A 120,380-nucleotide genomic window follows, 5' to 3' on the forward strand; every position below is an offset into this window, starting at 1 on the left:
CAAAGCAACAGTAGAAGGAATTTTCCTTTCTCGTTCACTCATACAGTTTGTGTCGCGCCCACGGTCTGTCACTCACAGAACGAGCATCAGCAGCTACCCGCATGGATTCCACCCAACCTCTTGCACAGGGTGTGGAGACCAGCCAACACTGATACACTGCAGTTAGGTGCACCCGCTACTTGCACTAGAATAGCGCTGAATGTAGACTTGGAGCATGAAATTATTTCCAGCCACCCTAGGTACAGTATTGGAGCATGCAATCGCCTGGCAAATCATTTCCAGCCACCCTGGGTACGGTATTGATTTCTACGGCACCAAAAACTCTTTTTTTCTGACGCCTGCTTTCCTAGTCCGTCTAAACTACAAACCACTGTGTCTGGAACATTCCTGTCTCTCTGACAATGGCACTACTGAGCTGAGCACCAATTGTCTCAAGGCAAGAATCATCCGACACTCGCATTTTGCTATACCCTCCAACTCGACAAAACAACCCACATTGCCAGACTGACCTTTAGCGAGTCGGGATTAGATTCTGCCAATAAAATTCTGTCACATAAACCTCCAGGTACTCCAACCATTAAAGTTAGTAGACAAAGCAAATACTCACGTGAGCTACCTAATTCTTTTTTTTTTTTTCAAGTACTGCACTATCTGGTCCTCTTCTTCATTTTCTCATCCCTTAATTGGAACCTCTGGTACTAATCCTAGGGGAGACAGGACTGGACACAGCAGAGGTAAGCTCACGCTAGTGGGGCCGGACATGGGTCTGCGTGAGAAGGTCCCCCACGGTCCCCCATGGTCCCCCATACTTGCCACGGCGTTGACTGCATTCAAAGTACCCTTAAAGAACTGTCTTTGGCAAGGTTAAATGTCAGCCGACATGACCGAACCACACCACTCCTGGCAACCTACCAAGCAGGTGACTGAGTGGCGGACAAAGGCGTTCGTCTTCTGCTTCCTGTAGGAGACCTGAGGGAGTTTCTTGAACCACTTCATTTCGAAAGCTTGGATCCATTGCTCCGACAAGATCCACTTCTCGCATCCATACAGCAGGATTGGCACAACGAGAAACTTTTAAAACCTACATTTGATGCAGAAGCTGGCACTTTTGCTGTCCCAGACCTTGATGACCCTGGCCATCACCGCTCCTGTTGCCGTGATCCCGAGACGGACGTCCTTAGAAATGGTCGCGCTCAGGTACCTAAAAGACTACACCTCCTTCAATTGTACCCTGTTCACCCGAGTCTCTTTGCCTAGCCCTGAATTTGACCCATCCATCGTTCTAATCCTGAACAGCACACTCTATAAAAAGCCTGGGGAACGAGACGCTATCCCTAACTACCTCTAAACGATAGGCTGTGACACACATTACCCTCGGTAATGTTTCTAACACCAGCTTACTACCTGCCAGGTCACGGTCGTGATTGTGTTCTAGGATTGTGATACCTGGTGTGTCCCTGCTTTAGTAATCCCCTCACAGCCCCACTGCCTCACACCGACTGCCTTATCGTATTGCCGATCACCTTATCTCTATCTGGGTGACATGCTGAAGATGTCTCGGCTTGAGTAGTCGTAGTCACGTAATCCGTGTGACATGAGGTTTTCTCTTGCCCAGTCTCTGTCATCACACTGACTCCATCGGTCGAGGGGCGTTGGGGGAGTTGTTCTGCTTGAAATGCTGCTGCCAACTGACTAGCGCTTGACAAAATGTGATTTGTCAAGCGACTTTTGTGATTACCTATAGGCTCTTATTTGAATGTCTGATTACTGTGGCTATCAGTATTGTGTCTAATGGCGTCTCTCTATCTCTCTCTCACACACACGCGCACACGCACACTCCTCTCTCTGCATCACATTCATTTTGCTAACCTTTCATAAACTGAGTACCTATTCGTGTGCTGGACAGTCTTATTAATGTTTCAAAATTTCGTGATCTCTGGGCGCATGCCTGGGTTAGGAACAACAAATCACTAAGGCATGTCCATGTCTTTCTGTGTTCAGTGTTCATTATAATATATCTGTGCAGACCCTTGTTTACGTCGTCGCAAAAAAAGAAAAATCGTTTTTGTATTTATTTCTCGCGCTCTTGTGGCCGCATGATGTGAGTTATGAAAGACGATGTATCCAACTCCCATGTCCTGGTGTATAGCAATGAGGATTCTTCCCAGAGATCGATGGAATATCCATCAATCGCCACCCGATGTGCTGGGTCCTCGTCTAATGTGAAGGTTGGCTCCTTCTGTATTTATGGCTGCTGGTCAGTTAACCGGCGCTAAAGTTATCTGGCGTTTGTCGGGAACTGTTGAATGCTAACCAACGGTTAAGCTATCGGCGGATTTGTGTCCAAGAAACTATGTTGGGCTACTAAACTGACGATTATTTATTTATTTTAGAATCCCTTTCTGTGGCATTGAGTCCATACTAACGCTGCAGAAAAGTGGATGAGGATATCACAGGTTTCACACAATCACACAGGATATCACACAATTTCACAGGTCATGCGAACATGTGAAAGTAGCGACGGCTAATGAAGTAATAAAAAGAGAGAAGGGTGCGCGGAAATTAATTTTCCAACGTAGTCAGGTGATCATATTTCTTGAGTGTATTGTCCAAAATTAAAAAGAAATACAATGCGAAGCATTTGATAGTACTACTAAGCCCTTTGATGGCGGCATGAATTTCATGAGCAGGCTTAATTGTGTCACAGCGCTGATAGTCATTGACTGTCTGCTGGTTCACACTAAGTAGTTCAGCATCTTGAAAACTGCGCGTGGCACACACCCTCAATGAGAAGAGCACGTGTAGCGTTTGGGGTAGGGTGTACCACGCGGTTAGAATTAATAATTTGACCTGGAATATAGTATCTGTGAGGCTGAGGGTGTACGTGGTGTCTGGATTAATCCAAATTTGTAGAACGGTTCAACGTGTATAATTTTTCAAAAAAGATTAATCCAATCGTGAAAAGATTTTTTTTTTCTCTGTCTATTAATTCGCATTAGTCTTGTTCTAAGCAAAATAAGCGCCGCCACCTTATAAATATAACCGTAGGTTTGGGTACTTAACGGAAGCGGACACCACCCTAGTGACGGTTATGCCGTCGGTTGGCGCTAATCTGAGCTCATACATGGACCTATGAATACCCTGTCTTCCCCAACAAACCGACTTTTATTGCACGTAAGTGCATGGTTCACCGACTTCATGCCAAGCATACTGCATCTTCTCCCTGACCTTCACTTGACATCATTTTTGCTGTGGCCCTGAAGCACACCCAAGCAGTTGACTGTACGTGTACCACACCTGTCACGTGATCCCAGTTTTTGTAGTGACGGTGAGCCCCCCACCATGTATACCCCACTAGGCACGGCACCGAGTAGTAGTCAAATCGATGGGCAGACTGTTTGTCATGGCGGTATGAGATGGGGTGTAGGGAGGGACGGCTTTCGGGTGGGGGGCTTCGCTGGGTACGGGTGTACTTTATCAGGTTGAATGGATCGACAGAATGCGAACAGTACAAGAACGCGGACCCGGGTGTAGCCTCCCTTTCTGTGTCGGGTGGCGACAAAAACTCTGGTCTGGTCAAAAGCCAAGTGATTGCTTGGTATGTGGTATGTAGGTTTAGCAGACATGTCGAGAAAGATATGTGATTTGCGGGTGTAATGATGGAGTGGTGAACATTCGCTGTTGTTAATACCCCCACATACATGTCATTTCTTGTCTTCAGCCTTCCTTCATACCTCCAACAAACTAAATCCAATCTATATCAGTTTAAAGCAGGACTTCTAAAACACATATTTCAAAACCTTTGCTTGCAGAGACCCTCCATTACTATCAGCGAAAAATGTACATGAACCATGCTACTTATTCATTAGACAAAAATTCCTATTAAATTAGACAACCCAGATCTTCATACATATTCTCATTTTCCCTCTTTAATTCATGTTTTAGAGTTCAACAGTGTTTCAATTTCCTTTCCTTAGCTCGAGAGCTAAATGTAAAGCAAAAAGCATAACTTTGCTTATTCTGTTACCCTCGTAAATAAAGATTTGTCATCAATGGAAATCACACACATGAATAGCTGTAGAGTATATGTGGCAAGTTTCTCAATATTCCACGGCTGTACCGCAGCCAAAGATGAAAGTCTACAACCAGGATGATTGATCACCTGAGAGATGACCGTTACACCACACTCACAAACTTAAACAAAAAAACCCAAAAAAAAAAAAAGCGGCAAAGTGATAGCATGGAAATCAGACTGCATATGACAGCTTTATTTCCATGTGCTTTCTAGTGCACATCAACAAAATCCTGTCCACTCCCTTATTTATTTATTTCGAGCCCCTTTCTGTGTGATTACTAACGCTGCAGTGGAATACATTTTTACTTTATCACAAAAGCACATTTACAACATCCCATGCCAAGAGGTCGATGATGATCGGGCATATCAAGATAAGGTGATGACATCCTCATTGGCAGGACCAAGGATGGACACTTACCCAAGCCACAGCATCTTCTGGCTGTCTCGAACCCTCGCAACTTTTCAACGCGCCCTTGCGGCCTGCTCAAGGCGCGATAGCAGTCAACAAGATGCTGAGACGATGAAGCCAGTTTTATTTCTGGATGCAACTTTTTTTTTTTTTTTTTAGCAAGACAAGATGCAGAAGCAGGAACATGTGGGCCATAGGTTAGTTGCACATGTCTCTAAAACTTCAAACTGTTCTAAAGAAGCAAATTTAGAAACGCTTTTCAAACACAGCTTTTCTGCCATAAATGCATCTCACAAACGCAAATTTGTGCTGACTGGAACGAAAGTCTGGCTTTAACGGTTTTATACCTTATTTAAAAACAATTTTAGTTTTAAATAGTGTGTTGTGCACTGTGTTTCTTTACAACTGCATGATAACCTAAATAGATTTAAGGCATGAAAGTGTTTAAAATTAGAAATGTGTTCACTGCTCGGTTTCAGAATGTAATTACTTTCAGAGCTGATATATACTTAAAATCTCAATGTGCCTAGCGCACTAAAAGATTTTTTGAGAATGAAAAGATAATAATCACCATTATTTTCATTTTAAAGACCAACCTGAATGGTATGCGGGTTGTTTTGTTTTTTTTCTCCCAGACATCGGTAGAAGTAACCGATATAAAACTAACCTGTAAATTTCAGTCTCCAAAACCCATCCGTTAATTAATTATCCGCTACGATTTGCACCTGCAATCAATGAGCGCCGGTAACAGTGTAATGTCTCGTTAGTGCACCATTCACAAGGTTGCCAGTGGTTCTGAAAAACTGTTACTTTAGCATGAGAACTGCAGACTTTAACCGTCCGAATAGTCGAAACGGAAATTTACAGGTTACGTTTATATTTCCTATATCTACAGCTATCTGAAAAAAAAAACCCAAACCATTCAGGTTAGTCTTTAACAAACGTACAGTGAGAGTACGTATTTTCGACCAATATGTTATGATGCTTTGCACGAGACTTGCACGAGAGAGTTCGCATGCACGCAACTTTGCGCATATTACGTCAATAGGCAACGTTTTCACTCAGAGCACGCGCCGCAAGACAGAAGCATCCTGGCAAAACCTTGCTTCCACTCAAGCACCCAAAGGTCAGGCAAAAAGTGGGGTGCATCTGAAGGTCAAAGATACGTTACATTCTATAAGCGCTTTATTGTGGTGAGGCTTTTCGCGGGTGGTGTGCTCGACTACCTTAATTGTCTACCTGGCTGTGACCACACTTATAGCCTGCAAGGATTAGTTCCATGGGCGTAATACTGATTGGCATTTGAATGCAGATAAGCATGTATAGGGCTTATATGTCCCATTGTGTTGTTTAGCTTTGTTTATGATCTGGCAATGGTTTAGCATCATTAAGTTTGATGAGTGTCAAGTTTTGGAGACTGTTGTCAGATCAGAGATACTGTTTAACATTTTGTAGATAATAGATGAAAAGAAGATATGAGCCCGGTTTCAGAATCTAATGATCTTCATTGTTAAGAGGTCTTAAGGGATGTCACCTCTTCACCAGAAGAGGGCAGGACATAGATATTTATTTTAATCAGGCTTTTCTGTCCCACATGAGAAACTGTTAGTAAATCATTGTATGTGTAGTTTGAGATGGTTGAATTTGTTGGATCAGAAGCGCTTTAATAGGACCTGTTAGAGTGGGATCTGCAAACTCAGGTAAAGCTTAGGTTTTGAGGAATTCCTCAGGTATTTTAGGTCCAATATTCACTGTTTATCAATGACCTACCAGATAACACTGTCTAGTACATATGCATGGTGTTTGCAAATGATGTAAGATATATATAGATAAATGATGTAAGATATAGCAATGATTCAAAGTGATATATGCATGATACAGGCATGGTGTGAAAAACTGAAACTATTTTTTAATATATCAAAGTGGTGTTATGCATGTGGGTAAAGATAATCCAATATGCAAGCATAAAAATAAGATTCGCACAATAAAGACCTATGATGAAAAGAAGGAAGCCACTTCTGTTTGCCAAATGTCATTTGATCCTCATAATCAACGAGTGATCAGTAAGGCAAGCCAATTGGCATTAGAAGAATTTTTGTAATTTGAATTTAAAATTGTATGGGGCACTTTGCATCAACATACAGTGACTCTCGTAAAGGAAGAAGGATCAGAAGTGACCTAATTATGATGTTCCAGATATTTCATGAATCTAATGATGTTGATGTGAATATATTTTTTTGCTTACTACAAACTATTACTGGAAATTTAGGAAAAGTTTCATCAAACAGTGTAATACCACTAAACACAAATTTTATTTTTCACAAAGAGTTGTTGCAAATCAGAACAAACTTCTGACTAAGATTAAATTTGAACCAAATTTGAATAGCTTCCAGAACTCTCTAGGTAACATTCCAAAATTTATAGATTTTTTATGACTTTGATAATGATTATACATGCATGGTGACTTCAGACACAGATTAAATTCTAACTACAGAAGGAACAGTGAATAGGCTGGAGGCCTTTGCAATGACTGTTAGCCTCTATACTACTTCTACTACATCATAAGATCACAACAGGGTCTCCAAGATTGCTGATAGTCCCAAAACTGGCCAATACTCAGTCTACCATATCTATTGTCTTCGGTATCTAGATGTCTAGATTATGGCAGAGTTCATTTTGATAGACACTTCTCTGGGTGATGCACTTTCATTTTTCCTTTGTAGAAACTGCTCTTACGCTGCCCTCCTAAAATGTTAACACTTTTCCAGACTTTCAAAACTGCATGAATGCTATGGTACATTGTTTCACTAAAGCCTATGCAAAAAAAGCAGGGAAACTGCCTACTGCTCAAACACACATCAATCATGTTTCACAAAACAACATAATACAATGTGATACAGAGTTGTGCATATATATATATGAAGCCAAGTTATGAACCTTGAAAGAAAATGAGCCAAATACCAAAGAGGACTGAGAAATAACACAGAAGTTTTATCTTTTACCAGTGCAATTAAGAAAAGACTGAAAATATCTGCTTCATGGATAAGATAACAACCCACCAAGTAATGCATCCTTCTTACGTACATTTTTTTCAATTTGCAAATTACTTTTTATAAGAGATGGACTCACTAAATCTGACGAACTCACAGTTTGCACAAATGGTTCATAACACATAGACCATACATTTCAAACACATGTATACACTTTACTAGGCAATATTGTAAACAGTCCATATAATACACACTTACTTTCAACAGTATTTTTTATAACTGGTAACAGTGAGTGTACTTGAGTGAGAGAAAGAATCTCTGAAAGACACTGTAGTGGCCCTTAAAGATTTTTTTTTTTTTGATTTAGCTTTTTTTTAAACATTCTTATATGTTGTTAGCACAAAACAGGTCATTGACAGCCATTCATGTTGGTTAATCAGGTAAGCAATAAAACTCAATGCACATCAAAGTATTTATAAAATCTATTACTAAATTATTTTTTAGTATTAAGAAGATTTACTAAACACTTCAAGTGGGGGTAGATCTGTCGTATGCATGCACAAGTTGATCCCATTTTATTAGGATTTTCCCATCAATAATTTATTCTAATAAAACACAAATATTTAGTACCTATAACCTACTGTCTTCTAAAAGAGGACAAAATTTGGAACTGACATAAGCATAAATTACATTTTTTATGGAATAAAATTGAATAATCTGTTAAAAGTGATATTGAAGTCAAACTTTAAAAGACCAACAAGGATAAAAATAAACTATTTAAAGTATTTGCCACCAAAAGTATATGTTAAACTACAAAAAATATCTCTCAATAACCCATTTTAACAAGTCCCCTTCCACCTCACAAGCCTGAAGCCCTAGCCCATATTTCATAGTCTAAATCATCAAAAGTGGCTTCTGCCTTATCTACTTTTTGAAATAGGTCAGAACTGCTTGCAAGCACAAAAGGGATGCATACACTGGGGTAGGGATTGGTGTTTTGTGCTAAACCGGCAACTAAGACTATATTATTATCAGCCTCATAAATAGATGCCACATGCAGAGAAAGAACATACATGCATGCACTGGAGGGTCGAAATTAGTTAAACACTGATATCCAGGGTGCTGGTTGATATCTAGATGATATGCTGATCAGTTACTCGTTTTGTAGTTTGTGAATTCGAAAGTTAAAAAGCATAGTCAGCAGTAAAAGAAAAGAGGGAAGAAACTCACTAAGTACCAGCAGAACATGACCCCCATCCTGATATGACCATCATTTCTGTCTCACTGTTAGTCATAAGATTTCATGCTTTTTCTAAATTTCAAACTACAAACACTTTCCTTCCTTGTTAAACATTGTATTTCTTATCATTAGCATAACCTTATCAACAGTATCAACTGTTTATTAATCTATTAACACTCATCCTACTTCTGGAGATACTATCCAAAGCTAATACCTTTCTCATCTTCTAGTGCTTTCACAAATCTAAACCGCAGCAACCAGCTTCAAAAAGCATGGTATTTGGTTCCAAAAATATAAACATTATGATGAAAAAGTAAACTCTCACTGCTGCTTCCTGGATTTTTACAGTTTAATACTGAAAACTAGTCTATTTCATCTATAGGCACTAAAAAAAAGTTAGGTTGACAATAAATGATTGAGTCAATGTCTTCATGAAAAGATACAAAATAAGTAAAGCTTGCAGCAACAGTGACACTGTATAGGTATTATAGGTATATGTGCATGTGAATGCACATGTGGATATAGATACTCCATTTTTTTTAAAAAAAAAAACCAAAGCAGCCAAGAAGTAAAAATGAAACACTCAAATAGTCAAACTGCAGGAGTGTTAGATGAAAAGTACAATACACCTGAACTATAAACAGTTTCCAACATGATTATCAAAGAGCACACAATAGTAGTCTATATAATATGTACTATTTAAAAAAAAAATGCCCCCACTGGGACTGTTCCCTGAAATTGGCCACCTTACGTTGTGATCTCACCGGTCTCATGCATCACCATAGCAGCCTTTTTAGGTCATCACACACTAAGAAGCTTAACAGACAACTTTTTAGCAAGCTTCAACCATACCAAGTATTATGCCAAGTGTAGAGATTATAATATGACAGAAGAAATACATTAAGTAATTTATATGCATGTTCACAGCTTTCAAAAGTGACAGCAATACTTTGTAATACATGTACACAAAGTAGGCTAAAGCACACCACTCAAAAGGTAACAGGTCAGTATACTTTGGGGCACCTTGATGCTACATTAAAGACTTTCCATCTTCCTCATTCTTTTCTGACAAAAGCCTGGATGTAAACAGAAGTCCAAGAAAATGATTCACAAAACAGAAGCTGTTCTGAACTCCACAGATACAGCACTAGTTTTCTAGGAGTGGGGTAAACAGACTAATAGCAAAGTTTTTTTGTAATTTTGTTATTGAAATACATGCAAAATCCACAATGTCTTTTTGTTTTCTCAGCAATATAGTAACTGAAGGGAATTCAAAGGACTAAACAGCAGACACTAGGAGTAAATTAAGCTGAAGTTCTCACACAGCAGGCAAAACAATTACACAGCTCTATTTTATAAAAGAAGACAAAACCAGACATTTGCCTGTCTTTAAACCTCTCTGTCTTACGTGAATCTCTCATCCTCTCTTCCACACTCTTGAAAAACAAGATGTCAAATTGCTTCCACTTTTTATACCATGGTGATGTGTTCTGGATAACTTATCACACTTTTTGTGCCAATTGAGACCACACATGATATGTCTATAAATAAATAGTGCTTTCAGGCCTAACCTGAGCCCTTCCAAAGTGTAAAGTTGAAAACCATATGAAAGCTGTGCCAATACATGATATGAGAAAATTTAGCACATTTCTATCACTTGGACTAAAACAACTTCCTGTTACTGACTTTCAGAGGTATTGGATGAGAAGCTGCCGGCTTAGTGGTGGTTCCTTTTTAAAACATACATGAAATGTTTCAGGATATTATTCATCTTTTTCATTGATAATCTAGCCCACCTCATTACTGACAGAAAAGAGTATTATTTTGGGGAAGGAGGGGAAAGGGGTTGGCCCTCCTTCATGGGTGACTCAAATCTTATAAGAATGATCAGACACTATTAATTTTTACTCCTTGAGGTGACAATGAATAACTCTAGTTGGTTGAACTTGCATTGCCAAAAACCACCTATAGTCAGTGGTTGAGCAAGAAACTTTAAAACTGTTAAGAACACTGTATATAATCATGTACTATTTTTTGTATTCAATGGCGATGTGAAAAATACCCAATTAAAAGTTTTCCACTGGTCAAGCTTTCATTTTTCTAGAAGACAGCATCTCAAAGTGGATTGAAGATGCTGCAAGAACAATTTACTTGACTTAAATCTATGTATAAGTACATTTTCATAAAGACATGATGTACATCATACCATTAATGCTTTTCAACAACTGATTATTCAAACGAAACGATGAAGCTTTCGTTTATAATATGATTTCTAGAGTTGGTTTCATTTATTTCTTCCTATGGCATTCATTGTTCAAAAAGAGATTGATATGTTTATCATGTTATTACTTTATCCTGTACAAGTTATTTACACTTATTTATGAGTTTTTAAAAAATCATGTTTATGACAAATTATATCCTTTAATACATGTTTGTATTGCTTTCCTTTTAATTCATTGTCTTAGACAGGATTTCCATTTTCTGAGGAGTTTACAGAGTTCTAGAATTTACAAAAATAAAAATTACTTTTACAAAAAATAAAACGGTGTGATCAAAGAGAAAGCATAATTTGAATATCAACATAGCATGTAGCAAAGCAATCTAATCACACTCTCTACAGGCAATATAATTTTTTTAACTCTTTTTTTTAACAAAGAGTTTTATTAAATATGTTAGGATTTCAACAGTTGGTTAACTCACGGCTCTAATGATAGTTTGAAAGCTATCTTTAGAACAGTAAGGGACAAACGCTGAGAAATGACAAAAATTACACTTTACGTATATTAAAAAAAAGAATCGGGCAAATAAAAGACCACAACCATGGGACAGCAAACAAGAAGGAAAAAAAAAATGTTAAAAGGCAACAATGCATATATATATATGCCAGTACAGTTCTACCTTCGCAGAGTTTTATACACCTTCTTAAGGTACAATGAAATGCACAAAGCTTCAAGTTATAGTATATGAGCTGTCTTTGGCCATTACACTATAGTAGTATTTAAGTATTATCATAAATGGGAAAAATCTAACTTAATTTCTGTTTTTTAACTCCCCCCTCCTTACAATTTTTATGACATATTTCTTAATTCCAGCAAACAAGTACAACAATTTTTCTGTAATAAAAACTACATAAAATAAAGAATTTAAATGTGTATACAATACATAAGCAGTACTTTTTGTCTGCAATACTAGATCAAAAAGTCTAACAAAATCAGTTCATTGTAAGCTATAAATTTTAATCAGAATTTTTACACCATTGATGTTTCCTATGAATTAACAGAATTGAAAGTAATTTAACACCAAAAAGTGCAATCCCGGCACCATATTTTATTCAAAGGTCTATGATTAGGATGCATCAAACATTTTTGACCACTTCTATCTTAAGGTCAAAATATTTTAATAGGAAGCTGATAAGCTAGATGTTTAGCAAATCAACACTAAACAAATGCAAAACATCAATGAATTTTCTCAGACAAAACATGATTAGAAGAAACTTCTCTTCGACAAAGAAAAATAGAAAACTGCAGAGTACCATGTAATTAAACTCTCTAGAAGTGGTGGTCTGGCATCAGTATGATACATTATTATAAAACTGTTGCAGCATTTCAAAAATAAGATAAAGACACTTAGAAGCTTATTTAGCTGTTGCTTCTAAACTACTAAAAAATGCTTCTGGCATAATCCCAAACAATATTTGTTCTCAGCACAACTAAATTGTCTATGCCAACAATCTCAGCAAAATCCAATCTTAAGCATTTTAATTACCAGTTACTGAAAACTACAATATGAGAGAAGTCCTTGAGAAAACACATCACACATTTTTATGATGCTTATCAACAAAATATGGGTAGTACGAAAGGCTTGGCTGCTCAATGGCAAGAATTTAACTTTGTGTCAAAGCTACAAAATGCACAATACTAATATTACTGATCAGAAAGAAATGTCTGCAACTTTTTGTGAGCCTAATAGTGTTAGCATGTACAAGTCTTACAAATAATTTATGTTGAGTGATAAATGGGTATGTGAACTATACTATATGAATAAAAAGTTTAACAATTATTTCTTGATTTACTGAACAGAATTCTTAATATTTCTACAACTCCATTAGTCTTGTTTCTTCCCCTCCCCTTTAGGCTTTTCTATTACATATGTAGTGTAAAAGAAATGAGCAAAGAGAATGAAATAAGAGAAGTACATGATTGACGAATACCGAAGATTGTCATAGCTCTGTTGGCAGAACTCCCCACGCCCCTTGATCTGATAAATCCAGATGTTGATAAGAACGCCAATGATCATCTGTGCCAGTTGTAAACTTGTAACCAAGATGTTGACAGCTTTGGGGATGTTAAACCGCATGGCTCGAAGAGCATAGTACGAATACATAATGGAATGGACAAGATAATTCATCACCATAAACCAACGGCCTGGAGCAGTATGATCAGGGTAGCTGTACCACACATAAAGCAGAACAGTCACATGGTGGTACCAGTGGAGAAAAATGAGAGGCTGTTTGCGGAGAATGATGAAGACGGTGTCGCCGAGCTCGTAGACCTTCGACACAGTGAACATGAAGGACCAAAAACCAGGCACACCTTGGAAGTATGTAGGGACGCAAACAGAATACTGGAGTCCATACTTGTTTATGGCAGTCAGAAGTTCTGGTACGGTGCGAATAGTGCCCATAATACTGAAGATACCTAGAACACCACTCCAGATTGCCAAAGCAGGTCTAAGATCATACCGCGGTCGTGTTCTCATGTACACCTGACCACCAAACACTATAACAACATAGATTGCAGCGTAGACGAAGCTGTCTGTCCATCGTTCTACCATGTACTTGTTAAACACCGATTCGTTCCAGTCTTTTTCAAACGGGAACATAAATGAATAGTTGTGAACGCTTTCACCCTTGGTAGCCATCTAGTTTTGTTTTACAAATGCTTATGCTTCAGCCTACCAGGCAGGAAGGAAAATGCTTCCTCTGGCGTTTGCCGGTTTGTCTCACCGCGTGTTTAGATATGTGCGGGCACTAGCAGGTCGGTATGGTGATGAAAGAGACTCAAGCTTCTCCGGATTGGCTGATTTCATGAACTGACGAATCTGGCCAATCACAAACGAATTTACATCCTGAGACAATTTTGCAAGGGATAGAGGTCGAGGGCGAGAAGAAACGCCACAGTGGCTTTAACCTATAGTCCGTGTTTCTATATTGCAGAAAAATCAGTCTTCACGCTGTTTGAATCTTTACGACTGCTTTGCTACAAAACGACATCAATACTACATTTCAGACAATGGAAAAACGACATAAAAATGTGAATTACGTCCCTTTTACAATATGGCTTGCCTCGGTGGTTAGAGAATGATGGGTCCTGTGGAATTAACTCTAGAAGAGCTGAGACAGAGCACATAAAAGTATGCATTCTGAAGATTTTTACCGAAAAAAAAACCTTTTAATGTGAAACTATTTAATATACAAAGTGTTTTAGAACGAATTCATATGAAACAGTAACCGTTTTTTTTAATGTTCTCGTTAAATTCGTAGCATATTTATTCATTAAAAATACACTTCGTTTTTGGCGTGTAGAAGAACAATTAGTAATCGTTCCCCACGTCTGGTTCAAGTCTTCGTTTCTATTGTTTGACAGAAGTTCCTTTTGCCATAGGCTTTGGATTTAATGTCGTTTGATCATTTGATCAGTTTTCAGCGTTGTTGGCCTTGGGTGTCCGAAAGAAAGGTCTTTCTGTACATAGGAATCATTTTCTTGTGAGTCCATCTATTCTCTCTCTCTACCCACCCCCAAATTATAGCAATTTCAAAGAGTCAATGTTGGCAGTATATAAAAAGATTTTGGAGATAGGTAGTTTGTGATTAGTTGATAGAGAAGCAATTGATGGAAGAAAAAGGATGACAATTATGCTGTTTTCTCCAGCATATTTTCCAGCACTACAATCCACATATAAGTATTTACAATGCACAACGCTAATATAACTATAGTTTTGGATGTATTTGTATACTGTTCTAAACATCTGTTTACAATGTACTGTGGAATACATTTCTTGTTTGGAATACATTATCTATTCTGTATATCCAGAAGATATACATCTGCTGCTTCTGACAGTACATTGCTTCATAGATAGCATAATATCGAATAATCCAGGTCTTCATCATTAAAGTTGAATCTAATACCTCCTGAGATTTTGCTGTTAGTTTGTCTCTTCAATCAACTATGATGATGTTAAAAGAGTATTGCAGACATCACAGGGTGCTAAACATTAAGATGAGTCTTTATTTCAAAATATGCACTACTCTACTTTTGCACGCAGCAGATATATTTGATGTTAAAAAAACCTTCTAATAATCTATGGTTTTATATTGATATATTTGCAAAATCTGAAAAAAACAAATAAACTCAAAGATTCTTGTCAATGTGATGATGATCTATAGCTATCAAGATGAACATTGTAATGTCTTGAATGAGTTAATAGTAATGAAGGATACCTGTACCATCTGCTAATACCAGAAGCTGATTACAGTTATTGATTTTAAAACTGCCTGATAATTGAAGTAAACTGAATCTTAAATACTAAGATACTGAGGGCTATAGATGTTGGACATCATCTGCTCACCATGTTTTATTACTTTTCAGAGAAAAATGAATCTGCTGTCACTGTGCCAGATTGTTCTGGCATTGTGCATTTGCAAAATGACTGACGCAAATCAAGATACTTTAAAGGTTGATTTACTAAGCACCATGCCAAAACAAAACCAAGATCAAAAACAAGTGGATAATGAGCAGAGTAGACATATTGATGAATGTGCTGATACTAGTTTTGGGGTATGAAAAATCCTTGATGTCAATATTACTTATGTTATATGTATTAAACTGTACAACTGTTACAATGGTAAAATATCACTAGCAGTTATTGACATCAGTTTATATTTAAATACATTAATATAAATATTTATGTAAATATGTTGAAATTTAAGTATGAACATCTTATAGTGATCATGAAGGATATAAAATGAACAACTTTGCTAGTAATTTTGCACATAATTATTTCAGTAGTTGTTACTTCTGATCAAAGTAGAAAAATGGTTTAGTATATATTTCTCAGTTCTTGTTACTTGGTGCCTCAGCATGTTTTTTTCTACTTCTATACCTCTATTTGTTGTCAGTACTGTTGTTCATTCTTCCATCCCTCATATGCTGTCCATGTTTCATTCCTGTTATAAGTACTAAGAGCATGCTTCGTAGGAATGTGAATATGCACAGTATAAATCTTCATTTATTGTTATTACTGTGTGCAAACTTCTTAAAGATATGACTCCTTCAGAGCACGTATTTAAATGTAGGTACTTCATAGTGTAATCACTGTTTCCTGGTGAACCATTTCGCTGACATTATTTTATTAAAACTTGTTTCACTTCCACAATGCATTGTGCTCTTTTTCTTGTGTGCAGGACAAGACATGTTCAAAATCAGAGTTAAAATTAGAAGACATAGTTGACAAAGAGCCTTTGTCACCTTCCGTCAGTGACAATGGTAATGATGCAGTGAATGAAAACCAAGAAGCGGTGGACAGGAAGCCTAGAGTAGTGATGCAAGCTATAGGTATTGCTGGTAGTGAGTATGAAGAAGAGACCAAAGCAAGTTTGCAGCAGCATATCAAAGAAAAGGAACATGAGGATAATTCCTGGACAGAAATGGCGCAGGAGACTGAAATAGGTACCGTGGAACACAAGCGTAGCAGCAACCAGCACTTTTTCTCCTTGATGAATCTGCTAAAATTTCTCTTAAATCCAGTGATAGAGGAGTTCCAAGTAGTAGAGAAAAGCCCAAATGGCAGCAAGGTCAGCACCAAGATAGCTCAAAATGCCAATACCTCAGGACTCTTGGATAAAGAACAAAATAAGAATGCTTCAGACTCAAGCAAGAAAACAAAGTTTCAGTGTCTTGGTCGAAATGTCACTGAAAATGTAACTGCTACTGTGCGTGTTGTGAACAGTACGGAACTGCTGGAAATGCTGAGTTTTGAACAGAACCATACTCATTCTGATTGTGTTCTAGTTATGTTTTTCGCACCTTGGTGCCATTTTTGTGCAGCAACAGCACCACACTACAATGCTTTGGGGCGAGCCTTTCTGCAGCTTGATGTCCTAGCTGTTGACACTGTTCACTTTAGCAAGTTAGTGGCAGCTTTTTGAAAAATTTCTTTAAACAACTTGTTTTCAATGCAGAAAAATGTGTGTTGGTAATGTCCTCCTCCTCACAAAAGAAAAAAAAGGTAATCTAACAAGGTGTCAGAAATTTTAGATCTTGGAACTAGATTTTGTTTTGTGACCCATGCTGGCTTGTCATACCCAATGTCTCAGTGATAAAGTATCCCTTCAATAGGTGGCTCAACTGGGTGATGTATTGTTGCACCACATATTAAAAAGCAAGTGTGTATGCATGTGTCTTATGTTTCGTCCTTCTTGGCTAGTGTTTCCCCATGATTTTCTAAAACATGGAATTGAGAATGTGTATTTAGAGATGTTCACTTCTGTAATCAGTAGTTCTGGTTTCTCTTTCTCTTACACAAACAAAAACATGCATTTATTAGAAAGTGGGACACAAGCATGCATGCAAACTGAGGACAATACCTTGGTTTCCCATGTCCCTGATTTTTGAAACTTGACATTTTTTTTTATATAAAAGTAACCCATGTTTCTTTGTATAAAAGAACACCAGGGCTCTGTCCCAGGTTTTTACATATCACTGCTTCAAATAAATATAAAATCACATCTTCAAATAAAACTGACTTGACCTCCATTTATCTTTTTGAATTTATGTTAAGTACATGAAAACATTGACATATTTGTGCATATTGAAAGTTTCATTTTTTAATAGATAAAATTCTGATGTGATCAGAAAGTTCTGAAATTATCATTTTTATATTTGTTATATTTGTTTCAGTCTAAATGCTCGTTTTGGTACTGTTGCTGTGCCAAATATTATGCTGTTCCATCAGTCAAGATCTGCCATTAGATTCAACCACACAGAGCGTAACTTTGAAAATCTGGTCCAGTTCATACAAAATACCACAGGTACTGTCATTTGTTTTTGCTGTTTTGTTGGAAATAGTTTCTGATTTATCTTTAGGTGATATCAAAGAATTGGGGAACATGGAGTAAGGAGGGATTGGGACATAAGATGTGGTGGAGTAGAGAAGTTACTATTTGGATAAGCATGTACATGTCATCAGAATTGGCCATCTTCTTTCTTTATCCATGTACATTTAATAACACTTTGCATGTGTTTTCCCTATGCATCCCTTGGGAAAGATGTTTTGAGAGAACTGTAGAAATACAAACTGAAGCCACATGTTGCTTTGCCTGAAGCATGTCAACATGCTTGGATGTTTTTCCTAGGTCTGGAACCAAATGCCTCAGTAGAGCTGACAAAAGAAGACTTTGAAGGCCCTCTCTCTAGCATTCCTACCGAGGAGACAGATTATCTGCTTTGGTTTGCCTGGATTTTTACTATTATCTGTGGTGGCCACTTGTTTATTCAGAGTAGTCCTGGACAGCATGTCATTGAAAAAGTGAGAATTTTGTGGCAAGAACATCAACATATTGAGTGAATGTATTTAATGATTGAATTCAGATTAAGCTTGGAATTTTGTGTGGTCTGTACATGTGAACTTGCATCCAAGTTTTGATTCACGTTTGAATATTACTGTGATCAGCACAGGCGTGTGTTTCTGTTTTGTTATGATGGGAAGTGTTCATAGATACAATGAAAATAGGCCACAGTATGCATGGGTAAGCACAAAAGACCATGATGTAAGAATCTATGAAAATGTCAAAAGGTGTGCAGATAAAATGGTCAAATTCTTGCAGATGTGCATCAATGAAGTGACATAGATTTTTACACAGAACAGGTAGGTAAGTGTAATAAACATACGTGAGCATTTGTAAACATCATGGTGGCAGTTAATATTGTTTGGTGTTTGACTAATTTACAAGGACTTTACATGAACAATAAAATGATTAGTACAGTCAAATGATGAAAATTGTGTTCTGTAAACTTTAACAATCTTGAAACTTTTTGATCTCAGTTAACCTGTTGTTTCTGCATTTATTTATATTATCAGTTAGCCTCATTCAGTATGGGTGTATCGACGAAATTGAGCAATAGAATAACTCCTTCAATGCTGGTGTACGGATGCAATAACACTATAGAGCTATGAAGACATTTACATTTGTGGGTGTGAACTGTATGAGAAGAGGTAGGGTGCTTGTTCTGTTGTCTACTGGAGACAAATTTGGAATGATACAGAAAAAAAATATATTAACTCTAATCTGTACTTTTGTGCTATAGAGAGAGGATGGACTATTGTAATTCTCTTTTAGCTGGAATTCCCTAGTATCTTCTTGACAGACTACAAAGGATCCAGAATAATGCTGCTTGCCTCATCTGCAGACCATCTAGATATGAGCATTATCACCTGTCATACACTTTCTTCATTGGCTACCAGTCACAGACTGTATAGCCTACTTTCCACTTTGACTTACTCTGCCGTTTCTGGCACTGGTCCTTGGTACCTCTCCGAACTTGCTCCCATCTATACACCTGCACGACTTCTTCGCTCACCCTTTGACACCAAGCTTCAGCGAGTCCCACTAATACAAAGACATATCAACTGAGGTCTTTCTCTTACCAAGCCCCATAAACTTAGAACGGATTACAAATCAGCCTTCAACACTTTGTTTCTTTTTGATTCTTTTACTACCTTTAAGTCCAAACTTAAGACGCATCTTTTCAGAACAACTTCACTGTGACACTCTCCTGACTGTGAGCATGCATAATGTGTGTCTGTAATTTACTTGTGTGTGTTGTAGAAGTGCGCAAGTCTGTTATATGCGAATTTGGGTGCATGGTTGTTGATGATTTAGTCTGTATGTTTTATTCATGTAAAGCACTCTAAGCAAACTTTTGGAAAGGCAGTATATGCATCACTATTATTATTATTTTCTTAACAACACTCTTATAGATGTTTTTGAATTACTTTATATCCATGTTTCATGTAAATCTTGCATATCTGAAAAAACTGAGAATATTGCATCCAGTCCACTGTAGCACTTTGTAGCAAATTGTCAGTAATTGACAAGAATGTTAGTGCTCCATGGTAATGTCCATGAATACGACTCGTATAGAGGATTCTTATGGAATTAATTATACCCAACAAAATGCAAAGCCATCTTATTCAGCATTATGTGAGAATAAAATGTTATGTGATTATTAAAAAGAAAATGGTCTGTACTCCAGTAACGAATGTAACTGCACTCGAAAGGATGAGGGCTTTGTAGCTCCCTCCTCACTATTCTTCACAGGTCAAGCCCAAGGTCATACAGTGGATGAAGATCCATTGCTGTCTTTCCAAATTCAATGTACAGTTCTGGGCTCATGCTTGTTTCCTTGACTGCTGGAAGTGTTTGCATTATCTGGATCCAGGTAAACAGTTCTAAGAATTTTCCACTACCTGGGGCAAATAATGGATCTTGTCTTCCCAGCTGATCAAGTCTCTCTATCCATGGCCACATCATAAAATCCAGCATTGCCACATGATTACCTGAAATCATTCTTAATGTCAGCTGTGCCTGACTTCAAACTATTGAAAGTAACAAACAAGGTGAATAAAAAATGAATTAACTTGAGTAGGGATAGTGTATCTCTATCAGTAATAGCAACAAAGTTTAGGGTTAGGCATGGGATTAGGATGTAGGCAACTTATTGTCACCATGGGGATGTTGAAAATTTATCATGGGTATAAGCATTTTTATAACATTGTTAACATAATTTTATAGGCTGCATATGGATCAAAAACTGATTTACTGGAAACAGCAAGGTGATATCAAGCATGCAGGGTTCTACCTCCATACTTAACTATATGAACACACCATTCACTGTAGCCTGCTTTAAACCTTCTGCCACATCTGTATGGATCACTGGAATGAATACAAATTTATAAACATTCTCTGTCCAAAATCTACAGATAGAAATATTTACGTCACCTCCAAAGAAATTTCCTCTTTTTGACAGTTCATCACATATGTTTTGCAGACCATTCCAAAGTTTATTCTTTGCTTCTTCATCTTTTCCATCAGATCTAAGGAGTTTGAAGATGCTGGGTGAAACCTTAGCAGAAATAAAGAAGCTGGTCAAGGCAAATTCCTAGATAAACTTGTCACTTGGCAGTCTTGCGTGTTTTTGGAATAGGGTACAGTTTGCTTCAAAATTCAATCATTTTAGTTGACAACTCAAGGGGTTTTTGTGGTTTTCTGATTCACAAGGATCACAGTACTCTACAGTTCTTCCAGCTCATACAAAAATTAAACTGACATTTATTTCCTGTCTACTAAGTTTTGAAAAAAGCATAATAGGCCTCTTTTAGAGACTCTTGTAGATCAGAAAAATATGTTAAAAAAATAATAAAGGGGAAGCAATTGATTAACTTTTGATATTTCTGGCAGAAAGAAACATTTTCTTCATCCATAACATCTCTAATGACCTGGCATACCATAACTATGCAATAACCATCCATACCATATTTTTGGCATGCATGAAACAGGTACAAAGACATTTACGGTTTGTACATGCAACTCAGTCACTTTTTCTGTCTGGATTAATAGTTTGTTGGTGAGATATATTGGTCAGTAAATGAAGTGCAGCATCTATCAGTCACAAATACCATTAATATGTTGGCATTGCTGTCATCCAGAATAGTATGTGTAGTCACATTCCAAACGACACTGACTGCTAATTTGTGAAACAGTAGACCCACAAGAAAGCGATGTAATGTGCTACTTTTATCAGCATTGGTGTATATTTACATAGATAATATATATTTAACTGGTTCACTAAAATAACAAAGACCAATCCAGAATAATTCGTCCATCTTACCATATTATTAAAATAGTCCAAAAACATGGCATCCAGAGCTTTCTGGAATGGGTCAGCTGGAGTCAGCCGTGGATGAGGGTATATATCATCCAGGTAATCACAGACTATGAGCGACTCGTATACCACTTTCCCATCATCCTCCAATGTTGGCACCAGGCCTTTTGGATTCCGCTCCAAGAACCATTCTGGCTTGTTCTTCAAGTTTATGTTGACTGTTTCATAGCTGTTGGAGTATCATACATGTAATCTATTCAGCACACTTTGTTGGATAGTTCAAACGCACCCAAAGCAAACATTACTTTTATCAGTTTATCTTAATGTTGCAGATTGATAACTTTGATAATAGTGCAATATGTTCAGCTAACAAAAAACTTACTAAATAAAAGTGAAATCATTGTTACTACCTATGTCAGATTTCTGTTTACAAGTAATCCAAAATATTAACAAGGGAGAACATAAATATAAAATTCTTACTGAACCCGTTTGTGTGCTAGAACAAGGCGTGCACGCTGAGCAAAGGGACAGAATCTCATACTGTACAGTCTCGGGGTTCCAGGAGACAAAGGTGGGAAGGTGGAACCTGCAGCAGATCGAGGAACTATAGGTAGTAACATGAACTGGAAAAGCCCAAAGGTCATCAAGCACATAAAAATTACAGTGGGATATTCATGGCCATCACAAACGCACAAGAGGGTATAAAGACAACATTGCAAATAGATTAATATAATCAAGAGTGTGTGTTTATGTGAGACATGGAAAGCATTAAGAAGAAAAAGCATCAAGTTCTTTCAGACCTCCATTTGCAAGTAATGTGGAACAATTCGATGACATTCGTCATGGAACGGGCCGATCAAGCACACAATCTTGTCAACAAGGGAAGACAATTTAATTGTTACCCCGGTGGCACAAGGACTATAAGCGCCTTATAGATTGAAGGTTGACTGTCGTGGACTCGGATCTCGTCTCGGGCACGCTGTTCTTTCTCTGAACGTGGCATCTGTTTACATAACTGGCTGCCCTGCTGTGATAATTATAGCCTGTTGCTGGCTCGGTGTAAAACACCATGCAATTCCCTCCCCCCTCTCTCTCTCCCGTGACCTCGATCACACGAGGATCGAGTGGCTTTCCGATCGAGTGTAGCACCTGTTGCCTTGGGGGCAGTTTATATTCCCACAACATCTTATATAGTTTTTTCGAAGCCTACGTAGGTTCAGAGCATATTAGGTCTCAGCGCGTCGCTGTGAAATGAACCGGAAGTGATGTAAACTGGACTTAAGTGCACGTGCTGATCCTGGCATGCAGCGTTAGGAGAAGCTAACTTTTTCCACACGTGAAAACAGCACATTACCCTTACAAACCACATAAACTCATGCATGTTCTTCTGCTAGCTCCGCTGCCATCACACCTCCGTGTCCGCTTACAGGTGAGTGGGGGGGGGGGTGCTCAATAACATTTTTGCCAACGACATCGATGCGATGGTGGGCAGTTACATATCCCTACTGACAAATTCATCGCCAGTGCGAGCTCGTACGAGATGGAGATCAGCACGGACAAGAGCAAACACCACAGGATCCAGCAAAGCGGAGATCCTGATGAACAGGGTTAGCTGGAGGAGGTGCAGTCCAAGTACCTGCATCAGGATCGCGGCAGCAGCAGCGGCGATGTCCAGGCTTCAACAAAATTTGAGACAGCAGAAGTGTTAGCTTCCGCATCAAATTCATACTTTACAAGTCTGTCGTTGAGCTAATCCTGCTGTACGGCTGCGAAGAAGAACTTCATCATGCTGAAGTACCGCCTTTGCTGATCGAGATACGTGACAATCGGCGCAGCATGCCATTTCCGATTCCACTGCGGCAGATTGACTGCAGGCATCGCTCGCAGGTTGTGTGTTGTAAAAAGTATATGCAGAGGGTCACCAGGCGAGTGTACAACGTTTTACTAATCGGGTACATGCTGTCAATCATATCGTTTGGTACCCCCCCCCCTCCTCCTTTTGCCAAAGACAGTCACATATTCGATTGGCCACATGCCCATCTGGTGCATGTGGAAATGTGATCGTCGGCGCTGAGAAATTGTGCCGAGAGGATTTCACTCTTAGAGTTGACTTTACTGGCTCAGCTTTCACGATTGGAGTTAGGTTCACGTCTGACGATATGCTCAGCTGTTATAGATTCTATGGGTTCTAGTCTCCAAATATTCTGTATACGTTTTTTTTTTTTTTCACAACCTTGTATGCTATATGCTTATACGATCTATACGCTGCTGCTTACCTCTGGACAAAACTTTTTGTGACATGTTTCCCAGCGGTCTGATGTCTCTCAACGAACTGGTGAGGTGTCTGGTTGATTCACCGACAACTTTACTTGCTGAAAATGGCATCCACCTGCGGTAAACTTGCAAGGGCTACAGTTATATAAGCAAGAGTGGAACGGGAGCACGTGGTCTGCGTTAAGTGCACAAGTGCCAAACACCAACGCTAGAATTATAATAATTGGGATATTCTACCATGCGAGCACAGCCATCCGCTGAACGAATACTGGGGTTTTATTAAAACAAAAACCACACATTTTTGCGATTATCATTTAGCATGCGTTCACCATATGACATGGCAGAAAGACCCAAACGCAAAAAATTGAGATGGCTGTGAGATATAGAGAACAATTCTGACAGGAAAGGCTGATAAATTGCATTGTAGAACACAATTTTAGTTAAAGCAGATAAGCAGCTAGGAGGCTAATAGTAACTTTCATTTGCTGAATGGCCGTTTTTTCTCTCACGAAAGGTTTTCCAGTTATATGGGAACAATGTAATCAAAATGTGTAATCCATTGTACTTTACTTTTATCAAATAGACCTATGCATTTAATCCAGTCGGCTTGCCATTAACCTTGCTTAATCAAAAGAATAACAGGTGATTATGCAATGATTTCATAATTACTCAATATGTGAGTGCTAGTTGATATTGTGCAATGCACTCAGACACCGAGTAATTATGAAATAATTGCGCAACTATTTTACACAACGTGCGCTGACTCAACACTATTAAAAGCGCTTGTCATACACCAGGAAGTTCTAATTAATGAGCTGCACTTTTACAGATCATTGGTTAGACGGGCTATTTTTCAAAATTTATTAACAGTATGCCTGAGCTTCTCAGGGGAGTTTTCCGGTCACAAGTCTGAGCAGCCCTTTAACAAGTGAAACCTGATCTACAGTTGAGCATGGTGCTATTTCATCTGTCAAAATTTTGCTGTTTATTCCCCACTGCACGCTTGGATTTTGATGCTTATGTCTTTATGTGGTCATTTCTAGGAATGAATCCATTATCCAAAAACAACTAGAACATGGAAGAAATCTTGGAAGCTAGATATAGAAAAGTTGTGACCTCCACATTCCCTACAGATATGTTAGAAAAATAGTTTAGAAGAGACCACTGCAGTACCTCTAGCTAGCAGATTAAATTCTTTGGGAGTTCTTGTTTTCTCACCCCAACCCCACCCTCACCTCACAGGTCTTTAAAATTCCTTGATTGTAAGTTCCTTCAATGCTTTTCTGTCACTTCTGATAAACTTTCTCCAATATACTAAATGAAGTTACCATCAGACATCATTTGATAACAATACAACAATGACTAAAACAACATGTTTATTATGATCATTATGAATTTATGATTTATGTGAATTCATGACTTGAATATATGACTATGATGATTACAACTATCCCCATATATAGAAACGGGTAGTTTTTCTTTGTTATATAAATTTCAAGACAAACTAGGAAGATGCATCTGAATTACACAATTACAAATGAAGCTTTGCTTACTCTCTGAATAATAATCAAAAACTCACAATCTGCAAACTTGGAAATGTGAATGTTCATTTAAACTGTGCTTCAAGTGTCTGTACTCTAAGGACAATGATTTTCAGAACAATCAGTTCAAAATTACTCCTTATAAACCAGTGGCACTCAGCATGGTAATTATGGAAGACTTGCACATTTCATGGCTCAAGACCAAGGTCATAAGGAGGATTGCCTTCCAGATACTGCTTAAAGAATGTGGCATATATCTCTTGATTAATGTCTGTTTCTTGCACAGCGGGCTGAGCCTGCATCCTCTCACTCCAAGCAGAGAGTTCTGGAAGATCGCTGCTGGATGCCTCAAAGACTGGGTCAAACTGACAAACAAGTGGTAGCCGTTGTAGCCATGGCCACATCATGTAATCAATCATTCTCACCTCATCACCTGAAAACATTCATATATCTGCATAAACATGAAATGAATCACTTAAATCGATTGCAAAATAAGGTTGGCTTAATATTCAGTAAAGCTTGAAAATCTTTTAGTCCTTTTCACTCAGTGTCTCCTTTAAGTTTACTTCTTTTACTTTTTTTCACTCACAAGAGAAGCAAATTTTTTTCTGTAAACACACACAAAAAAAATTTTCTGAGAGGACACCATGTCCAGGTTCCTGCTGAAATGCCCTTTTAACATCACACTAAGCATATTCTGGCTTAGTAAGTGTCTATTCAGAGTTCAGAATAAAAACATGATAAAATTTGTGTATAAGATTTAAGATTCATTAAGACAAATTCCCACTCCCCCTTTTACATTAAACCACTGCTTACTACAGTCTCGACCCTACGAAAAAGCATGGACGTTCCTTTGTGCTCTCCCTTGAGTTGTATACCTCTCAAGGCTTTTTGTTAGGAGGTATGGAGATTCAAACCATCTTAAAGAAATTAAGCAAGCAAATAATGTTAAAATCTCCAAAAATTGTTCAACCCAGTGACTGTATGAACTTTTCCATTTACACCATCAACCCATATAGCCCTTTTAAGTTCTTTTCAGAAACTTTTTATACAGTCAGTATTCAGTCTGCTTTGATGCCTCTAAGTGCAAAATATAAAAAGAATACTGTTAGTTACCAAATGAAAAAGTAAACAACAAAATGGGTATGCACTTGCCTCCAAAGAACTTCCCTCTTTTTGAAATCTCATCATTAATTTTCTGTAATGCTTTCAGTAGTTCACCCCTTGCTTCATCATCTTTTCCTTTTGAGCGAATTACTTTGAAAAAATTGGGTACAAACTGCATGAAACAGAAATAACTCATACTTATATGCTGACACTTATCAAAGTTTATTTACAAAATGTGTCTTTCGTAACTAAATGATACATGCATTGCATAAAATATGAAATGTCACACATCACACATGGCAAACATTGTAAATCAGCAAACAGTAAATGTCCAAAAAGTGAAAGGAATATAATATTTTATATATGAAAGGAAAAAGATCATCGGAGCCTGGAAGGTAAATAGCTTGAAAAGCTCAGTTTTTGAGACAAACTTAGGTCAAAGCAAACACTGCTGTCATGCTGTCTTATGTAATGAACCCTTCAGCTTAAGAAAATTCAAAAAAGATTTTAAAAAAAGAAAAGTAAACCAGTTACTTCAACTAGAGGGCATATGTTCTAAGGAAAATAAAAAAAACAACTTAAAGTTACTCAGAATGTGATAAGCGATCATTAATGAAATGCAGATGTTTCACACCTTGTTATTAAAATAGTCGAGGAACATGGCATCCAGTGCCCTTTGGTAAGGATCAGAGGGAGTCAACCGGTTCTGAGGGTATACATCATCCAGGTAATCACAGGTAATAAATGACTCATAAACCACTTTCCCATCTTTCTCCAGTGTTGGTACCAGGCCTTTGGGATTTATCTTCAGGAACCACTCAGGCTTATTTTTCAGGTCCACATTTACGGTTTCAAACCTGTTGCATTCAGTCAGTTCTCCTTATATTTGATTAATCAAATTGCTATTTGTATACATAAATGATTACATTTTGAAATGAGCAAGTACCATGTATAAATCTTAAGAATCCTGCATGTAACTGGGATATTTATAACAAAAACAAACCTAAATATTAGTGTCAGCAAGTTACTACACAACTTTTTTTGCCAAAACATTTTTGATAACACTCTTACAACATTAAATTGCAATAAATAAATAATGCATACAAACAGCAATAAACTGAGTTTTGCTTCATCCTAATTAATGTTTACATAGAAAGGAGAAAGCATACTAACGGGATCTGTTTGTGAGCCAACACAAGACGTGTGCGCAATGCATATGGGCAGAAGCGCATACTATAGAGTCGCAGCGTTCCTGGGGACAAAGGTGGGCATGAGGAGCCTGCAGAAAAATAGGTGTTAAGATAGCAACATCACTGAACAGAAAACAACTCTGGGCATTTAGGTTAAAGATTAAAAATTGTAAGAATATGTTAGAAAACTAATTATATTTTAAAGTTTCATTGTATTATTTTAGTACAGTTTTAATCATGAATGATAAAATGATGACTTCATGTGGTGCTACTGTTTTCATGGACATGGATGTTCCATTTTATATTCGTTTTGAGTGGATGCAAGTACCAATGTACCATGTTCCTTTTTTTTAGATTAGTTGCTGGTTAACTGCTGCATGCTTGGTGGTGTTATTTTTATGTTAACGTCAACACGACACCCTTCCTTTGCATCTTTGCTGTATTGCACAATCAAGTGAATATCAGTATCATTGCAGTTGTTTTTAATGAATTTTCTCCATTCGACCACGAACTAATCCCTGGACAGCTTGCAGACGATTTTTTTCTCTTAACTGCTAGAACGAGGCTCGATCCCTTCCAGGAAGCTTCCGGTTAAGCCTACCATGGTTTAGCGCAGTGCATGTTCTCAAAGTGTGTCCGCGGGCATAAGTCAGGTGGTCCGCTGCTGCCAGTCGTCATATGTCAGCAAAGTGATGTTTAAATCGCCAGATAGTCTTGTAGAAAACTTCAGTTAAGTACGTAGCTTTATGTCAACTTATTGCTATAGTACTGTCACAAAAGGACACTTAGTTTTGAATTGTATTGAAACTAATGCGGAAATTTAAATTTGAAATTCATAGTACAGAGTGATTATAGGCCTTGGTGGTCCGCCATATGGTCCGCGGTCCGAAATACTTTAAGAACCACTGGTTAAGCGAATGACTTCAATGGCTATGTCAGCATACACGTCTATGATTCGACCAAGGGTTACGAAATAAAGGTATACGCAAGTGTCTTTTGTGCATCCCTCCGATTGTGTCATTTTACAGGTCGTATATTAAAATATTTTGTTAAGGATGATATTTTCTTACCTGTGGACAAAGCTTTTTGTGACATGACTGTTTCCTCTATTAGATCTCTCGTCTATCGAGTTTCTGTCTGTGGCCTTGATCTGTGTGCTAAATTCGTAAACACTTCAAGCGCAAAATCCTGAACCCCTCTGCTCGTGCGCAAATACTGACGTAGGGCTCAATGCCAATTAAAGCTGCATTAACATGCACCCGATAGAGAAAATAAATAAGACAAAACTCTATATAAGTATTTGCACACTTATCTCTCGCTTTGAAGCGACATCTGTCGGTGTGAACTCTGAACATTTCTCAAAAGCATGACTCGGTATTTTTGACAGTTGACCCCGTTATCTCGATTCATTCTTCTATGATATGTACTGACTCGATCACTTCAATCGGCCATCCTTGTTAACATAATATATAAATGAGCATCGCTTTCCACATTTGGTTGTGATCATTTCTGTTTGTATCAACGATGTTTTAATTGAGTTTATTTCAACTTTGGAAATCATTTTAAATTCTGTGTTGTTGTACCTGAAATTGCTCATATGTGGTTCAGACAAACCACGAACAAATATAAATATGCGTCCGTGGACAAACGGTGTGGATTTGCAGAACACCCACACACACGAGCGCGTATAAAATTTATTATAAAATCAGCAACAGTATTTAAGAATTTAAAAAATATATTTCTTTTATAATGTATAGCACGATCAGGAACGTATAGCTGAGTCTGCGATGATCGATGTATCACGAGCTTGTGGACTGGATTGCTGGCAAACGATTTTGTTCAGTTAACTACTAAAACGAGACATATGATACTAGAAAAAGCTTCCGGTTTAATCATATTCTTTCTTTAGGCTTGCCGAGACTAACAGCGGATCCCTTCACAAGAGGCTGAACCTTGGCCGTGGCAGACAGCAATCCACCTATATACGTCCATGGCTGTATGTATTCACGTATATATACATATGCGTGCAACGTGCGTCCTTCGATTGCTTTTGGACAACTGTCTCAAATACTCTACCATGGTTATTCAGATTCAGAAATAACATAGCTGGGCATTCACTTCAAGTCATATGTTCGGTAATTAATATATGCCTATAATTTTTCTATGTTAGTGTAATTGTGTTTATTAAGTCTCAGATCATTTTCTGGTGTCTTTATTATTGATTATTTCGTCAAAATTTTGCTGTTTTTCCCCCACTGCATGCTTGCTTTGATGCTTGTCTTTATGTGGTCATTTCTAGGAATGAATCCATTATCCAAAAACAACTAGAACATGGAAGAAATCTTGGAAGCTAGATATAGAAAAGTTGTGACCTCCACATTCCCTACAGATATGTTAGAAAAATAGTTTAGAAGAGACCACTGCAGTACCTCTAGCTAGCAGATTAAATTCTTTGGGAGTTCTTGTTTTCTCACCCCAACCCCACCCTCACCTCACAGGTCTTTAAAATTCCTTGATTGTAAGTTCCTTCAATGCTTTTCTGTCACTTCTGATAAATTATCTCCAATATACTAAAAGCAGTTACAATCAGACATCATTGGACAACAACAATACAATCAAGATAGAAATGACTAAAACAACATGTTTATTATGATCATTATGAATTTATGATTTATGTGAATTCATGACTTGAATATATGACTTTGATGATTGCAATTATCCCCATATGTAGAAACAGGTGTAGCTTTTCTTTGTTATATAAATTTCAAGACAAACTAGGAAGATGCATCTGAATTACACAATTACAAATGAAGCTTTGCTTACTCTCTGAATAATAATCAAAAACTCACAATCAGCAAACTCGGAAATGTAAATGATCATTTAAACTGTGCTTTAAGTGTCTGCACTCTAAGGACAATGATTTTCAGAACAATCAGTTCAATATTACTCCTTATAAACCAGTGGCACTCAGCATGGTAATTATGGAAGACTTGCTCATTTCATGGCTCAAGTCCAAGGTCATAAGGAGGATTGCCTTCAAGAGACTGCTTAAAGAATGTGGCATATATCTCCAGTTTAATGTCTGTTTCTTGCACAGCGGGCAGAGCCTGCATCCTCTCACTCCAAGCAGAGAGTTCTGGAAGATCACTGCTGGATGCCTTAAAGACTGGGTCAAACTGACGAACAAATGGTAGCCGTTGTAGCCATGGCCACATCATGTAATCAATCATTCTCACCTCATCACCTGAAAACATTCATATATCTGCATAAACATGAAATGAATCACTTAAATCGATTGCAAAAAAAGGTTGTTTAACATTCAGTAAAGCCTGAAAATCTCTTAGTCCTTTTCACTCAGTGTCTCCTTTAAGTTTACTTCTTTTACTTTTTTCACTCACAAGAGAAGCAAATTTTTTTCTGTAAACACACACACACAAATTTCTGAGAGGACATCATGTCCAGGTTCCTGCTGAAATGCCCATTTATCATCATACTAAACATATTCTGGCTTATTAAGTGTCTACTCAGAGTTCAGAATAAAAACATGATAAAATTTGTATATAAAATTTAAGATTCATTAAGACAAGTTCCCACTCCCCCTTTTACATTAAACCACATCTTACTAAAGTCTTGACCCTACGAAAAAGCATGGACGTTCCTTTGTGCTCTCCCTTGATTTGCATACCTCTGAAGTCTTTTTTGTTAGGAGGTATGGGGATTCAAACCATCTTAAAGAAATTAAGCAAGCAAATAATGTTTAAATCTCCAAAAATTGTTTAACCCAGTGACTGTATGAACTTTTCCATTTACACCATCACCCATATAGCCCTTTTAAGTTATTTTCAGAAACTTTTATACAGTCAGTATTCAGTTTGCTAAGTGCAAAATATAAAAAGAATACTGTAAGTTACCAAACGAAAAAGTGAAAAACAAAATGTGTATGCACTTGCCTCCAAAGAACTTTCCTCTTTTTGAAATCTCATCATTAATTTTCTGTAATGCTTTCAGTAGTTCATGCCTTGCTTCATCATCTTTTCCTTTTGAGCGAAGTACTTTGTAAAAATTGGGTACAAACTGCATGAAACAGAAATAACTCATACTAGTATGAAAATTACTATAATATGCAAATAAAATATGAAATGTCACACATCACACATGGCAAACATTGTAAATCAGCAAACAGCAAATGTCCAAAAAGTGAAAGGAATATATTTTATATATGAAAGGAAAAAGATCATCTGGGCCTGGAAGGTAAACATCTTAAAAAGCTCAGTTTTTGAGACAAACTTAGGTTAAAGCAAACATATTGCTGTCAAGCTGTCTTATGTAACGAACTCTCCAGCTTAAGAAGATTAAAAAAAAAAGGTAAGTAAACCAGTTACTTCAACTGGAGGGCATATCCTCTAAGAAAAAAAAAACAAAAAAAACTTAAAGTTACTCAGAAAGTGATAAGTGATGATGAATGAAATGCAGATATTTCACACCTTGTTACTAAAATAGTCCAGGAACATGGCATCCAGTGCCCTTTGGTAAGGATCAGAGGGAGTCAACCGGTTCTGAGGGTATACATCATCCAGGTAATCACAGGTAATAAGTGACTCATAAACCACTTTCCCATCTTTCTCCAGTGTTGGTACCAGGCCTTTGGGATTTATCTTCAGGAACCACTCAGGCTTATTTTTCAGATCCACATTTACGGTTTCAAACCTGTTACATTCAGTCAGTTCTCCTTAAATTTGATTAATCAAATTGCTATTTGTATACATAAATAATTACATTTTGAAATGAGCAAGTACCATGCATAAATCTTAAGAATCCTGCATGTAACTGGGATATTTATAACAAAAACAAACCTAAATATTAGTGTCAGCAAGTTACACCACAACTTTTTTTGCCAAAACGTTTTTGATAACACTCTTACAACATTAAATTGCAATAAATAAATAATGCATACAAATAGCAATAAATTAACTTTTGCTCCATCCTAATTAATGTTTACATAGAAAGGAGAAAGCATACTAACGGGATCTGTTTGTGAGCCAACACAAGACGTGTGCGCAATGCATATGGGCAGAAGCGCATACTATAGAGTCGCAGCGTTCCTGGGGACAAAGGTGGGCATGAGGACCCTGCAGAAAAATAAGTGTTAAGATAGCAACGACACTGAACAGAAAACAACACTAGGCATTTAAGGTTAAAGATTAAAAATTGTAAGAATAAGTTAGAAAACTAATTATATTTTGAAGTTTCATTGTATTATTTTAGAACAGTTTTAATCATGAATGATAAAATGATGACTTCATGTGGTGCTACTGTTTTCATGGACATGGATGTTCCATTTTATATTCGTTTTGAGTGGATGCATTCATGTTTCTTTTTTTTTTTTTTTTGAAAAAGATTAGTTGCTGGTCAACTGCTAGCGGTCCGGTGGCGCAGCGGTTAGCGCCTGTCACCAATACATACAGTGAAGGTTGGTTGCCCAGAGTTCATGTCTCGTCTCGGGCACGCTGTTATTTCTTTGCAGGTGGCATATGTTTATCAGGTCTGGCTGCCTTGCCGTAATATACCCTCAGTTGCTGGCTATAGGTGTTAAACACCAATTCCCCCCCCCCCCCCTTGTCAACTGCCGCATGCTTGTTGGTGTTATATGTTTGTTTTAACATCAACGCTACACCCTTCCTCTGCATCTTTGCTGTATTGTACAATCAAGTGATTATCAGTATCATTGCACAATTGTTTTTCCCCATTTTTTTCCCAGTTTTTTCCCATTCGACTAAGGGTTACAAAATAAAGGTATGCGCAGGTTAAATATAATGATAGATCATAATTAACTGTTGTCTTTTGTGCATCCCGCCGATTGTGTCATTTTACAGGTCGTATACTAAAATATTTCGTTAATTAAGGACTATATTTTCTTACCTGCGGACAAAGTTTTTTGTGACATGACTGATGTTTCCTCAAATAGATCTCTCCTCGAGTTTCGGTCTGTGGCCTTGATCAGTGATTGTGCGAAATTCGTAAACACTGCAAGCGCAAAATATCCCGACTGAAGCCTTCTGCTCGCGCGCAAATATACTGACATGCAGCTATATAGGGCTCAATGCCAAAGCTGCATTAACACCCGATAGAGAAAATAAATAAGACGAACGAAACTCTATAAGTACTTGCACACTTATATCTCTCGCTTTGAAGCGACATCTGTCGGCGTGACCTCGGAACGTTTCTCAAAAGCATGACTCGGCATTTTTGACAGTTGACCCCGTTATCGCGATCCTTCTATTATATGCTGACTCACTTCGATCGGTCATATATAGCTTGTTAACGGAATAAATAAATGAGTATCGCTTTGCACATTTACCTGTGATCATTTCTGTTTGGGTCAACGATGTGTTAATTATGATTTTATTGCAACTTCGGAAATAATTTAAATTCTGTGTTGTTCTACCTGCAATTGCTCACCTATATATACGTGCATGGCTCAAACAAACGGTGTGGATTTGAAGAACACGTACACACACACACACGCTCACACATGCGCGTATATACAGTCATAAAATTTATGACAAAATCAGCAACATCATTTAATATTTTCAAAATTATTTTTATTTCTTTTATAATGTATAGCAGATCACTTCACAAGAGACTAAGCGTTGGTCTTGGCAGACAGCAATCCACCTACACACGTCTATATGGTCTCAACTAGGTCATTTTCAGTATTGGTCGCCACAGAGAGTGTGGTCTGTATGGCTGTGATGCTGAGTGATACAAATGTTCAGTAACAATCAAATTAACACATACTTATCATTAACCGCTCAGTAAAGGTCAGCTTTCTAGAACTACCAATATAATCTTTCTTGCGCCTGTGTGATAGCATTTCTGAGTAAATTGGTTTTTGCTATAATAATTTCGATGATGATTTTGAAGTGTTCAGGCAGATATATTGTACTTGTTAGACAGCCATCTGCAATAACTGACATATGACAATCGGTATAAAACAATTATTCTTCGAGCCCGATATCATAAGCATCAGCGCTGCCTTCTTGAATTTTCTTATAGAACTGTTGATGCGTTTTATGGTCAAAAGCAGTGTCTTTCACAGCTGAAAGGGACATCATACTTTCTCTCCATGCATAAAGATGAGGAAAGTTGCTCTCAGACAGGTTACCAACCCGAAAAGCTGCAGCCACGACAGGAAGCCTTTCAATCCAAGGCCATATCAGGAAGTCAATCATCGCTACCTGAGAGCCTGTGGAATCATTTAAGAAAGGTGTGGTGTAAGTGAAACTTTGAGTATAGATCATAGTAAAGCAAATAAAAGACGATAGCTGATCACACACCAAACCCCCACCGCCTTCAATAAACACTTTACCCACTAATTTGTTAAAAATTCATTCGAATCAAAATAACGTTAAAATTTGTGTAAATATTAATCACCCAATAATTATAATAGTTAATATGGCTGCAAGTAATTGTTGTTGTCGAGTGTGCCGGAGACCAAAGATTTACTGTAAACATGTAACAATGAAGAACGTGTCGAAGCACCACACACACACACACAGGTGAATGTGAAGAGAGAAAGAGATTTAGTGGGTTGTCGGATCGGTACCTCCAAAAAATTTCCCTCTTGTTTTCAACTCATCATCCAGCTTTTGCACAGCTTTCTTGAACGTATCATTGACTTCCTCATCTTTCTGATCTCTCAGAAGCTTGTAGTGATTAGGGATGTACTGTGAAAAGAATAAATTCTCAGCTTACCACACGGTTTCGAGCTGGCCTTCTCTGAGAAACTTATTACACAAGTACAAAGAGCAAAATACAACAAACATTATCGGAAGATAATGACAATCTAAAAAATGACACTTTATTTTTATGAGCAAAAAAAGAAACAAACAACTTGTTAACCAACTTTAATCGACAATGTTAATCATGTACATGTAATCCACAAACAAATGGCACTTGTCATACGTACCACCCGTTGTCGGTGTATTAAAATTAGTGGTAAGTGGGTTGCAAGCTAGATAAAACGGTTTAAAACCACCGATAACAAAAGCGACTTATTAATTTAAACTCCTTCTCGCACGAATTCGCAAAGAATTTATACCAGCAGATGAGTTCGCTGTATGCCTTACCTTGTTGCCGTAGTAGTCCAACAGAATGGCGTCCCGTGCTTTTCGGTACGGATCAGGGGGAGTTAAGCGATTTTGTGGATAGATGTCATCCAGGTACTCGCAGACAATGACAGATTCGTAGATTATCTTCCCGTCCTTTTCTAGCACTGGTACAGCGCCCTTTGGGTTTCGCTCCAGAAACCATTCTGGCTTCTCCTTCAGGTTTATGTTGATCGTTTCGTAGCTGTTGAAATAATTTATCGATATACACATGAAGCATTTAGATTTGTTTTTACCTAATTAAAAACGATCACAAAAGTAACAATTAATCAAACAAAGTTTTCTACAAGCATTTCTGCTATGTTTTTCTCAGCTCCTTTGTTACAAATGTATATGTACAGGCAAGGTGACGATGATTGGGCATTTAATGAATAGTTCAGTGTCAGCCCATCGTCATGTTAACACTGAGGTCTAAAGTGCATGTCATGTTGAGCACCCAATGAACTGATTATTTTCTATAAAAGAAACAGCAGATATAATATACCCGATCTGTTTGTGAGCCAGTACCAGGCGAACACGCTGTGCAAACGGACATAGTCTCATACTGTACAGCCGCAGGGTGCCCGCAGCCAGCGGTGGAAAAGTTGACCCTGAACAAAGTTAGTCGGAAGTCTTTACGATTTTACTCTTCATGTCACTTTATTAGTTTCTGTGTGTGTTTGTGCGAGCGCTCAAATATACGTACTTACATAAACTCATCTAGAAGCAAAAAAAAAAAAAAAAATTTAGGCAGCATGTTTGATTTAAGAAGAAATAATGTATAAATGTTTAATCTTGACGTTCTCTGATTTCTTAAATTTATAGGGATAGGAAGAAGAATCGTTTAAACAATTTTTTTTTTTGTGTTTACTTCTCATTTATTTTTTTTAAACAAGACACAGCCACCTGCCGGAATGAAAAAACGAAAGTAATTATTATCGCTCACCTTTCACGTAGGCTTTTGCCGTCATGTTCGTGGCAGCAAGACTACTGACTGATACGTTGAGGGGTGCGAGGGTAGATATGCAGCACGAATAACAAACTGTTTATTCAGGTGTATTTGCACAGGTGAGGAGTGACTCGGCGGGTTGTATGAGGCCGCATTAGAGCAAGTGCTCTGATGAAAGTACAGCTGCACTAAGTGTGGTATTGCCTTCAAACTCTTCGCTCAAACGCTGATTGAGGAAGCGAGGGAGTTCAAAGCTCAGTCGCTCTGTTTTCGTCTCTCCCACCCTCACCCCTTTCCTTCATTCACTCACTCTCTCACCTGGTTGATGGAGTTGCTTCTATCACTGTTCGTATTGATACCTTCGGTGAGATGACAGTGGCCTATTTACTGGGTTTCTTGTGTTTGTTGAGGCGTGTGTTGACTGACACTCGCTGGGTGGTAGAAAGCTATCAAAAATAAGAGGTTGTCTTTTCTTTGTTTGTGCTGACGTCCATGACTGTGGCTGTTGTAGGCGGGTTGATGGTCTGCTGGGTTTCCACACTGTCAAGCGGTCACTAAGTAATATTGGCAGTAATGGCCAGATGTTACTAAAGAGTTCGAGTTCTCTCTCTCACAGACACACAAGCACGAATTTACATGTAATTATTCGTTCATTCATCTCTCGACTGGTGCCATTTTACGAACGATTAAGCTGGATATCGGTGGGAACTGAATAGAGCACCATCTGATTTGTTGCTGCCGTTGATGTTTAATTGTTAACCATAACTTTGCTCTTTTTCAGGGGTGTTCTCCATTTCAAATACCATTGCACTACCTGTCAGTCTGTTGGCAAGGTCTTACAGTTCGCTGTTGATGCACCCTATTAGATTAATGTCGTATGCAAAACGTCAGTTACACGGGTCTGACGGATCTCCCACCGATGCAGATGGAGGTATGATGGTCGTGGGGGATTTTTCCAAAAAGTATTGTTGTCTGAAAGAAGTCTCCCAGTTGGTTGTTTATCGGTCCTGTGCTCGTTGAGCTTTAATTTGTATAGCACTATGGCCTTGAATTCTTTCCAAAACACAGCTGAGAATTTTTAAAGATTTTATTACGTGCACAAAATACATACGTATATTAGAACAGACTTGTTGACGAACCAACAACAACACAGTAACGTTAAGTTGATGTACTGATACTTATATTCTAAAATAAGACTGATACTGATAATGAATTGTTCCTACTGGCTCACTGCTCAGTATTTTGCAAAAGTAATGCTTTTTCTTGTGCCTCGCCGAAATATTTGCAAATTACTGTATTAACCGAAGTCCTATTGAAATACAAATATGAGAAGGGCATTATGCAGTTTCTTTTAAAAAGATTTTATTCTTCGAGACCCACATCATAAGCCTCAGCGCTGCCTTCTAGCCATTTCTGAAAGAACATTTGATGAAACTCTGCGTCAAAGGCAATGCCCTTTACTGCCGGAAGTGACATCATGTTTTGTTTCCACGCAAAGAGGCGAGGAAAGTTGCTCTTTGAGAGGACAACTTCGGGGAATACTGCAGCCACTAAAGAAAACCTCTCAATCCAAGGCCATATTAGGAAGTCAATCATAGCTACTTGACTGCCTGTGGAATAAAAAAATAATAATAATGATTAAAAAAAAGCAAACCAACCAACAACAAACCCCAAAACAAAACAAAAACAAAAAACTATAAGACACGCGTGAAACTTTAAGATTTAGACTGAAGAAGGGCGATCGGTTATATTGTACAAAATACAGATGGTGAGCAAAAGACGGTGGTCGATTCTTATATTTTCAAACAATGTCGTTTAAAACTTTATTTTACGTGTAGTAAATAAGAAAAGGTATATTAATACGCTAATCAGCATTAAAGGTAAAGATTTCTTCTGAGTTTGGACATTCCTACGACTGCTTTTTTTTTTTCATTCTTTATTTTTTTTACGAATAAATTTTTAACACACACACACACACAATACTTGAAAACGGGATCGCCAAATCCTATGAGTTACCTCCAAAATATTTTCCTCTTGCTTTCAACTCCTCGTCCAGCTTCTGCACAGCTTTCTTAAATGTATCTTTTGCTTCCTCATCTTTTTGATCCCTAAGAATCTTGTAAAAGTTGGGAATGTACTGCAAACAAAAGGAAAAGTATATGTTTATTTTGCCACGGCTCTTCGTGTGTAGGTGCAAGAAGATCCGATGTGACGGATAACAACATATACAAACTAGAGAATTCCAATAAACCAGTGAAAGATCCAGGAAAAACTGTATTTTAAGAATCATAAGAAAAAATATACATCAAAATGTAAATGCTTGCAAATAAGATAATAGTAAGACCGAAAGTTCGAAAACAGATCGTAAATAGAACAGATCATGTCTTAATATAGTCAAAAACTGATATTTTTTACATCGATATTTTACCTAGATTGGCTTCTTTGTGGTTTATCAGTATCCCCCGCCCCTCCCACCGCAAAGTGGTCGGTCATTTTTTTTTTTTACATGTAGCATCATCTTCCCTTCAGACCCCTTATAAAATTTGCTTCTCGGGTATCTGAATATCCTCTTGCCGGACTACCAGCTTCTCGGGTCAGGGGCACTGTGTGTCTCGATGATTCTTAGAACTAGTTCCTGTCGTGGTGAACCGGCCATGATCACCAGGTCTAGGGGATTATTATATATGTATCTATAATCCCCAAGTACAAAACTGAGCAGCACTCTCTACATCATGTTCGTAGACTTTGAGAATGCGTTTGACAATGGACACCGTGAGTCGAAAATCCCCACCGAAAATATTAATTGTAATAAAATGCTTTGTGTACCACCTAGGTATGAAGACGATTGGATAAAATATCTGAATATGAAGCTCTATGGTCAACAAAAGGCAATGACACATCTAAATAACCTGCGACGAACTTGAGCAGATATACTTCTTACCTTGTTGGAGTAATAATCCAACAGAATGGCGTCCTGTGCTCTCTGATACGGGTCAGAGGGAGTTAAACGGTTCTGTGGATATACATCATCCAGGTACTGGCAGACAATGACAGATTCGTAAACTATCTTTCCGTCCTTTTCCAACACTGGTACAGAGCCTGATGGGTTACGCTCTAGAAACCATTCTGGCTTCTCCTTCAGGTTTATGTTGATCGTTTCGTAGCTGTTGAAACAATATCTGCTTTAATGGATTTTAATGATGTATTTCTCTTTAATAGCAATAACACAGGCATAATTCATTTTCTATATTTAAAAGTGATATATCATATGAAACACCACTAGATGATAAAGTCATTCAAATGTACCCTTAAAACATGTATGTTCAAGAAACATCTGATGTTTTAGGCCACGATTTTCAGTCTGGCTATTGTTCAATTATCAAGCGTAACTTTCACTTCATTAGCTGTTCGCGCTTCCCACTGTTCGTGCAACTGATCAGCGCTCAGTTAATAATTAGTTGAATAACCCTATATAATGCTTTATATCTAGCTATGTGTTGTACCTATAGTGACAAAAATTAAGTTCTACACACTTTAGATTTTACTTGTCGTCTTAAGTACCACACATATTTTCTTTCTCCCCAGCCCTCATTTTGTCGTAAAACGACAAATATTAAACATTATAACTTTACTTGATCTGTTTGTGGGCCAACACCAGGCGAACACGCTGTGCAAAGGGGCACAGCCGCATACTGTACAGTCGAAGAGTGCCCTCTGATAGCGGTGGAAATGCCGAGCCTGAAAGTAAATCAACAAATATGGTAACCCTTTAATTATGATTTTGAGGTTCAGGAGAGGGAGGAAGAGAGATGTTTCAATTTAAAGAGATAAACAGAATAGATAGAAATTGCGATCGAGACAGAAAGATCGACGATTTCACGGAATGAAACGTAGGGTGATTCACTCGATCATGATCTTACTCAAAGTGCTACTGCTACCAACAATACTGATTACTATATATTGCTGCTAATATATATACTTCCTTTAGCTATACGCACTGAAAATGCTGACCTATTTTCTGGTGAGAACTATACAAAGCTTCTCGATCTCACCTTTTTAACGCCAATCAAAAGAAAATCAACAAGCAAAAACCAAAAGCGTAAACTGTTTACCTTTAATATACGCTTTCGCAGTAGTCATCCTTATGGGTAGTTGTAGTATTTATATGATTAGAGACAGTGCAATCAAAGAGGATCCTCTTTGGTGCAAATAACACTGAAGATGTGTTCGACAGGGGTGAAACCATGCAGACTGCAAGTAACGCACCGCGCTTTCAGCTATTTATAATAGGTATATGTTTACACAGCTCGATCATGATTCAGCGATTTTTTTTTTTACAGCCATTTTTCTGTAGCTAGGAACGACATAAATACATGCGATCTACTTTGACAACATATATTATACCTTGAGTATATATATAATATGTACGTAAATATATCAAATGGGTGTACAACACGTATATATACTGCACCTAATTTATTTACTTTTAACTCTTCACGGAAATGCTAGTAGAAAAGCAAATCTGTCTGTCTCTCACAGGAGCAAAAAGCTAAACAAAACATGAGAGGAGAGAGACAAGGGTGCAAGATTTGAATATCTCTGTAAAACAAAGATGTTGATATGTATATCTGTGAAAGGTTCTCATGACAAAATAACAAGGGGGATAACTCTAATGGTGGAATGGCGCCAACGCCGAAGAAGCCAACTGATGTTACGACGGATGCGTGACAAAGACGTGGGTGTTACACTCCAGTGTGTGGATCTTGTGCTTGTGTGTTGCATGAATTTGACGGGCTATAGAGTAGTCGTTGCGTTACACGTTCCCTGTCTAGGTATCAAAAATGCACAAGCATTGCTAATGAGCTGAAGTAAATATTTACCAATGGAAGTACTCGGGTGGCATAAGACTCCATGTGCCTACTTGCTGGGTCTAATTTTAACCACAAAAAAGCCCAGTCATCCTGTGCAGTGCAGTACATTAAAGGCTCAAAACTATACATGCCTCACTCACAGTTTATTCTGCTCATTCCACCACGAACTTGTACTATACACGTCCATGGTTCCACTCATCTTGTTTAACGTGATTGTGTCAGATAACTTTTCAAGCACCTTAACAGATATGGAATCAAACTCGAAGGCCACCCGATTTATGGATTTGGTACCCTAAAAAAATTATGTTTTTATATATTGTACCAAAAAATAACTATTGTTCAGTCATATGCATTATTGATGTAATCAAATGAATGCCACCTTGTGTGTCTGTGCTCTGTATAAATTATGTACTCATTGTGTGTTTCCCTCACTTTTTTCGCTTTAGAAATCATAAAAGAAAAGGAGACAATGGCAACAGGAACTAAAAAATCCAAGAAAGCAGTGCAAGTAAGCACACATTTATTTTACCTGTTAGCAAGCAAATATTAAAGTGCATTGGCACTTTTTGTGCTTGTTTGAAAGCTGTCAGATGGTTGTTACTGATTTTCTTTCTGAAATCAAATTTACTTTAGAAAATCACCCAGATCTTACAGATGTTTGCACTTCTCTATGAAATAAACTAACCAATACCAATTTATACATTTTTTGTTGTAACTTGCAATGATTTTCTAGCTAGTAAATCTTAAAGGTGAAAGATCCTGTAGCATAGATGGCATACGCGCATAAGGGTAGTAAAACATGGCTGCCATATTTAGGACACAGCAAGTGGAAAGCAGAGCCCATCCTCTTTTTTTTTTACCCTGATTAATCAGGTACCCATTCTTGGGTGCCAGGCACTTTTCAAGCCCCAGATCCATACAGCCCTTGAACTGGTGACCTGCTCCCCAGTCAAGTGTACTGACCTGTAGGCTACTGCTATATAGCAGACCTTAAATCAGGATGGTTTCCTTTGCATTGTACACCTTTGTTTCCCATAGATGTAATGGACATCTCTGTTTCAGAGTACAGGCTGTGGTTATCAAAACTAAAGCCAAAGAAACTAGCGAACTGATAATATTGTTTCTTTCTCTGTCATCACTTAATAAAGAAGTTATGATTTAGGGAGCAAAGTATTTTATGCATTTGATAAAACTAGCTATTAGCAATTGCTTATGTACACCTCAAGAGTTATTACAGGAACATGAAAATAAAAGTGTAAAAGTCTTTGGGGTCAGAAAGTTTTATATATTGCTCTTTGCGAATGAGAACAAGGATTTGTTATCTTCATTATTCAGGTGATCTACATTATTGAATCTTCAAGTCATTTGATAATGCTTATTTTAGCATATGCAGATGCTGATAATTTCAAAACATGGAAGTGAACGAAACTTGATTGAAAATTTCATAACATTGTCTATTTTAAGCATTTATCAGAGATGTGTTTTTTTTTTCGTCTAGCATTTCAATGGTTTTGTAGTAACTAGCCACATATATCATTGTAGCAAATGGAGGTGTTGATGGACAATAACCTTGTCAACATTCCCGGTGTGGGTGCAAGTGTATTACAAGCATGTGAAAGTATTGGTGCACAATGCTCTGTACACTCCCAGCTGATACCTAACACAGTCACCTGGCAACTTGTTGAGACAAATGAGTCTGTATGTACCATTTTCAAAATTCCATTTCTGAATCTAAGTGAGGTTTCCTTTTTTTTTTTTTTTTTTTTTTTGTGTCAGTCTTTTTGTAGATGTACATGTAGCCCTTTAAAGGGAATAGAACTATATTCTTATGTTGCTTTGTAATTTGTTTGAATTGAAATATCAGATTTCTTGTATCTGGGTTAATCTGGGTTAATAGTGTGCTAGATTACTCAAATAATTTTTAATTTATTACAGGACAGGCATGTAGAAGAAATGAATGAAGTGCTGGCTGTTTTGCCTGTTTCAGAATTTATCCATATGGTTCTGCAACAACTGCAGGTTTTTATTTTTCTTAAAGTATAACAAAGTTTTTAAAAAGATATATGTTAAGGAAATATTATTTAGAAACAGTTGGAATGATTTCTTAAAAGGTGAATCATTATTAATAGTGCCTGTATTGGATGCTTCAGATGTGGTTGAGAAATGTAGCAGCATTATTGTGTGAAGGATGACTCCATTACTAAGTTGTGTTCTCAAGATTTCTTGGGGGAAAAAAATTGTTATATCCAGCTGATGATTGAAAATCCTGAGAATTTAAAAAGAAATTGCTGATTTCAGCAGGAAATTTATATTGCACATATGCATTGCATGAAATCTTTGTCGCAGAAAGCTAACAAGGAAACTATTACAAGTCAGACATTGACACAGTACATCCAGCAACTAAAAGATATATACCCAAGTCACATGGTGCGGGTCGCATGTTTTGGCATGGACAAGTACTTCAGGTACTTCTTATATATTATAGTTTTACTTTCTCAAATTGCTTAAGAGGCTTTTTGGGGGTTGGAATTATTTTTAGATTTATATCTAGAAAATTAAAAGTGAGGGGTTGTCAAACATTTATGAATGAATATTTTCCAGTTTCTTGAACGTCTGCTCACTGTTGTTAGGCTTAAAATTAGTGATCCTTAAGGTACATCTACTTGTCTTGATAAAACAGTTGATTCACATATGTAAAAAGACTTTGTGGGTCAGTTTGTAAGGTATTTTATGTTCTTAATGGTGAGATTTGCTCTGATCAGTTGTTGTGTTTTATCAAAGTAGCATATGCATATTGTTCTTTGCAAATGAGGCACATACTTAACTCTTATTAGACCCATATGCCTTGAAAAGAAGCAAAAAAAAATGTTTGTTTGACTTTTAACCCTCTGGGTCACGAATGTGGCTCTGCTCATATGACCCAATAATAGCAAACTGAATTTTCTTGGATTATTGCTGTCACCAGAGTTAAAGTAGGCAATTTTCATTACTTCAGTTGCAAAGTTCAAGTTTTTTTCATTCCAACAATTTATAAGTTTCGTGGTCTAATGTTTACCTGAGAGCAGCAAAGTATAAAAACAAGCATTACCAACTGACGTCTTAAGAAATATGCCATTGTTTTATTTAGCAGTTATATTTGTATGCAATGCTAGGAGGGCTAATACCAGTTGTGATGTACTAAAGCTTTACATATAAGTGGTGTTAATTGTTCAGGTGAAGCAGCTTTTTCCTTTTTATATTATTTTTTGAACTTTTGCAGAATGAGCTGGCTGATTTTAAGTGAAGAACCTCTGATTGCAGTGAGCTGAAGAAGAAGGAGAAAGAACAATTCAGGGCAAAGTTCACAGGTGAAAAAACAAAACATTCAGCACATGGGTGTGAAATCAATGTTACGAGAATGCAAGTGGAAGAGGCAAGTGGAATATGTTTCTTATTTTGATGTATACGAGTAGATGTGGATGGACAGTTGATTTTGTGGCACAGAAATAAAAATAAATGAAAAACGCCAGATATTACTTATGTATAATAATCACTTTCACTGCTCTGCGCAAAATGAAAAGGCTGATGTAAACTGTTCAACAATAGAATTAAAGAAGCATATTTTTTTTATATTGCTCTTTAGCAAATGTTTTAATGGAAGTGGCATCTCCTAGCTGTGTCCTTTTTGCATATGTGAAAATCTGGTTGAATCATTAAAATCTTTTGTGTTGGATGAATAGTTGGATGTGAGGAAGGAATTTTCAATATTCAGACATATTGTTGCATGTCTGTCAGGTGCTGGTGGCCACACAAATAGAGACAAGCTGCTGTGTACGACTTGTGGACACCCCACAGGACGTGGCGAACCTTGTAAAGTGCTACTCTAAAGCTTTGATAGACAAACCAAGCAAGTGAGTAGTATTAGACTGCACACATCTAACGCAAGTTGTATACATGCACTGATAGATTAAATGGGATAAATCATGGATCCTGTTAGACCATATTGAGTAAATTTTTTAACCTTGCCAGATGCCATTGGCTCTCTACCCATTGAAAGTTGACTCCCTGACAGTGAGCTAGCATGTGGAGAGCTCTGTTTGTCAGATGAGCAGCAGTATTCAGACAGCTAATAAGGCGAAAGCAAAACATAGCTTTTTTTTATAAGGTAAAGGCAGCATAGCACAATGTGATGAGGTGGGCTTTGTTGCTTTCCTCCTGATTTTTGTTCTCTTATGGTCATGTGATCTGTAAAGTCAAGTAGAAATGAAATTTTTATTGTAAATGCTCTTTTTTTGAGACTTACCAGATAATATGACATTGACATCATCTCTGCTGTTTAATTGGGTTGACTGTTAATCAAACATTTGCTGCATTTGACTTTGCTGTCACCTTTATAGGTGTCTCAAGGCTGTTGCTCACCTGAGCAGTGGGGTGTCACTCCCCATTCCCTCCTGCATACCACACCAGGCATGTCCTAGCTCATTGTTATGATTTTTATCTTCTCCTTCATTTCAAAAAGCATGCATGTCAAACTTTTAATTTTGTTGTTAATATGAATTGGGGTCGGGGAGTCAACTGTCGATTGTTAGAGAGCTCACTTGGAGCTGATGGCCATGTCATCTGGTAAGTCTGAAAGAAAGAGATTTTACAACAAAAACTTCATTTTTGTGAACTACTTGGGCAAACTGAGTTATATAGCAAATGAGTTAACTTGTCCTATACATTAATAGCTTAATTGGATGTGTTATAATGTAATTGACAGAAAACGTAAAAATAATCAAATAATGAGTTAATATTACTCTTCACAGTTTCAGAAGAGTGACATACATTTTGCATACTGATCAAGTGGACAACTGAACTGTATGACACACATGATAATACTGGCAGTTGCAAGTGACCAGCAACACATAAATTAGATATTTATTTACCATTGGCATATAATTAGATCACAAAACATCAGAGAAAACTTTGCTTGTGCCTTTTTCCCCCTCTTCTCATTCACAACTGCAAAACATTACAGAGCAAACAGACTTGATGCAATTTTTCCTTTCCTGGAAGAGGGGGCTCGGGGTGTGAAAGCAACCAAAGACGGTGTTGGACTTCTCAAAGTCTGGAAATTCCAGCTGCAGCAGCTCCACAATATGAGTGAAGATATGGCAGCAGCTATTGCAGCACAATTTCCTTCTCCATTAGCTTTGAAACAGGTGAGTTCTGTGTTTTATTTGCAGTTATTTTTATATTTTTCATCTCCTTTTTTGGGTTTGGTGTATACTTTTTTCCTTTATTCGGTGGATATTATTATAATAATAATGATCGTGATAATATTTATACACATTTCCTCACATGGCGGCAAGCTTAATATACTTTACATGTGTCAAAGATTCACACAACAGAGATGGAAGTTATAAGGAAGAATACATATGGCTACATACATAGCAACAAGAGCATGAAGGAACAGAGAGATAACAGTGAGATAAATTGTAATCAAGTATTATTACATATGAGCCATCCTTTCATCCCAATGTTAAGCATTACTTGCATATTTGTCACTGTTGAAGATGAAACAGACTATATTCTCCTTTATATTGATATATTTGTAGAAGAATGTTGATCTCCAACATATATTTTGATTTTCTTCTGGGGATGGGGGGACAGGCATATGATAGTTACCCATGTCCAGAAGAAGCTTGGAAGATAACAGAAAATATTTTGGTAAGATTCTGTGAATTTTTTTCCTTTGTTAAGATTTTGGTCAATCTGTTGGTCAGAGTTAACAGATATTTTACTCTATACTACACAAGTATATCTACACACATATTCTCCCCCGTGTCCAACATACAATATATATTAAAATGGTATATTGATACATCAATAGATGATATGCTAATGTACAGATAAATAAATCTAGGTGTATCTATTATGTTGCCATAAATGATAAATGGGAAAAGAAGTTTGGGGAAATATCTATCACAAACTTCTTTTACTACAGGTTCGACGTGGTGCTGGAGTTTCTGTGACTGAAAGGAGAGTGGGTCCACAGATATCTCGTCGTCTTCACACTCTCATGACTTCATTGGACCCTAATGCTCCTGTGAAATAGGAATCTGATATATATATAATATTTGTGGTTTTCTATGGAAAACTATCTATTAGGTAGCAGGGAAAACTCTTAATATAAAGAGATTGTTAAAAAAAAATTTGAAAAAGTTTTGAAAGTAATGAATGGTGCAAGCTTAATGTAGAAGATAACATGACAGAAATAATAGCAAGTTTGTAAAATCAGAATGTGTTTGTTTTTTGTTATTTTTGACAGATGTGCAAAGTGCAGATTTTGCTTTTTTGAAGCCAGAGACTGCTGCAGGAATGAATGTTTAACCCTCTTAACGTGATAGGCCACGATCACAGCTTTGTCAGGAAGCATGGGGAAAGGCGATTTTCATTACTTTTGTTGCAAAGTTCAAGTTTTCTCCTTTCCAAAAATGTATAGGTTTCTTGGTCTTATGTTTACCTCAAAAAAAAAAAACCTTCACCAATTATCATCTTCACAGTCTTCAGTTATAAGCCAGTCGTTGTAATGTTATATTTTTATATGTTGTGCTAAATAAATATTGAGTATTTATGATCATTGCCTTAAATTGAGCAAATAAGTGGATAAATCAAACTATTTTAAAAATACTTGTAATGCTTATTGCCACTGCACTGTATGTCAACAGATATTTGCACTAGTTTGAGTTTGTGCAAGATATTTGTATGTACATCACTCTCTTTAAATTTTTAAATTTTTTTTTTCAGCTGCAAACACAAAATCTTGGTCAACCATCTTTTTGACAGGTGCACTGCTTGCTCTCTGCTTCCAGATGCTCATCATCTGCATTCATAAAGTCTAACTCGATCAGTACAGACCAGTCAAAAGAACTGAGCTGTAGCTAGGAAGACCTTCGCATCTGGTGATGCGAACTGTATAGGAAGAGCTTAGGCATACATGATTTCTCCATTTTCTTCCGTAAGTTCTGAGGGGGAAGAAGGAATTGATAAAACTTGAATATAATTGCAGCCGACAACCAAAAAAGTTCCATTTATGCCACAAGTCTCAGTAAGCTGACTGTAATAACGTGTTCTCAGCCTCTAGAAGGGCCTCCAGACATAGGTGATCATCTTCCTCTTCCATTTCATCAAAATCATCTCTGAAGAAATAAGCTGGGAGGATGCTCTCTGGAACAGGAAATTCTGAAAAAAAAATCATGAGTCATTCACTATTTTGATTTTACAGTCTCTTGGATTTTGATATTTCTGAACTGACAAATATTTTTACCATAATTGTTTTTCAAAAGTGGAGGAACTACAGTTAAACCTTTCAACTTAATTCCTCATTAAAAAAAAAATCAACAAAATTGGTTTCTGATCATGTTTCTGCTGACAGAACATTAAATGGTGAACAATAAACTCAAGTAATTGCAAGACCACACACACACAAAAGGAAGAACTAACATACCATGTGATTTGAAGTTGACTGCCTGACAGTCTGGATCGTAGCATTTTTGGTACCAGACACCCCTTTTTAAGTCCACAACAAGTCTGAAAAGAAAAGCAAAACTATACGAGGTAAGAAGTGGAAAGGAAAAACAAGTCTCGGCCATTCCTAAAATGTCATTTACACCCACATTGGCTGCAACTAGTTCTTTATTAAGCTGGAATAGATGAATTAAAAGATAATGATGAACTTAAAATGTAAAATCCTGTTTGTGTATTTTCAACTGAGTCTTCCAGTGTTGTAAAAAACACTTGATCCCAGTGAAATAATTAGGACCAAAATACTGGAGATAACCTGACCTGATGTTGTTGCTTTTGTGCTGGCGCTGGATGTTGTAACAGAAACGATAACCTATTATGTCAAAATTGAGAGTCTCATGAGTGGGAAAGTACATCCAACGTCGTATGACCCCTTTTCGGTCATCCATAGAAACCAGATCAAAAATAAATTGATCAACCTCAGGATAAGGAGATGTTGAATATCCTTCCAGGGTTTCTGAAAAATCATCAGAAGCACTTTTAAAAATATCTATTTGTTGTCCTACATTAAACAGATATGAATTAGTGCTAATTATTAATTACTAAGGGATACATAAGACATAAATGGGGCGATAAATAAAATTTCTAAAAAGGTATATTTCAAATAATAGCCAAACACCCTTAGCAATGGTCTCATTATCTATAAAAATGCAGTATCAGAATAAAAGTATGCCTAATCAATTCTCTACAAAGTGAATGACAGTCTAGCTTTATGCATACACTTTCTAAAAAAAAAAAAAAAAAAAAAAAAAATAGTCTCACAATCAGTACCTGCATGAATTTGGGTTTCATTCAGTTTTCTTGAAGGTTTTCTTTTTGAACGTTCCCCTTCAAATGATATCACCCTCACTTGATCATCATACCTGCAAATCCAATAAATTTCATGGCATGTGTATGCATTGAAAAAAGAGAACTGGAATCTTGTTCATTGTCACTTATTACTGACAGTCTGTTCAGCATGACTTTCAACACCAACTTTAGTTGGTGACTGAATACCAACTTTAGTTGGTGACTGAGGCAGCTGACACTATAACTGTTTGGGCAGATTGCCTTTATGGGAAGTGTTATAATGAGATAATCAGTCCATATGTAGGCTATTGCCCAGCAGATTGTCTTGAAAGGTGCTAATTGTTTTTGGTTGTTGCTTTATTTTTCACCTCTATCATTCCCGCAGTCTTTCATTATTTTGAAATTCTTCAGTCCCTAGAGGTTGAATCTGAGTTGCATGTCTTGGCTTGCCAATCTTCTTCAGATGTCTGTGAAACTTTCCAATACATTGTGTTCATTGTCAATATCTGCTCCAGGAAAACATTAACAGGAAGCATTTTTATGCCATGATGCAGCTGATATTGTTAGTGATGTGTCTCAGATGTGTCATGATGTAGCTGATCTGGTTAGTGATGTCTCTCACAGAGGATGTGTCATGATGTAGCTGATACAGTCTGATGTTTCTCATGGGATGTGCCATGCCCATCTGGATACCATGTAGTGGCCAAATGTGTATCACAGCATGAGATTTGTCATGCTAAATTCTAGAAGTCATGTAAAGTTATGCTGAAAATGATGATGAACAGACTGAAACAAGCTGAAGAGATCATTGCAGAAGAACGGGAATGTTTTAGGATGCAGTACTACCAAGCCATTTTCAACATCTACAAATATTTGTGTATGCATTTGTTCATATGGACAGAAAAATCTCAAAGAAAAAAATGTATGAAAAGCTTTTAAATTTAGTTCCTAAGACATCCTACTCTGGAGATCCTTCAGCACATTATTTTACCTGTGATGTACCCTGCACCTGTCTCCACACATCAAGTCACAAGTGTAATTGATACACCTATGAAAAATAACCTTACCATTACAAATTAAGATTAAGTGTTAAACAATGTCTCATAAATATAGATTATATACTTATGAAGAAAAAAAATGTCCTCATAACATGAAACAGTTTTCATGTCTTACCTCACATTAGCTATAAGTGAGCTCAAGAAAATGGCATAGTCCTTGCTTTGATCATCCTTTTCCTTTGGAAAGAAAATATTTCCAGAAGACACTTCAAATGGATTGTTTTTCCCCAGTTTGCAAGACTTGTAGAGACGAAAGTTACGGTTCTTTGTGTACACACCTAGAAATGTTGTATTTAATAATCAAACGTGTTTGAGCAATTGTTTAGCTGATTCTCTGCATCCACCAAGCTCTTTACAATTTCTTGACATTTTTCAATTAAAAGATGAATAAAACAACCAATCAAAAAAAAAAAAAAAAAAAAAAAAATTATTCGTTGATCTTCAAATGCATAAAGTCACAGTTTAATAAGTTTAACAATATATTAACATGAAATTGAAGGAAATGCATAGACCACTTACCAAGATCTGCAAAAAAGATATTTTTGCCATGCTTGTTCTTGACAAAAAGTTGCTGGAGTTCTTCAGCAGTAAATTGTTTAAATAGAGAAAGACATCCACTACCTCTTTCATTTCCTTTAACATTATCTACCTCTGTGCCTCTTCTATCATCTGAAGTGTTACTACATAAACATGTGGTGCCCTCCACTTTGCCTCCCATGCTTGGTTTCTCTTGACCAGTTGAAAGTTGGTGTGGTGACATTTTATTATCTTGGAAATAGTGTACCTGGTTATGGAAACTGCCATTAGACTGATTACTACAGCATTTGCTATCTGGTGGTATGCTAAGAAATGAAATGCTTCCTTGGAAATCTGTCTTCACAAATTCCTTGAAAGACGGCCCATGTGTTATCTGTTCTTCATCTCCATCAGAAACAGGCACTTGTTCTTTCTGGATCTCCAACTGAGAGACTGCCCAAACACCATTAAACTCTGATGCCTGTGGAGAATTATCCTGAGAAAACAAATGATCTTCCAGCTTCCAGAAAATTTCTCGTACAAAGTTGCCTGTGAAAAATTTTTCACCATAAAAATCAATCAAAAATACCAAAAATTGCACGTCCCCCTCATAAAAACATTCCACAAAACACTACACAATATAAAGCATAAAGAAAACAAAACAGTAGCAAAATAGTTCAATGATTTGATCTTATACTACATACTCCTGGAAATTTTTGTTAACGGTTTGCTGAGCATTATATAAAGTTATATATTTTATAGCATTCTCAGCATGGAGTCTGTGCTTATTCCAGTATTCTTTCCTTTGCTGTTTATTTTTCATTTATTCTCATTACTGTAATCATTATCAGTAGATCATGATGACAGAAAGATGACCCACCTGCACTGATGTTGTCACTGAAAACAGCATTATCAGTCTGGAAAATGAGGTGTCTACTAAATTTTGATTCTGTGCTGCAATGGAACAACACTACTGAAATAAGAAAACATCATTTCAGTCTGCAATATTTGTTGTTAAACTATTTGATATTTCTTCTGATGTTTTGCTAGAGTCATTTTAGGCAAAGCATATTCAAACAAAGCATACATTTAAGTGTGTGCATTATTAAGAAGTGGAGGTTAATTAGCGGTCTCCCTCCGATCGAGACAGAGGTCGTGCTTGTCTTATGTCTTCCTCATAATTTTCTCCAGAAAGATGTTGCAAGAGAGTAAAGTACATTATAAGGAACAGTAGTCTAATCATTCCTAATCTCATACCTTGCATCAAGATCAAGAATGTCGCTTTTGTCACATTGTATTTGAAACATCTCTCTCAGCCAGACACACACATACTGGAAAAAAAACCCCCAAAAACAAGAACAATTAGTCGACTATTTAATGTCTGTGTTCACCAAATGATTCCATAGTGAGGCAAGTTACTTGGGAGCCTAAAATAAAATGACCTTGTAATCATTTGTCATTCCAATGTGTTATCTATCGTTCATTAATGTCTTTCAAACTTTCCAAAGGAACTCTCACTTATAAAAAGATGGATATTATTAATATGCTTCAGCTTTCTTTTTTTTTTCATTTTTAGGCACCCATATTTATTTTCTTAAATTCTTTCAACCTCTTTGTATCAAATACTTAAAACTCACTCTTATGAATGTGTCAACCATGGCCTCTCCATCAGCTCTGGTGTTTAAATCTCTCTGGAACTCCAGGTCGAAATAAAGCTTGCATACTGCACCTGCAGATTTCAAATGAAACAGAGATCCTCTTTTTGAATTGACCCTGGGACTGAACTGAGAGGAAATAAGGCTATTCAAAGCTAGTATGATGTGAAAATTATATTTTTCATGAACATCTATGTGGTTGTATAGTTTGGTGCTAGGTCGGCCACCCTAAAAATCTTCCCAGAAATGCCCACAAGGCATTTCTCATCACTAGGAAAACATGAAACTTGGGAAATTTATAGTGATTCCTAGCAGGCAGCCTCTGCCTTGAAAAGGTGAGGAGGCAATGATGATTAAGAGGAGGATGATGATGGTGGTGGAAGTTGTGGCAGTGACAGTAATAGTGGATGCAGTTATAAATCATGCTCACCCTCTGGAATAACCTCATAATGATATCTCTGTAACGGATCAAGTTGCCTGGAAAAGCATCACACAATGCTGCTGTTAGTGTTGCATTTAAATGTTCATTAGCATTAGCATATGCATAGTTTTAGACATTTAACTGCATCTTGCATGGGAAGATTGCAAGAAGAAAACTGGCAGCTTTGGCATATTTTCTTACAAACAATGAAGACAATGAAGGATGTCTAAAATCATTATGTGAGCATTTTCTATGCTTTCCAGTACTTTTTTTAATATTCCTCACTGCAATGATCATACAGTCACCTGGGACTACCTAGAAATTACACATAACTAAAACAGATGTATATTATTTGTTTAAAAAAAAATCCACATACATATAGTAATGCCAAAAGACAGGGTAGCTTGTAACCAAGTACTTTCGCTGCCCTGTGTGTTTCTGAAGCTCTTTGGATTCAAATGCAAACACATGCAAGTCCTGCAGTTACAATAATTAAAACAATTATGAACAGAACAAAATTAAATTTTAATTTATCAAAATAGTTTGAATAAAAATTTTAAAATTTAAAACAGCTTCAAGTCTTTAAGTTTATTTGCAAATAATGTAACTAAGGAGAACATAAATTCTGGACTGTACAGAGTGAGTGAAAAGTATGATGTAATTGTGTGTTCAAAGATATTTAAAACCAAAATGAATTTTAAAGAAACTAAGCAAGATGGAAGAAACATTTTTAAAAAAGGTGGTAATAGAATGAGAAGGTGGAGTGGAGACAAGAGCTAGAAATCACTGTGGAATACTGTTACCAAAGCTCTTGATAAAAAGAAAAAAAACAAAAAACTCTACATAACTCTGATTGTCCATGTGAGAAGCTGAATGCATCTTGCTGTCGAGAGAAAATTTTCCACTGAATTGATGGACCCAGTATACTAGAAATTCACAAAAACACAAAATAGTTTCAATTTAAAATACAGATGGCTAATTACTGTGTAGATACCTCAAGATACCTATGATCTTAAAAAGTTAAACCCCTTGGATGTTTTTCTAAACATGAACTTGTTATAGGTTCCAAGGCAAGACTTCAGCAAAGACTGTTTAACATATGGAGAAAATAACTTACATGCACTAAAACAGTTCCAGGCCTTAACCAGGTAGTACTGATATAAATAATAAAAGCAAGTCTATACTATGAAAATAAGTCTTCACAATACAGTTTATTGTCTGCAGGAAATAATAGTAGTTATTGTGACAGCTGTAAAAAAGAAAATTACAAAAGGGTAGTAAGAATTTCTTGTTTGATAGAAAAGTTCAAGCTAAGTACAGGTTCGCTCTATTTTCTTTTCAAAATACAAAGGCAAAGAGCACACACATACACAACTGCAGATACACAGTAATTTTCATCATATAAAATTCTGTGTACTAAGAAAGGTATAATGAAATGAATTATGACTTGATTACCTGGGATGAAAACTGTTAGGAATCTTCTCTTTTTTCATTTTCTTTACTTGTGTTTGAAGAGCTTTAGTGATAGCTAAAGCATGTCTGAAAATGCAGTGAACAAGGTAAACATGCAAATGAACTAGGAATTATAGTACATGTTCCAGTACTTAAATCAATCATAATGATCATACAATTAGGTTAAATTTTTGCACCGTCATCTGAAGACAAACTATTTTTTTTAAAGGCCATTTGACATTCTTTGCATATTTAAGAGTATACCATGTATATATTATTATGCATATTTAAGGCACCATACAATTTACGCCTTTGTCGTCTGTTAATTTTTCTTCGAAATAACAATTTAATTAGGAGCAATGTCCTTAACAATATTTTGATGTGAAATTTTATGTTAAGAATTATTATCATCTATTAATCACTGTATCAAGTTTATAGAATGATTATTTAAATTGTAAAATTAAATATGTACTTTTACTATATATATATAGTCTCACTTTTTTGTTTTGACGCCATAGAATTTTACTGGTGGGAGGCTGCATTCATTTATTTCCGCCATAATCGGGATAAATACTGATTCAACCAAAAAATAAAATGCTACACTTATCATGTTTATTTGGCGTAGTACATTGCACCAACTTAATTCAAGACGATACAGGAATCCTGTTATTGATTAAACACATCAACGAATTTTCTTTAAAATATCTGAGAGATCGATGATCGCTGAAAAATATGAGTTTCAAAATGTCCTTTCTTCTAATTTTAGGTCCAACACATCTAATAACTTAAAGCATTTACGTATCTTGTGTAACTGAATCTCCCGCTGTTTTAGCTCTTCAACTTCGGAAGTACATTTGGCTCTTAGTTTGTGAGCATGACTTCCCCTGGATTGAGGATCCATGCCTTTCAGTTTATGACGACAGACCAAGCGTTATGTCTTTAGGCAAGGACCTTAGTCTTAAAAGCATTATGTCGCATCTAACATCGACGGGAATTGAAAAAATTCCATCAGAACCTTTTACAGAGGCGAAGAACACAGTCACACGAAACGACCTGGTGGCAAAGTTGATCTCTACTTTTATTGGTCTTGCTGCCTCCTTCACCATTACATACTTCGGCGTCAAATGGCTTGTAAACGCAATGGACCCCACCAGGAAAGAGAAACAACAGGCCAAAGAGCGAGTAAGGGCTTTACTGAGGGCTGCTTAAGTAGTATTCACCATTGTTATAAGTAAAAAAACAAACTTAACAACGGACTTTGTTCCGAGGGAAATTTTAGCACCAATCTCTGATCGAACTCACAGCCGACTGACATTATAGCTGGACGTGACCGGAGTCTGATGAAATAATGATAGCTGGGGTCGGAAATAACAAAAGAATATGACAAAAAATTATAAATAAATAATGTAAAGAAACGTGAATGATGTGTACAGACGTAAAGTTTTGAACTTTAAAAAAAAAAATTTTAAACAAAGAAACGAAAGTAGAAAAAAAAAGATCGCCTACTTCTCCAAAATGCACATGAAGTGACCTTTTGAACAAGGTTGGAAAAAAGCTTTCCAGAAGGCATCTAAATTAGATGGAGTGTGTTCTAACAGAACTGGAAGGTATGGAAAGCAGGTTTTATTCTACTGTCAAGGTGGGAAGAATTATTTCGACATGCTCAAAATATATAAGGATTTTCTGATTTTCAGAACACTGAGTTAAGAAAAGTAGGATAAACACTCTTTGTCTGTCATGGAAGTTTTCCAGAAATGTGTTGAATATTTCTAATTCTGATTCGAATTTCTAATTTTATAATGTTTGATGGTTGGAAAGTCAATTTCCCATGTATAAATACTTAAAATAGTTAATCACATTTAATAGTCAATCACATTTAATAGTTAATTCTATCACTTTAAGTGAATAGACTGTTTCAATGTATTAGTTATCAACACAGAAGCTTTTGAGATTTCATTAAAAAAGGCATGGGAGGATGATGATGAAGAGGAGTTCTTGCTGATGCTGTTTTTGGGATGTACTAAGGTATATATTATAGACATCATTTTTGTAAAAAAAAAAGAAAAAGGACTGTACAAGCAACTGTCACATTAGGTATAAAATGTAAAATGACTTGTGTAAGTAATTCAAATTTTGAGATGAAAATGCAATTTTGTTTCAGGCGCAGAAAATGTTGCACCAGCTTGGAGTGGACAATGTTAAGGAGGTGAAATAATTTTTTTGAAAAGTGAAGTCTGAACTTTATAAGGAAATCAAGGCAAAATGTTGTACTCGGTAACATTTGTTGGTGATAATTGATTATTCAAGATGTGAAAAAATGTTAGATAAAGAAGTTTACATAAACATAAAAATTTGATGCTGAAAGTGGGTAAAGGATCTTGAACTGCCTAATCAGTAGTTCAGATTTTTACAGACCATGTTTCCTTGTTTGCAGCTGTCAGAGTATGAGTTGTGTATAGCCTCTAATCTTGTTGACCCCAAATCCATGGATGTAAGCTGGGAGAACATTGGTGGACTGGATGATGTCATTCAAGAAATAAAGGAGATGGTTATACTCCCTTTCAAGAGAGCTGACCTTTTCAGACACTCAACACTCCTGCAGCCTCCTAAAGGTGCTCCATCTAGGGTTGTGGCTACTATCATTTACTTTTTTTTTCTAGTAATACTAACTGGCCACCTAGTACATTCTTGTCAAATGAACCATTTTCTGTTGGTAATCATACAATCAGCATTACTTGTAAGTCTTATATTCAGATCCTATTTTCATGGCTGTCAGCTGATGCATACATCAAATACAAGTTTTGTAGTTTGCATAATTTGCAATCAGGTATGAGTTTAATGGCAAATGAATGCTATAGTATTCTTGACATGGTTGTACCTGACAGGTGTGCTACTGCATGGACCTCCAGGCTGTGGCAAGACCATGATTGCCAAAGCAGCAGCAAAGGCTGCAGGTAAAATCTATCCATTTTCCCCTTCTTCCCCCCCCCCAAAAAAAGCACAAAAACAAACCTCAATCTGTTTAAGAGTATTGACCATATGCTTATCCAAGCTCATGTATCAGGAAACACTGACTATCAGGAAAGATTTAGGAGAGAAGATATATTTGCTTTTTTCACTAGTTGATTTCCTGATAAATTTAGGGCGATCTGGTGGTGCAATGCTTAGTGTCTGTCCACCAATACTGTGAGGGTTGGTTCTCCTTATTTCAGCTCTCGTCTTGGTCATGCTATTCTTTCTCTGCATGTGGCATCTGTTTACAGGGCTTGCTGCCTTGCCGTGATATTACCTGAGTTGCTGTAGTATGAAACTCCAATTCCCCTCTTCCTGATAAATTTGTGAATGTTTTTTGACATGGAGATTTTGGATTGTTATTGCTTGTTTATTTTAACAGGTGCCCGGTTCATTAACCTGCAGGTCTCCACACTAGTTGATAAGTGGTATGGAGAGTCACAAAAACGAGCTGAGGCAGTTTTCTCTTTGGTAATAATTTTTCCTTTCCCTCCCAGCAATCTTTTTAAACAGCAGTTAATTGTTCCCCCTGCTTTTAAATAATGAATACATGTTGTATGTTCTTATGCCTATATGACTTGTGCTTTGGTAAGTGTTAGAATACACCATCTACTTAAAACAATCACACACACAAACAAAATGACAAAAAAAATGTTGATCCTTGATGGGATATAACTCCCATAAGAACCTTTAGCTTCATATTTCTGAATTGAATATCCTCCCTTAACCTGTTCAAATGGCAAATAAAGACAAACAGGGAAGATGGACAAACTGATCTAGAACCCAATGAATATAAAGACCAGTGAACACTGTGTATAGAAATATATTTGGATAGTCTATTAGATACACCTAATATTTTTTTAATTTGCAAAAAGGAGTAGTGTGCTAAGAGTGACTCAGATAAAAAAAAGTTGATTTTTGCATGTTTCTAAAACCATAATTGTATTTCTTTCTTGCCTGTAATATATTGTTTATTGAGCCATTTTAGGAGGATTTTATCAAATTGAGCAGATATCTTGTGCATCAGGGTAGAAATGTCAGTCTCAAGTTGTCATTGTTTAATGCTTTGGACTTCCTTGTGATTAAAAATCCACAGACAGTTTGAAAAGCACATCAAGCACATGTCATTAACTTTGTGGGTTCAGCAAACTCACTAACACAGCAGGATAATAATAATAGTAATAAGAGGATTTATATAGCGCCTTTCCAAAGATTTGCTCATAGTACTTTACATATATCGTAATAGACTAAATCATCAACAACCATGTATCCACATAACTAACAGACACACTTCTACGACATACACTCGATGTGAAAATGTGTGCAATTCTTTAAAAAAAAAAAGATATTTTTTTTTTTTATCTTTTCTTACCAATAGGCAGTCAAGCTACAACCCACCATAATTTTCATTGATGAAATTGGTGAGTTATTTTACTGCACACTCAGAACATTCATTTGTGTTGTGTGCTTTTGGCTTTAGGATTAGAAAAATTCTGTTCATATATTAGTGGGTTGAGCTCAGGGGCTGAATGAAAAATATAAATCTGTGGTAAAAATCATAGAATTTTGCACACAGATAACTTGCAGAGACCTCATGGGTGAGATGAACACTAACCCAAGTGCAGAATATTTTTCAAATCAAAGTGGTGAGTTCATCAAAAGATAATAGTTCCTGAAATTTGAGCATCATACTTTTCGCCTGAAGATTAAGAAAGAGAGCAAGACCTCATGTCATGCAACATCAGGTAATCTTGTTTGAAAAATGAGCTTGTTACATTGGAAATAGGCAAAGTTTTTCTTTAGTATATAATCATTATGTACTGGCATAATCATTGAACATTTTTGTGGCAGATTCATTTTTGTAAAAATAATCTTGATTTTCAGATTCTTTTCTAAGATCCCGAACATCTACGGACCATGAGGCCACAGCAATGATCAAGACACAGTTCATGAGTTTCTGGGACGGACTATTGACTGATCCAAATTGCCATGTCATGGTGATGGGAGCTACCAACAGGCCACAAGATGTGGATGCAGCCATTTTACGTAGGATGCCCAGCATGTTCCACATTGGGGTTCCTGTAAGTGGGCCGACACATTTATAGTACATGTATTTAAGGCTGAAGGTTTTATCTCACAATTTATTAAGACTTAAGCTCATGTTTTAAAAAAAAAAATATAACATATTTGTCTTTAACTTCTTCTTAATATCTCCTATGCTGCATCCGGGCATTTTGCATTTATCAGATGAGTTATTTGTAATGTGGATAATGCATTTATTTGTGTAAATGAAATGCTTTACAAAGAAATTGCATGTTTGATTGTGATGGATGTGATATGGTTTCTTTTTATCTTTTGACAGGGTCGTCTTCAACGTAAAGCTATATTGGAGCTTATTCTTCAGGATGAAAAGGCAAGCTTCTTAGATTCAGTTATTTATTTGTGCACTCATTCATCTTGTTATAAGTACAATATTATTTCAGTAAAGAAACTTATCATACTGGTATGATTTGTGTGGCGAAGAATATTATTTGCTGGTTTTTACAGGATCTCTTCTGCTGATGTACACTTTTCAAAATTCACTAGAAAAACTTATTAAAATAAATCTGAGTTTGATAGTGGGATGCTGACTGTATTGTAAATTATGTGCCTCACTAGGCATGTAAGTCTATGCAGATGATAATGACAGCAATTAACAAGAACTTCCATTTCAAACTTGTGATTGACAATTGAGGATGTTAGTAAATGTTGCTGCTTTCAATCTTCAGGTGGAAAATCTGAACTACGATCATCTTGCTGAACTAACTGAAGGCTTCTCTGGGAGCGACTTGCATGAAGTCTGCAGAGCAGCAGCTGTTAGGACTGTCCATGACTTTTTTTCACAAGCAAGTGAAAGCTTGTAAGTAAAAACATACTTCTCTTTTTTGCCTTTAATTTCAAGTGAGATAAAAAATTATTTTCTTATCAGAAAAATCAAACACTTCTTGCCCACACAACACACCTTTGGGATCCTTTAGGCTGCAGCATAAATGTGGGTTAGTGCATGTAGGGGGGACCCTAACCCTTTCCTTTGGCCAACAAACACCAAGCTATATATATGGGTGAGGTAAATAGGTGAGAGAGGCAAATTCTCAGTTTGATATGTCCAAAAGGATAAATCTAAAAGAAGTTATGTTCCGTGGGAGTCAAGGAGTTTCACATCACTAAGAACACCACCTTTAGCATTCTTAATCATATACATCTTGATAAATATTTTGGGAACAGATGTGAGACTTTGGTAGTTAAACTGAGCAAATTGTCCTTGAATTATTGAGCAGGATAAAAAAAAAATCAACACTCATTAAGTGGCGTTAATAGCTTGTTTTCTGAGATTGTCCTACTCTATCACAGTGATGAATCTGGCAGTGACGAGTTACGCAGCCTGACTATGGATGATCTGGAAACAGCAATCTTAAGACTGAAGGAGACCAAGTCCATAGCAAGGACTTCTGTTCCCTTTCCTCTAGATTGATAAATTATTTAAATGGACTAAGTGCTAGATGAGTGGAGGTTTTGTCTGATTTCTTTAGGAGCCCATAAGAATGTGAAAGATGTAGATATTTTTAAGAGAACAGTGATGTGTTATAGTCTGTTTTTTTAATAACATATCCATTATTCCTTGTGCTGTTTTATTTCCATATACTCATATGTGTCATGGTTGTGTCTGCAGTAGTCATATTGCATGTTAGAATTTTTCTTTCTGTACCACATCAGTAGAAAGAATGCGTTAATGGCATAAAATGTGTGATGTTTGTGTAGATGGCTTGGTTCTACCGTTTGAATATGGAAAAGCATGAATCAAAATTGCTTATGTTCATTTACTTGCTTACTTAAGGAATCCTTGTATGCATTAGTTCATAAAACCTGAATATGTGGGAAAGTAGGACCTTAATAATGATGCTCAATTAAAGAGAACTGTACAGGCTAGAAAATAATTGTCATCACGTGCAGTATGTAGAAAAATATGATAATGTGCACTATGCATAATGAAGGTTTGCATTGCCAGTCTCTATACCTCTTGCTTTGTTTGCTAGAAGTTTCAGAATTGGGATCTTCAGGTCAGTGAACATGCGTTTCTCTAACCTCTCCGCATTCTTTGTTTTTTTTTAGGGGGGGGGGGTAGAAGGGGATGCATTTAATGGTTTTATCCTCATTGAAAATAGCAACAAATGAGAAAAAACTAAATGCTGTGTTGGAGTAAGCTCATCATTTACTCATTTTGACATTTGAAAGGAATTTTTAATGAAATTCTTGCTTTCTAATGCATTTTTGTCTTTTATGCACATTACAGGTCTGTTAACATCATCCAAGATGTAAAAGAAAAAAAAAAGCTCCCCACTGAGCAAACATTTGATAGTACTTAGTGAGATATTTGATAGTACTGAAGGTTTTGCAAGTTTTTTGCACACAACACACTTGTGGGTTAACCACGTGGCATATTGCTGTACCAGAATAAATGTTGGAAGCCATTGATTGCTTTACTGAACTTTTCAGCCACTGGGGTATTATTACCTTATTTTCATTTTGAGTAATTTTTGATAACAAGACCTAATCTAGCGTGCCTTGGGAAACCACCCTAAGGTTTTCTACGTATAGTGATGTAAATAGTAGGCATTTAAAAGTCTTGACAGGTTGCCTAGTAATGAGCTATAGTCATGGATTGGTGACATTAGATTTAATATTTATTCTTTGCATTCACCAGTATGTTTACCACTGATGCTCTTGGTGTACTTATGTACTGTCTAGCTTCCGCTAAATGATTGTAAGTCTGCTTAAACTAAATATCTTCTATAAAAAAAATTTTATGTAATGAAATGGTTAAAAAAAAAGTCCATACATATTGGCAGCCAAAGTTAGTTATATATAGGTTTAACATTTTGTTCTGTAATAAGTACTGAGTGATTTTTGCTGCTTATTTGTTACACAAATATGTTCAATATGTTAGCACACAATGAGAATGGGTACAGACAAATTCAAGCTTATTTTTTTAGTAATCTGTATTCAGAGTTTGATTAAGGAAATTAAGTGTATGATTTTTATCAGACTGGATGTTAAATCTTCTTGTGGTGTGCACGGTGTTTAATAACTTGATTACTGTTTAATATGATTGCCTCATAAAGAACTTTTATTAAGATTGAAATAAGTATTCTGAAAGCTTGATAAGATTTTTTTCAAGAAATAATAATTATAACAAAAGCATTTCTATAACATACAGTGGAACCTCGGTTAGCGAACGCCTCGGATAGCGAATTTTTCGGTTAACGAACAAAAATTTCGCTAAAAATTTGTCTCGGATAGCGAACAAAATTTCGGATAACGAACAAAAATTTCGTTAAAAATTTGTCTCCGATAGCGAACAAAATTTCGGATAACGAACAGCCACGTGAACCACACGTGACCGACCAGCATGTCATCATTCGCGCTCGAGACAGTTACGATCAGTCGTTCCTTACCTGTGCGCATTCTTCTTATTTAGTGATTGTTGTGCTTTATTTTAATAAGATAATCCTCAATCATGGCTCCAAAGAAGATTAAGAGCAATTAATAGTAGTGAGGTAATGACAAGGACGCGGCCAACAAATGAATTGAAAAAGGAAATGATTTCAAAGTATGAAGGTGGCATGCGTCTGTCGGATATGTGATGTCGTCTTACCGAAGAGTTTTACAAAAAAAAGGCAGAAGAAGCAGACACTGGACAAGTTTTTTTCTTCAACCTCAAAGCTACAGAAAAGGGAAGTCTCCCCGATTTTATAATGTCACGTGTGCTCATGGAGAGGGGATTCAAAGCAGTAATTCCACCCCTTCCTCCCCACACCTGTTTCCAACCACGCCGTCAAAACGGCAAGTTTTCTGTTTAAATGCTTTCGTTAATGTTTTTATGTTTATTTAACTCCATTTATATTGCATTATAACTGTTCTCATTAAAACAAATACCTATATATATATAGCCTGTAACTTTCAAATAGCGAGTCAACAGGGGCTGGGAACCAATTAAATCTATTTCCTTTATTTCTTATGGAAAAAATTGTTTCGGATAACGAACATTTCGGTTAACGAACAGCTTTCCAGAACGGATTAAGTTCGTTAACCGAGGTTCCACTGTAATTCCATGCTGCAGCGAAGTCAGTGTGCTTTGACATAAACAAATGACTTACAAATTTCTGCCACACACACAAAAGTCACATACACCAAAATGCACAAGAAGTAATAGGGCATTAAAAGAGAAAGTCACTATCTACTTAAAATATTCTCAGAAAAAGTGGGTCTTGAGGCCAAACTTGAAAGCATCAAAGGTTTTGTGCAAAATAATGGAGGCAAAACATTCCAGTGGGTCCAGAAAAAGAAAGAGCGCAGTGGTGAGATTGTCTGATATGTAGCACATGCAGGATTTGGCATGAAAGATCACAGAGACCAATCACTCAGATAAAGGATTAATAACTCAGCCAGTTATCCTGAAGCAGGGCCATGAAGAGTATCCGAGTGAGGCCACCTTGTAGTCTATGCAGGCAACCAGGACAGCCCACAGAGCTGGATTTGCACTTACATAATGCAGACGGCATAGTTTTGGGCTTTTTGAAATTTGTTAAGTAGGCTGTTAGGGAGCTCAAACAAGAGGGAGGTGGACTAGTCCTGTTGAGACTGTAGTTCAAGAACAACGTTTTGAATAGTATTTACCTGTTCTAAAACAAAACAAAACAAAAAATTTCTGGGAAAAGCAAAAAACTGCACTTTTATGGTGCAAAAACATTTATAAACATATAAATAATTCTCACATTTACTAAATTCATAAAGTATAGGTCTTAAAATTATTGTTTATGGGGCTTGGTGTCATCCCCTAAATGTTTTGACACTAGGATAAGCTGTACTGAATGATCCAAATTTATAAAAAAAAAGATACTGAAATGTTCACACAAAATAGTGGAAGAAAAAAAAATAAGAACTATAATGCTAAACAAAAATTTTCACATGAAAGAATTTATTGAAGTTTTACGTATGCGCATGTTTGACACAGAATGGTAACATGCAACATAATGCACAGTTTCTCTTGCAACGTATATAGTTGGCAATTAAAATGTACAAAATACTTGCAAAAGATGATAAATATTACACATTGGACAGTGATAGTTGTTGCCAAAACAGGACTATGTATACAGATATAAATGCACAGGTGGAAATGTTAAACTGTACAGTAATAAGCTAATTGCTGTATCCTGTTAAGTGTATTATGGGCTGTCACAGTTATGTACACTTTTTCAACTGCTGCAAAATTGTCCTAAACTGGCAAGATTCATACAGTTTTAATTGAGACATATGTACATACAGTTTGTTGCTGCTGCAAAATAGACTGTAAAGATCCTTGTTACACATCAAGAAAAAAATGTACATGTGAGTAAATGATGATAATAGCCACTTGTGCATTATGTGTTTGTGGAATTGGTGCAGGGGCGTATAACAGACATGTTATATACAAACTCCTATTTATAGCTTTAATTTAATGGCTTGCCTGCATCAAAACGAAGCAAACCATATGAGAGATTAAATATCTTACATTACCTTGAAGTCTGCGATGACTAGTTAAGTGACTTAACTACAACCAAACACTACTACAATCAAAATAAAAAAAAAAGTGTTCCCTGATTGAGCTTAAAACGTTTAGTATTTTGCATGTTCACACCTTAAAACTGAAGGAGGGGAAAATGGGTGGTTTTGGCTAAGTGAAATAACACTTACAGTTAATCTTTAACTTGCAAAAATTGACCTCAACTTGTTCTGCGATAATTTGATATTTGTTCTACAGTCTTTGATGATGGAGTGGTGGTGGGAGTGGGGAGGAGAAAGAAAGAAATATATAATTAGAAAAACAACACAGAAAAGCTTATACATACAATTCAGCACACTCTTATGTAGAAGACTGTACATAAAATTCTCTTAATTCCTATTTACTAAATATACAGTAAGTTCATCTATCAAGAGTGGACGTCCACTGCACAGGAAACATGCCAACGTAGGCAGCTTATCATTAAGAGCAGTTGTACATGCTTGGATGGCTAAACAATTTGCAAGTACTTATGTCATCATGCATGTTCCTGTCTAGTCTGCTGCACATAACTGTTTTATTTAACTCCTCTTTATGGCTCAGAACTCTAACTGCTTGTTTCATAACCCTTCATGGAAACTCAAAGGTATCATGTAGCTTGGGTTTGAGAAAAAGTATGACAATGTTACCTATGCTTCTGATTAACTTTTATTTAATGCAGTGATGTGGCTTATCATTATCTCTCTGCAGCAAGATAAGCAGATAATAGCTTGTTTAACACTGATCCCATACCAACATGGTTGTAAAAAAGAAATCTAATAGTTGATAGCTGTTGCTTCAAGAGGATTGAACAAACAGAAAGCTGCTGACTTTGAAGCTCCAAGCAAAAGACCTAAAAAGCTGCTCAAAATCACTTCATCCTTAGGAGATCAAGCGAAGCTGTAGCTCTAAGGCAGCAGTCATTAGATAAGTTGATAGAGCAGCACACAGCAATGTTGATAGGATAAAGATGTCTGGTGTTAACAAAGACTTTTATTTACATCAGTTGAACAGACATTGAATAGACTGAAAGCTGCTCCATGCTGGTTCAGGGCACATTTTTATGCACACACCATCTTTAAAGAATAACACACCATGAGAAACTGGGAATCAGAATAAAACATTTTCACATCTCTATTTAGGCCAAGTTCTATTTAGACTGGAAGTTTACAAGACTTTACAAGATTAGAAGTTTTGACTAGAACTATACTGATGGTCTCCCTAGCACATAAGTGCTGTATGGACAATATGTAATTTCAGTTTCAGATCAATATATCATGGGTTTTGTTGGTCCCTAACCCCACCACATCTCAACCTCAGATTGCTTTGAAAGAACAGGAAGTCATAACAGATTAAATGATGTTTCAAAAACTGCATATCAAATTTAATGACCAAATCTACATCATGTTGGAACTCATGTCAGACTATGCTGAAAGGAAGTTTTGCAGACTGAAATTCCGGCTAGTACATGGAATCATGGGTGAACAGAAATCCCTATCTCATGTTTTTGAGGAAATTATATACAAAAGGGATAAAGGGAAACAATAAGCTTCCCAAAAGAGAGGCAAATACAGAAAAAAGGAAAACTAGCATCATAAAGGATTAATGCAATCACTATTGTAAAAATATCCTTCCCACACAACAGTAAAAATAAAAGATCTAAATGTGAGTGATGCAGGTGCACCCACGCTAACATACGTTTCCACCACCATGATCACATCTGATTATTATTGTATTTGCTCAGGATAAAGAGGTGAAGTAGTAAAGCTTTGAAAATTCTCACAACTATTTTTTTTAAAAATGAGGGAAGACAAATGAAAGACAGTTGCATGCTTTCCCTTTTCCCATGCTTGTTCCCATCTAAGCTCCAAATTTTGGGTTGGGGAAGGAGGGTAAGATAAAAAATTGGCAAGAAAACAACGCATACATTTTTACTTATATTTATATCATAAAGGTCCCACAGTTTGGAAGGTAAAAATAAAATCCACTAGCATGTACGTTTTAAGGGGTAACATTGTACTATAAAGAATTAGCATGTGATAGAAACTTTATATCAAGAAAAAAAATCTCTTGAAAAATATTTTCAGATAAAATTCCTCCCAAAGAATACTTCCCCCAACCCCATAGCATTTATTAAGATTAATGAGAGTACATACTTGGTTAAAACAAGCACGGAGTAAAGATATGCATATGTACCTGATTGCATTTGTGTGTGTGCGCATGCATTTATATGAGTGTGTGTGCACCAAACTGTCACACAGTACTTGCAGTGCATGCTAGTAAGAGCAATCATCATGTCTCCTGGCATAGTCCTTCCCAAGGGAGACCTACAGATGATCATGCAGTCCCTTGTGTGCACTTTTCATCTTTCTTGAATGACCTCTTGGATCAGGGATGTAGAAATAAAGCCAGAACAGTGTGGGAACATTAAGCTAACTTCATTGTTCATTCAGTCATTTTTGTGGGACATTGGTGGAAATTCATTATCATCATCCAATCGTAGTGCAGCTAAATCGCGGGCATCCCCTCCCTCTCCCCCCAAATGGCCTTGTTCCAAGTCTTGATATGGTTGGGATTCTGCAAGCAGACAAATGTATGTAAGTTCATGCCTTTCTTAATTCATCATTCTTAAAAGGGAAGTAAGGGTCACTAAAAATGAAGTGGGTGTTAACCCTTGCATGGAAAAATTCTGGCCATTAAATTATTGTTGTTTCCATAAATAGTTATGAAACAAGCAAATATTTTTGTAACATTTTGTGCTATGCCAAATGAAGAAGAATTTAAAATGTTAATTATTAATAAAATCAACAATTAATTAAAGTAATTTATGAAAGCCAGATGTTGACTATTATATTCATGCATGAATAATTTCCCACAATGCAGAACAAACTGATAGAGACTGTTTACCACACTTAGTAATCCACAACACTGAATGGTTCCTGAGACACAAACTTATTCAAATAAAGAAACAGGAACTAATAGTAATACTAAACAAACTGACTAATCTGCAAACAAGATTTCTACCTAGTATGTTACAATTTCCAAATGCTTTATTATTATACATGATGATTCCTGCGAGTGCTTTAGCAATAAGAAGGCTGACTTTGTATGAATTGGCACACTTAGCAGATGTGGAGGGTTTTCTTTAAAAAAAATTACCTTTATTTTTATGACGACAGTATAAGGGGGTGTGGGCCATGGTAGATATGTAATCTAGAGCAAGAAAGCAGCCAGATACCCAATTAGTACCAAGATGCATTATGTATCAGTGGATTAGCTCACTAACCACCCAGCAAAATTCTCAAGGGTTATTTTAAAATTAAAAGTTACTACATAGCATGAAAGGGCTCTGATAGCTGCATCATGAAACAATGGTCACTAAATTTAAATCATAATAAAATCTTGACCTGCAGCAATCGTCTTCATGTTCACTTTTTATAAAAGCTTAACATTTCTGATTAGCAAATACAGCATGATTCTGGCTGCTGACTTATTATTGTAAACTCAACATATTCATAAATATCATTCATGACATTTTTCAAATGCACAGAAGCAAAATATGTCTTAAAAGACCATGCTGAGAAAATACTTTCAAATTCATAATTTGCGATCCTCTCCATGGCATCCCTGGACTCAAGAATTTTACCTTATATGAGAAAAGATTTCTGACCAAAAGAAGCTCACATCCTTTAGAGACTTTATCATTTCACTGAAATGCTTTATAGCTTCTGTTTGTACAAAATTTCAGTAAAAGCAACATCTTTCATGCTCAGACCTTGCTAGTTAACCCATGTGTGCAATTCAATGACAGTTTCTAGCAATCTCCTAATCATGCCTAGAAGGCATGACGAAAAAGTTGAAATATTTTATACATTTCAAAAGTTTACGACCACAGAAAAGAATCAACCACAAAAAGTGAAAGACTGCAAACTAGAATAAGGCAACACTTTACTGCTCAGCATGGAGCAGTAATGGTCCGTTTTCAGCAAAACATCCCATCCATTTACTATTCTGTATTTTGGAAACAATGAAACACAAGAAGTAAACATGAACCAGGAACTAAAAAAAAAAAACAAGACGCTTTGCCTTGAAAAGAGCTGCACAGGGGAAGCAACAGACACAAATGCTTCATAATGACCGACAGCTGCAATGTGGCATGTATATCTACAAAGCTCTCAAACTAACCATTAAAAACAATTTTAAGAATAAAAAGACAGATTAAGTTTAGACTTGAAAAATAATTGGTGATTTTGATCCACTTGATCATTTTACTCTTAAAGGAAACACGTGTCGGCAAACTGAGAAAGAGAAAACAAAATCAGCTGTTGTGCATCATGATCAGTAGCTAGGGATAGAAACGTGCCAGGGGACAAATATGCCAACAACTAGCTAGCTCTGCATTTCAGACAGACTTTGAGGAAAGAGTAGAAAGCAGCCTGCCTATATCTCACAGAAAGTTCTATCATGCACAAGCCTAGTCACTTGTCAAAGCAGAATTTTTTTTTAAACAAATGTCGCTAAACCAAAGCCACTTTATAAACCTGCATACAAATAAAAATGGAAACATGACCTGTATTGTTATTTATTTTGTTACCAACTTGTTTATTTTTCTACTTAAAGTGTCTTTGTTTTCAGAGAACAATTGTTCTCAAAATAACATGCAGTCTGATAACTGCTGTCAGGGAAAACGAAACAGCTGGAATGGCATGACACAAATGTGCAATTACTCTCATGAACGGATACACATGAATGAATACATATCTCATTTCATGTCCTTCAAGTTTGTGAAAACAAGCAACAGATGTTATAATCTAAAAATTTGAATCTGTTTGAATTCCATTTTTAAGTGTATATAATGCAATAATAAACTCTGACAAATTTTGCTTGTCATTTTATAAGATGCTTTTAAGCCTTTATAAACTGTCCTCTGCATATTAGCTAAATATTCCCCTCTCATATCAAGAGTCAGGTAAAGACACACAAAAAAAGACAAACAGATATCTAATCATGTAAAGTACAATGCACATGTACATATACACATATACACTTATATGTAAAATTTAAAGAACAATGTAGGAAGGAGGACAGAAAGGAATATGAAAGAGAAGAGGGCAAAAGGAAGAAATAACCCTTACTGGAGAAACAGTAGTAAGTGCAAATGTTGCACAAGTACACAATTTTCCTCAACACACCTACATCCAATCTATTGTAAAGCATAATAACCTATCTAAAACAAGACTGAGATTATGCTTTCAAGTTTTTTTTAAAGAAATAAATTCATATTCAGCACCATCAATTAGAGTATTACATTTTATTAAACCATTTCTGCTCATATATAAATGTTAAATTGACATATGTAACTATGACACCACCATATTCATCGGCTTTATTATTAGCCAATTATATTTTCTGGCTAATAATTTTACACCACAATTGTCCTCCATCTTCAGAAAATGACAAGAGTCTAAAAGAATTTGGTCAATGTTTACTAGTACTTGTGAACATTATATCAATACAAACAAACAACTCTCAATCAATCAAGAATAAAATTAAATCAGAATAAATTTCAGAACAAATTTTCCATTATTTCTACTATATTATTTCTTCTACATTAAATAGTTTTAGGTCTACCATATTAGATATTTCTAATGTCATACGTCTATTCCTGCTATAATTTTGTATGTTAAAAATTTAAATTACATAATAATTGACCACTGTTTTGGATTCATAGTAATATCCATAATGTTCTTTACTAGTTTGCACGGACTGTTGCATGAGTGTCCTATTCAGTAAGCTATCTCACTTTGTCTTTTCCTTGTTTTTGCAGGTTAAATATTGAAATATCCCAAACTATGTACCAATTATTTATATGGACGTTTTACCCATATACTGATCTGTGCAGACACTGCAAAAATGTGAAGACTTGTAGCATTTTAAACCCAAACTTGTGAAATTGAAGACAGACACAAAAGAACCATGAACAAGCAACTGCAAAAGCCTTTGCCTTGCACATCCTGTGGCACTAACATTAGCCAAGCGAAAGCAACTGTCATGCATGTTTTGTGTCCAATGTCCCCAAAAGAACTCTCTTTAAAGTTTAACTCTTGTCAACTCATTCCTTCAGTGGCAAGGCAGACAGCTACAAATATAGTAAAAAGCTATTGAGGTGCAATTTTTTTTTCGGAACTGGCAAGGTGAGCGAAATTGAAATACCTGGCAACTGAAAACCATTAGAACCAATGGCCAAAGGAACTGCAACAGGAAATGCTAACAGGGAGTATGCAGTCAGTCAGGAAGTTGGTCACAAACCGATGGGTTACCTGGCTCTTCCAAGAGCTGATCCAACATAGCCACAGTGTCAAGCTCCTGTGGCCCACCATTCCGCTTCAAAATCTGCGCGTAACTCTCACCCCCTGTCCAATGTGCCGCTGGTGAAGCGAGCGGCTTACCTGTTGTACCTACGGGCTGGCTGACTGCCGGGAGGTCCGTGCGACGGGCTGTTGCCGCATAGCTTGCTGGAGGTGATGCCCCTGTTGCAGTTGCCCCACCACTAGTTGGGTGTGTCAGTGGGCGGTCATGAGGTTGCTGGTCACCAGCACTTGTTTCACTACTGACACCATCTAGTCTATAGACAGGTCAAGCCACAGGTATAATATTTGTCTGGGCCATAAACTGTGTACAATGGCTATGTTGCAGAAACACCACTCATCAAACTATCAGGATATAAAACTATATCTGCTGTACCCTTCTACAGATAGTTGTCAAGTTACTTTTAATTGCTGCTTTGTTTGGCTATGATATTTTTGTCTCTCAGCAACTATTACACCAAAGGCCCTAAATTGTTATAAAAGTATTTTGTTGCCTAAATTCTCACAAGTTAACAGCAGCTGGAGAAACATTTCAGTGTCCAACTGGCTTATTGTGTTTGTTGTAAGCAAATAAGGTGTTATTTATACCTTTAGTCTCTACCCACACTGTTTCTATTAAGACAATATAAAAGCTCTAAAAATTAGCTATAAACACATTTGCTATCAACATAATTTTAAATATCCCTGCACAAAATCAACCATCAAAAGATGGACATGTGGCCAGACTTGACCACTTTATCTTTTCCATGTGCCGTAGATAGTAACAAGCACAGCAAAAAATAGTCATATGGAAAATATAAGAATGCTACAGAAAATTAGAGGGGCTTGCAAGGACACGGCTCTATAAAAATGTCCTCGAACAATGTAAAACTAAAATAATCATATCGTACGTAATTCATCCCAAGATGCTCACCACAAGGGCTTCTGCCTCAACTTGCACCAGTTTGAAGAATGATTTGAACATTAACATTAATATATGGTTCTTACCTGTGTTGCTTGACCAGCCCACACTCTTTTCCTTCATTTGGGTCAAGGTTGTATATGTAGAGGTACCCATCTTGAGATGCAACGAGCAGCCGTGGCAGTTTTTGGATCCTGAAAGTCAACAGCAAAACAGATTACAATTTTTTAAATGCAATTATTCAATATGAAAAAGATAAAACTGACAAAAATTCAAAAAAAATAATTTTAGTATTAAAATCTTTATGTACAGATCTTTGCTTTCTAAAAACAGGGTAAGACAGGAATAAAAGAAAACAAAAAAAAAAATACTTGAAAATTAAGAGGAAATGCATTAAAACAGCTTTCTTGACAAATAGTACATATAAAAAATAAAAATATGAATGCCTAAAATAAATGTCAACAAAATAAAACTGCTGTTAAAAGCAATCAAAATAACACACAAAGTATCTGCATATCTCTCTAACCCTCATCACCAAATGTCTCCATCATCCACTCAAGAAGGATGTGAGCAATTTTTGCTACCAAAAATGTAACCACAATTAACCTTTGCATGAAATGAATGACAAAACATGTTTTGAGTTATCATCCGCAACTATCTAGTACTTTTATTTATAAATTGGACAATGAACAATCAATGACAACAAGGGAATTATAGTCAGAAAGCCAAGAAAAACTGAAAAGCTGGTATTTTCCAGATTACATATAAGATATTGTGGTTGCCCTCAGAAATAAAGCAACAGCAGCAGAGGCAACAGATGAGCAAAGCATGCAGCACACATTCATATTTCACAAATATTTGCTGAGCGCTGCATGTTCTACACAGTATTTATTTTACATACTTTTTTTACACTTAATATCGCACTCTTTCATAGCCTGTATATTTTTTCACCTGTAGCCCAGTGGCTAAGTGTGTTTGGTATCAACATGTTATTGTCATCCAGTGTTTTCAGAGTTACTTCATTATTGTTGGTCAGAGAAGAGTGAGTGACCTGCTTTGGTTGTGATGATGTGCGATATAAGTACAATTATTATTCTTGAAAAGTGCATTAACAAGTATTCCCAGTATTGCTATTAAAAAAAGCAGAAAAGCATCAAGGCTGTATCAAGAAGCTGCCTTGTAAAGTGTACAGTTTCAAGTTAGTAGTGGGAAAAAAAAGTTCATTGTACTATGTGTAAAACATTTTAATTGTTTACATGCTGTAAAATACCCCAGGAAATGATACAAAGTCTTTTTTTTTAAAAAAGCAAATAACGCACATCTGGATAAAACAAAACTTTTAGAAAGAGAGACATAGAAGCAGTTGAGAAAAAGATGAATTTCTTTATCATCATTTAAGCAAATGTCCTTTTAGATGGAGATACCTAATAAATAAGCAAGCAATATGGAAGGGTACAATTACATAATATTATAAAATGATGGCTTTTTGCAAGCTTTCGGAAAGTTGGAAAGTCAATTTTTAGATAATTCAAGATGTGCTTAATGCAAAATGAAGGTATAGTTATATACATGTTTTCTTCTAAATATATCACAAAGAAGGAAAAAAACCTAATGGCCATATATCTAACCCACCCACCAGATTGTCAATTTCAAAGTCACAATACTACTTTAAAATAAACTTCCGATGGTAAGTAGTAAAATTTGAATATTTTTTTTTTACCTATTACCTCTGAATGTGGATCTCCTTATACCAAGTGCTACAGAGAATTTAGTGTTTTTATGTTAATTTAGCTATCCATTTTCCAGCTTTCTCTGAATTCAGAAAACAATACCTGGTTCCAAGATGTAATTTTCAAGAGACTGAAAGATAAAGATGAGAGAGAAAGTGGAAAGCCTAAGGAGCATAAAATTTCAATGAAGTATGGGCATGTTACCAGGATTTATTTGTGTCTCATAAAATTAGCAAATAGAATAGAGAGGGGAACAGAAGATGCTCAGAGAGATACAATGATGTTTATTTATTAAAATTGTAGCTTATAGCTAAACCTCTTATAGCTATAACCTCTAAAAAATTCAATAAAGAAAATAACTCAATATTCTAAGTCTTTAGAAAGTTCTTCACCCTAAAATAGAACCCCTTTTAACTTCTTGCAAAACAAACGCAACTTCCTCAAATTTGTGGCTTACGCACTTCAAGAGTTTTTATTTGGGTTAAAACAAGCCTTGCATTTAAAGTTTTTTTGGTTTTGTTTTATTAAAAATGTGGAAAAAATAGAATTTTCTTTTTTGGTGTTATTCTCCTTTGTGCTAGTTCAAAAGCTTTAAAGAATTCCTTTATCCTTGAAAAGAGAACCTAAAAACCAGGAAAGTTTCTAAAGAGTTGTTCTTGTAAATTACAGCAGATAAATATGATGAATAGTTTGCCTATTGTCTGTGTATGTGTGGCCATAAGAAGATATATGCAGATTTACTTGTAGTTGTTTGCTATTTAGTGTTCCAATCATGATCATGACTTCCATGGCATTCTCCACATTCCCTCTGACAAAAATATGCACCAGTGGCAAGTGAGATGGGAGAAAACTGGGTCACAAATGGATGAGGCAAAAATATGCGGAGGACATGGCTTTACGTCTGATTGCCACGTGTCTTCTGATTGCTGCTCCTCAGACAAACCATAAGCACATGTATATTAACATTGAACAAGCAGCTCAATCATCATAATGACCATGTGCGCAGACAATCGAGGTATAGCATGACAGCACAGTAACTAACTGTAAATGACTGCAGTAACAGCCCATGAGCTCGTGAGAACAGGTGATTTTTTTTGTTATTTCCTGTTTAATGTGTTTACTCATCTGATATAACATCAAGTGAGTGTCTTTAATACAATGAGGACATTCTGAAACACCCATGTCAGTAACACTGCCTGTTGAAAATTGCATGAATTGAGTGATTTGTATACAAATTCATTTGTCTTAAAGGCAGCTTGTTTTCAGTGTATTAAAGATTAAAGGTATTTAATAAAAATCATAACAATCTGGGTTTTTTAAATGCTTCAGCATAAACTACACATGAAAATAACTGGTCACAAGGGAATAACTAGAAAATAATATCAATTATATTAAATAAAATAAACATGCACAGCTAACAGCTTAGCACAGTAACCAATTCAAGTTGTCGGTTATGGCGTAAAAGAATCTTCAGGCTTAATTTTTAACTGGATCCTTAGAACAAAGACATTCAGAGAAATGACTTACGTGGCGATAGCACAGACATTTTTCAACCCAGCCATAGGCAGACGAGCAATTGCAAAGGAACGTCCTTGGCTTAACATTTCAGAGACTTGAGCAGGCAAGTATGAGGCTGATGACTTGAAAACGTTGCCCATCATGTCCATCCAAGTATTTGCCTCATCTGGAGGTCTGCCAGATTTGATGAATCAAAAAAATCAAATGTTGTCATGACCACAACCTCTCCGTTTGCAGTTAAAATTAATTTGCAAAGTCACAATAACTTACTACAAAATATAAATTTACAGAGAGCACACATTCAGGTAAAATTAGCTATGATAAGGCAAACTCCAGGAAGCATGACTCAATGCCATAGTAGAAAGTGGAAAATAAAAAGCTCCATGAGGTATGAGTCCACCATTATCTGTGAAATAAGATGAGCAAAATAAAACTGACACCTGCAATTTGGTGGGAAGTCACAAAAAGGTTAAGAAATCTTTTTAAAGTTTTAAAGCACTCTATAACCTGCAAGTTGCTAGGAAGTCATAAAGCAATCAAGAAATCTCTTTATTTACTTTTTCAGGAGTGTTGCATCTGCCTCCTATATTAAAGTCTATGGGTTTAGGCTTTTCATAGCTAAATAAACACCCACACTATAGCTACATTTTAAATTTCTCCAGTACAATAATACAAATAGACTGAAAGTAACACTTAAGACATGAAGCTGAATAATTAAGAAGATTTGTAGTCTGAGATTTGAAGATAGCATTGTACGAATTAGAGATAATGGTTCTCATAAAGAAACAGACTAATAACCAGTAAAGAAAAAGTAAGGTGGCTAACTTTTCTTTAGGGAGTTCCAGCTTGAAAACATGAACTGTTTCTGTGTTGCTGGAGGCACATAGGTACATCCCATCACTGCTGAATGACAGTGAATAGATGGTGACACACCTGAAATAAATTAATGAATATTAAATAAACACCTATCTTGTCAAAATAATGAAATAAGAATCATTACTAACAGATTATTAGAAGTTGCAAAAGGAAGAGAAGACACAGTGAGTTAAATTTATCATACTCAGGGCCAGAATAACCTTGCTGCTGACCTCTAACCAGTAATAAAGAAATTATAAACATAAATGTTCACAGGGTCATCTTGTGTTTTTCATGATGTTTCCACATTTGTTTTAGCCCTTTAAAAAAATGGTGTGAACTATGATAAAATGAGATATTTACCATGGCATAGCATTCGGAGATTTATCACCAATGAAACAAATTCCATTTATATAAGACAAAACAAAGAAGCTACTTGGGCCGAGGCACATGGTTCCAAAATTATCTGTGAGCATCCAAAAATACACTGACAACAGGTGTTAGGTGGAGTGTGTGGCAAAAATAACAAACGAGAATATGAAGAGATCTTTGATATAACTTCTCAAGAGCATTTGGAAGACAACCTGTACAGAGGTTCTAGGGAAGAGGGAAAAAAAACACAAGGAACGATTGACTCAAGAGACCTGGACAAGATGAATCAAGAAAGGGACTGAAACAGAAGGTCAACCAGTGTCAAGACCAGCAAGAGAAGGAAGGTCTCAGAGCTGAATATTAAGAAGTCAAGTCAAGAGGTCTGTCAGGGAGGACAAGAGGCGCTTCACCCATAAACTGACAGAGGAAGCAGAAACAGAAGCTATACAGGGAAACATGCAGCGACTATACGAAATAACAAGAACTCTGTCAAGCAAGAGCATTAACCCAAACAAGCAGGTGAAAGATAAAGATGGGAATACTATAACAAATGATGCAGGACAAAGAGACCGCTGGATGGAACACTTCGAAGAGATCCTGAATCGATCTCGTCCACCATTCTTACCTGACATGCCACCAGCAACCGAACAAGTCCTGACACGGGTAATACTAGAGAGATTGAAGAAGGCACTAGACAAGAGACTGAGACCAGAACAAGCAGGGTTTCACCAGGATAGGTCATGCACTGACCACATTGCCACCCTCTGTATCATCATTAAGCAGTTAAGTGGCAATCCTCCCTCTATGTAACTTTTGTGGACCTGGAGAAGGCCTTTGACAGTGTAGACAGGAACGTCATTTGGAGGCTTTATCCACAATGGTGTACCGCCTAAGCTTATAAGCATTATTCAAGGGTTGTACGAAGACTCGTCCTGCCAAATTATCGACAACGGCAAACTCACTAAACATTTCATAATGAAGACTGGCGTAAGACAGGATTGCATACTATCACCAACAATCTTCCTGATGGTCACAGACTGGATTATGCCCAAGATGACCCAAGACAACAATGGTATCCAGTGGACCTTCACCAAACAGCTAGAGGACCTGGACTTTTCAGATGACATTAGTCTCCTATTTCATTGGCAGCTGCATGCACAAACCAAACTGAGTAAGCTAGCAGAAAGTGGAGAAGGCTGGCTTAAAGGTCAACAGAAAGAAGACTGAAGTGATGAGAATCAACAACAAGCAGGAACTTCCAATCTAACTTCAAGGAGAGAACATCCTGGAAATAGATCGCTTCGTGTATTTGGGGAGCACTGTGAACAAGGATGGAGGAGAGGACGATAACATCAAAAGCCGTATCAACAAGGCCAGGCATGCTTTCAACAGCCTACTCCCCAGCTGGAACTCCCGAGCATTATCCTTCCACAGTAAGATCTGCATCTTCAACACCAATGTGAAAGCTTTCCTACTGTATGGTTCTGAAGCCTGGAGAATGACAAACACCATAAACAAGAAGCTCCCGACCTTTACCAACTGATGCCTAAACCATATTCTAGGAATAAGATGGCCTGAAAAGATCTCCAACAGCAGCCTGTGGAAAAGAACCAACCAGAATGGCACTAGCCAAGACATTAAAAAGCGCAAATGAGGCTGGGTGGGACACACCCTGCACAAACAGCTGACACCATTGTTAGGCAGGCACTTGACTGGAACCTTCAGAGGAAGAGGAGAGTTGGGAGACTAAAGCAGATTTGGAAAAGAACAGCAAAGAGAGAGGCAAAGGATGTCAGAAACACATGGGCCCAACTGAGGGGGCTGCCCAAAACCAGGACCTCTGGCATGGTGTTGTTGCGGCCCTAGGCTCCCTAAGGAGTAACAAGGAATAAACTAAACTAATTGATATAACTTAACAAGTTGTATTTTGCCATTTTTGAAACCAGGCTGCAATAAAGAAAGCTAAATACACTTGCCTTTTCATTCCTCTTCGGAATTCAAATATTCTGTGACCATCAGGTATTGAAAAGACCCGTATTACTGTACCCTGAAATGTTTAAAGGCAGAATAAACAAAAAGAAAACTTATTCCATAGATAAAATCGAAGCAGAAGAGTAGTTTCCTAAAAGTGACTAATTACAAGAATTTTGCTGTCTGCTTGTCTATTTTAGTGGTTATATGTCAGCACTCACCTTGTCAGAAGCTGTTGCAAGTTTGTTGCCTTGAACATTGAAGGCAAGTGCTGCCAGTGTTCCAGTGTGTGCTTGTATCATGGTTACAGCTCGCTACATCCACATAAATTAAAAAAATCAAAACAAAACTGGAAATAACACCAAGAAGAGATAATATGCAACACGTAGATTTTACTCTACATCAAAAAGTATGTGTACCAGGCTTAGGTAAAATAATTATAAATCTTACAAAATGGTTACATGGAATGATGAGTATTGTAATATTCTAATAATATTGTTATAAACTAGGCCTTTAGAGACAAATCAATAGGAATAATGAAAACGGTTGAAACTGAGAGAAGTTTCTCTTTCTTTTAAATTAGCATAATTCCTCTTCTATTTGCAATACTGTGAAGACAGAAGCAAAAACCACACAAAGGAAAACACATAGGAGGACAACATTTGATTAGAATGTGCTAACTACAACAATTTCCAAAAAAGGAGGAGATAAAGACAGCTAGTTTTGAATTTGTAACTAGAATCTGTACAGACATAGAAAAAGACAGAACAAGATCATAACAATAAAAGGAAATTAACCATACCAAATTAACGGTGTCAAAGATCTGAACCTCTCCTCTTGTATTGCTCCCAGGGTATGCAAGGTAGGAGCTTTCATTGGTAACTGAAAGAGCACACAGGCCATTTGGGTTTGCTGGTGTTTCTCGGATTGTGTGTAGAATCTTCATGTCCCGAATGTTGTGTATATACAAGCTCTCTTCTAGGCAGACCACAAGACGCTGTAATGAGAATTAATAAAATCTTCCCATTAATCACACATTGTACCAAAGAACAAGCAAAGATAAGCATGTAGAAACCATCTGAATGTTAGAACTCAGACTGTGTAACAAAAAAAATTTTTTTTAAATGAATACACTTTACAAGGTTGTATTATTATGAGTCTACTTATTAAAGATTTAGAAGGATAACACACACTTACATATGAGACACTTTTTGCACACTTAATACCACATACCTGTCTGTTAAGTTTAACTGCTAAGATGGAATTGGAGTAGCTATAATTGCATATTTCTGTCCCCTTTTTGAAGTGACAAACTTTAAGTTTCCGTGGGTGTTGCAGGCTGACAATAGCCACCAGGCTGCTGGAGTAAAGGCGTTCCACAATGCAGACATCTTCCCCTTCTGCATCATGTAATTCATTTTTGTTTGATTTCAAAGCATATAATGAAGATACATGGCATGCTCTTTAGGTTAAACACAATAGCAAGGCTGTGTCATTTATTGAGCACAAAAAAGCAGGAACAATATAAGAGAATGTCAATTTTTTTCTAAAGCAAGTGATGGAGTATAATACACACTCAATGACTCTATATAAGTATAAGGATATTTTCCATTGTAGTAAAAATCGAGTTTATGCTGTGTACAACTACTATGTGGCTGACAAATCTGGAGCTAGTTCTGAATATGCTTTTCTAATCTTGTGTACAGAACTCGATTACCATACGTGCTCTGAAAAATGAGCACTTAAGTGTCATTTAAAAAAAACAACAACAAAATACAAAAACGAAATTAACCACAAATCTAGATAACTGGGGGCGTCAACATGGCCGAAACTGACTAAGAATAAATAACGGAGTTGTATAGAAATAAAAATAGTTTTTCTTTTGGGCGTTTCAGACATTGAAGAGCAAAACAATACAGTACGTGACTGACTCCATATTTTGTAAAGTACTTTTACCGTATTATCATTAGAAGAAATACAGCAAAGAGTAGCAGAAAGTTTTCATTCTGACCGATTTCGAAGACGTGGTCGAGCTTTTCGACCGATCCAAGGGAAAACAATCTGTATCCTGACCTGCTTCCAACGGCAAGAGATCTGAGTTTTTTAAAAAAACAATAACAATGAGCTGAGTTGGCTGTTTGTTTACAAAACAAAGACAAAGCTTTCAATTTCACTTACATACTTTCTATGAGACAAGACAAAAAGTACACAATTTTGCAAAAATCAATACTTACGTACAATCTTGATTAAAATTGACAAACAACAGATTTGACTGCTGTTCACCAGAATTGGCTACAAGGTTCATTAGGCCAGAAAAACCCTTATGCACACCACTGACTACGTAATCCGTTGTTGAATGATGACGGGGTCGGCCTAGCTTACAATGAAAACCTATACATTTCATCAGCATTTGGTATAAGCGATATGATTGGTCAGTTAGAATGTCATGGAGCATTACTCTTAAGTTTTCGTCTGCTGCACCAACAGATCAAGAAATAAACATTTTCTTACTTGTAAGCATGACTGTGATAGAATATTCTTGCGTACTAGAAGAGTATTAAGTATTTCAGTGATTAAAAATGCAAAAGATTGTTCATTATTTTATCTATTGCCAAACAAATGCTTATTTGCAATCACAAAAGCAAAAAAAGAAGGGAGGACACTCTTTTTTACTGAAGCTTGGAATCGGTAACCAATCGAAACTCTACATCTAATCCTCTCAGCCAATCGAAAATAGTCCTGCAGCGGCGCATTTAAACCGCACAAGAAGTGAATGTGAGTATGTAATTTTAGTGATCGTTTTTGACGAATCTTTCAAATCACTTACTAATTCATATTATAATCATCTTTATGAACATAGAGTCTTGAATCTAGTGATCCATGCATTTCTTAACTACAAAGTGAAATATTCCCTGAAATAACAATGTTGTTGTGTTTTGACTAACTCGCACAAACCCACGGCTTACCTTTCGTTTTAAAGTTAGGCGATAATCACTGCATAATATGCATCCATCCGTCCTGTACTGTTTCATATCTACAGACTGAATTTGGTCAGGGCCAGTTAATACAGTCAAACGGGGGTATTTTTTGAATTTTTGAAATATTTGGAGATGAATAAATTGTGAGAGAGCCTGTCAACAAGACGCACACCTCGCTTGGAACGATATAATTGGTTGGAACATTTGTCTCGCTACATACGTTGACACAGTACACTGTCACTGCAGCGATTCGCAGACTTCCTGACGGTTGACGGAACCCCATCCCTCCCGACTAATTCCAAACGATAAATTGAAGAGCTTACGTATGTTTTTGAAGTACAGCACATAAATTGGTACAGCATTTTGTGCTAGACAAAAATAGGCATTATTATAGGGGGCTTAAAAATACTTATGAATAAGTTGTGCATAACGTAAACATTAATGTGTAACTTTGTTGTTGTAAATTGTTCTTGTAAAGTCTTTCTTTTGAGGTTATTTATAGATTGACATGCTATTGCCAAAGTAAATAAATTAAGTTGAAATCTTGTCATTGAATGTGTGTGAAAGTTTGAAGTAGTAAGCTCAGAGAAGTCCCGTCTATTGGTGTTTGATGGTCGTGTGTCTTATATAATTTATTTCTTATCACTCATTTTCAGATTATGGCCGATTCAGACCAGATCAAAGTAGTAATTCGTGTTCGCCCATTAATCAAAAGGTAGGTATTTACGCATCTTGATTTGAAAGGTGGCTATGTTCACCATTTAATAATCTGATTTAGAGATGTTCAACAGTAATATGTGCCCTTTATCAACCTTTTTTCTTTTTAGACTGGTTTAGTTTTCATGTGCGTATAAGCTGGTGTATTCTGCTGTGTTAATTCACTTTGAGTCTTTTTCTTCTTTGCAGAGAGCTTCAAAATTGCCATGATTGCAGATGGAAAGTCCAAAATGATAATTCTATCAGTCAGGCAGACCAATCCCACTTGCCAGCTTATGTATTTGATCAGATTTTTGACCATGAATTTACAACACAGGATCTGTATAGCAGTATAGTAGCACCTATTGTAGAGTCTGCTATGAATGGCTACCACGGTGAGTGAGCACTATTTTTTTATTTATGTATCTGCACCTGGGTGCATGTGTGAGTGAGTGTGTGTGAATATGTAAGGTATAAAGAAATAAAACTTTTCTGATTGTTTTTGATTGATTAGGGACTGTCTTCGCCTATGGTCAAAGTGGATCGGGAAAAACACACACAATGTCTGGAAGCAAGCAGTCACCTGGTATAGTTTCTCTTGCAATGCAAGACATATTTGACTTCATTGAGCAGGTAATAATCTTTTGTGTTCTTTACATGATAGCATGGAAAGTGATAAAATGCGAATGCATTTTTATGATAAGTATTAAAAAAATGTTTCTCTGTTACCTTCTGCTGACAATTAGGGATAATTTATACAACACATTTCTAATTTTAAATACCTTTAGGTCTTAAAATCTATTTAGTTAAACTTTTTGTTAGTTTTTAAAAGGATAGAAATGTCCTCAACCCTGTTATAAATTTGTATTTTATGTTATAATCATGTGTATGCACACATACATTCGTGCACACTTTTCTTTACAGAAACCAAGTCATGAGTTTCTGATGCGAGCTAGTTATATGGAGATATACAATGAAAGAATCTTCGACTTGCTGAGTCTTGAAGAGAGAAACCTGAAATTACATGAATCAGTGGTAAGACCAAATGATACATATTGTTTCTGTACTTGTACGATCAGCCTTGCCTTGTGGGGAGAGGGAAGAAAGGTTGGAGACACTAACATGAAAATTTTCATCAGCAGTGACCTGATGCTTGGCATAAAAAAATGGTTAAAGTAGGTTAATGAGCTTACATGAAGTAGTGCTAGAATATTCTTTTCTCTTGGGGTCAGCTGTGAAGAGGAGTCCTCATTTCCTCTCTCTCACTGCCTTACCTTTGCAAACCTTCTACAGTCAGGTACCCGCTCCAAAGCTGGGTGATCTGCATCATTGGGTATTGAACCAGTGTTCAAACCTTTGGGTTCAGATGACTTTGCATTAGTCTATCTGTTTTCCCAATGCTTCAAAGTAGTTGGGGATAAAGAACAACATTAACATATTTTGGTGATCAAAATGTTAATGTGATTTCTATAGATGGCACTTTATGGTACAATGTACTTATAATCTAACAGAAAAATCAATTGTAGAGCTCACAAGCTCTTTTTTTTTTTTAAACTGACTTTTTGCTTGATAACAATCTAAATTTGAATGCAGGATCACCAGATATCTGTTAATGGTCTTGAGGAGCAGCTTGTGAACTCTTATGAGCAGGTGTTTTCTGTCATCCAGAGAGCAGAAGGTATGTTTTTACTTTAAATTTGGATTGTTTGCCATAACTATGTTGAAAAGTATGCTAGCAGAAATCAAATAAATTTAATTACCATAGCTCAGCTTGATATGTCTTGTCTAGCCCTTTCACATAATAAAGTGATATTTAGGTTTACATCTCATTTTGCAGAGGAAGTTCAAATGACTTGCAAAACAAACCTTTTTCATTCTAGCCAAGCGTACCATAGCAGAGACCAAACAGAATGATCGCAGTTCAAGATCACATTGTATTTTCAGAATTGTAAGTCTGATGATCTCCATTCACATTTAAAATGTTTATAGATTGTGCTGGAGTTGGAGAGAAATTACTAATTAGCGATCAAACCTGAGATAACATAAATTGCTATGGGTTTACAATGTTGTGGTCAGTTTTATTTTGTCTTTTGATGTAACATTTTTCTTCCTATCCCATTATTCTGTAATGCATTACTCTTTATTGCCCCAGTATTACAAAAAGCTTTAAATTTTAGCTTTAAGGAAAACTGCTAATACCTTAGCACATATTTTCTGGTTTTATCATTGGTTAAAACCGTTTTAGTCAAGATGTATATGCTAGAAAATTTTTCTCCTTGTGGTTAGATCATTGAAAGTCGTCTCCGAAATGGAGCTGATGCTGCTGTTATGGTATCACATTTGGTGAGTAAACATTCTACTATATGGAAGCTGCAAAGAAGCAAAGAAACTTTTTTAAGTCCTTATTAGATCAGAACATACTTTAAAAAAAAAAGCAAAATATAACTGTCAAAAAATAAGGTAATGAAAAACAAAATGTTAATCATTTTTTAATTTTAATTTCTTACTTTCATTTTCATTAGTCAGTTGATTAGTGGTTAAGTGTGCTTGATGTATTATAGCACATCATTTTTAGCTAGTGTTTTTAATGCCATTCCCTGCGAAATATAATATTATTGGTTAGCACAGAGAGTGCAGCTTGTTTTGGTTGTGATGCTGCACAACAGGTATTAAATTAAATATATCCCTAGGTTTATCAACCAAGGCAACCCCTTTTTCTTCTTGTGTAGACTTCATCTGTTTATTGACAAGACTTATTGCTTTGAAAAATAGTTTTTTTTTAACTGAATAACTTCTAGGATATTGAGAAAAGCATTTAATGTTTTATGATTACAACTTTCTGCAAGAAAAACCCACGTGTAACTTAAAATATTTATGATAGATATTAGCATTGTTGGAGAAATGACATGTTTCAAACATTCCATTCTCTCGTCCCTTCCACCCAAAACAAGTCTTTACCAGAATTTCAGATAAGCATCAATCAGGTAATAATAGCAAATATAGATATTGTGTACTATAGATAATTTATATGACTATGGAATGCAGAACTTTGTGGATCTGGCGGGCTCAGAAAAGGCTGGGGAAAACTCTGGTGATCGTTTCAAAGAGGGCTGTGCCATCAATAAGAGTCTGTTCTGCTTGAGTCAGGTCATCAGCAAACTGAGTGATGGAGAAAGGTTGGTTCACATCTGAAAAAAAATATTTAAGAACTAAAAGGTAGCACTGAACTCCTACAGGAATGAACATTCATGCATTGTGAAAATAAAAAATAACAAAAGTTTCTCCCTTGGAATGTTTTGGGATTCCTTACAACTTGGCTATGCATCACATCAACAATTTACATACTATATAACATTTAATTTATCCACAGATTTGTATCTAATGTTACGTTTTTGCAAGTTTTTTTTATTGTCTTTTCATCAGGCCCTAGATGGTGCAGAAAAAGTAACTCAATCATGGCCTTTTAATGAATTATCAGGAAAGAAAGATGGGAGAAAGAGCAGCAGAGATGACAGAAAAAATTCCAATAAGCACCATGAGAGATGTCTCAGTAGAAGGTTTAAATGGTTAGAGTTGGTCCAAATCTCTGAACTGCTGTGTATTTTTCTAATCATGAATAGTTTAGTCCTTGTTACTCCTCGAGGGCTGCTAGCTAATCATGAATAAGTGATCCAGGAATATTTCTATGCACAGTTACAGAATAACAAAGCTTATTTTTTTCAGCAATCAATTCATTCCATACCGTGACTCAAAGCTGACCCGTATTCTTCAAAATGCTTTGGGTGGTAATTCAAAAACAGCCATTATCTGCACTGTAAATCCTAGCGCAGTAGATGAAACTCATTCTACACTGAGGGTAAATCCGACCTAGCTTTTATTCAAAATTATTCGAAATTCTTGTTATTTGGTTGCTCTTTGTGTTTTCTGTATTTGATTTTATTCTTCATTTAGTATGGTTGTTTATTCTTTTATAGCTCATATGTTATTTGTTTTCCTGTCCTTCGTATGCTGTCCATGTTTTGTTCTTGTTCTTAAGCGCTAAGAGCATGTCCCTTAGGAGTGTGAGTATGGCTTTACAAATTTTACGTTTATTTATTTAAAATAGTGTTATGTCTTTTTTGTGATTCTTTTGCAAGTTTTTGCCCCTAAGAAAATTTTTCTTTTGACCCCCAAAAAGCTGTCATAACGGTTATAGTCTTGGTGTAGACTTACTATAAATTTAACAACTCCAGAGACTCCTTTTCCAAAATATTTCTGTTAATTTTTTTTCCCTGCATGTTTTCTTCAATGACAAGAAGTGTAAGATATTGGAACACCGACCCTTTTTTTTTTTTTTCTTCTGCTGATTTTGTTTTTTGCATTTTTCACTTTTATGCTGAAATCATTGCAGTTTGCTACTCGAGCCAAAACCATCAAGAATAAGCCGCATGTCAATGAAGTTTTGTCTGAGGCAGCAATGTTGAAGAAATACAGAAATGAGATTACACGTCTGCAAAAGATGGTGACAGAGGTATGAAGTATTAAACTAAAGGTTACCATGGTACTTAGTAATCAAGAGAAAAATAGATTTATAATAATCTAGAAACAGCACAACAGTTTTAAATTCATCTTTCAAAAAAATGTTTTGTGTTGGTGTCAGATGTGTTACCCATAACTGAATACAGCTGACAGTTAATTGAATAAGGTTGTGAGTAATCACTCAGTCTGCTGTCTTGGGTGTACATTCTGTATGTTAGTAAAACTGAAGTTCTCACAGGCTTTCTTTTCTACTCTAGACTTGATGACTTCGATTAGTTCAAAGATTGACGAAAGATACATAGAGGTTTTGGTCTGGTTCTGTTCTCTCTACGGATAATGTGTGGATTAGCCATCAAACTGCAGTCTGTTTTTGGCATCACAAAGCTTAGCCAGGGTCAGTCTAGTGTGTTTAGTGGTGGTCACCAGATACCTAAATAGTTATAATAATAATAACAATGGGAACTTATAACACGCAGCATCACGACCAAGATAGATCGCACTCTGCACAGACCAATAATGATAAATGAAAGATAACAGCCAGTGGACAGTGAGATATGTATAAGCACACTGAACAACATACAGATGAGGTACAAGAGTAGAACGTAAAGCAATGGATGAAGATATGAAGGGATGTAGATACTATAAACAGTGTAAGATGGAGTCGCTATACATGATGGTTAGCATGACAGACAGTACTGCCAGGGAGTTAAGAATAGTAATTCAGGGATAGTACTTTGTGAACAGATGTTTTCAGAGAGCATTTGAATGTAGCCTCTTTGGAGTCAGCATGGCGAATATGATATGGAAGAGAGTTCCACTGCTTAGCAGCACAGAGGGAGAATGTCCGTTATCTCTATGTAACTCTTTTTTTGGGAGGGAGGGAAAGAATACAGGAGTCTGAGGAGCAAAGGTTTTGCGGAGGAGTGCGGACAGACAAGATTTTAGTGAAGTGGTCTGACATGTTCTGATTTGCGAGATGAGTAGCTGTTTTGGACTTTGTGAAGCCTATCAATGAGGTACTGTGGACAGCTAGCAAGAAGAGAGTTGCAGTAATCTAGTTTAGACAGAACAAATGAGTAGATGAGAATTTTAGTGGTTGAGTTGGACAGAGTATTGCAAATGGACCTCATAGTATGCAGAACGACAGATGTGAGAAAGATGCTTATCAAGAGACGTGTCAGCAGACATTATGTAACCTATGTCACATGTTGAAGTAGCTAAAGGAGTTTACCCTTCATTGCCTACCCGAACAGAGACAGGCAATGAAGGGTAAACTCTGGCTCTTCTCTTTGAAAAAAATTAAAGCTTCTGTTTTTTTCGTCATTTAGTTTTAACTTATGGGTCATCCTTTGATTAATATCAGAAATACAGTCTTGGATGCTTTGGATTTCAGTGTATGCCTGAGAAGGAGAACAGCCGGTATACAGCTGAGTGTCGTCAGCAAAGGATTGATCAGATATAGTTTGAGATTGAATTAGAGTAGTAAGGGGTTTCATGTACATGATAAAGAGGATGGGACCAAGTACAGAACCTTGGGGGACTCTGAGCGTATAGGGGGTGGAGACTTGGAGCCATCCACTATAACTGACTGAGTCCTATCTAAGAGATATGATTGAAACCAGTTGAGTGGGGAATCTCAGATACCATAGAGAGTACTGAGTCTGTGAATGACAGTAATGTAATCTATAGTATCAAAAGCAGCAATGTCTAACATGGTGAGAACTGAGATGTTACCTCTATCCAGAGCAGACAAAATGTCATTTGTCACCTTAAGCAGGGCGGTCTGAGTGCTAGTTGCTGCAGTAATTATCCTATAGATTTCATTGTTCCAGTAAATAGCACTACAAAATGTATAGTTTCCTGTCTCATGTCAGTCGTGTGTGTGGACAGATGGGAGTGCAGGATATGCAAATGGCCAACAAAGATCTCAAGAAGCAGCTGGAGGAAAAGCAGGAACTAATCAAGCAGCTGACTCAGCAGATTGTCGTTTCCTCTGCACTTCCTGAAAGTGCCACTTTCTTGAAGAAAAAAATGAGACGAGAAACTTGGTGTGCTCCAAAATTGCAACGCAAAAGCCACTGTAAGATATTAACACTCTTACACTGATCTTCTGTTAGTTACTCTTATGTTGCTATTTGAAACCTGTTTTCATGCAGATTCGTCCACAACTATTTTCCTTGATGTGAGCATTAACTCGTTCTATACTGACAAATCGACACAATTGAGCTGTAGCTATGGAGACGTTTGCACCTGCAGGTCTGTATAGGAAGAGTAAACTTTGAAAAAAAGAATTATAATGTTAATTATAATTTTCTAAGAATTATTCTTAACTCTAAATGCTACTCTCTTTTTCAAAGTGAATGTTTCAGATCATTCTCATTAAGCTTGTAGTTCTTTTCTTTTTCATGTGCCTGGATGCTTGAATTGGATGTGCTCATTGCATGTTTTGAAATAATTACATTTCTGGTTTAGCATTGCACGAAGGATTCTGTTTTCTCTTTGACTTTTCAGTTCCTACCTTCTTGGATCAGCGCAAGATCAACATCCAGGAAGAAACTTATCTTGATCTTGACCACTCTTCTGCGGATTCGAACACCTTTGGTTTGGAACCTCTAGACATAAAGCCGACACATATTTCATTCAGTTTTGATAATGAGTCTCGAGCCAAAGACTTTCTGCGTCTAAGTGAAGAGAACGAGATGCTTGAGATAGGAAGCAAATTAGAGAATGATGAGGACATTTTGATGGCCAACACTACACTGAGGGATGATTCAGAAAAGCCATTGTTTGGAGAAATGTTTATTCTGGAAGATAAGCTTCACATCCTGTAAGTCATGAGAAACATATTTTAAATTGTTCAGTTTAGGAGAAAATGGTGTGAGATGGATTCCAGCTTGGAATAGAAGCTGTGTGTTAAGTTAGGGATTATAAGTGTATAAAATATCCCTTGGGCATAGCTTGTAATTATGCAGAATCATCAAAAGCATTATTATCTAATGTGTCACTTAAATGAAAATGGGAATTTTGTTTAAATAAATCTAAGTACAAAACTGAAAAGAAATGGTACCTTGACGTGATAAAATGTTAACTTACCATGCTGGACTCGGCTGCCACTGCTCAGCAAAGGCCACAGTGAAATTTGCCACCTGTTGCTGCATCCGTCCGATTATAAGTTTTATGACTTTCTGATCTCAGGCAGAAACAGCTGAATTGTGCTGAGAAACAGAATGAGCGCATGAACCAGGAGCTGGTGCACCTTTGTGAGAAACGTTTTAACCTGGACTTGCAGGAGTTGCAAGATCTGATTGACAATACAGAAAAGCTGCAAGAAGACCTCAGAATCAAAAACAAGGTTACATTTGCTATATGCATGCCATCCACCCACGCATTCACATGGACACTTGCATGCCCTCAGGCTGCTTAACGTCTCGTGTCTACATTGTCTTGTATCCCTTGTATTGTGGGTCCTGTGAAGTCTTTCTATTCTAATTAATACAATTTTTTTTAACCCTTTGCCAGCATTTCACCACTTATCTGTATGCTGGATTAACATATATTCTGCAGTGTTTTTTAAATAAAAATAAAGTTGGCATGTTACCCACCATCAAAGTGCTCTAGAAAAAAAATAAAAACACAGACAACAACTACAAGTAAATGATTAAAAAACAGTTATGGAAAAAAAGTTAAGGCTTTTTGATTTGGTATAAACCATATTTCCTGGATTTGTAATAATTTGGATATGTTTCCAATTAGCAACCACATGAAAAACATCTGTATATAGATTGCTGGGGTTAGAAGAAGGGAAGTATTGTAGGAGCTTAAAGACATATTTTTAGTCTTTGTGTAATTCATTAGAGAGCTGTCCCTAGTTTATTGTCTTTATGTTTCTATGATATGCTTTTAGTTTTCTTAATGAAGAAATTAAAGTAATAATCTTACTGAAATTCTCATAATATTACTGCAAGTTGGGGTTTCTTCCCAATCTTACTGTTAAAGCAGATTTGTTTTTTCCCCCTCACCAAGAGAGTGATTATATTACCAGTTGATTCTCAGCTTCTAGGGGCCATATTGTGTAGAAAGATGGGAAATTTATTGGTGAACATTAATTCTCTCTCTATTTCCTTTAAGAAATCTGCAAACATTTTGTTTTATTTATCTGTTTATCTGGGAATATTATTATCTGTTTATTCTCAATCTTGTCTTTCAATCTTCTACTCCAGCTGCCAATTTAAATAACCATAGTGAAGTTTTTGTTTTCTGAGGACTACAGAAAGTGCAAGATCTAGAAAAGGCTCTAGCAGGACAGGAGCCTTATATTGCCAGGCTAGAGGCACAACTGGAGATGCAGATGGGAGCAAGCAATGGCCATTTAGGGAGCACTACCAAGAGACGCAGTGGCATCCCCGTTGTGAGTTGTAAATTGCGTATACACCATCACGTAACAAGTATGTCTGTTGTGTGTGATTATCTGCATGCATGTGGATGTGCATACACACAGACACTTGCATGCATAAAACTTCTATGCAGGATTCCATGAGGTTTTCTAAATCATATATTGTTCCCTTTAAAATATTTGAGATCCAGACTTGGTGTCATTCTTAAGATGTTGTGTAAATGTGTACTAATTTATGTTTGCATGCAATTGATGGTATAAAAAGATAATTAAAGATAATCTTCAAAGTGTTGTCATCATTTTGATATGCAGGCTATAAAGAAAGAAGGAAAACAGAGTGATGACTTTCAAGTAATGGAAAAATTTGATGTAGTTGAAGCTGCAACATCAACAGAGGACCTCCAGCAGTTGCAGTACTTGTTCCAAGCTACAACCTCAACAGAAGACCTTTCACCACAACAGCAAATAAACGTGACACCAGTTAAAGACCTTCAACAATCACAGCACATGGTTGAAGTCATGACATCAACAGAAGACTTTTCACCACAACATCATATAGTTACAACAATTTCCAATCTGCCACAGCATATGACTCAAGTTATGACATCAACTGAAGACCTCGTCCTACAGCAGTCTATAGTTACAACACCAACTCAAGGCATTTCATGGGCACAGGACAACAACAAACAGGTGATCTTGGTGGATGTTGGGATTATGACAGAACAGGACTTCAACATCAACAAAGCATACAGTTCTTCAGAGAGCTCAGTTTTCATGGAACTTAAAGAGGATGCTGCACCAGCATGTATGTCAGACACTGAGCTCAGTCAGAAGAATGTAGAATCAGATACCAAGAGAGGAAACCCATCTGAAGTCGTGCTTGAGGGTAGCACAGAACTTTCAAAGAGGCTTCAGGAGAAGGAACATGAAGTAGAACAGCTTCAGAAGCTAAATGTACAGCTGAGTGAAATTCTGAACCAAGCATATGCTGAGAACCTCCGGTTGAAAGAGGTATGGTATTGTGTTCTTAACTGATGTTAATTTTTTATCTTTTTATCTGGTAAGAATGCATTTCCTTTCTATTCCTGTGTGAAATTCATGATCTTTATTGTTTTCCTGAAATGAACATATCTATTCTTTACCATTTTCTTTACCATGCCTCTGATATTTTGAACAAGACTATTCTTCTTGTAAGAAAAAATTCTTTCTTTCTCATCTGCTGTCTTTGTTCCCCTGCTACAGCCACAGACTCTTTCTGGTTCTGTCATTTTAACATGCTTATTGACTGTTCAGGCAATGGAGGCTCTGGAGCAAGCTGATGCAGAACGGCTTGAGGAAATAAATGAACTTCCCAAACTGAAGGCCTTGTTGGCTCGACGAGACATGGAAATTCAACGCCTTGAGTCCCAGGTTGACCGCCTAAAAGATGAAGTAGGCCAAATGTCTTTCAACAGTTCCTCTTTATCTTCATCTTTTTCTGAGGCGCCACGACGATCAGTGCTTTTAGCTGAGCGTGAAGAGGAAGTCTGGCAGCTGAAAGAGCGCTTGGTAGGACAGGCACATCAGATGGAGAATCTTCAGCAAGAGAAACTGCACCTTGAAGACCTGGTCATTGATCTAAGAGCCCAGCTAGACCAGAGGGCTCGTGGCCTTCCCAACATCAGGACCAGAATGTCAGGCTGTGCCAACTCACCTCACACTCCTTTCGAAACATCTTTTGACCGAGAAGTTGACCAAGAAGTTATGGACCAGAGCCAAAGGCGGATGGAAGAGGCAGATATGGAGTTACTGCAGAGAAAAATATTTGAGCAAGGTTCCCAGATTTCTCGACTGGAGGCTCTGTTGCAGGAGAAGGATGAAGACATTGAAATCTTGTTTGACAGAAACATGATCATCCCCAAAGATGTTGCTGAGGTGAGGATCAAGGAGATGGAAGAACAGCAGAGGCAGCTAGAAAACATGTCTACCACACTCAATGACAAAAATCAGGAGCTGATGAGAATAAAAGCCAGCTTGGAGTTCTTCAAACTCCAGGAGCGCAGTCCCAGTGAGATAAAAGAAAGCAGTTTCCAGGAGAACTTGATCTTGGAGAAAATGAACCTGGAGGAGGCCCTTCAGGAGAAATCAGAGCAGCTCATAGCATCCTTGGAGGAGAGAGAAGAACTGGAGGTGAAGCTGGATGAGCGTCGCAACATGATTAATGACCTGCGGCAGCAGCTAGAAGAACTAAAGGAAACGTTTGAGGAAAATCAGGAAGGCAAGAGTGGTTCAAACCTAAGAGCATCAGAAGTTATGGCTGATGCTGAAATGTCAACAGTGCACCTGCCAGAGCATGAAGTAAATCCCATCTCATCATCATCAGAACGTTATGAAGAGTTGCTGCAAAGTTTGAAAGCTAGAGAGCAGGGACTTCTGCAGTCACTGGAAGAGAAGGAGACAGCAATAGTGGAGCTAAAGAAAATGCTGTCTTCTCCTATGCCATTGGTGTCTATAGCTGTCCAAAGTGAGCAAAGTGCAGATGAAGAATTTCCCAGCAAAGGGTTATCAGATGCTGTCTTGCCACCCAGAAAGGTTTCTTGTGATGGTGAGTTGGCAAGTGACATTTCAGTGACCCAAGCAGCACTGGATATTCAGCTGAAGCTGCAAGAAATGAGAGTTGTCATGGAGGAGAAACAGCACCTAGAAGAAAGACTTGAGCAGATGTCTGTTGTTGTGGATGAGAAACTTGCCTTGGAGGCCAAAGTTCAACAACTTTCTTCCTTAGTGCTTCAGAAGGCTGATTTAGATGCGAAACTGCAGGAACTTAATTTGGCTGTGAAAGATAAGGCCATGCTGGAGATAAAGGTCCATGAATTGTTAGCTCTATTAGATACAGACAAACATCATTTGGAGACTGAAATGAGCCCCAGCAACTCATTAGTTGAAACACTTGACACTCAGTTTGAGAAGTTGAAAGTGCTATTGGACAGGCTGAGGGCAGCTGAGGAAACCATTGCTTCGCTGGAGCACAGAGAGGCTACACTTGTTGCTATGGAGGAAGAGAAAGCCCGGCTTGAAAAGAGGGCAACAGATTTGGAAGCTGAGGTGAAATTAGGGCAGCTTGATTTGGAACAGAACAGGATCGACAATGAAGAACTTAAAGCTGAGCTGACATGGCAGACACAGGCAGCAGAGACACTCCAGAGAAAGCTAGAGACTCTGCAGGAGGAACTCACCAAGCACAAGCAGGAGGCAGATGCAGATGTCAACCGACTGACCCAGGAAGTGGAAGATGCTCTGCAAGAACTGGAAAAAACGAATAGCTTGCTAGAAAGTTCTGAGCAATGCTGCAGGGTAACTGAAGAAACTCTAGAAGAATATAAACAAAACTTTGATCGTCTAGAAACTAATTTACAAAAACTGGCCCAGGAGAGAGACGAGTTTGAGCTCAAACTGGATGCTGCCAACAAGGAGCAGGAAAAGCACAGCCAGAAAATTGACGAGCTTCAGAGCCGAATTTCTGTCCTGGAGCGTGAATTGCAGAATGCGCTGCACAGCAAAGAGCTGCTGGAAGGAGTTCTGGCTGACAAAGAATCAGCTCATCACATGGGTGAGTCCTTGCATGAAAAGCTGTCTAAGGAGCTGCAGGATTCTCAGACTGAGGTTCTGGCCATGCAGGCACAGCTGACACAGCTGTCTCTGGAACTGCACCGACAGGAAGGCAGCTGCACTAGACTCATGACAGCCAATTCTGAAATGGAGACAGAGATACTGAGACTGACCCAGGTAGAGGCTACCCTGCAGAAGGAGAATTCAGAGCTGAAGTCACTTATTGAGGTCAATAACAGCAAGGTTACAGCCCTTGAGGAGGAACTTCAAACCATAGCAGAGATTAAAAAGGTGAAAATGTTTAGAAGTTTTGTACATAATTTGTGTGTTATTTATTAGAAAGTTTGAGGTGGATTTTTATTGATGCAAGTTTTAAGTTCTCTGAAACCATCATAAAATAATGGAAGTTTTTTTTCATTTCATATGTTATTTTATTTCTTGAAACACTGAGACTATGCATTTTCATACGGTAGCAAAATAAGTCATCAAAGTTTTAGGGAGAAAAAGATTTTTTAAAAGTTTGCATAATGACACTGCTAATAAAAGTAGCTCATCAGGATATCTTATCCATAAAGTGCAAAAGGTTGTCAGACTCCTGGTTAACATTTTGGGTCTATCCCCTCTAATCCCCAGATAAATGTATTGGAGGTAGTATTGATTGGTATAAATAAAAAAAGAAATGAGCAGTAATGTACAGAACTATTAGTATTGCGACCTTGATGACTGATATCATGTTTTTGTTCATATAAAAGGGTCACTGATGTTGGATATCAAATTATGAAAAAGTATCAGCTTTCATGTCTGATTTATTACAAAAAAAAAGTAGTGAGGCCTTCAGCTTAACATTGTTTGATTTTGTGGCTCAAGGCACCAAATCATTTATATTTTCAGATCCTATAAGCAAATTTTCTTACATGATTTGAAGTTCATTTATGTGATTTATGTTTTACAGTTGCCATTCTGTAAGTTCTGTCTGAACATTGATGCTTTGGAAAGATGTAGTGATTTTATTTAAGTGCAGCTGTATGCTGATGCTGTAGCCATATTGACTAGTGCTCTGAACCATATTTCTTAATGCATTTCAATGTCTTTCCTTCGCTCAGGAAAAGGAGGCCCTCCACCTACAAATCAACAAGTGTCATACAGAGATCACCTTGCTGCAAGGTGAAGTGGCAAACCTCCAGCAAGAGTCAAAGTCTTCAGTGAGCACAATACAGGCACTGCAAGCAGACAACAAAACTTACAAAGATGCCATGGAGGAACTAGCTGTGAAACTACAGACACTGAATGCAGAAAATGTGGTTGCTCTGGAAACCAGGGCTGAACTAGTTGCAAGAATACAGACACTGGAAGAAGAAAAGAAAGCTAGCTGGGACACCGAGGCAGAACTAAATATGAGGATACAGAGACTGCAGGAGGAAAGCAAGGCTATTGTAGTTTCAAGGGATGAGCTCAGTTCAAGAATTCAGGACTTAGAAGAGCAGAGCAGACAATCAGAAACCAGGAGTTATCAACTGATGGAAAGCATCGACCAACTGGTTAAAGACAAAGAAGAGACAGCTGAAAAGGCAGACACTCTTCAAGTGGAGTGTGACAGACTGAGGAAAGAGAACTCTGAGCAGCTGCAACAAATTGAGATACTAAGGAAAGAAGTAGCTGAAACCAAACAACGGGCTGACACCAGCAGCAGTCAGGTGAATTGGATCACAGATGTAATTGTAAAAGCCATAGCAAGTACAATATTTCAGGATTAAAGAAGCTGTCAGATCGTGTTTAAATGCAAGGTCGGCATAAAATGAGAAAAAGAGTGGAAAGATTTTGAATGAATCCCATAATATTCGTAAGATTTTTCTCACTTTTGTAGTAATAAGGTGCAGCTGAAAATGTTTTGTTTCCCAGAAATCAATAATAGATCAATGTCTTATGTTTTAGAGCACATCTGAAAAGGTGGTTCCTGCTTTAGAATTCAAACAAATGGTAAGCATAATGTTGAATCATATTTTAAAATTTTGAATGGTATCTCTCAGGTGTATGTGAGTTTCACAAAGGAAGAAATTTTCTCCTGAAATTTTTTCACATTTGTGACTTCATCTATTCAATTTTTATTCACTTTTAGTTCATTGCTTCTTTTGTCCAAGTCAATCACATTCCTTGCCATCTGTCATTCAAATTTTTTTTCTTGGTGGGAGTTTTGAATGCATTTGAAGGCAGGTTTTACAAGTGAACAGGTGGAAAGTCTGACAAGCCAGTGATTTACATAACTGATGGATTAATGAATACCAAGTGTTTGCATAATAGACTTTCTCATCAGTGATAATGCACAGAATGTATGGATTTTTTTGGGCATAATAGTATTATCAATATTGAGCTGTATTGCATTAAAAAGTTTGGGACTGAGACTTACACGATGGTTTAACAGATGGAGTGTAGTATTTACAAGATACAGGTAATAAGTGCAGGAACATGAAAAAAAACAAACATGCAAGAAGGTTCTTGCTTATCCATTATGAAAATGGGGAAGTCATCTTGCCGGGATAATATTTTCTAATAGCTTGTTAATGTTTGTAACAATGTTTTATATCCAAATTGCTTTTCCACAGAAATGTTTGCTCAGAAACCAAATCAAAGATTTGAAGATGGACATTGAAAAGAAAAAGAATGTCATCCAATGCCAGAAAGAATATATCACAGTAAGCATAATTCTACAGCACTCTAGTAATGTACTAATTTATTTCTTTGTTTTTGTAGAGGGTAGGGGTCGGACAGCTCCCTAGACTGTCCCTTTCTCACGCCTGCTACATATAAAATAGCCACCCTTGAACTGTCCACCAGTGGCTCCTGGCTACTTCTTGTTACACCCAAAGTTATGAAGTTGCCTGACCCACTTGGGAAGGCCATGACCAGACAGTGTGGGATGGGATGCAGGATGCCCCATGGGGTGGGGAAAGGTTGTGACCAGGCTGTGGGAAAAGGGGGGATGATTGCTGGAATATTTGACAAATAGAATAAGTAGTATAGCTTTACAGTTGAGGAAGGCTTTTTGATTTGGAAGTGAGTGGAGAGAAAGCAGACAGAAATAATAGCTATCAATAACAATAGATTCCAAAAAAGTTCCCAGCAGACTTTCCAACAGCAGACTGATCACAGTTCACACTAACTCAGGGGTCTCAAACTCAATTTACCCGGGGGCCACTGGAGGCAGAGTCTGGATGAGGCCGGGCCGCATCAGGTTTTCCACAAGAAAAGCTCTTACAAAAACATTCCAATGTTATCAAATGTCTTATTTTTTCATCTTATTTTTGTGTTAAAAAATAAAAATAAATTAACAAATAAGAAATAAATCAATTAGTGATAAATGAATAAATTGAAAATGAAAATATAATAATAATACAGCAGATATAGAAGACTGAAGAAAATATAGTTGCTGACCAGAGAAATGTAATTATTATTATTCAGATTCAAATGTCTGTATTAGCATTTCTTTAACATTTAACTTTCTGAACATGAATGGAACATTGAACATAAACTGTTTTGAACATGGCTTCTTCTGCCTACTTCTTGCTGCTAGAGATCTGGCAGCGCTTACTCTCGCTTAGCCGAGCCACATTTGGCTTAAGGGAGGAAGCAGTTGAGACCCTCAGTAAGGCTTGAAGATGCTCATCAGTAAGTCTGGATCTGTACTTGGACTTATTGAAGTTCAAGGCAGAGAAGAGCTTTTCGCACAAGTATGTGCTCCCAAAAAGACACATGGTCCGCTTGAACATTCGGGAAAGCTCAGGGAAGCTAGGGGGCAATTCTCTCAAAAATTTGCCCGAGCTTGTCTGCTTTTTCACTCACCTCCCTGAACTTGGCTTTGAGTTCAGAGTTGCACTGCAGGTCAATGAGCTCCATTTGAAGCACAGGAGGAGCATCTTGTACATAAAAGGAGTAGGGTCCTCAAAAATTTGAAATGTGGTTCTGTGTGTCTTGAAGTCTGCAAATCTGTGATCGAATTCCTCCTGTAGCTTCAAAATGACATCCACATACTCTTCACCACTGAACGGTGTGCCTGCATCCATGAGTGCCTTGCATGCTGGGAAATGGCAAAGGTCTGTCTGAGAAAGCCGGGCTTTCCATAACATAAGTTTTGTAGAGAATGCTCTCACATTGTCATAGGCAGCACTGACAAGTTGCCCCTGACCTTGTAGCTTCTTGTTCAGTACGTTAAGCTCATGTGTCATATCAACCAAAAAAGCTAAGTCCATGAGCCATTTTGGATCACTTAGCACAGGAACAGCAACCCCATCTTTCTCCATGAAGGCTTTCACTTCGGCTCTCAACTCAAAAAATCTCTTCAATATGTTTCCCCTGCTGACCCAACGTACCTCGGTGAAGCAGAGCACATCCCCATATTCGGACTCCATTTCCTCTAAAAAAGCACGAAACCTTCTGTGCTTTAAGCCCCTGGATCTTATTTGGTTGATACATTTCACAACGAAAGACATCACATTGTCAAACTTCAGGCATTTGCTGCAAAGGGCCTGCTGATGAATAATGCAGTGCAGAGCAATGGCCTTCTCCACATCTTCCTCTTCCAGTTTGTTTGTTTTTTTTTGTTTTGTTTTGGTTTTTTTTTTGAACAAGTGCCACCAGTCCTCCCTGTCATTGATGGCGCTCCATCAGTTGTTATTCCAACAAACCTCCTCCAAGGCAAACCGGCATTCTCAATGGCATCACACAGCTGGTGAAATATCTCCTGAGCTGTGGTCTGGCCATGCATTGGAATCACTGTGAGCAACTCCTCTATAACTTCAAAAGTGTCATCAACACCGCGGACAAAGACTGCGAGTTGGGCAGTGTCGGTGATGTCTGTGGTCTCATCAAGAGTGACTGAGTATACACTGAAACATTTTGCTTTCTCACACAGTTGATCATAAATGTCACTTGACAGGTCAGAAATGCGCTCTGCTACGGTGTTGGCAGAAAGGCTGATGTTGCTAAACTGACCTTTCTTTTCTGGACAGACAATACTTGCAGCCTGTAATATGCACATTTTTAAAAGTTCACCTTCTTTGAATGGCTTTCCTGCTTTAGCAATCATCTCACTAACCACGTAGCTAGCTTCGACTGCTGCGTCATTCTCTTTGGTTGCTTTCTTAAAGAAATTTTGTTGCCTCAGTAGATGTGTTTTAAGATTAGCAACCCGGCTGACTCTCTCATCTCCCTGGTATTTTGCATACTCCTCAGCATGTCTAGTTGTGTAATGACGTTTCAAATTGTATTCTTTGTGCACTGCAACTTTCTCTGTGCAAATAAGACACGCTGGGCTGCCTCTGTGGGAGCGAGAGAGGAGAAGATATAACAGTATCAAACTCGGGCCGCACTAACATGAAACTTTGATATTGAGGTGGGGGCCGCAAACTTTTGTCCGACGGGCCGCAGTTGGCCCGCGGGCCGCGAGTTTGAGACCCCTGCACTAACTCATATTAATGCACACATAAAACATACAAAGTAAAAAACTACTGCTCTCTCCCTCTCTCTATATATATATGTCAAGACAGTTTTGTAGCTGTATCAAGCTGGAAAGTACTTTTTGAAAAGGTGACCTTTGAAAGTTGCAAGTGTCTTAAATGTGTAAGTACATTCGGAAGGAATTACATACTGATGGCAACCTCACTTCTTGCACATGATAATGAAAAAACACTCTTGTAATCAGTCACTAATGCCTCATATTCATTTTCCTCCATTTAGGGCATTTTTTTAAAAATAGTATAAGATCTTCCTTTTTTTATGTTCTTGCATCTTTAACAATGTATCATACCAGTCTGTCTTGTATTCTGCTTTTTGTTACCAGGACCTGCAAAATCAGCTGGAACAACATGAAAACATAGAAAATGTTGATTTCAAAGAGAGTAAGATCTTAAGCATTTCATTTGCTGGTATATGTGTTCATGTTTCATGTTTGCTGGTATGTGTTCAAGCAAGATATGTTCGTGTGCTTCACCATGTCACAAAGTGTGCATTTGCATAGGTCATGTAGAATAGTGTGCATTGGACATATAAAACTGTTTCATCCTGTTACAACAAATTCTGTTGCTTCTTTATATTTATCCTTTACTGGTTCATCTTTTACAGAGGAGCTAGAGGACATGGTCAACAGCCTTAAGCTCAAAGATTATGAAGTTGCACATCAAAAAATTAAACACCAGAAGGAGTTGGAGACACTCTCTCAAAAGTATAACATATTCACTAAATAAAAAAAAAAGTGCATTGATTGCATGTTTATTATCTTAAAAAAGCAGGCTTTATTAGACTTTGCTCTATATTACATGACCCTTAGGCATGTTGAGCATGTTACACTTTAGTGCTCGTATTAGCTTAAAGAAGATTGTGGCAATGTTTGTGGCAATGAAATATTGACAACAGCATCACAGTTAGTAACATCCAGGTGAAGCTAGAGATCCAGGCTGCTTTTACTACATTTGGCATTAACATGATCATTGTTTTAAAATTAGGAAATGCTGCAAAGTGACTGTCTCTTAATTTTTATGGAGTTATTTATGTTTAGGTTAAAGAATGCTGAAGACACAGTTGCATACAAAGAGAGCTGTATCAGCAAACTGAAGGATGAGATTCGCAGAATGAGATCAGAGGACATGTCCTGTGAGTTGATGGGTACATCATGAAGAATGTGTGAACAAGTGGCTTTAACGCACACAATATTTGCTCATCTCTAGTCATGCTTCATAAAAAGAAAAAATAATTTATATCAATTCACATCATTTGGGAGCAAGTTGAGTAACTTAAACATTTAGGTATTGTCTTCATTCTTGACCAAAAACCAAAGGAATGATTTCTGTTATCTAATGACAGTCTGCATACCTGCAAAGCCTACTAAGGAGAATCCACCACAGGCATCTGTGGAGCCAAAGGAAGTGCGAGTAATCAGCAGCCACAGCGGCATCATTGATCGTTATACTGTTACTCTTCTTGAAGCTGACAAGTACCGCCTACAGCGCGAGCTTAAGAAGACTCAAGAGCGATTAAAGAAAACTGAAGCTGAACTTCACTGGGCAAAGGTTTCTCTTTCAAAATTCACAACAGGTAAAAGTATATTTTCTTGAACATCTTGTTTAAGACTAATTTTATTAGCAACATAATATTATGAACAGTCGTCACAAATTGATCATTAGATATCTAGGTGTTGTGAAACTGGGTCAAGGTTGGTGCTGTTTTTCTTTTTCTTCTTTGTAACCGATGTTCTTTATGATAATTCTGCTTTTATTTTTCTTCATTGACTACCAGATGACATGACCTTGGGAGATAAATAGCTACCTTTTCCTTTTAAAGTTAACAATAAAATTTTTTTCCCTGGTTGCAAGCCCCCTGCTAGCTGGTTGTGCTGAAACTTAAGAGGTTGTCTCACTTGACACTTGATAAACAGAAAACGGCAAGACCTTACCAACAGATTGACAGACAGTTTAACACATATGGAATGGAAGCTAGCACTGACAATAGTAAAATCATGGTCATTAACAGCGGCATGAACGGAGCACGGCTGGAACGAATGGCTGACCTTTAAACACCTGTAGATGGGGGATATAGGTACTAATCAAGATTTATCAGACCTTCTGGCCTATCTCTCAAACTTATGCCCTAGGCATTGACCACTTGTTCCTAGTGTAGATTCTTACATTCCTTAATTCAGAAACATTTGAACTTGTGTCACAGGTTTCCTTTCCTTTTTTTCTGTTGGCCTTAGCAACCGCTTCTCATGAGTTTCATGCCCTTTCTGCAAAACCGTTTTACAGTTCAGAGATGATGGCTCTGATCCTCTCTTCTCACGCTTTCTTGGCCAAAAGTCGATTGGCCCATGTCAGTCAGCAACGTTTATCATCAAAGGGCTACCCTCGACAGGCTGACACGATTATTCAAGATTGTTTAAATTTGTCTCAGCTTTCTTGCACATTTAGGCATGGTCAGGTCTATTTCTTTCTTCTTGCCAGGGAAGGTACTGAAAAAAGTTAAGCACAAACTGTCTCTCTCAAGAAGCATACAAAGACTTATTATCACAAGCTTCTCATATTGTTGAGGGCCCATGACATGTGAGCCATAGCCACAGGTCTAGCCCTTCAAAGAAACGTGATCCGCGCTGATGTCAGCTGTTGGGCAGAGATTGGACCAATTTCAGGTGTTGTATGAGAGATCTGTCTTTGCATGCAACTCCTCTCCTTCCTTACTTGTAGCCGACCACGCCATGCTGTAGTCAGGGGGACCTCCACAGGTGTTCTGGACCCGCCTCTGATATCTGTTTTCCTGTGGTCATGTTGTCTTGTAAAGTCAATAAATATAATTTTTGAAGTAAAATCTTTCTTGGAGGCAGATCATATGACATGAAGTGAATTCTTTCCATCATTTTTATTATAAAGTTGTGGTCTTCAGCTAATGACAGCAAGGGTCCAGGGAGGTAACCCAGAGTTGCAATGCTGCAGGCCAGCAAAGCACTTGCAACCAGGAGTGAACAATTCAAATGGTTAAAGGGTAAAGGCAGATATTTATTTCCTGTGGTATTACTAAGTCTTGAAGAAAGAGAATTTAATTAAAACTATTTTTTTTCCAGGTAATGAATCAGGCACCATTCATAATGCAAGAGCAGATTCTTCCAAGATTCCCACACCTGACAAAAGGTTGGGATCCTGCACAAGTTTATCTTCCAGTGGTGCATCACCATGTCTGAAATCAAATGTTCAGTCCCCATTAATTTCTGTCATCACACCAGCAGCAGACTCGTTGTCACCTAGGGTGGACCCGCTGGAGAGGAGTGCTGTAGGATCTGAGAGTTTCATTTTGAGCCAGAATGGGCTGTCTTCCAGGAACTCTGGTGATAACAAGAAAGACAGGTACACCTTTTTCTGTTATACTTTGAAGGCTGATTTACAGAATGCTTAATGATCAAAAATTACTTTATTGTCTGTATTAAGTCCAGAACAATAGTTTGTCCTTGGCTCACACAAGAACACTTAAAAATGAAGATGGGATGTCACAGATAATACCTAGTTATTTGTGATGAAGTAGCTGATTACAAAAAAACTGATTGCAAGAGCATTGTCTTCTACCTCAATGAAACAAGAAAACTAGAATTTACAGAATAACAAAAGCTATTTAAGTGGTGCTTTTAGATCAAAAGGAATCCACTTCATTTTTTTTGACTGACATCAGGTTGCCACTGCAAAGTATCACTGACAAGCACAACGCACTACTAGGAAAAGAAGACACCAGTCTACAAACACCAGCAGAGATGCTAACAGGTAACATTTCATGCGGCACGTTTTATAGAGCATGCATCTGTGTAAATTTTTTTTGTATGAATGCTTCTCTAAGCTTGCAAGCCATAGTTTGTTCATGTAACTATACAAATATTAACATTGGGAAAACAGATCTTTAGATCTAGCCTTAGATCTTTAATTATAATTATTATTATAATATATATTAAATTATTTAATTAATTATATGTTGTCAGCTGCAGGCAAAAGAGTAGTCCTAGGCTTATTGATTAATAGTACTTTAGAAAGTCACCAACTATTGTAAGTACTCCTTTTGAAAACCTCAGCTTATCAAAAACTTTTTGTGTGCAGCGGAAGCTGGTGAATCAAAAGAAAATTCCTTAAAAATTGACCCTGACGCCTGGAAGAAGTCCAAGCGACCACTTGTACTGAAGTCATACGCTCATCCGTCCACCAAGCTGCTTGGCTCAAAATCTGGTAGGCAAGGAGCTGACCAGTGCAAACAACAATGATTACAGCACATCAACCAGCATAGAAACAGCCTGTGTATAGAATGTATAGACCAAGTCAAAACCAGCATGTACGGAGTGTGTAGACAACACACAAGCATGTACTGAATGTGAAGATAACACATGTAGAATGTACAGACAGACAGTATGATTAGTAGTATTTAACAGATTCTTGAAGAAAATGTGCCAATGACTGTATGTGTGTGTGCACATGTGAACAAATGAGAGTCCGTGTGAAATGTTTGATTACATGGTTTGGTTAGAAATCTGTTAATCTTCAGTTCTATGTAATTATAGTTGGCAGATATGTAACAAGTAGACCTGGCCAAACATTTATCAGCAAGAGCAGCTAAACATATTCAGTCCATCTGTATATCTCATTACTTCTAAAATGGTCTTTGACCATAAAAGCTTTTTCTGGTGGTGAAGGACGTGCCCATCTCCTTACCCTTGTTGTCTTGTCTTTCTCAATGCTCTAAGGAGTCAGGTATCCAGTTCTCAGCTGATTCAACTCAAGGATGGGTGAAGGGGAGTGGGGTAATCTCACACCAGCATCAGACCAGGCATCAAACATAGGGTTAAACACTGCTCCTCTAACTGCTAGGCTATCAGCTTTCCAGATTCCACACTGAATTTGTAACATAGAGCTGCTTACATAAACTCTAGTTTCTTGAGTTAATTAAAAGAGTTTGATTTTAGTTAACCATAGACAACTACTACACCTGCTGAAATATTTAGACTATAATAATGTTTATAAAATTTTTTAATGGATTTTAAAAAAAGTAACTAATGCTAAAATTGCATTATCACATGGTTAAAACTTTGATTAGAAATATATTAAAATCATAATTGCAAATAGTGAATAAGAGCCTAGATGCAGAGCAACAAAACTCCCTATTTGTGATCAGGTTTTCATCGAATTTTGTGAAAAAGTAATCTGTGATGTATTTGAAGTACTGTCATGAAGCTGGTGTACCCTTGCTTAGAAAGGGTGCCATGCATGATTAGCTCTGTTAGAAGTTTTGTTAAACTGGATAGCATTTCTTTCTCATATTACCTTTGTCTACTGCAAAAACATTATAGAACTGGATTATTCAACATTTTCATTGCTCATTTTCAGATTTATCATCAAGATAAAAACAATTCAACTGGTATATCAGTTTTACCAGTGGAAGCAAATCTGGAAATTTGTTTTGCCACTTCAAAAGAAATATGTTGAAGTTAATTTGTGTCTTACTAACAAATGAATGCAGTTCAGTGTTCAAACATGCTTTTTTAAAATTCTTCCTATGCAATAAATTCTTATGCTATGTAGTGCAGATGTCTTTTTTAATATTGTATGCCCTTGATGTCATTATTATTTTAGAAAGTGTGAGCTAATAGCCAACATTTAACACAGGCACACATAGAATTCTAGTAAATCTTTCATTCCTAAGACTGAGAAATACTGATATATAACTATTTTTTTAAAGTAGAAATAAGTAGATGTAAAAAATGAGCTTGTGGCTTTTTTATTTCCTTTATCACAGACATTTTTAAACATTATCTGTGTGCAATACAGGACCAGTGTGGGAAGTGGGTGTAACTGGAGATGGTAAGTATAAGTTGTAGACATGTTGCAGCTAATACTGCTTAGCATACAAGTGTCTGCTGTAGCAGAGTTTACTTCCCACCCAGGCCAGAATGCAAGCAAAAGCACCATGAGATATTTGAAGGAATCCTGATGTGAAGTATTTCTGTGGTCATATCGGCATTTGAAGTTTTCTAAAAGGGGACAGAATTCTTTTATCTGTCTGGTTCAAGACGTGCTTTGATTGATGCTCGCAAGCCCCTTGGTGCAACATCCAGAGGCGTCTTCTTATCCTGTGAAAAATACAGTATATATGCTTGTAGCTTGATTAGGAAACAAAATATTACCTTCCAGCTCTAGTAATTGATCACAATGCTAATAGGCTATAGAATATGAACTGCATTAATAAAAATGTTTCAGAATTAAAACTTTGTGAATTAAACGGACCAACAGCTTATTTTGTATCATGTCAAATAAAAATATGACTTACATTGTTCAAAATGTCTACTCTGGCACCATGGTCTACTAAAATGTATGCCACTTCTGCCTTGTCATCCTCACATGCCATGTGCCTAGAATACAAGTACCAAAAAATACATGAAAATAACAGACCAAACTGGTGCACTGAGAACATACAATTTAATGTATACTTGGGTAATCTACTATCAATGACTTTAAAAAATACTTGAATTCATCATAAATGTTGGCTCTTGATGCTCTACTTTCAGTAGCTGACGATAAGCCACAAAATATTCAAACACGTCAAACTTGTAACAGTCAAGAAGGCTTCATTAAAGCGAGCAAACCTTGACTGATTGTGGAAAACATTTTTAAAATAGTGATTCAAATTAAATCCATTACAGCAGACTCAAATTTTCTCTATACTTAATGAAAATATAACACTTCTTAAACTGCCATCTTACAAAGGTGTTGAGCCTGTGGCATCCCGAGGGTCAAGGTCCACCTGATGTTCAAGAAGCAGCTTGACTATCTTTGCATTGCCTTTTGAGGCGGCACGATGTAAGGGAGTGTGGCCATAGTAATCAGTTTTGTTAGGGTCTGCTCCATTCTCCAATAAAATCTTTGTGATCTTTAAAAACAGACCATCAAATGCAGAGTGAGTGGTCTGCATTTATTTTCCTTCAGACCAAAATATGATCTGTAGTGTAATAGTGTTTAGCTAATAAAAAGAGTCCAGCTGACTATTAACAGAGGAGGTGGGTGGTTGGGGGGTAGAACCTGATTCTATTCTTGGATTGCATAATCTGACAACAAACAGCAAGAGTAACTCAACTTTTTGCATGCTATGTGTGTTACAATGAATCTGCTGCATTTGTTTGAACTTATTCTCTAGATGAAAGGTAATGAACTGGAAAAAAAATGAAAATTTCAAAGGTTAACATTAGAAGATTCTTTTATTTAAAAAAAGAATATATACATTTCAGACTTTTCAAGATAGTGGTGATTTTTGCTTAAACAAGTATTTGGTTTCAATTACCCCTGGTCTGTCTTTTGATGCTGCATAGTGCAGGGGGGATTGACCACTTGAGTTGGAAGCATCAATGTAAGCTCCATGACTTATAAGTATCCTGACAATTTCCTCCCTGCCTGCTGATGCTGCTATCATCAGGGGTGTCCAACTAGTCTACACAAAAAAATTTTTTCACTGATAACACACTTTCGTGGAAGTAGTTGAATCACAACAAGCCAGTTCTGAAAAAAAAAGTAAAAACAAGAACTCATTGCAAAACAAAATGCAAAGTAAGATTTTAACCTGATGACTTGAATACTTGTATATCAGCATGAGGGTCGGGGAGGCGTAACCTTTCATTTATAACACACAAAAGCAATGCCCAGCACCGACCATGATTTTGGATTACACATATTTCACTATATGCATGTCTGTGTATTCATGCAAAAAATATTACTAAAAGCAGAGAGTACCTCATCCCAAGCGTTCACATCAACTTTTAGTCGCAGCAGGTACTCAACAATATCCATGTGACCACCACAGGCAGCCCAGAGAAGCGGCCGTCTCCCTGACTATAAAAGTTTATTTTTGTATAAATGCAAGAATCAGTCTTGAATACAAGTAAGCTCTTTATACGCCGAGTCAATGTTAATTTACAAAACCAGAAATGCGAATTCATGATAAATTTAGTCTTATCTCAAAGTAAACCGTCTTAGTCATTCATTCAAGCTTGATAAGCTCCTAGACAAAACCTCTCAAACTGTTTCTTCCAGAATTAAAGCCGCTTACCGAGTCCACTGCTGATGCAAGAGAAGGGTTATTGTCAACTTTCAGCTTAAACTGCGGGAAATTTCCATCGTAAGCCAACTTGCAAACCTCATCAGCAGCAGACATTTTGGATTGTTTTGAAACGTACAAATCAACTTCCGGTCGGAAGGATTAATGACGACAACTTTCATTGGTCCGCTGAAGTTCACTTTCTACTAATCGAAGTTTACTTGCAACTTTTGCACCTGTAGGTCGTGCGTTTTCGCGGAGTTAGCATAGACGTGTACTTGCATCAAAATATGGCTTTTAATGTCATTTTGATGTACTTGATGGATTTATATGTTTGGACAACGTGACACATGACGTGTATTTACAAGAAAAGTTGGATAATGTTTGAGCGAAGAACGAAGCCATCGAGAGGTAAAATGTTATGGGATAGAGTGATAGACACTACTTCTTTCTTTTTTTTTGCCATAAAATTTAAAGCAATGCAGGCGTGCGGAACGACTTGGAAAAAGGAATGTATACACACTTACTTGGAGAGGGTCCCCCATATACTCGAATACCGCAAGTATAATTAAATGTTTTGAATCAGTTTAGGAGATCGGCTCGGAAGTTTTCAAGGGAAACTGTAGATCGTTATTCACCAACTCCTGAACCTGTGCAGGTAACATTTTTGGTACCATCCCACCTGTTGTAGAAACAGTTCTTCCAAGGGCAAACTTTATTACTCCGCTATTTTAGCGGAATTCAGTCTTAGATTTCATTGAGATTTTTCAAGTGAAAGTCTTCGTGGTATATTTTTTTGCGTCCTACTAATGAATTCTATGTAACTATATAATATGCAGGCACGATAATGCGAATTACTCAGAAAGTAGACAACTTGTATAATATACCTAATTAACACTTTAATTTCGACTTACATTTCATTCACAAGCTCATTTTATGGTTATTGAATCAACCATATGAAATGTAAGAGATAAAATGTTTTGAATTTAGTGGCAAGCCGTCGGTTATTAATCAGTTATTAATTATGAATGTCAAAAAATCCAGACTCATTGGGGTTTGTTCTTGTTAACATAACAGACACTCAGGCACTTAAGATATTATTGCCACTTGATTGTTCAATTCACCGCACTTTTATATGTTTGTTGTGACCCACATAATTCTGTCCTGGACAATCAATACGTTTAAATATAAAAACACATACCTCTACTTATTTCCTGGTGTTGTACAGGTAAAAGGTGGCAGACAGATGTGATATAGTTGATATATATATATACTCTTACTGGTTTCATAGGGAAGGGACAGGGAGAGTGAAAATGAAGGTTGTTGCAAAATGACATCCTGTCCTCCAGCTGTCTTTATAAGCATTTTTCCTCATTATCTTCAACTTTCGCTTTTTAAAAAAATCTTTTTCTGCAAATTTGGTGACTGCCTTGAGTGACTTATCCTGCTTATGTGTTTTGTATTGTATTTGTATAGAAGTGATGTCAGTCATCATCAGTTATCAGCCGTTTGTTTTGCTGGTGACTGCAAGTACAGGACATGCTAGAACTATACTTGGACATTGGCACAAGCAGTAGGTAATGCTTGTCCTAGCTTAGTTTTAAAAATTGCAAGCTGTGTTACTGTTAGCAATCATACTGTCATTCACCACTTGGGGAACCTTATGCTGGCAAATTTGTAAGCTAAACTATCATCATCAAATGTCAAATGTCAAAGTTTTTGTTTCTAAGAAGGTCACTTTTATCAAAAGCACTGACAAAGCCTGATGGTATTTAGAGGATAATGCATACCAGTCAGCCCCAAGCAAGCTTATTTTCATAAGAACTAGTGACTTTTGTACAGTTAAGATGTGCACATTTATAGCAAAGTTGAGATAAATGTTAAATTTAACTTTGAAGCTCCAGATAAAAAAAGTTTAATGAAATAGTCTGTTGTGATAAGTTTGTTATAAAATCATGTTGCTTTAAGTATTTTTTTCTTTTTTAGCTTAGTTAGGATGATATTTGACCTACAGAAAGGTCGTTTGGTGTACATGTGTTTCAAGTACAGTAATTCATAACTTATTAATAGTTGCATTTTTTACTTTGTAGATTATTCCCATGTCTTTCTATACAAAAGTTAAATCCAACTTCACTTCAGATTAATAGCACTTTTCTTTTATGAATAGTTTTTATTTTGAATACATTTGCCTCGTCAGGGCATCCATGCTGACTAGAGGGTTGACTTACAACTTGCACATTACCTCTTCCTCTTTCACTTCTCACTACTAATTTAGTTTTGAATTGCAGTTTCACACCTTCAGACGCCCAACCTCCCTTATGCTTAGGCAGATGGGATTTCAATAGGCACAGCTATTTTGAATCGTTGGCTGAAGGGTAGAAATATTCTGTGCTGTAGCAGCAACAGGCTAACCCTGCAAGCTGTAGGTACAGGCTGTACTTACTGTATTTGCAGCAAAGATTTTGAAAGACCTGAAACACTTTTTGAAGCATGTACACATTCATATATACATACATTAACATATTAACACATACATTCCAGGATTCTTTAACATGTAAGGTATTTTAAAAAGTCTTATATAATATACAACAACAATAATAATGTGCTAATAAAAATGATCATATCTGGAATTAGTTAATTTCTAAGATAGCATGGATGTCATATTTTAACACGCTGAGGCAAATAAATAACATTTCTATTGTTTCCCATATTCTCCATTTCCTCATCTGTCTGGGTTAAAAAAAAGTAAATAATATTTCTGTACACATTTGCATGCACACATGTATTTGTATTTGTTAAGAAGAGTACATATTTTGTTAATAGAAACTCCAGTGTTGGCTTATGAGTGCATTAGTTAAGATGAAAAGAAAAGAACTTTTGTTTTAATAAGTGTAGACATTATTGGATATTAGTTAGAACATTAGTTTAATAATAGCAGAACTACAATAATGAGCCTCAAAAGTCATAGCTGAATGGAAATCATTGTATTACTTGATGTTGTATAATTTTATTAGGATAAGGAGGGATGTTCAGCAGTGTGATGACATTGCATGCTGCAGCCATTAGAAAGAACTGTCAGGAGCATGAAATCAGAATGTAAAACAAGGACTTTAATATTATTTGTGAATACCTCTGATGAACTTCTTTAACCATTCCAATCACTCTTTCCCACATAGAAACATACCCACCCTGCCATACACAGATTTGTTAGGCACATACTTATTATTATATTATTACCTTTGTTCCTCTCACACCAAGATAACAAATAAACAGCTTGATTTTATTATATATGTAATAGCACTACTATTAATAATATTAGTAACAACATTTTTTGTTTGTGATGCAGATGAACCAGCCTGTCCCCAGAGATGAAGAACACACACTGGAAAGTGAAGACAGATTTTCCCGCCCTCAAAGTTCTTATTCTTGGAATAATACTTATTCTCCTGGGAGCAGCCTGTGTAGTCATTTCTGTGATAGGCATCTTGAAACTGGCATGGGGTTACTATGTTGCCACTGGCATGTGGGGTGGTATTTCTGTCACCATGGCTGGCCTTGCGGCAGTCTATGCAGCTCGTGCTCGAACCTCCAGGAGTGCTAAGCTATACCTGTTCTTGTCTGTGCTCGTCTGTGCTACATCTTTTGTCATGCTGGTTTTGTCAGCAGGAGGGTTGACCTACAAAAGTGGTTTTTACAAACCAATGACTTTCCAGCCATCTATGCACCAGATTACCCTGTTTCTGCATGGATCAGTTCTCAGCATCAGTGTCCTTTCATTAGCCTGTAATGTGCTGTCTGTGATAGTCTGCTGCAAATTTGTCCAGTGTGACCGGGACCTTCCTGAGGAGACCTTTAAGCTGCGCAGGCATAGGCATGGATTTTCAGATCCTGAAGCAGTGTACAGATTCAGCTCTTTACGAGGAGGGTCTGGGACACCAAGATCAAGCACCAGCAGTCGAACCCCACTGTACAGCAGTGAGAGATCCCGCAGGAGGTCTGGTCACACTAGTGACAGTGATTGCAACGGCAGCAATCGAAATTCACTGGACAGAGTGCCACGCAGACGGGATTCTGACAGGTCCAGAACAAGCTCCAGATCCCGGCTCTCTCATCGCACCCATCATCGGCAGTCATCATCTACCTCTCAGAATACTGCAAGGCACAATGGGGCAGAGCACTCCATAGTCAATGGTGTTACTGTAAGAGATTCATCATCATCACTAAATAATAGGTCTGCAGGTCAAAGTGGTGCTGCAACTAGTCACTTGCAGATACCAGCTATCAGACGTGGTATGCGCAGTACTAGTTATGAAGAACTGGAAATAATTCCCATGTTTGACTCAGATGAAGAACCTCTGCCTCCTTATGAAGAGGCAATAACTGGCACTACTAGCGTGGCCCCCAACACAGAAGGAGATCCAGATAATACAGGCTCCACAGCAGAGCAGATGTTAAGTGATATCTGCATAAACCTTTCTGCTTCAGGTGTTCTCCCCTTAAATATACCAGTAGGAGAGACACACAGTGCAGGTGAAGAGCTGAACAGTCAAAATGTGGTTGAGCAAGTTCTCAGGGTTAGACTTTCTCAACGTTCTAGAGCAAAACCAGAAGTAGAAAGGCAAGGGGATGAAAGTGTGGAAGAGTTTGATAACAGAATTAATCTTGAACAGCTGGGGCTAAACAGGTTCACTGAATTGTGCTTACCATCACACACAGTAAATCCACTTTCCAGGATTAGTCCACAGGAGGTTTTATGTGATGCTGTCAACTTTCCAGAAATCTGCAGTCTGACAGGAGAACGAGATGTCCCTGCTCATTTATCTCCATCCATCCCCATGGACCAGCTGACTGCCTGGGCTGTTTCTTCTCGGGCACCAGGAAGTCAAGGATCAGCTTGCATTCCTTTCTTGAACCGCTCATTGGATTCTAGTGACTCATGCCTGCACCATGACTCATTGGATTCTAGTGACACAAGCCTGAACCGCAACTCTAGGACTCTTACAGAGAGATCAGATGGGGCTTCTACCCCTAGGTTTTCAGCCCCAGGCCAAAGCCCACATGCTTTTTTCATGGGGCCAAGCCAGGAGGGAACTCTAGCTAATAATAATGGCAGTAATTTTGAAGGGAACTTGACTGAAAATGTGTCTGGCAGTAATGCAAGTTGTGGGATACCTGTAGTGTTTGGGTCACCCAATTCTGCATTTCGTCCTGTTACAAGACGGTCTTTACCTGTATCGCCTGAAGGGCTAGCATCTTCAAGCAGTCCTATTGTCTCTGTTTCTGCTGTCCCAGAAAACATGGGATCCTTGGATTCTTTGTGCAGATCATCTGCATTGTCTTGGAAAGACATTCCACTGCCAGCACTTCACAATCATTCCAATCGAGCTGTATCTGAACCCACAAAAGAACTAGCACCAAAGAACATCCCCATCCATGACTCCCAAGAGACAGGGCGGCTTCCAGCAGAGCAAGGATCTAATCCAAAGTTATCTGTCCATCTTTCAGGGGACACCAGTTTGTGCAGAGTAGGCCAGACATCAAGTAGAACTATTAGGGAAGGATCTGTTGCAAGAGCTCCATCAAGACCAGAGGATTTTGCTTGTGTTCCTGGACCAAATAGGTTTTTCAGACCACACCACCAGCTTCTCCATGGTAGTGAATCTTTTGCACGGAGTGGGCCATCCCGGGACTCTCAGAACTTAAATCCTGATAGGAACAGGATCATGACCGGTGAGGCCACAAGTTTTCATCGAGCAGGTGATGCAAGTGAGTCATCTGCACTTTGTGGAAATTTGCAATCAAGATTTGACCGTCATAGCCGTGTACTCCACACTGAAAGAGATAGCAGAAATTTGAGGAGCTTCAGGAGACCTGAGTCATTTTCATCAGGAACTTTGGTGCAGTATCCTGTTGCAGCCAGACCAAGTGCCTTGATTTCATCTATTGGAGTTCTAAACCCTTCTCATCTGGCACAACCTCCACTCCAACACAGTTTAGATGTTAACCCACATATGCCTCTCTCAAGGCTACAGTATCCTCCACAGCGACAACTCCTGCACCGCCTATCTCTGCCCCAAGCACTGCCTGAACCCACTCATCGGCTGCCTCAGCCACAAGCACCACCACAAGAAGCACAGCAGCAGCAGCAGCAGCAGCAGGAGCAAGAACCACCAGCCTCAAATCGACCGCTGTTTTCTGTCTTACTTTAAACAAAATGTCAGGATAGTTTTTAAGGAACTACTTGTTTTGGGGCAGCTTGCATGGCTGGAAATTGTAGAGGAGTAAGATTTTCATGCGCCATGCTTATGTCTTTTTGATTTTTACCTGAAAAGTCTACAGTTGTTCATAGTTTAGCATACTTTAACATGCATTGTTGCTCATTGTAGATGGATATGTGTGTGTGTGCCATGCACATATATGTGTGTGTGTGAGTAAGCAAGCGAGCAGAGGATGAGCAAGTAATACATCTGTGTATCTCTGTTTTCTCTTTGTAAATGCTGCGTAAAATCTTGTGTTCATGAAAAAGATAAAATATTTATTAATGTTTTTGACCCTTCTTTGGCCATACATTCATCACAAACTTGCAAACTCCGTAGACTCTGATTACTCTTCAAACTAAGTAAATCTTACTACACAGTGATCCTATTCACCGAGAACCCACCTAGATCTTTTCATGATAACTAAATGCACACTTCTGTCACTAACTAGTTTTGTACAGCCAGGTCAAATAGAATATTATGCCTTGGTTGTACAAGACAAGCAGTAGACCTAGCTTTTAAGAATGAAGATGTGATAAAAGGATTCTGTAATTCTCTATCATTGGATATAATGTGAACATGTTTAAAAAGTATGCATAGATTTGTTTTTTACCAATTAATGTTATCAGAATTTTATCAAAATATTCAGGCTTTGCATATTTTGATTTGTTTTTTTACATAGCATCAAAAAAAGCATCAAATATGTTCTTGCACTACATTCAAAAACTGTAAAATGCTCAGAAAAAAAAGAGATTAAAGTGACAGTATTAAATGCTATGTAATCTCTTAATTTTTTTTCTTCCTAGAAGATTTTTGATAAAACATAAAAGTGTTTTTTTCTTTTGCTTCAAAATGATAATTTTGCACTGTGTATTCAACACACCTTGCCCTGCCTAGAGTATTTACAACATATTTCTGGCAGCAGTTGCAATAACAGGTATATGACCACTGTAGTCAGGGACTAGAGTGAGTGTGTTTAATGGCTTTAAGTTTAAATTTATGAGTTTCTTATGTTGTTTTGCAAGATTTAATGGCAGTGGTACCGTAATGGACAATGTTTATAAGGGGCATGGTTACTGCTGATTAAAACTGAAGAATCAAGTTGCAATTGTCTGACTTCTGCATCAGATTCTTTTGTTGTATTAACCACAAACTTAAAAATTGTGACTTGTTTATATTTAGATTTGCATGCTTCCATTTGTTTTGTTCAGAACAAAGTTTCCTGTAACAAATTTACAAAAGATTTGTACAGTGTACTTGAATTTGAAAAGTCGACCAGATGTATATATCCTTATTCCCTATGTGTAACTGCTGTTTATTTTTGATAAAGTTTTATGTTTTAATAGTCATTTATTATGATCATGTTCCCGAACTTCGCAAGATTATTTGGTTGTTGTATACAAGTCAACATTTTCTACATGTAATGTACTAGAAAAAAAGTTGATAGTACGCAGTTCAGTGTTAGACTAGAGATGTCTGTCGTAAGAACGTAGAACACGTTTGTTGTATTTTTAAATATGTTCAACTAATATTTGTATAGTTATATATAGTAATGTGCCTTACTTTTACAACCATTAATAAATGCAATCATACAATGAGCTTTTATACATATAAAAAAAACTGTTTGACTATTCATTTATTCATTCATCCCTTGATTGATGCCAGTCACTAGTGGGAGCACATGGCAGCTGATGAGCCATTCTTTGTTGTATGTACATGTGAGCTTGTAAGTTCTTTGGGAAGAGTTGTCTTGATGTCCTTTCTATGTGATTTTCAGATTCTTAAGCAAGAACATGGATTGCTTTTAATTAGTTGATAATAGACCACTTATGTGACCACACACAGACCTACATTTTTACATATGCCCTAGCTAGAGTTACTAATAAAAAATTCCAGATGCACTGCAGTGGCATGGCATGTGGTAGATCCAGTCAGCAATCCCACAACAAAGCAGGAATTCTGTGATACAGTGAATGCTAAGGCCTGGAGGCCAAGAACCCAGTTGTGGGTTATCAGGGACTTATGATCATGCTGCCCGTGTTGACCATGCTAATAGCTCTATTGGAAGATACCTCCTTTCACTGTGTCAGACATTGTCTTCTGTTAACATCGCATTTCAGCTATGGATCTTTACAAACACTTACTTTTCCTTTGTAAGTTACCATTACATATATACAAATATTTGTGCTTGGTTTCTGCAATTCTGTTTTTAACATTCAAGATTGTAAATCAAATTTGTTCACTAGGAATTCAGATGACATTTTTTCCAAGTAAAATGAATGGCATAAAGATAAAGAAGCAAACAGTTCTGTTGCTCACCATTTTTGTTTTGATTTCACTTACGAGGAATGTTCCACTTCTGCCAGGACTTGGTAATAAAACAAATCAGAAGAATTTTTTAACATTTTTTTTTTTCCTTTTTCTTCCACTCTTTCAACATAGTTGCTGCCTGTTGCAACAGATTTGTTGGCCCTAAGGATCCATTATTGAAACATGTCAAAAACGCCGATTTTGGCATCAATTTCAGCTTTTCCTCACTCCAGCAATGACCAAATCATTGACTGGCCTTGGTTTCAGGGTCCAGATTGTAGAATCAACATTCATCACCTGTGGTGATGCCCTTGAAGCCAGGAGAACACCTGTAATTGAATGTTTCCAAGAATTCCTTGCACTAGTTCACCCAACTTCTTTTGCTGGTCTGTCAGCAACCTTGGTACCCAGGGAGTTGACTTCTTGTTGAAGACCTAATCGTGATGATCATTTGAAGACTGGTAGGAGGAATTTCCAACTCCATCTCCCTCTACCTGATGGTCACATGGCCATTCCAGGAATTCATGAGCTTTGTAGACATTGTACTAGGCCTTGGGTTCGCGATGTTCATCATAACCACCTGAAATGACCACTGCCAAATCACTGAAACCAGTGATACTTGTTTTAGATAGAGCATCAACGGCATAAGTTTTCTGCAAACTGTCAACAGCCTGAAAGCCATACCAAATGTGATGCAACATGATCACTTGAAAGTCACACGCTGACGGCAGTGGTGAATCACTAACCCATAGACTTGTTTCTCTTCATCCTGGTAAAACTAGGAAGGGAAAAATTATGAAAAAATGTGGAAATGCCCAAAGAAGCACTCTATCAAGTCCACATGTCTGCGCTTGCTGAAAGCGCACAAAATGCTGAGGTCCAGGCAGAAGTGTAACATCCCTTGTATTCATATTTACATATAAAACATGTAAATGTTTTCGTGAGAAAGATGTTTTTTTAAGCAATTTTTAAAAACTTGAATGGCAGAATGAACTCATGCTATTTGTACTTGAAGGGAACATTATAGTTTAGGTCATTGATCCTAGTTTGTAGACAATGTATGAAAATGTTAAGATGGGGAAAAATAGAATTGGGATGTACTGTTAACATGCACTGAATTTTTGTCTTAGAATGTTGCATGCTGTATTTAGTCAAAATGGCATAGTGGTTTATACTTCCTAAGCTTCTGTAAATACAAAGCAAGATGAAGACATTTTGGTTGTGTGCCAGACAATAAAGTCTGAAAACTGTATGTTTGTAGATGACATACTGTTGTTAAGCATGGTAGATAGTTTTAGTGAAAGAATACTGTGAAATGACTATGCTTGTTTTATCTTGTTTGTGACACTTTTAAAAAAGTAACAGAATCAAGGTCACAAAAAAGTTTATAATAAAACTTTGTTATGATGCTGATATTCATGGCTGTATGGTGATGCTGCACAAATCCTGCTTGTATAAATACTGCAGGGCATGACTTCTGCCAAATGGTGCTATCCCCTGTTCATGCATATATCTTCAAACAAGTGGCTGCTTACAATTGTCTAAAACATGATTGTTTTATTGGACCCCACCCCCTGCCTCCAATTTTTTTTTTCCACAACACTAATGATTTTATTTTGTCACCAGATGATTGATGCTTCACTTTATCACAACCCAACTAATCGTGGCTTCACCACAAAGGTAATTTTTTTAGTGGAAATGATTCAGAACATCAGTATTTATCATTAAGCCCAATTTTGAACTTCACTTATCTTTTCCTTTAAACCTTTTTTTTTATATAATACTAGTCTGAGAAAGGCTAGACAAAATCTGATAATGCTAGACAATGTGGAGCATTTGTGTTCAAAACACATGACGCTTCCAGTGCAGATAAAATTCTTAGTGTACTAGCAGGCTGGGTGATCAACAAGGCATGGTTGCATCTTCAGACCACTGTTTTTGCACTTTGTCAATTGAGTCCGATTGCGGGTTCTTTGAATTAGGTCACTGGATGTTGTGTCAAATATGCCCCAGTGGAAAATATGATCAGGGATATAGTTGTAAAGAGTACCTTTGTATTCAGTAGATCTGTATTATTTTTTAACTGCAAGCCCTGGTGAAAAAGACCCACCAAAACCAGATTACATTTACACGTGAAAAGCCAAATTAAAAATATCAGAGAACATATCTACACAATTAACATAGTACAAATGTACTGTGCTTTAACATTTTAAATCTTATTTTTCCTTTTTCCTATGAGGTTGTAGGGTATAATCATACAGTTTTTAGTTTATTTACATATTGTTTTGAAAACTTCCAACTACATTTACATTTAAAATTTTATTTTTGCATTTGACTTATAGCCTGTGGAATATATTATAAATATAATCCATATATCTTCCAGATAACTACAAAGACACACTGACATTTACATTTTATATCTTATTTTTCCTTTTTTGGTATGACGCTGTGGTATATCACAATAACTTTATTAAATTTGCCTGCATATCACCTTGGCAGCTGCTGAACACATTAATAATTGCGTGCATTCCTATT

The 120,380-nt window shown here is 37.1% G+C and overlaps 14 protein-coding genes across 27 annotated transcripts; 5 read left to right on the forward strand and 9 right to left on the reverse strand.

Moving 5' to 3' along the window:
• Positions 1-6,777: 6,777 nt before the first annotated feature.
• On the reverse strand, positions 6,778-13,772 carry LOC112559198 (putative fatty acid elongation protein 3). The gene has a single exon (XM_025230233.1). The coding sequence runs from the start codon at positions 13,632-13,634 to the stop codon at positions 12,819-12,821; it is 816 nt and encodes a 271-aa protein (XP_025086018.1). The 5' UTR covers positions 13,635-13,772; the 3' UTR covers positions 6,778-12,818.
• A 104-nt stretch (positions 13,773-13,876) lies between these two features.
• LOC112559190 lies at positions 13,877-18,764 on the forward strand. Of its 2 annotated transcripts, XM_025230218.1 has the most exons (6): positions 13,877-14,126; positions 14,413-14,478; positions 15,362-15,550; positions 16,177-16,901; positions 17,672-17,802; positions 18,127-18,764. In XM_025230218.1, the coding sequence occupies exons 3-6, from the start codon at positions 15,368-15,370 to the stop codon at positions 18,336-18,338; spliced, it is 1,251 nt and encodes a 416-aa protein (XP_025086003.1). In that variant the 5' UTR covers positions 13,877-14,126; positions 14,413-14,478; positions 15,362-15,367; the 3' UTR covers positions 18,339-18,764. The 2 variants fall into 2 exon arrangements, with proteins under 2 accessions (XP_025086003.1, XP_025085995.1); XM_025230210.1 differs by lacking the exon at positions 14,413-14,478.
• A 1,285-nt stretch (positions 18,765-20,049) lies between these two features.
• LOC112559206 (glutathione S-transferase omega-1-like) lies at positions 20,050-24,204 on the reverse strand. 4 transcript variants are annotated; one of them, XM_025230244.1, is made up of 5 exons: positions 23,932-24,204; positions 22,136-22,241; positions 21,662-21,884; positions 20,773-20,896; positions 20,050-20,330 (listed from the first exon to the last, which is right to left on the reverse strand). In XM_025230244.1, exons 1-5 carry the CDS (start codon positions 24,038-24,040, stop codon positions 20,086-20,088), a joined length of 807 nt encoding a protein of 268 aa, XP_025086029.1. In that variant the 5' UTR covers positions 24,041-24,204; the 3' UTR covers positions 20,050-20,085. The 4 variants fall into 4 exon arrangements, with proteins under 4 accessions (XP_025086029.1, XP_025086039.1, XP_025086058.1 ...); XM_025230254.1 differs by lacking the exon at positions 23,932-24,204 and adding an exon at positions 23,292-23,901; XM_025230273.1 differs by lacking the exon at positions 23,932-24,204 and adding an exon at positions 22,558-22,652.
• A 1,084-nt stretch (positions 24,205-25,288) lies between these two features.
• LOC112567360 (glutathione S-transferase omega-1-like) lies at positions 25,289-29,149 on the reverse strand. The gene is made up of 5 exons (XM_025244060.1): positions 28,838-29,149; positions 27,751-27,856; positions 27,212-27,434; positions 26,626-26,749; positions 25,289-25,903 (listed from the first exon to the last, which is right to left on the reverse strand). Exons 1-5 carry the CDS (start codon positions 28,860-28,862, stop codon positions 25,659-25,661), a joined length of 723 nt encoding a protein of 240 aa, XP_025099845.1. The 5' UTR covers positions 28,863-29,149; the 3' UTR covers positions 25,289-25,658.
• LOC112567329 (crossover junction endonuclease EME1-like) lies at positions 27,906-47,995 on the forward strand. Of its 6 annotated transcripts, none has more exons than XM_025244004.1 (11): positions 27,906-28,746; positions 29,677-29,763; positions 42,181-42,242; positions 43,277-43,432; positions 43,670-43,753; positions 44,081-44,199; positions 45,035-45,146; positions 45,509-45,624; positions 46,734-46,917; positions 47,369-47,425; positions 47,703-47,995. In XM_025244004.1, the coding sequence occupies exons 3-11, from the start codon at positions 42,204-42,206 to the stop codon at positions 47,811-47,813; spliced, it is 978 nt and encodes a 325-aa protein (XP_025099789.1). In that variant the 5' UTR covers positions 27,906-28,746; positions 29,677-29,763; positions 42,181-42,203; the 3' UTR covers positions 47,814-47,995. The 6 variants fall into 6 exon arrangements, with proteins under 6 accessions (XP_025099789.1, XP_025099799.1, XP_025099763.1 ...); XM_025244014.1 differs by having other exon boundaries at positions 27,906-28,501; XM_025243994.1 differs by lacking the exons at positions 27,906-28,746; positions 29,677-29,763 and adding exons at positions 40,502-40,624; positions 41,501-41,598.
• LOC112567352 (glutathione S-transferase omega-1-like) lies at positions 30,393-34,031 on the reverse strand. Its single transcript, XM_025244032.1, has 5 exons — positions 33,687-34,031; positions 32,791-32,896; positions 32,252-32,474; positions 31,718-31,841; positions 30,393-31,011 (listed from the first exon to the last, which is right to left on the reverse strand). The coding sequence occupies exons 1-5, from the start codon at positions 33,847-33,849 to the stop codon at positions 30,767-30,769; spliced, it is 861 nt and encodes a 286-aa protein (XP_025099817.1). The 5' UTR covers positions 33,850-34,031; the 3' UTR covers positions 30,393-30,766.
• LOC112567368 (glutathione S-transferase omega-1-like) lies at positions 34,353-37,215 on the reverse strand. Its single transcript, XM_025244070.1, has 5 exons — positions 36,861-37,215; positions 36,420-36,525; positions 35,897-36,119; positions 35,374-35,494; positions 34,353-35,013 (listed from the first exon to the last, which is right to left on the reverse strand). The coding sequence occupies exons 1-5, from the start codon at positions 36,883-36,885 to the stop codon at positions 34,766-34,768; spliced, it is 723 nt and encodes a 240-aa protein (XP_025099855.1). The 5' UTR covers positions 36,886-37,215; the 3' UTR covers positions 34,353-34,765.
• Positions 37,936-41,145, reverse strand: LOC112567358 (glutathione S-transferase omega-1-like). The gene is made up of 5 exons (XM_025244046.1): positions 40,976-41,145; positions 40,496-40,601; positions 39,805-40,027; positions 38,880-39,000; positions 37,936-38,473 (listed from the first exon to the last, which is right to left on the reverse strand). Exons 1-5 carry the CDS (start codon positions 41,001-41,003, stop codon positions 38,226-38,228), a joined length of 726 nt encoding a protein of 241 aa, XP_025099831.1. The 5' UTR covers positions 41,004-41,145; the 3' UTR covers positions 37,936-38,225.
• A 143-nt stretch (positions 47,996-48,138) lies between the features above and the next one.
• LOC112567298 (DNA-directed primase/polymerase protein-like) lies at positions 48,139-56,017 on the reverse strand. The gene is made up of 14 exons (XM_025243942.1): positions 55,671-56,017; positions 55,177-55,260; positions 54,569-54,647; positions 54,098-54,198; positions 53,731-53,777; positions 53,283-53,374; positions 52,903-52,976; positions 52,526-52,599; positions 51,649-52,194; positions 51,245-51,407; positions 50,054-50,145; positions 49,544-49,739; positions 49,206-49,288; positions 48,139-48,940 (listed from the first exon to the last, which is right to left on the reverse strand). The coding sequence occupies exons 1-14, from the start codon at positions 55,781-55,783 to the stop codon at positions 48,804-48,806; spliced, it is 1,881 nt and encodes a 626-aa protein (XP_025099727.1). The 5' UTR covers positions 55,784-56,017; the 3' UTR covers positions 48,139-48,803.
• Positions 56,018-56,037: 20 nt separating this feature from the next.
• Positions 56,038-63,261, forward strand: LOC112567321 (ATPase family AAA domain-containing protein 1-B-like). Its single transcript, XM_025243970.1, has 10 exons — positions 56,038-56,355; positions 57,335-57,379; positions 57,608-57,785; positions 58,059-58,127; positions 58,568-58,656; positions 59,564-59,606; positions 60,070-60,266; positions 60,548-60,598; positions 60,954-61,084; positions 61,576-63,261. The coding sequence occupies exons 1-10, from the start codon at positions 56,107-56,109 to the stop codon at positions 61,694-61,696; spliced, it is 1,173 nt and encodes a 390-aa protein (XP_025099755.1). The 5' UTR covers positions 56,038-56,106; the 3' UTR covers positions 61,697-63,261.
• A 1,918-nt stretch (positions 63,262-65,179) lies between these two features.
• On the reverse strand, positions 65,180-81,933 carry LOC112567306 (WD repeat domain phosphoinositide-interacting protein 2-like). Of its 2 annotated transcripts, none has more exons than XM_025243955.1 (11): positions 81,750-81,933; positions 81,527-81,609; positions 80,749-80,915; positions 80,318-80,512; positions 79,737-79,829; positions 79,521-79,591; positions 77,143-77,250; positions 76,327-76,491; positions 73,156-73,263; positions 72,250-72,425; positions 65,180-68,377 (listed from the first exon to the last, which is right to left on the reverse strand). In XM_025243955.1, the coding sequence occupies exons 1-11, from the start codon at positions 81,923-81,925 to the stop codon at positions 68,250-68,252; spliced, it is 1,470 nt and encodes a 489-aa protein (XP_025099740.1). In that variant the 5' UTR covers positions 81,926-81,933; the 3' UTR covers positions 65,180-68,249. The 2 variants fall into 2 exon arrangements, with proteins under 2 accessions (XP_025099740.1, XP_025099748.1); XM_025243963.1 differs by having other exon boundaries at positions 81,472-81,609.
• Positions 81,934-82,246: 313 nt separating this feature from the next.
• On the forward strand, positions 82,247-106,775 carry LOC112567265 (kinesin-like protein KIN-7O). Of its 2 annotated transcripts, none has more exons than XM_025243896.1 (27): positions 82,247-82,290; positions 83,150-83,208; positions 83,400-83,584; positions 83,704-83,822; positions 84,114-84,224; positions 84,783-84,867; positions 85,070-85,137; positions 85,476-85,532; positions 86,235-86,365; positions 86,913-87,045; positions 87,580-87,699; positions 89,598-89,787; positions 90,219-90,534; positions 90,903-91,059; positions 91,978-92,115; positions 92,413-93,111; positions 93,394-95,979; positions 96,792-97,382; positions 97,621-97,665; positions 98,289-98,378; positions 101,522-101,579; positions 101,803-101,902; positions 102,236-102,330; positions 102,541-102,771; positions 104,288-104,567; positions 104,887-104,975; positions 105,303-106,775. In XM_025243896.1, the coding sequence occupies exons 2-27, from the start codon at positions 83,153-83,155 to the stop codon at positions 105,461-105,463; spliced, it is 6,891 nt and encodes a 2,296-aa protein (XP_025099681.1). In that variant the 5' UTR covers positions 82,247-82,290; positions 83,150-83,152; the 3' UTR covers positions 105,464-106,775. The 2 variants fall into 2 exon arrangements, with proteins under 2 accessions (XP_025099681.1, XP_025099690.1); XM_025243905.1 differs by having other exon boundaries at positions 82,275-82,294.
• A 180-nt stretch (positions 106,776-106,955) lies between these two features.
• On the reverse strand, positions 106,956-109,450 carry LOC112567375 (26S proteasome non-ATPase regulatory subunit 10-like). Its single transcript, XM_025244084.1, has 6 exons — positions 109,291-109,450; positions 108,975-109,073; positions 108,529-108,675; positions 107,954-108,120; positions 107,521-107,602; positions 106,956-107,323 (listed from the first exon to the last, which is right to left on the reverse strand). Exons 1-6 carry the CDS (start codon positions 109,393-109,395, stop codon positions 107,246-107,248), a joined length of 678 nt encoding a protein of 225 aa, XP_025099869.1. The 5' UTR covers positions 109,396-109,450; the 3' UTR covers positions 106,956-107,245.
• Positions 109,451-109,493: 43 nt separating this feature from the next.
• LOC112567281 lies at positions 109,494-119,097 on the forward strand. 3 transcript variants are annotated; one of them, XM_025243930.1, is made up of 3 exons: positions 109,494-109,689; positions 110,755-110,855; positions 112,625-119,097. In XM_025243930.1, exon 3 carries the CDS (start codon positions 112,647-112,649, stop codon positions 115,485-115,487), a length of 2,841 nt encoding a protein of 946 aa, XP_025099715.1. In that variant the 5' UTR covers positions 109,494-109,689; positions 110,755-110,855; positions 112,625-112,646; the 3' UTR covers positions 115,488-119,097. The 3 variants fall into 3 exon arrangements, with proteins under 3 accessions (XP_025099715.1, XP_025099707.1, XP_025099699.1); XM_025243922.1 differs by having other exon boundaries at positions 110,755-110,851; XM_025243914.1 differs by lacking the exon at positions 110,755-110,855 and having other exon boundaries at positions 109,495-109,689.
• Positions 119,098-120,380: the final 1,283 nt, after the last annotated feature.

The sequence above is a fragment of the Pomacea canaliculata genome, linkage group LG1, assembly GCF_003073045.1.
Source record: "Pomacea canaliculata isolate SZHN2017 linkage group LG1, ASM307304v1, whole genome shotgun sequence".
Lineage (NCBI taxonomy): Eukaryota > Metazoa > Mollusca > Gastropoda > Architaenioglossa > Ampullariidae > Pomacea > Pomacea canaliculata.

Bases quoted from the DNA above. Each gene is read 5' to 3' on its own strand.
- LOC112559198 (XM_025230233.1), bottom strand. From the start codon at position 13,634: ATGGCTACCAAGGGTGAAAGCGTTCACAACTATTCATTTATGTTCCCG.
- LOC112559190 (XM_025230218.1), top strand. From the start codon at position 15,368: ATGAATCTGCTGTCACTGTGCCAGATTGTTCTGGCATTGTGCATTTGC. The intron at 15,551-16,176 runs GTATGAAAAATC...TCTTGTGTGCAG, and splicing joins GTGCTGATACTAGTTTTGGG to GACAAGACATGTTCAAAATC. The intron at 16,902-17,671 runs GTTAGTGGCAGC...TATTTGTTTCAG, and splicing joins GACACTGTTCACTTTAGCAA to TCTAAATGCTCGTTTTGGTA.
- LOC112559206 (XM_025230244.1), bottom strand. From the start codon at position 24,040: ATGCCATTTTCAGCAAGTAAAGTTGTCGGTGAATCAACCAGACACCTC. The intron at 22,242-23,931 runs GTAAGCAGCAGC...GATCTGCTGCAG, and splicing joins ACAAAAAGTTTTGTCCAGAG to GTTCCACCTTCCCACCTTTG. The intron at 21,885-22,135 runs GTAAGAATTTTA...ATACTCCAACAG, and splicing joins CTAGCACACAAACGGGTTCA to CTATGAAACAGTCAACATAA.
- LOC112567360 (XM_025244060.1), bottom strand. From the start codon at position 28,862: ATGTCACAAAAAGCTTTGTCCACAG. The intron at 27,857-28,837 runs GTAAGAAAATAT...ATTTTTCTGCAG, and splicing joins ACAAAAAGCTTTGTCCACAG to GCTCCTCATGCCCACCTTTG. The intron at 26,750-27,211 runs GTGTGAAACATC...TGTTTCATGCAG, and splicing joins TCGACTATTTTAATAACAAG to TTTGTACCCAATTTTTTCAA.
- LOC112567329 (XM_025243978.1), top strand. The intron at 45,147-45,508 runs GCAAGTGGAATA...CATGTCTGTCAG, and splicing joins CGAGAATGCAAGTGGAAGAG to GTGCTGGTGGCCACACAAAT. The intron at 46,918-47,368 runs GTGAGTTCTGTG...ATGGGGGGACAG, and splicing joins CTCCATTAGCTTTGAAACAG to GCATATGATAGTTACCCATG.
- LOC112567352 (XM_025244032.1), bottom strand. From the start codon at position 33,849: ATGTCAGTATATTTGCGCGCGAGCAGAAGGCTTCAGTCGGGATATTTT. The intron at 32,475-32,790 runs GTTAGTATGCTT...TGAATGTAACAG, and splicing joins TTGGCTCACAAACAGATCCC to GTTTGAAACCGTAAATGTGG. The intron at 31,842-32,251 runs GTGTGAAATATC...TGTTTCATGCAG, and splicing joins TGGACTATTTTAGTAACAAG to TTTGTACCCAATTTTTACAA.
- LOC112567368 (XM_025244070.1), bottom strand. From the start codon at position 36,885: ATGACGGCAAAAGCCTACGTGAAAG. The intron at 36,120-36,419 runs GTATATTATATC...TTATTTCAACAG, and splicing joins CTGGCTCACAAACAGATCGG to CTACGAAACGATCAACATAA. The intron at 35,014-35,373 runs GTACCGATCCGA...ATGATTCCACAG, and splicing joins AAGAGGGAAATTTTTTGGAG to GCTCTCAGGTAGCGATGATT.
- LOC112567358 (XM_025244046.1), bottom strand. From the start codon at position 41,003: ATGACTACTGCGAAAGCGTATATTAAAG. The intron at 39,001-39,804 runs GTAAGAAGTATA...TTTTGTTTGCAG, and splicing joins TGGATTATTACTCCAACAAG to TACATTCCCAACTTTTACAA. The intron at 38,474-38,879 runs GTAACTCATAGG...TTTATTCCACAG, and splicing joins AAGAGGAAAATATTTTGGAG to GCAGTCAAGTAGCTATGATT.
- LOC112567298 (XM_025243942.1), bottom strand. From the start codon at position 55,783: ATGATAAGTGTAGCATTTTATTTTTTGGTTGAATCAGTATTTATCCCG. The intron at 53,375-53,730 runs GTGAGCATGATT...TGAAATCTGCAG, and splicing joins TTATGAGGTTATTCCAGAGG to GTGCAGTATGCAAGCTTTAT. The intron at 52,195-52,525 runs GTGGGTCATCTT...AATTTTTCACAG, and splicing joins CAGTGACAACATCAGTGCAG to GCAACTTTGTACGAGAAATT.
- LOC112567321 (XM_025243970.1), top strand. From the start codon at position 56,107: ATGTCTTTAGGCAAGGACCTTAGTCTTAAAAGCATTATGTCGCATCTA. The intron at 56,356-57,334 runs GTAAGGGCTTTA...ATTTTGTTTCAG, and splicing joins AACAACAGGCCAAAGAGCGA to GCGCAGAAAATGTTGCACCA. The intron at 58,657-59,563 runs GTAATAATTTTT...TCTTACCAATAG, and splicing joins CTGAGGCAGTTTTCTCTTTG to GCAGTCAAGCTACAACCCAC.
- LOC112567306 (XM_025243955.1), bottom strand. From the start codon at position 81,925: ATGCTGATGAAATGTATAGGTTTTCATTGTAAGCTAGGCCGACCCCGT. The intron at 81,610-81,749 runs GTAAGTATTGAT...TAAAAAACTCAG, and splicing joins AATTTTAATCAAGATTGTAC to ATCTCTTGCCGTTGGAAGCA. The intron at 72,426-73,155 runs GTAAGAACCATA...ACCTGTCTATAG, and splicing joins GGGCTGGTCAAGCAACACAG to ACTAGATGGTGTCAGTAGTG.
- LOC112567265 (XM_025243896.1), top strand. From the start codon at position 83,153: ATGGCCGATTCAGACCAGATCAAAGTAGTAATTCGTGTTCGCCCATTA. The intron at 86,366-86,912 runs GTTGGTTCACAT...TATTTTTTTCAG, and splicing joins AAACTGAGTGATGGAGAAAG to CAATCAATTCATTCCATACC. The intron at 101,903-102,235 runs GTATAACATATT...ATTTATGTTTAG, and splicing joins TTGGAGACACTCTCTCAAAA to GTTAAAGAATGCTGAAGACA.
- LOC112567375 (XM_025244084.1), bottom strand. From the start codon at position 109,395: ATGTCTGCTGCTGATGAGGTTTGCAAGTTGGCTTACGATGGAAATTTC. The intron at 108,676-108,974 runs GTACTCTCTGCT...TTTTTTGTGTAG, and splicing joins ATGTGAACGCTTGGGATGAG to ACTAGTTGGACACCCCTGAT. The intron at 108,121-108,528 runs GTAATTGAAACC...CTGTTTTTAAAG, and splicing joins CATCAAAAGACAGACCAGGG to ATCACAAAGATTTTATTGGA.
- LOC112567281 (XM_025243930.1), top strand. From the start codon at position 112,647: ATGAAGAACACACACTGGAAAGTGAAGACAGATTTTCCCGCCCTCAAA.